The following is a 144,179-nucleotide window of genomic DNA, read 5'->3' on the forward strand; positions in this document are numbered from 1 at the left end:
GTCAATGAGGCCTGGACCATCTCAGATCACAGAGCTATTACATTTCAACTCACAAGATCCATTGATCCAACTCCACCACCTCACTACAATATTAGTCGCTATGCCATTAACAAGGCCAATTGGGAAATCTTTTGCTCCACGCTGCAGACCATGATCCAGGATCACAACTCTTCTGATCTTCCAGCACTGGACCCCAACCAACGTCAAAAGCTCACAACAGAAATCATCATCCAGGCCTGCAATCAATCAATTAGAAAGAAAAGACCAATTCCTAATGCCGTCCCATGGTGGTCCCCCAGAGCTGGAGCACCTTAGCCGAATTGTACACTCCAAAAGAAATGCCTTTCAGAGAGCTCGTACCTCTTGGCCCCCAAATGAGGTCAACACCCTCCGTGAAGAATATCGAAGAGTCAGAAACGACTACACCTCCCTTATAAGGCAGCGTAAAAGATCATCTTGGGAACGGCTCGCGAAAACGACTGGCAATACTGGACCCTGGGAGTGGTGTACTGCATCACCAACAAGCTCCTCAGGGGTGAAATTATCCAATCCACTCTTATACCACAGGGAACTATGACTACATCGTGGGAACAATCGATGGCCAATATTCTGGACACTTTTTGGCACAGATACTGATCCTCTGACAGTACAACAGCAAGAAATATGCCAGGAAAACAAAACCCACTTCAACAATGCTGTAGAAGACCAATTTACCACCGATGAACTGCAGCAGGCTCTTACCAAAATGAAGGAGAGGAAATGCCCCGGACCAGACCTCATTGAACCTGAAGTCCTTAAAAAGACCACCAAAATCAACATCCGGTTTCTACTCGACCTCTTGAATAAGTACTTATCCCATGGATCTTTCCCAGAAGAATGGAAAAACGCCAATGTAAATCTGTTCATAAAAAATCCGTCTAAACCGCTCCAACAACCAGAGTCATATAGACCCATTGCCCTTTTATCCATAGTCTGTAAACTGTTTGAACGTCTACTCCTAGTACGCTCCAAGACCATTACACCAAAGCTGGGCTCCAGTCCAACTTCCAGTTTGGATTTCGACCGGGGAGTTGCACAGAAGACGAACTGCAAAGGATCATCTCTGCAGTCTCAACTTCTACCTACTAATAGCAATAGGTTTTGCAGGAGCCTTTGACAGGCACTGGTGGGCAAGTATCCTTCGCAGACTTAGGCAAGCAAATATTCCATAAATTTATACAAATGCATCGAAAACTACTTATCAAATAGGAAAATTACAATCTCTTCAATGTACCGAAGATTCACCAGGTCTATCTACAGAAGATAGACCTGGACAATGTTCCACAGGAAAGGATTTCCCCCAGGGTTCAGTCCTTTTCTGTAGAACATTGTCCTGGATGAGCTCCTTGGACTGGACCTAGGTCCTGTAGCTATACAAGCCTTTGCTGATGATGTGACCATCTCGATTGAGCCTGACAGCAGAGCTTCTCTGGAAACCAGAGGAAACCATGCACTTCAAATCCTTTAGAAGTGGGCAGCCCTACACAAACTAAGACTCTCACCCCAAAAGACACAATCCATTCTCCTGAAGGGATCACTTCAGCCTACTAGAAACCCCACTATCAAACTTCAAGGCCAAACCATCAAGCTAGTTTCTACGTTAAAACTACTGGGAACGGTACTTGACCCTAAGCTGACTTTCTTTCTGCATCTTGCACACCTCCATGCGAAAGTGAGAAACTACACTGCTCTCATTGAAAATTATGATGACTCATGGGTGAGTCGTCATGATTGGGGTTTGAACCGACGCACCCTTAAGGTTCTGTACAAATCAATCTTCCTTCCCTTCATAACGCATGGATCTGGGGTTTGGTTTCACAGGGCAACTCTTTACAACAACAAACGTAAAGTAGGAACCATCCAGTGCACCATCCTTCTTACTATTACAAAGGCATGCTGCACAGTTAGCAACCCAGCCCTTCAGGTTCTTGCGGGCATCCTTCCGCTTGATCTGGAGGTTATTCGAAGGGGCTTCCACTACTGTCTATACAGGGGTATACCAGCAACTATCCTTGGACACTTCATCAATAAACTGAATGAAATCAGGAAGAAAAGAAACAAATTGCCATCCTACTACTTCAGACTTGGCAGGACAGATGGACTGCTACCGACAAGGGCCCAATTACCAAGAAATTTATACCTTATGTGAATGCCGTATTTCCTAAATCTCCAAATTGGTTCTCTCCTGGTCTTCATACCACCTACCTCATTACCAGACACGGATCAATAAACCATAAACTAACATCCATGGGAATCATTGACAACCACACTGTGCATGTGGTGAAATAGAAGACTGGAACCATCTAGTATATACCAGTCAACACTATGAGGACCTCCGCAGCATCCTGTTTTTACTCGTATACAAGGTAACTCTCAAGGAAATGAACACTTATTCATCACAAAAGAAAACTACTACTATGAATTTACCAAGTTTGCACAAGCCCTCTTCACAAGATGGAGCACCCTATTGCCAACACAAAATAGGAACAACCCAAAGATCTTATCCTTACCTAACTGGCCAACCGACCTTAACCTGGATAGAATCAACTGGCGTATGGGCCACCTGATTCTTCAGTGGCAACTTACACGCGGCTCTCTTGCTGTGCCTTATTCATCGTCCTTCCCAGGTTCCCCTTTCACCTGATGGCGCTTATTGCTCCATTGATAACCTGGAGGATGCCTTCGCCTTCATCTTCCATATTTCTAGATATACCCTCCTTTTTTGCGTACTCTGTACCTCCCCGACTCTACCTTTTTTTTTTTTTTTTGTCTCCGTCCAGGAAGTTCTGGCGACCCTAGCGGAGACGAGCCAGAGAATAATAGGCAGCCTGGCTACCTCCTAGTGGTGTGTACGGGCAACGTGGAGTCCCAGCAGGGGCCCTGTCGCCAAATGCCAGGACACACAACAGAACCTAACGCAATATGTCATATACAACACACAACACTTTTCTGGCATTTACAGTAGTACTGTATTCCTTCACAGCGAACATATGGCGCAGATGCGGGAAACCACAGGTGGCTTCTGACCCTAATACTATGCACATTCTGCCCTCTCCCCATCCCTGAATATGCCCCTGCCACATAGTAACTAATTTACAAGGGACTAGTAAAACTTATCGATAAAGCAACACTAAAAATAAGATTTCAAAAATTATGTAATTTTTTTTTTTTGGTAAATCAACGAATCTAATGCAACATAAATCACGTGTTTAGTGGGGGAGAGGAAGTAATTTTAGCATGGTTATGATCAAATTACTTACCCCCCCCCTGCTCTTATGAGCTTGATCAGCCCGATTAGATTTTGGATAGTGTGTTAAGATTGTTAAAGCAATTAGAAATTATGAGCAGCTGCTCATACGCGCCTGCCATTAATTATACAGTATATCGAATCCACCGTAAACTGATTGGCAGCAACCCGCTGTTCCCTCTGTCAGGCGTAATCTTACTCTGGTAAAGTTCCTGTTGCATTTATAATATATAGCTCTCGTCACTTATTTAAATCGACGATTAAGAATTTTTTATATTGAATGATTTATTATTATTATTTTTTTTTATCATTTTGTGTTTTATATTTCAATAGTGGCTTAAGCGTTTTGCATTATAATTATAATGAATATAATTTAGTCTCCTTAATTGAATTAATATTAAAACTCCCCCCCACCTCAACTTTACAAATTTCTAAGTAGGCTACCGTAGCGTAAAATCCCATTAACATGCACATATGCCACTTTATGTAAAAACTTAAATACATGTATAAACGTTACGTTGATAAATTATTCCTCAAAAAGAAACCATAAAGACATTTAATTATTATTATTAATATTATTAGCCATATGGTGCAAGGAAGCCTGAGGCTTATGCTGCACCAGCCAAAAAAAATTTCTGAGTTACCCTGTGTGTGTGTGTGTGTGTGTGTGAGAGAGAGAGAGAGAGAGAGACAGAGAGAGAGAGAGAGAGAGAGAAGTAGAAGGAAATCACCAAGAAAGAGAAGAATGATGATATCCAGCTGACGACCCTGGGTGTGCCAATTCTTGTAAGCTGTATTGGCTTAAGCTTGGCACACCCAGGGTTCTGAGGTGGATATCATCATTCTTCTCTTTCTTGGTTATTCCTTTCTACTTCTCTCACTCAGGGTAACTCGGGAATTTTATTTTATTTATTTATTATTATTATTTATTTATTATTTTATTTATTTATTTTTTTTTTGGCTGGTGCAGCATACGCCTCAGGCTTCCTTGCACCATATGGCTAATAATAATAAATAAATAAAGCCAGAACATTAAAAAAAAAAAAAAACACCTCCCGTAACTTCTTAAGTAAATTGGAATAATACTTACCTTCATAGACAAAACACCAATAACCAATAATATTAAGACCAGATAAAATTAGATTTTAGATATAGACATTTTAGATCACACAAATGATAATTCAAAATCTGCAAATGGCGCCGAGAAAAGTGTTCTGTTAGGAAGACAAAAGCTTTTTTTTTTTTTTTTTTTTTGTAATATACAAGAATAATTATTCTTTTGTATTTTTGAATGGGAGCGAAAAAAAAAAAAAAAAAAGACGCATTATTATTACTACTATTACTTAATATAAATTTCCCTGGCGCTGTATACAGAACGCAATTGTGACAGTATATTTACTGTAATTTATATTACTAAAATATATGATTTTAATGATTTCAGCAATTTTTAAAGATGTTTTTAGAATAACTGAATTTGTATGAAACATTTATTAAGGAATTTTAATGTTTTTACTTACAAATCTTTTAAAACTGACACTCTGTAGAATTTCATAATAAAATCCCTGTACCTAAAGCAAATATTTGCGATCAGTACTTGATTTTCCGACGCCCAATATGATAATATGAAAAGTTTTCGGGTTTTTTTTTTCCTAATTAGTTCTTACAATGTAAAAAAAAAAAAAAAAAAAAAAAAGTATTTTAATATTTTTTTTATTAAGCACTGAAAAATTTATTGCAAAAAATATTGAAATGATTAATATCAACAACTATACCGATTGTTCATAAAAATATAGTTTATCCAACTAAGAAATACTGTTCAAGGTTTGGCTAATGAGACTCGTGGCAGAGAAGAAAATGTGTGGGATGTATATCCGGTGACACAGAAGCCTATGGCAGATATAAGCTAGTCTGAAATCAAGTCATAAAGGAGGTTAGGCAAGCGAACGCAGATTACGAGAAATCTTTGGCAAAGGATGCAAAGAAAAACAACAAAGACTTTGTTATTTATGTAAACTCTAGTCTAGAAGGAAGGGAATGAATCAGATAAGTCCACTTAATATTGATGGTTCGACTGTTGATGATACTGTTCAGGTAGATGATAAATTGGAGTGTTTTGCATCTCCATTTTGGAATGCCAAAACTTTATCAGATTCTGACAAGGAGCTAAAGGATTTTGTAATAACTAAGAGCAAAGTGGAGAAGAAATTGTTAAAGGTAAGCATAAGAAAGGCACTTGAGGTCGATGGGATTTATTCAGTTACATTAAATGAGGCAGCAAAAGAAGTAAGCAAACCCTTATCCATAATTATGAGCTCATCCTTGGATTCAGGGGAGGTGTGCCACAGACTAGAGATGTGCAAATGCATCCCCCAATACACAAAGTCTGACACAAGTAATTACAGATCTGTTAGTTTAGCTTCCGTTGAGGACAAAATTACGGAGTCACTGGTTAAAGAAGCATTGCAGGATCATCTAGACAAGATTGCAGTTATAGTTTAGACACAGCATGGGCTTGTCAAGAGAAAGTCTTGTAGAACAAATTTGATTGGATACTATGTGGTCACAAAAAAACTGGATGCAAAAAATAATTTTGATATCATATATTTGGATTTGAGGAAAGCTTTTGATACTCTTACATATAGAAGACTGCTGAACAAACTGGAGCAGTATGGTATTAAGGGCAAGTTGATGCTATGGATAAAGGGATGGGTAAGTGGGAGAAGACAGACAGTGGTAATCAATGGACACTACTCTTCATAGATTAATGTTATTAGAGGAGTCCCCCGGTGTTTGGTATTGGACCCATTGTTGTTTTCTATATCTATCAATGATATTGATTAAGGTACATCAGGCTTAATGTCCAAGTTTGCAGACGATATGAAGGTTGGCAGGGTTGTTAATGACATTTTTAGGAGATAATCACCTTATCAGGTGATTATCTGGTCAGGTCCCACCTTAAGTACTCCATACAGTCCTCAAGGCCTCATTTTAGGAAGGATGTAGAGCTACTGGAACGAGTACAGAGAAGGGCAACGAGATTGGTGAGGGGAACAAAGGGGTTTCTCTTACCGCATCATTATTACAAGAATGACTTAAGTTCCCAAATTGCAACATCTTAAGCACCTGTGAGATGATCTGATTGAGGTTTATAAGGCCTTGAATGGCTTGAGCAAGCTTAATGCTGATGGGAATCTTCCTCTTGCTCAGATTGGACAAGCCTGAGGGGACATACATTTAAGATGAGGAAAGACAGTTGTAAAATAGATGTGTGGAAATTTGCCATTAGACAGCGAGTGAGTGCTTCATTGCGGGAACAACCTTCCATCTGTAGTTGTGGAAGTTAGCATTAGCATTAGTAGAGGCATTTGATGCAAGAAAGCAAGCTTATGCAGCATCAGCCAAAAAAAAAAAAAAAAAAACCACCACTTCACCTCTCTGTTCGTTCAAAATACCTGTCCAGCTGAGCCTTAAACTTATTTAGGCTATCAACTTCCACGACAAGGGATGGAAGTCTGTTCCACCAACCAACCACCCCCTGGCTAAAGGCAAATTTCCACACATCTATCCTACATCTGTCTTTCCTCAATTTGAATTTATGCCTTCTCAGGTGATTATTCTGAGCGAGAGGAAGAATCCCATCAGCATTGAGCATGCTCAAACCATTCAAGGCTTTATACACCTCTATCAGATCACCTCGCTGGTGCCTAGTCTCCAGACACTGTAATTTGCAAAACTTAAGCCTTTCTTCATAAGAGCACCCCTTTGTTCCATTCACTAATCTTGTTGCCCTTCTCTGTACTCGTTCCAGCAGCTCTACATCCTTCTTGAAATGAGGCCTGTCCAGAACTTATTGATAGCTTAAACGAATTCGAGGAAGAACTGGACAAACTTTTGGAGAAAATGGGTGGGTGAAATAGGGAGGGTTTTTTTTTAGATGCTGTATAAGCTTGCTTTCTTGCATCATATGCACTTACTAATGCTAATATCCTCCATGAGATTTTGTCACTGCCTTACACTGACGCGGCATTCTGCCGATTAATTTTATGCGTCATAGCTAACATTATTGTAAGCAATCTGCAAGGTTTCCCTTAAATTTTGTGAAGATGTGTAGGCTTCATGGACTTGATGGTCCAGATGATATGATAAAAGTGCTATTGGGTTTAAGTCATGTGATTGGGGTGGCCACATCATAATTTGCAATACCCTTCCTGTTGTTTTAGTTGCTAGAAAGTCCCTGCACAGCCTTAGAACTATGCTTGGAATCAGTCTTGTAATATAAAATTTCTATCCACAAAGTTAAAAGGATATTACATTATGTTTCTGTTTTTATAACCTTCTTTCCTTAAAATTTCTTCAATTCTAACAGTGTGTCTCACTCGAGAAAAACAGAAGCAATTCAGATCATGATAGAACCACCACCAGGCTTAACTCTAATCACTAATCAATATAGCATAATTTTTTCTTAAGTTTATCACCTCATAAACTCTACACTTGGTTCCAAAAATTTCAATTCATCCATCCACAGTACGTTTTCCACTCTTCAATTGTCGAATGTTGATGGCTTTTAGCCTAAGCCAACTGATTCTTTCGATTTTCTGGTTTTAATTAGGTTTTTTCGGAATGACCATGAAGATAAAGTTTTATAGTGATAGTGGACTATTCTGTTCCTTCTGAACTCAGCTCGGATTTCGGGTGCAGTAAGTCAATTGTTTAGAAATCAGTGTTATCTTGAGCTTCCATTGCCAAGCAGTCACCCTGATTTATGGTTTGTCCTTCAAAATGCCAGTCTTTTTGAATCGTAATTTGTACTCCTTTAAATACTTCTCATAGAATAACTTTTTTTCAATACTCAGTTCAGTATTTCTTTCCATGTTTATCGTGAAACACAAAAAACTTACACCAAGCACTCTGTCTGAACGACAGGTGTTCGATTTTATGACCACCTACTTAATACTTCGTAGGTCCTCCTTTTGCCCTCATTACAGCAACTATCTGGTGCCATTGATTCAACAAGATGTCGGAAGCATTCGGGAGGTATGGCCAACCAAGCTGTGTGTAATGCAGTCAGCAATGCAGGTATGGAGGTGATTGCTGTATCCAGGTGCCTGATATGTCTTTCCATAGTGTGCCACAAGTGCTCTATGGGATTGATATTGGGGGGAGTTCGGAGGCCAATCGGTATGCTGTAAGTCAGAACTGTGTTCTTCCAAACATTCCTGCAGAAGTGCCCAATGGCTCGGTGCATTGTCATCTTGGAAGACACCATTGCCATTCAGGAAAAAGTGTAACATAGTGGGGTGTACACAGTCAGCAAGCAGTTGATAGCGGAGACCACAGATACGTTGTTCCACATGCACCAGGGGTCCAAGTTCCTGCCATTGAAACATACCCCCACACTATACAACCGCCTCCACTTTTGATACCATGCATAATGGGGATGAAGAGCCTCTTGTTGTTGATGCAAATCTGTACATGACCATCCACGGTATGGAGTAAATAATGTGACTCATTCAACCAGCACACCTTCTTCCAATCTTCTAATGTCCAACTTGCATGCTCTTTGCACCAGGAGTCTTTTACGCTGAACCTTGGTTAGGAGAGGATGCCGTAGGCTTCATCTGCTGGTATAGCCCACATGTGCGACACATGGTCATGCCAGATATTGTACTGGGTTGGCCCGCGTTGTTAACTCTTCAAGTGCTGCACCTGTTCTCCTATACGAGTCGTCAGACCTGGCATTCACCACTAACATCAACCTTTCACTCACCTTTGCAGTCGGGTCATTTGACCATTTTGATGTGTCCTGGTACACTAACTACGGCGGCTCTCGAACACCCCACCAGTTCAGCCATTTAGGAAATCGAAACCAGCTCGAGCACCCACAATGTCTGATAAATCCTTCCTTTTACTCATCACGCTCAGAATTTTACTACCTACTGAACCACTGATACCTTATCTATGCTACATAGGGCAACTAACTCCACACTCTCGTACCTCACGTGGTTAATGGGTCGCATTCAGTTTTCATTGGGGTGGTCATAATTCAGCGATCACTCAGTGTATAGTATCTTATGTAAGGTGGGTCCAGAAAACATTAGTTCACTCCTATCATGGTACACTGCAGTGATAGAGAACTCTGTAAAATGGCCAGATGTGTACTATTGTTTGTGCAATATATGTTGTGTCATTCAGGTGTTTCTGTCCACTTTTCCCCCAGGAAGGTGATCACCTGGAAAGCCTGCCCAGTGCCCATCTATGCTACAAAGTGGGCCACAACTAAGTTTGAACTGTCGCTGACCCAACTGTCTTGTACAGTTGGGTCAGGTATACAGGATGTTTCAAAAGTGATGGTCAATAATTTAAAGGTGAACTGTACAGATTACAATATGCAAAAAAAGCCTAGTAAACATGGGTCCTTAAGTGAATCATTTCGAGATATTGCACATTTTTAGTTTGGATCCACCACTGACTTGTTTAGGTTAGGCTCATTCTTTCCCCCTCTCTCAATGCTCTGAGACGTAGCAGGCATACTAGTACTTGTGAAAGGATAGTCAACATGGAAAGAGATTACAGCAACAAAGAGTATGCAGACATGCATTTCATGTATGGTAAAGCCAACAGCAGTGCACTTGATTCTGCACATTTGTACTAAGAAGCATTTCCCAAAAGAAGGCAGCCCAACAGGTGCACATTCATTAGGGTACATCAACACCTTAGAGAACATGGGCACTTCTCACATGGAGTACGAGAAAGTAGGCCCAGAAGCATAACAACTGATGTTGAAGAAAGGGTGTTAGAAAGAACATCCTATAACATGTAACATCTGTAAAATCCTGTGGTGGTGAAACCAAAAATTAAAAATGTATTATCTTATGTTTAATAAAACCACCCTTAGCAAAAGATTCACAGCCTTTTGCTAAACTAGTGTTCCCATAGTCAGTGGCAGGTCACTGACTATGGGAGCACTAGAAAATGTGCATTATCTCAAAAACAGTTCATTTGCTGCTCGATGTTCACTGGGACTTTTTTGCTTATTTTAGTTTGTATTTTATTGATCATCATTTTCGAAACACCCTGTATATAATACACAGTATAAGAAAAAATTAAAATAAAATAAAATTTAAATAAAATGAATAAGAATGAAATAAAAGATTAAAATTAAATGAAAATTCTGTATTCACTGGTAGAGTGCAAGACCAGTAAACGCCAATAATTGTATGCCAATTGGTGGCAGTGCAATACTAGTGGATGCTAACAAGATCCCATATCCATGGACACCAGCAGGCAAAAAAAAAAAAAAAAAAACGAGCGAAGCAGATGCATCCCTCTTTTCTTTCTTTATATGATGAATTTCTTTATACAATTGGAATGGTCATGATCCAATGTTGAAGGTCTATTATCAGTATGACAAAAACTAATAGTAATAGTCCATGAGTAGTCTCATAACAAAAAGTGAAGAATCTTTGGAAAATTAGATAATCTTGGAAAATTAGATAAAGCCTCAAGTTGATCAGGCTCCAGTAGTGAAAGTCTAGATTGGGTAGTAAGGATATGAAAGGTCAAGATGAGACAAAAATAATTTCAATAAGGTTTAAGTTTGATTCCTCTTTAAATCAATAAATATTTAGATTTGTTCCTTTACGACATTCAGCATGGTAATAATAATAATGCAAAATAATTTGAAAGTCAACTATTGAAAATAATTTCCATAGCACATCCAGGTTTTGCCACCAAGATCAACTATCAAGTCTTCCAATGCAAAGATGACATTCTGGGGTACTAAAGGAGTATGTACACTAGGTAAAAAATGCTACATAACAATCAGCACACAGTTTGAGTCATTCAAAGCCTTCAAATTTAATGGTAGGAGAGTTTTCCTTTTGTTCAAAACTTCATTAGTAAAGCCTCAAAGGAATTGAAGGTAGTCTGGCCCTGAAGCAGACAAGTCTCATGATGAAAATCCATGTCACCAAGTGCAGAATGGGCAAGGGCATTGTCATGCAACAGGTACCAGTTGTCTTTCTCTTGAATCTTAGACCCCATGACTCTCGTTCTATTCTTGGCCGGATGTAACAGCTTGGGCTATGCACAGTACAGAGGCCTTAGCAGCAAATGGGAAAAACCCCGGACCCCGTAACAATGATACTAAATATCTGAATCTGTCTTTCTCTTGAAATTGTGGTCTCACCAATGCACTTCAACAGTTTTTGAAGCACCTTTACACAGAATACAGCAGACTTTGTCTACCCTTCAGGTAAAAATTCCTTGTGAATCATGTTTATCGAAAAACATGATCAGCATAGTCTTGATCTTGGACTTCTGTAAACAAAACTTTTAGTGATGATTTTGAAATTCACTGCATGCTCTGATACTTTACTTCATCTCTGGACTGTACCAAAACACTCAATACTTTTTTAGGTCTTGATGATTTTGAAGACCACTGCATGCTCTTTTTTTTCATCTCTGTGTCGTACTGAAACACCCAACACTCATCTCGTGTCAATATTATCAGGGAAATTAGGATTGTTTTGACAAGTCTGGATGAAGTCCTTGCCTGATGACACTTTCTTGCTTCTGTTCATTTGTGAGGCAGAAATTTTGTGCAGACCTTCCTTTTTCCTAAATCTTCATGAAGGATTTGATGAATCGTCTCCATATTCATGTCCAACTCACCAGCCATCATTCTAAGATGACTGGGAAATTATGGCAAAGAGAATGATGATCTCTTGCTACAGTTTCCTGAACTTTTGCAACTCTGTCCTCATTTCAAGAGGTCAGCAGATGCCCACTTCTTAGATCATCATGAACATCCTCACATCCATCTATGAGCCACTTATACCATTCAAACACACTGGTATGACTTAGGGTTTTATCACTATAAAGTTTTTAACATTTCATACATTTTTGTTGAAGATTTTTCCAGTTTAAAGTAAAATTTGATATTAGTTCTTTACTCCATTGCAAAATCGTGACATGGAACGTTAATAACTACTAACAAAACTAGTTATTACCTGTCAACCTACTGAATAATCTCTATACCACCATCTGTTGGAGGAAGTTTAAACTACAACATACAGTTTTGTTTATTTTCAGACTCACTGAACATGACTGCAACGGCACCAGTCCGGAACTTTATTGCAACACCTCATATGTTGTCCTAGTGTATTGTTGTAATTTCTTTTTTGTGTCAAAGCAACTAAGGACTATAAAGCACCAGTTTACTCTGTAAATTGCATGTATTTTATGGTTTGTATGTTTTGCTGCATGAAAATATCCAACCTGAGACAGATTAACTCAGTCACAGTTATAAAAAAAGCTTAAAAATTTCTCTTCATTTAAATGGAAATCATGTTTTTTCCTCACTCTGTGGAAATATAGAGATCATAACCTGTATGCTACATGCACAAGGGTCTGCATTTCGAAAAAATTTGATGTTACTATTCAGTTGTCAATTGTTTTAGGTACTAAAGGATGTTTGATTACCATTTAAATAAATAATGACTTCAAGCAAAAAAGAACTGGTCTTGGTCACAAAATATATGGAGATGCTTTAAAATAGTTGTATTTGCAATTATATAGATGTGACAGAGAAACAACGAGAGCCTTGTTAACTCAGAGTTTAAAGACGTTGTGCAGCATATGGGCAGAATTAATTAATAGCAAAGGCCTCATTCTGTATTTTGCAAACCATCTGCTACTAAGCACATTGATATCAACTTGTGGAGGAACTTTACTATGTACATTTATATATATAAAAAAAAAAAAAAAAAAAAAAAGCACTGCTCAGTGGAGAAATATATTGAGTGATTAGCATGTTGTCTTAACATTTCATGCACATCACTATTAAATACAGTATTCATTGTCAAAATAATTTGTAAACTCTTATGACTATGGTTATGCTGGAGTATAAACAATAACATCATTTTAGCTATAAAAATAGCTGTTACTTTTGTGATTTGTAAATAAATATAGGCTTGGGAACATTTTTTCCCATTTATGTTATTTAAATCGATCATAATGCTTAACTGTATTACAACAGTAGCATTAGGGATCACTAGTAAAGTGTCTTATAATTAAAACTGTAAAATTATATGCTTTTATATTTATATATATATATAAAGAATGCATAATTCGGGAACCAAGCACTACTGTACTACAATTACTGTAACAATATTTTGTGATAAAAGATGAACCAATTACAAAAAATATGACAAACATTTAATCATATTTGACAAGTTTGTAGGCAAGTTATTTGGCTCATCAACTTAAGAAGCATATTACAGTTAAACTTAATGATAATATCACTTGAGGCATCTCAGTCCAAGTGGTTGTATAAATTCAGGTATCTGTTTTATACATGTAATAATGAACAATTATTTTAAAAATTAACAGGAAATATATGTATTCTGTTAGCATTACTTAATACAGAGGATGTATATTCAATAATTGTAATTACTGATATAATGTTAATTCTAAAATTAAACTTACGAAATAAATTCTCGGTTATTATTCAAACAAAGCAATCCGCTATTGTCTGTCATTTTATATCCTATCTTGACACTACCTTTCTTGTAAATTGTGCATATTCCAGGCTGGTTTAATGAAATTATGTAGAAAGAAAAAAAACCAAGTTCCCAGAATTAAAAAGCTTACACCTTTACTGAAATTAGCTACAGCACTGAGGGAAATGGCCCTTTAAGAAATTTCTCTAGTAATCAATGGAGTATGAATGGAGACCCTTCCATGTGTGACAAGCCAAAAAGCCACTGCACTCACAAAGGATGGGTATCATATCATAACTACAAACTGTATACGAGCTGTGACACTGTATATACCGATTCCAATACTTCTGCAACTTATGGAAGTATTAATCTTCTTTTGGAATTGTTAATAGTCCTGTGCTGCATTCTAAATTATTTTCCCAGTCATTACAAATTTGTGATCTTTTGGGGGGGGGGGGGGAATCACAGGCAGTTAAATCCAGTGAGCACGGCAGACTACCATGATGGAATGCTTCAGAAGAAATTCTTAAATGGAAAATGGAAAGAGCAACATGTGCAGTGCTGTTGTCATTATATAAGTACTAATTCCCTAAAGTTCCCTTTTCCAGCAGTTTTTTCCAAACAGTATCATGCAATAGCTATAGAACTATTTTGTAGTATTCCTGGTTCACTGTTTGAATATGTTGGGCATATTCAAACTGAACAATATACTCATATTGAATATAACAATATTGTTATACTGAATATAACAATATATTCATACTGAACAATGCCCTGAGTCAAAAAATAGCATACACTATATACCATACCATAGCCATACATTCAGGATTTGACACCAGTAACAATGGTAGGGAAAAAAAGTGTGGGTTAGCAGCAGCACATTGATGAAGATCCTGACATGCAAGAACTTGCTGTTTTCTGTGATCATCAGCAAGGATGTGAGTCACAAACTTGGTTTGAAATGTGTTGCAATCCCCAATCTTCTTTCAAAGGAAAAGCAGCCCTCTAAACTTTGCAAACCACTGAAAAGTGCTCAGCCAATATATAGTATTCTCTCCAAAAGTTATTTTTACGATTTCATGGGTTTCTATTGCACTTCTCCCTAATTTGAAACAAAGTTAGATTCAAATTCACTGCTCAATGAAATCACTCATTTTAAAATGCAACAAAACACAAAATACTTTCTATCCAACGTGCACTAATTCAGATTGACTGCAGATAGGCAAGTGATTCATGCATTACTATATCTAGATGAGTTGCTCAACGTGTTGCACTGAGTCACAACTCACTTCAATGGCACAATTTCAAAGTACAAAGCTAATACTTTGTACTTTGAAATTGAGAAAAGTAAAAAGTTCAAATTTTTCGATCACACTAAACTTGACTGAAACACATCACATTTCCAAATCTTGTGTTAAAATAGACTGACGTCATGTCAATCTGTTTTAACACATTTTCCTTAAAATTTAACACATTTTCTTTAACATTTCTGGTTGGGATGCTTAAGGATAAATTTTTATTAAAATTAAAATGTAACTGCACTTCACAAAACCAGCACAAGATGTTTAATAGTTCTCTAACATTAATTGGTAGTTATATCACATGCAGCTACATTTTTTATCAAAGTTGTCAATGCATAGTGTTAGCTTATAATGAACCATTTTGGAGATTAGGCCAATTGCTATTCCCTCAACGTGTTGCACTGAGTCACAACTCACTTGTGACTATATTAATAAATAATATAGTCACATATAGTAACATTATATTAATAAATAATAATAAAAATGATTTTATTAATAAAAAGAAAACTAAGTGCAGATGTGAGAATGACAAATACAAAATAAAGACATAGAACTTGCCATGAACCAGAAACCTTACTAGTATAAAAGCTGAAAAACATCATGCAATATGAAATACATGAAAAACAACACACAGCATAATGCATAATAATAAAAATGATTTTATTAATAAAAAGAAAACTAAGGGCAGATGTGAGAATGACAAATACAAAATGAAGACATAGAACTTGCCATGAACCAGAAACCTTACTAGTATAAAAGCTGAAAAACATCATGCAATATGAAATACATGAAAAACAACACACAGCATAATGTGCCGATATGTGAAAGTAGCCTTTACCTTTCACAATGCAAGGTTATTTGCAAATGTGATCAGTAATAAAAAAAAAAACTAATTATCACATGTGTATCTGTAAACTATCTGATCATATGATTATAAAATTATATTGTCTTTTGAAATAGCAGCAGTGGAGCTAGTCTAAAAAACAAAATTGATAATATAATAAAGCATTCACTGAAAGTATTCTCAATATTTTTACTAGTCAAACCTCACTTTAATGGACTATATGGAAGTAAGGACTCTGCACTAAATATGCACTTATTGTGTGGAGTAGGACTTGAAATTTTGCAAAGTTATATAGTAGTTGTATTGTATTCTTGTATAGTATGGAAATTACAACTTATTCAGTCTGAAGAGATTTCAATAACTTGTTAGAGGTTCAGGTAACTTCCTACTGAGGTCACATGTTCAGCAGGCTGTTTAACTAGTGATAGAGAAAATCTTGCCTCCTTGGCACTTTGTTTTACTGTGAAAATATTTTAACTAATGATAAATACCACCAAACTGAGGCAGTTATGTTACCAAGTCCCATAAAAATGAAGTTTGTTCATTGGATGCTGTCCATTATTTCATTTTTTTTTTTTTTTTAACTAAGCTCCATTAAAGCAAAGGGTTTACTGTATTAAATCTAGTTTCTGAATTCCACCTTTGAGTCAAGTCACAGCTTGCAGATTATGCAGGTATACTTTTCTGCTGTATGCTCTTGTGCTCATTCATAAAATAAACAGCCAACCGGGTTTCTAAACTTTTATTGGTGGTTTCTGCAACGTACAAATCTTACACAGCCACTTAATAAGTGGCATAACCATGAAAGGTGTGGTTTCCTTCAAAGAAGGAATTATACTACTTTCAAGGGTTCTTAATAGTATATCATGGCAGTGGCACCTCAAACAACATGAGGTCTGTCACATGCATAGGTGCAGCATGCTGGCTAACCTCAATTTATTGCCGGTAATCACTCGTAGTTGCCTTAATTAACACCATAATACGAAGAAGTGCAAGACTACTTAATTGGCAATTTGAAAACCCAGCTATTTTTGTTTTCTTCTACAGATCGACACGGTACAGCTTTGTCAGGGGTCCTATGTAAAATATCTACAGATCTCTTGTTCAAATCTAAATCTATACACTACACTTAGACAAGTTGAAAGATAAATCATAACAATAAAGATTTGTATGATTGTGGCTGAAAATTTATGCCATAATCCAGTTATATAACTCACTCTTCCAATAACTTGATGGATGCTTTTGGCTTTTGAAATTGTGCAGTCTAACTCTCAAATAATTACCTTTCAAAATATTCCACTGTTTCATTTTTTATTTTTACACACACACATATATATATATATATATATATATTTATTTATGTATATACAAATATTTCCTGTTATTTCTGAGATTTCACAAAAATTCGTATTTTCAAATTATATTTTCCTATAAACTATCTTTTACCAGCTCTCTTTCTCTCTCTCTCTCCTTCTCATATACTACATAACTCCTCCAAAGAGCTTATGCACCCAAAAAACAACAATATATATATGTACATGTGTGTGTACATATGTATATATATATATAACAACACATTTTAGATAGTAAACTTTCCACAACACATCCAGCAAATTTTACACACCAGTTCACCATTTTTACCTTACCATTTCAAATACTGCAAAATTGTTGTGTCCCAAAATAATCTAAACATTTGAGTAACTTGACAGTTTCTATGTTTATGAAGCACTGTAAAGTGCAGTTTTATACTGAACAAATTTATAAATGTTTAAAAACTCTGCAGTTTGAATAGCTATTTGTAACTCCAATTGAACATTACTTGCAACAATTATACAACTAAAGCACACAGTGTGTAGTATTCAAGAGCACACTAACTAGAGCTGGACAACTTTTGTTATAGTAAACAAGAGATAAATTACTGTATAGGTTTTATATACATCTTTAGGCCTGAAGTTCTAATAAATGTGGCAACACTTTATATATGTCTGTCTGCCTACCATACAGAAGCAAAGCCAGTGGTTCCTGAAACTTATATGATAGAATAAAAAAATTTTAAATAGTTTCTTTCAATTAACAGCATTAAGCATACACTACACAAATTTCTACACTTGTTTCTCTCAGATAAAATATAAACTTCTGAAATGTCTATGGTGTAGAGAATAGAAAGAAATTGTAAATTATTCTTCTTATTATCTACACATTCAATAAATATCACCATGAATGATAAACTGTTTGAAGAAAATGCAAAAAATTTAATTTTAACAAAAATCTTGATTTTTCTGTTGGACTTCAAAATAATCTTCAACATTTCACGATGAGAGGAATGTGTCCTTAACTGTTAAACAAACACAAGTGAAAAAAAATAATAAAAAATAAACTTGCTTTTGGTATAAATACCACTTATACAGTATGGTCCATGTAAAGAGAGAAAAAAAAATGAGAATACAAAAGAGAGAGAGAGGAGGAGGAGGAGGAGGAAGGGAATGTAGGTGACACAAAGCTAAAGGCATTTTAGACAACTATTAATCAACTAACAGCTCAAAATGTACACTGCCCAACCTATCTGCTCGATCATGAATTACATTTTTTGCCCATGCCTTGCATTCAATGTTAATCAGCACTCCAGCTGTAACCTCCTTAAAGAAAACAAATACAAAAGGAGAAGCATATCCTGGCTGGTTGGTGAAAGGAAAATAATATATTGGTATGCCTTGGGATGGAGTGAATTCCAAAGCTCCTATGTTATCTTTATCAGCAGAATTCTGAAAGAAAAAAATAATAATAAATAAATAAATAAAAAAAAAAAAAAAAAAAAATTAAAAAAAAATAAAAAAAAAAAAAATATATATATATATATAAAACAAGTGAAGAAATTAATGACAAAATCTTTTTTATACCAATTTCATATCACCAGTGTTAATTTTAATTGAAGAAAAAAATAAAGTAAAAAAAAAAATTAGTAATTTATTTTTATAGCGGTATTTTTATACTTATTATTTAAAATACATAAAATATTATCAGCAACTATGGTATATACTTGCTTGCTAAATTGCTGGGTGTACAACACAAACCAATAAAAGGCAGTTATACATAAAAACTACCAAAAGTTGGGTAAAGATACTTCAGCTCATATTTTACATATACTTAAAGCCAATCATAGTAAGTTAAGTATAGGTAGCCCTCGATTTACGTCGCGGTTAGGTTCCTGCGGGGAAAAGCGCAAATGGAACCCTTTATATAACGGAGTCAATCGGAAATCACAGGGTTAGGTTCCGGGCACCAAATATTTTACCTACCACTTTGCATCGATATTTTTATTTTATTAGCATTCTTCATAGCTGTGGTAATAGTCGATGGGGGCATATTCATAGCCCTACACACATTAGGGCAGCTTTTACCAGATTCCATCCTCCGAATATTGCACTAGGATTCAATGAACTTCTTTTACCAGACATGGTGTTTCTTTATTCTATTAAATTAAAAACTTTATAATACGATTGGCAAAAACTGCACACAACTATCAACTATCATAACTATCAAGTAGGGCTAAAAAAATAAATAAATAAATAAATAAATAAAACTTCAATTCATGTCATTAAACATGGATATGATGACCAGATATATTATTCTTTGAGTATTTCCATTATTTTGCCAATGTTGTTGTTGTTGTTTGGTTTTTAGGAGCATTAGCAACTAAGGCCATATTGCTCCGGGGATATGCGGTGGTCAATCCCTGACCTTTCCGTATCCTCCGTATTTGGTGATCATGGGCTCGAATCCCGGTCTAATCAAGAAGCGTGTGCTATGCACTGCTGCTCCTGCCCACCTGGCTACGGAGGTGCCATTTTGCCAATATCCTGCATATTTTTTACTTCTAATAACAATTTTCCTTCATTTTTTGTTCTCTCTCTCTCTCTCTCTACTAATATGAGATTCTCTTTATTCAGTTAAATATGAATGAAAGAGCATCCCCCATTTTTAGTGGCACTCACAAACCTAGCAATGTGGGAAATAGACAAGCGTATGCAGAGTTAAAACAAAAACGAGAGCCCTATGCATGGCATCATGAAATGTAGGGACCATGACCAGAAGTAGAAAATTTATAGACGTATGAAAAGGAGAGAGGTACAGATAACATGTGTGCAGGAAACAAGATGGAATAGAGCAAGATCAAGAGAAATTTGTTTCAAGCTGATTTATTTTGGGACAAAGGCAAGAAGATATGGAGTGATAGTATAAAAATAAATGAAGGACGACGTAGAAATGAAGACAGTAAGCGATAGTGATTTCAGTAAAACTGAGAATTGGCACAGATCAAATAATCATAGTCAATGCACATGAACTGCAGCATGGGCATGAAGGGAAGATGAAAAAGAAATTTTGCCAGGATATGGATAGCCTGTTGCAGAACCTAGATAAGAAAGAAAAAGTGATAGTGGAAGGAAACATGAATGTGCTGCATGTAGTTAGGGACAGGTCAGGATACGAAAGAATATAGGAAGGACAAGGGTATGGGACCAGAGATGAGGAAGATATGGCATATGACCTGGCAGTAGTGAATGCCTTCTTCAGAAAAAGGAAGAACACAAAATTACTTATAAGAGTAGGAGAAGGAGCACATAAATCAATTACTTTTAGGTGAATTGGAATTAGATAAAATCAAAGATTGTAAGGTCATACAAGGAGAGTGTTTAGCAGTGCCACACAGGATACCAGTAATGGAGATGGTAATAGTTAGGATGACAGACAGAGAAAACATTAAATGGTGGAACCTGAAAGGAGAACTTAAAGAGATAATAGGCCCACAGCTAAAAGAACTGAAGACCCAGGAGCATGACAAAAATGATGAATGGGAGACATTGTAAGAGCATGTAAGTGAGGAGAGCTGCAGAGATACTGGAAGTTCCAAACAGAAGCAGTAGAAGGGTGAAATAAAGAAACGAGTCTTTATTTCAAAATAAAGAAGACCCAGAAATTGAAATTTCAGAAATACAGGAAGATAAAGAATGGTATAAAAAAGTAAAGGAAATGATGAAAAAGAAGATTGAAGAAATGAAGGCAAGAACACAAGGGCAGTTACATGAAAAGTTAGACTCAGGAAGGGCAGGGTATAAAAGGATATACAAGACTGTACAGTGCAGACCAAAAGATATGACAGTTATGAAAAACATATTAAGGACAGGACTGGACACATTCTATACCAGAAACAGGAAATATGTGAAAGAATATTTTAAAGAGCTCTTCAATGAATAAAACAAAAAAGGAAGACAGAAGAGGTAAGCAGGAATGGTAGAAAGTCAAGAAGAAATCCAACAAGTACTCACAAAAATGAAAATAAATAAAGCAGGAGGACCACATGGATGGCATACATACTGGTAAAAGTCTGGAAAATATTAGGAAGAAGAGGGTTCAGTGGCCCACACATTTCTTCAATAAGCGATGAGCGGAGAAGAAGTGAGCAACAGAAAATGAGATACAAGTTTGTAGTAATTACCATGGCACCAGCTAACTAGTCAGATGATACAGATTTATGGAAGGAGTGAACACAGCGTCAGCACTGTGGATGATGAAGGAAAACGGAAACAACAATAATTATACATGCATTTTTGACTTAGAAAAAGGAATATCACAGAGTTCCAAGAGAAATGAGAAAGCAAGGAATATCAGAAGTACGTTAGAGTGGCAATGGACAAGGATAACAGTAATTAGCTGAGGATCAGACCACCAGTAAAAGAATTCCACTATTTTGATATCACAGGAAACGGTGATGCTGGCAAGGATGCATGGCAGCAAGGACTGGCCAACATTAAAGGACTGTGCAGAAAATGCAAACTACAGAAATGACAATGTTGTGATGAATATGTGGGGTAACCAAAAAAGATCAGACAAAGAATGAGTATGGAGGGGAGGTTTGAGAATAGCACCCATTTGGGGTAAATTAAGGGAAAATAGATTCAGGTGGTATGGATGCACAGAGGACAGACAAAGACTATACTGGAAACAGGATTGTAGAAATGGAAGTTAGTGAGAAAAAAAAGAGAAGGGGTAGGGGAACAGAAAAAATATGGAGGATAAAGAAAAAGCAGCTGACCCCAGTACCATATGGGATGAAAGCTAAGGAGGAGGAAGAAGAATAATACTGGGTACAATAAGTTTTATTTCTATTTTTGTTATAAGTACATTTTTTTTTTTTTTTTTTTTTTTTAATGAAAACCCCAAACACGAGAAGTATTAGAACTTATAGTACTTAGTACCATGCTTGGGTTAATAAATTAAAATTTTGGTTAAATAATTACAATATAGATTGAAATAAATGTTGATAGTATCCTCTCCTTCCCAAATGAAATCTTTGGGAAGGAGAGTATACTATTTTCATCATGTCTGATGAAACTTGACATGATGTTTGTTATCGTTGAAATTTCTGACTTGATAATGACTTTTAATTCTTCCAATACGTGAAGGTTGTTAGTGTATACTACTCTATTTAATTGTTCTGAAAAATAAATATCTGGAGATCATGGATGTTTAATTATGAACATGTAGTGTACCTGGGCAACAATGTGCTGCCTTTGTTGTTAACAAATCAATACTAATAGTGTTTAATAAATGACCTATTATACATGGGATTCATTGTTTAAAACACTACCCATCAGTAACTGAAAACTAACATAAAACATCTGGGGATGATGTGGTACTGTAGCAGTTAGAATAAAATTCCATTGAACAGTCAATAATAAATAAAAATTTAACACTTAATATTTTGAAGGATAATCGATAACAATTAATTTATTAATTGTCATTAATAAATTGTCACCCACAATGACAATTTATTCTCACTAGATGTTACCTCATTATACACGAATGTAAACGTTGAATACACATTAGATATTATTTGGGATATGTTAAATAAAAACTCGACACCGATTAATTATACGAAGCTACTCATTAAGGAAATTTTTCACTTAATTAAACTGTTAGTTGAAGCTAACTACATCACCTTTCGAGACAAGGTATACAAACAAATTTTTGGATTACCAATGGGTTTGAGCTTAAGTGGCTTAATCAGAGATCTATCTCTCAACGATTGAACAGATACATTTGACACCTTTTCGAACCCGTATCACATACTATGGGAGGTATTTAGATGATGTTCTAGTTATTACTGATAGTAATACTATCCAAGACATCTTACATTGGTTTAATAATACATTCTAGACTGAAATTTACATTGGAAAGGGAAGATACGGATACTAAGTCATTAAACTTTCTAAATTTCACGCTTACCCGGGACTCGAATAAAATACAATTTAGCATCTATTGAAAACCTACAAACACCGGTATGCTTCTACATTATAATAGCTATCACCCGTTCACCTACAAAAGATCGATTATCTTTAATCAATTTCTTAATGCCTATAAATATTCAACGATGGAATCTGCTTTGGACTCAGAAATACAAATATTAACTAGCAGATTCTTAAACAGGGGTTATTCCATTACCACAATAAACCGAATTAGGGTACAAGCTAAGGATAGGATACAAAATACTACACCAATCAACAATAGTACAACAGTAATATACAACAAATCAACAAATAGTACAATATTACAATAGTAATATCAAAAAATACTTTATTTCTGTCCCATATGTTGAACAGTGGCTCAAACAGCTTAACAGATTCTTTAAAGATACCGAATTTAAAATTGTAGCTAGGCCAATACAGAAGTTACACACTATACTGAACAATCGCTCGGATCTTTCAGCGTTCACAACACAAATTAATGATCTGGTATACAACATTTCTTGCGGTGATTGCGACTCGTCTTATCAGGGTTCGACCCGTTTTTCTCTTAATATTCGTGTAAATCAACATGAAGCCTCAGTTCGTGCTTCTCGTTCAGCAGCGTCAGAATTAGCCTTTCGTGCCATTAACGAAAAACATACTTTTTTATTTAACGAAGCCAAAATACTTAACGTTCAACGTAATTATATGCGACTATTAATTGCAGAAACCGTTGAAATTAAATTACACGAGAATTCTGTTAATGTTCAGCGGCCATATTTGATCTCCGATGTGTGGACCTTTACGCGCATGCGCGAAGACAAATAATCTCTATTTAAGTAACAGGTTTAACCCGATTCGGTAATTTTCATTCCTGTGATCACGACATACGGTCGAAAAGCGTTGTCAGCTTCAGGAAGAAAAATCGTTTTGAATATTTTCGTTAGATTCTTTTGATTGCGTTAATTTGATTTTTAATTGTTTTAAATTAATTTTTTTAATTTTTAATTATTTATATTTTGCTCTAATGTACCGGTAAGTTGTCGATTTTTTTGTTTTTTCCGTTTTAATTTCTGGAGGGTATCATACAGAAGTGTTCTACGCACTATATTGAGGTAAACTCCTCTTATTATTTTACTTATATATTTTACTTATACATTTTTCTTATATATTTTACTAATATATGAATTATAAGAGGCAGAATCCAGAAAATTTGTGACGACAACTACAAGACTCATTTTAAACCTCCATCTCATATTGAAAATGTTTAATACAAGGATTTATGATGGTTAACAATAACTAGTTGGGTCCTCATATTCATTATATACTGTCCAGTGAATTAAAGAAATGAAAGCTAAAATAATTAATAATTTCTTTCATTAACATTCAAAATAATACATTGTTTTTAAAAATATTAACACTTACTTCGCCCTCACATGTTATCCAAATATGCTGGTCATCATATACCTCTTTAAGAGATGCAGGCATATTTTCAGGTAACTCATTAGCCTGGTAGGGCTCAGGTATCCAACCATATATCTAAATATAATGAACAATATTTAACTTAATATTGATATAAAAGAGAAGAATATGGCACTAAGAACTAATTTATTCATACACATAAAAGATAATAGTCTAATCCAGTGGCTCCCAAAGTACTGAGATCTACAGACCCTTCAAAAATAAAAAAAGTTTGTGGACCCCTACATACATAGGTGTGTGTGTGTGTGTGTGTGTGTGTGTGTGTGTGTGTGTGTGTGTGTGTGTGTGTGTGTGTGTGTGTGTGTGTGCGCGCGCGCGCGCCCCCCCTTCTAAACCTTTAGCAGACCCTCTGGAACTGGTATATGGACTCCCACGGTCCACAGACCCCAATTTGGGAAATGCTGGTCTAATCCATTAAACAATACAATCCAATAACTCCTGAAATCTTTTACTTTTATAAATGTTATAGCACTTTTCTAAATTTTCAAAAAAAAAAAAAAAAAAAGTTAAGAAAATTAAACAGAGAATTTGTATTATTTAGGGACAAAGGTGTGTGAAAGAACTCTTGGTTGCACAATAGAAAACTTTCCCATCTCAATTATTCACTACCTTAACAATCAAACTGCATGGATGTCTGTGCCTCATTCATTTTTTTTCAACAAATTAATACAGCATAAACTGAGCAATTATTATAATTAAAAAAATTATTATTCTATTCAATTTAACACTGAAAAACTTAGCTATAACAAACAATAGTTTGATATCTTTCAAATATGAAGCAGATTCTGCTGCAAGGAGTTTAAAAATGTACAGCTGTACATTCAAAGTTAGCGGTCTTTTTATTTTTTTAGCGGAAACTTTTGACCAACTAATTTAATTTTTTAAAAAAATGCACATTTCCTGCTTATTTCCATGAAGCTCACAATTACTGTACTCCTTATAAACATGAAATTTCTGTGAGTAAGTATCTATATTTGCTTTTTTGGCTGAAATATTGCCATATCTGTGCTTCTTATAATTCAGCCCAAACTGAATACAGTAGAACCTCAAAAATTCTGTACTTTTTTCTAGAATATTTCTCATAGGGTAGTTAACCATACAAGGACAGAAAGAAAAACAGGATAGGCAGACTTAAAAAAAAAAAATATATATATATATATATATATATATATATATATATATATATATATATATATATATATCACTATAGGTGCCAGATTTAGGATTTATTTTCAAATTAATAATTTCCAAACACCAATTTTTTTATTTTACATAAACTGGTTATTATGTATTTTCAATGCATCAAATCATTCATTTATACTAGTACAGTACTTAATATGCATGGAGTTTTTTAGGTGATTTGATTGCTGAAATCATATTGCACTATTTATACTTCATATTAAAAAATATCATATGATCACAACACCCATATCACCGACAGCATTCAAACCTGCAACCTTCATTTCTTAGGCATATATTATCCACTTTACCCAGCTGGCAAGTAATGGGTTAACATTTTGGCTTAATATTGGCAGCTATTACTCTGTAGAAATTATTGGGATCAGAGCCATTGTATTATCAAATAAAAATAATGAATTACCCATGGATACTTAGAAATATATAAGCTTCAAAAAAAAAAAAAAAAAAAAAAAAACTGAATTTTCAAAAATGTGGTATGTGCTAGGTCTCAAAGGATGCTAGATTTATGAGGTTCTAATGTATTACTAGGGTTGGTGCTCTCTCTCTGCCCTTGCAGACCTGCAAGGGAAAGGTGTTTTGAATGGGAACTGATAATGATTGAGGGCAGAGTTTTCAAAGCAGGGACAACAGAGAGATAGTGTCACCCACACAGCACAATGCTTACCCATTTAAATCATAAAGGAACTTTTGGCGAGAGTAAGATGCATATAATATTCCTGCTGATGCCAGCCAAAGGGAAAGTAAAGCTTGAAAAAGTCTAACGAGACAGCATATCTCTTCTTTGCCAACTTACAGTTTGTCAACAGTAATGCTAATTTTAAGGAAATAGTCTGCCTACATATAAAATTGGTATTGCTATGAGTGTTTAAGGGCACAGGGGCAGCATAGGCCAAAATGTGCCAACATATAAAATGACTGAAAGAAATTTCAGAAGTGAAATATCGCATATGCTAGAGAGATGTCTCTTTTTTCCAGTTTAAAGTAATCACATACCTTCATTTCTTCACCTTCTTTTATGAGGGTCTGTCTAATTAAGTGCTGAAGGAAGTTGTGCCTAGTATATAAAAAGAGAAATGAAAATACCTGGGAAGAAGTAGAATAAGAAATTCGACTGCTGATGCACCATCCATCTATCTCTTCAGGGCACTGGGATGAGTAGCTACAGCAGCCTTCATTAGGACTTCATTTTAATTTTTCTTTAAACTCACCAAGTTCATGATAACTTTAAACTGATAAAGAAGACATCATTTCATTGGCATTTTGGAGTATGTCTCTTTTTTGTCAATTCTAAGTTGACAAAGAGAGACATACTATCTTGGTTGACTTTATCAAATGTCACTTCCTATTTGACTGGCAACAGAAAGAATTTTACATATTTATCTATTTGCATCTTTTACTTATGGAAGGTGGAGTGAAGGCTGGCTCACAGTACGAGCAATTAGGACACGCTTCATAAACTAGAAGTTTCCAGTGTGCGATGAGGAGAAACTATCACTGTGGCTAAGTTCAGTACTATGGCATGACACTGCCTGGGCCAACCAATGTGAGAATCATGAATGTGCCTGAGTGTGAAGTTAGGGCTGGTAGCTGTCATGGATGCAAGAAGTACCTGTTATTGTCCTTGCCGAACAAGGAAATTTACACTGGTTTTATGTTCAACTTCCAGTGTTGCATTTGATGGTGAGAACGGTAATATTTTCTTGTTTAAAACACTTCCATTTTTACAAAAGTTTAAGTTCTTTAGTGGTCCTAAAGTTTAAAAATAGTTGAGAACCATTGCTACAATTTAATTTACTTAATATGATGATAGAACCAGAATTTTTGCATAATAAAACTTCTACTGATATACATGGAAAATAATATCAGCTAAGGTAAAGAAAGCCAACACGAACACAGCAAACTTAGGGAAACTTACCGGACAAACTGGTTTGCTGCTACTGCAGTTTCTCCCTGCAATCTTGATAAACAGATGGTGCGTGTTATTGGTAGCGGCAGTAGAAGTTGAAAATGATATACTGATTGACATGTAGGCATGACAGACAATGTAATGATTAGTTTTTTCTCATTATTAAAAGCAGATTATTGGAGTTCATGAGTGTTTTTCCTATTAAAAAAAAACCATATTACTGAATTATGTGCACGTTTTTAAGGTTAGGTTTCCTAACCTTAAAAAAAAGGAAACGGTTTCTTTATTTTTCATTATATTTCATAACCTGACATTAAATGTTAGGTTAGGAAATAATAGGAAAGGTTTCCTTACCTAATTTTAAAGGTTAAGTTAGGAAATAATAGGAAAAGAAAGTCTTTATATATATATATACGTATAACGTCAATGAATCACTTAATGCTGTGATGTTATTATCTGTCATGCCTACATGTCAATCAATATATTGTTCTCGACTTCTACTGCCAATACCGATAACACGCACTGTTTGTTGTTTACTGAGAATGCAGGGAGAAACTGCGGTAGCAGCAAACTAGTTTGTCCAGTAAGTTTCTAGTGGTTTGCCTTGGTTCTTGTGTTTGCTTTCTTTACCTTTGCCATAATATATATTTAATTTAGATATATAACCTCAACTCCACAAGTTATAACTTCTTTTATGAGGGTCGCTGAAATAGTTTTATCCCACATGTTTATTTGAATGTTTTTTCTTAAACATTCAATCTATTTGAATGTTTAAGAAAAAATACTAGATGCAATTTTCAAAATTGAACCAATAACAAGATACACTAAATAAAGTTGTGACAGCATTTTTAATGGGAAAGAAGAAGCAATGATGAATATTCACAAAATGTCTGAAAAACGTTAACATGGAGATATCATTGACAGAAGTGCAACTGAATTCAGAACCAAGTATGTGAGCATATCAGACTGCCACAATTCCAATAGGCGAACAAAGAAATGCCCTTGTGTCCAAGTGGTGTAAATCTACTGAAAAAGACAGGGATTATGTAGAAAAGCAGGATGTGTAAACAAGATATGCTCCTAATCAATCCTTCCTTAGACTCTGGAAAAACTCTCTGCTTCAGCCACAGGAGGTAATTTATTCCAGTGGCCATAACCATGCTATTATAGGTCACTAGAAGAAATTACCTCCCAAGTAAAATAAGACCAAATCTTCTGAGTTACTCCCTAAAATTTTATATTTGTACTGCCTTGTTTTTCTCTCCCATAAGAAGACATTCTGATATGCTTGACCCCGTTGCATACACAGAAAATCATACTTAAAGCATTTGCTTTGTCAGTAGTACATTCCTACTGTATTTTTGTTCCATTCTTTATATAATGCTAGAATCATTAAATATTATTTTTATGTTCCCCATCTAACAAATATACTTTTCTTGAACCAAATGTTTTCTGATCAGAAGCATGATCTTTCCTTCTTTTCTGTCATGTCATGTCTGTCTTCCCTGTAAACAATGTAATTACTATAATTCAAATTCATCAATCTGAGTCTCATCAGTTTTTTTTTTTTTTTTTTTTTTAAGGAATTTTCAAGAAAGAAATCTGACTTTAGCATTACCAAAATTCTTTCAGGTGTTTCATGATGAAACTGTGATGCAATTCATTAAGACTATTAAGTCCATGAGGAAAGGTGTGGAAATTATCATCTCAATACCAACCTTTTTGAATAGCTTCTTTTTTCTAGGCAATACAAAAGGCATCAGATTTGCTATTCTACATAATGCCATTCATCACCTTTTCTCCTTTTAAAGAAAAGGAAGAAGCACCTGCACATTGCAATAACCACATGGCTGCACAAGTGGAATGTCTAAAAAATATGTAGCACATTTTGTTGACAACTATGCCATAGCAACAGCAACCCTAGATATCTCATTAAGAACCTTCTGTTGTATTTTCTGAGTGTTCCATCTCATTAGGACAACAAGAAAAAAGTAACTAATTTGCATTAGTTGCAAACAGCTATGGAAAACTAACTTGTTTAAAACAGCTGTTAATATTAACAACTGAATTTAAACAAACTGTTTTCTTAAGACATTATGGAGTCTGTAACAGCCTTTAGCACTGATATAATCAGGTGACAGAGAAAGTAACTAGCAGCCACAAGGATGACAAACAGCTCCAATTTAGAGTTGCATTCATGCTACTGTTGAATTCTACTTATTCCATTAGGAAAAAGAAGCTAAGTGCTTTCCTGTGTCTAACTACAAATGTGCCATGCCCTAGTCACGTTAGATTTTGAGATAGGGCCTTTTCTAATTTCAGAACAATTTCTAAAATATCTTACAATTGAGATATGGTAGGAGGGGAAAAATTCCTAAAATCTACAAATTACATAAGTCATATTTTACGTAAGTTGGAATTTCCCTAAATGTTTATGCAGCACTCGCAACTATGTGTGCTGAATTTGATTGAAGCAAAAAAGAAATGATCAACAAACATGTAAATAGAATTATTTATTCAATTTTTTTTTATCTCATGCGCAGGAAAAATGACAAGTGTAGAAAATTACAAAAATTTCAAAATTATAAAATTACAAAAAGAGAGAGGAGACAGGCATAATGTCAGCAAGTTTTACCTTTCGAGCATCGCTGTCAGAATTAACTCTCCAGCTGATAAGCATGCCGCTGCAGAAGTTGAGGGCTGTGGAAATTTAGAAGGGGTTTTTTTCCCCAACACACCACAAAATTTCTATGCAGCTGCAAAATCAGCACTGGCGACTTCACCACATACTTTAATGTTTTGGAAACCAGCGGATTGCTTGAACCTATTAAACCACCTGTTGCTTGCCACGAACTTGGCTTGGGGTTCACCATACTTATCCTTAATATCTTCATAAATACTTCTTGCTTTTGCTTGAATGGCCATTGAACTCAGGGGCACTTGCTTCTGAATCTGATTTTCCATCCATATTATTAATAGCTTTTCCATCTTCGATATAGCACCTGAATGCTGTTTTGTGATCACCGCTGATCTTAAATGCATTGATCCTTTGACGTGTTCTTTTGTACGTGCACTGTCCCTTGGAATAGTATTCACTGTTGAAGCAGCGAGAACTAATTCCATGCAATACATGACAAATTTTGTCCTGCTTTGTACTTCTTAATTAATCATCTTCATTTCTAAATCAATTTTTGTTTCATTTCCTAGCACTGCCAGCACTTGCACTTTCCGTTGGTCCCTTTCCCTTCACCACTGTAATAAGTAAATAGGAATGAAGATTTCACCAGTTATCGGTATTATCGCAAATGCAATAAGATCGAGTTTACTACCAGTTTATAATAGATTGCTCTAACAGAAAAGCCCAATAAACCAGAAAGTGCAAATTGTTTTTATTGTTTTATGTGTGCTTTAGAAAAATATCACAAAGGTATTCAAAATTGATTCTTACAATGGAACATACGATAACGATGAAAGTGTAGTGCAATTTCCATTATAAAAATGACCTTTTAGAGAGACGGATTAGTTAAATAGTGAAAATTTCAACTTCCGAGGTATTGGAATAAATTATTAAAAACAATGTGTTACTGGGTTCACATTACGATATTTCCATTTATTCCTATGGGATGCAAAATACATTTCCATGATTTTTTAAAGTTTGCACTGGTCAGCAAAAACTTACATAAAGTCGAATTTCCGTAAGTCGAGTATTACATAAGCCAGGGAGTGCCTGTACTATGTTTATAATACTTAAAATGATATCCTTCACTCATCAAGAAGACACACAAAAAGACAAACATGTCAACTTGTGTGAAGCAAATGGATCTTTTCCTCAATTGTCACAATAGATGGGACATAGGTTCCACACCTCAATCCAGAAACAAAATGTTGGTCTACCCAATAGAAGCACACTGATTTGCTACTACCCAGAAAGTTCCGTGCTGCAGCAAGTGAAAATAAAATGATGGTTGCTGTTTTCTGGGATATTGATGGAATAATCCTTACACATTGTGTACCCAAGGGCACTACAGTGAGAGGGAACTCATATAAAGTTCTAAAGTAAGGTTCTTCTCAGCACTTCAGAAAAAATATTCACACAGACTGAATCATTTGTTTCTATCAGGGCAATACTCCATACCACTGATCTGAAAATGCGCAAAATTTTTTTTAAAGAAAACAACATTGAGATTATACCACATCTTCCATACTTGCTTGACCTTGCACCAAGTGACTTCTGGTGCAAGGTCAAGTTCCCAACGATGAAGGGTACTCTTCATGGCAGAAGATTTCCTAGCCAATAAGCAGCTGCTTCTGCCATTTGACAGTGGGCTGAACATACTACCAAAGGAAGTTTTGCAGCCTTCACAGCTTGGAAGAAAACAGGTGTGAAAAATGCATGCAGCTTCTAGGAGACTATGTTGAAAAGTAAGGCAAGTGTCATTACTTTATGAGAAATAAATCTGGAGATCTCATAACTTGAATGCACCTCATATCTTTTCATGCACATTTTTAGTTTTAGAGTTTAACGTTTAACAGTTTCAGTAATTCAGATTTTTGATAATTTTCCATAGTTTGACAAAGTTTTAGGTCATCAGTTTTTTTCTAGTAAAAAAAAAAAAAAAAAAACCTTAATGGTTTCATAACTGTTTAACTTTATATCCAGCAAAACACAGGTAAAACATACACTAATTGCTTCCAGCTGAGTACTATGGATAATGTGTGAGAAAAAATTCTAAGGGTCTCATCTGAACATGGTAATTTTCTTTTATCACCTTGATTTCATAATAACTTTAGAAGCTTCAAAAAGAAGGGTGATTAATGAGTTACTAACTTATACTACTAAGGCAGGATTTTCTTATCTTTATTCTTAACAAATATCAGAACCTAGAATTGAATACTTACTCTATTTAACTTGATTAAGACACACGGACGACGGTCAAAATAACCATAATTCTTGGCTGAAGTACAATTTTCATTAATGCGATCGAAAGGAAAATAGCATACTTTGTTTTCTGTTGGCCGCAGGTCAGAAGTACAGGTTATGATATTTTCCCCAAAGCTGTTACTGCCATAAGATGCTACAAAGGATTAGTTTTAGTTAATAAGACATAATTTCAAAAGAAATCATGCTGTTTGACAGACAAGAAAATGTACACATTTAATCTGATTTCAGATTATATATAAATACATAAAGATTATTGCAAAAATACATAAAAATCAAATGCCACAATGCTTTTGTCATTTCTCCTAACCTGGCTGTGGTGGCACCCAAAATGAAGCAGAAGCAGTGGCAAGTCACCTAACAAGTGCCAAACTTTCTCTTTAAACAGTGCCAATATTTCATCATTTCTTAATGGATTGTAGTATTTATTGTAAGTATTTTTTAAGCTTTAATAAAAAATAAATAAAAATTATAAAATATGTTACGTGTTTTGCACTTTTTATTTTCAAAAAAAAAACCAAAAAAATATTAATTCTGCTGAAACTTACAAAAAAATGTTTGAGACATAAAAGAAGCATTAGTCTTTTATTCTCTTCCATTTTCCGGTTTAAAAGACTAAGTGCCAAAATTTCAACCATGCACATATATTTAATATTATATAAAGAATATATAAATAAAAAAAACAGTATTTACATATTCAATACTATTGGTTACTTCCATTTTTCAGGTTTATTTAAAATTTAGCACGTTTCACACAGCATGTGAAACGTGAAACTAGTTATTTTGCTTCCTGCAATGTAGCAACCATCTGGAGAGAACACTGGGTTTTGTATAATTGTCTTTACTAAAAATAGTTACATGAAACAATAATAAATCTTTCAAAAACTACGATAAAAATTTAGATGCTTATTAAACCAGCGGGAGAAGAAAAACAAGTAACTTAAACACAGCAATGGCACTTGTCTATCAGTATTATATTGAATCTTCAAGCGAAAATCCCAAACAGTTGCAAAGATGGTGGCAGGTAGTAGTAGTAGTAATAGTGGCACGTGATGCAAGAAAGCAAGCGTATGAGCTTATGCAGCATCAGGCAAAAAAAAAAAAAAAAAAAAAAACAATAATAAAATAAAATAAAATTTACGCAACAATTCCCTCTAAATGTTCGTCCAGTTCCTCCTTAAATTTATTTAACCTATCAACTTCCACAACGACAGATGGAAGTTTGCTCCAGCAATTAACCACCCGCTGGCTAAAGGCAAATTTCCGCAAATCTATTCTACATCTGTCTTTCCTCAATTTGAATTTATGCCCCCTTGCTCAAGCAAATCTACATTCTTCCCAAAATGAGGCCTCCAGACCTGTATGCAGTACACAAGGCTTGGCCTGACCATTGCCTTATAAAAGTAAAGTGCAGCCATTATCAACCCATTGCAGGATGGAAGCCTCCTCAACAATTCATGCTGAGGGAAATGGAACATAATCTGCCATGCTGGTCCAGCACGGGTTGCTAGATCGACCGTATTCAGCAGTCAGGGGCTTAAACCCCGGTCTACTCGGAGAGCGTGTGCTACTGCACTCGCTCTGCCCCCTGGACAACTCGGCTACGGAGGCCGTTACAGAGGGACAATCACCTCCTTTTCTCTGCTAGTAAAATTCCTGTATATCATTGACAAAACCCTATGACCTGACCTGGCAGCCTGTCTGCATTGCTCAGAAAACTTCATATCTAACTGCACAATTACTTCCAGGTCTTTTTCATTTTTTACCACCTTAAGTGTAGTACCACACAGTTGGTACATTCCCCTGGGGTTACTTCTACCCATATGCAGTACTTTGCATTTGTCAATGTTAAACTTCAGTTGCCACTTAGCCCATCTTCCCAAATTTTCTAGGTCCTGTTGCAGTAGCACACTGCAACCTGACAGGTTCTTGTGCACAATTTATGTATGAAAACTGTAAAAGACCTTCAGAAATTATTGCCATAAAACGTTGACCTATATTTAGGAAGATAGAAAAAATTTCCAATTTTTAATCAATGATTAACAATTACTGTGGGAATGATACTTTTGAGGATCACCTGTCAGATTACCCCCACTACCTAATCATGTTATTATATTTTAACACAACAGATTAAAATATAATAAAATGCTTAATTAGTATTAATAAAGGTTCAATTATTAGAATCAATTTTGGTGTTATGCTCCTTATTAGCATTACTAATAAAATAGGCAAAATGGAATAAAAGAAGATAAGCTTAAATCATTTAACACACAGCTCTAATTGAATCCACTGTATGTTCTATTGGTATGTTTGTAAACAATGGCACTAACACTACATCAAGAGAGACCATAATTCCATGATTTCCAAAAGTTAAATTAAATTCCCCAAGGGTCCGGGTGTAGGACCCCTTGTTGTTTTCAGTATTTATTAATGATATTGATGAAGGTATATCAGGGTTAATATCCAAGTTTACAGGCGATATGAAGGTTGGCAAGGTTGTTAATGACAGTAATGACGGTACACTATTGCAACAGGATCTAGAAAAGTTGAGCAGACGGGCTGAGAGGTGGCAACTGAAGTTTAACATTGACAAATGTAAAGTACTGCATATGGTAGCAAAAACTCCAGAGTAATGTACCAACTGTGTGGTACTACACTCAGGGTAGTGGTGAATAAAAAGGACCTGGGGGTAATTGTGCAGCCAGATATGAAGTTCTCTGAGTAGTGCAGACAGGCTGCAAGAGTAGCTCATGGTGTCTTGTCAATGATATACAGGAATTTTGCAAGAAGGGATAAGGTGTTTGTCCTCTTTTATAAGGCAATGGCCAGGCCACCCCTTGAGTACTGCACAAAGGTCTGGAGGCCTCATTTTAGGAAGGATGTAGAGCTGCTGGAACGGGTACAGAGAAGGGCAATAACATTGGTGAATGGAACGAAGGGTTGCTGTTATATCAAGAAGGGCTTAAATTCTGCAAAATGCAGCATCTGGAGACGAGGTACCCGCGAGGTTATCTAACTGAGGTGCATAAGGCCTTGAACGGTTTGAGCAAGCTCAATACTGATGGATTCTTCCTCTTGCTCAGATTACTCACCTGAGGGGACATAAATTAAAATTGAGGAAAAATAAGAAGAGAATACAGCAGAGCCAGTGGAAGCAGTAACTAAAATAAATAAGTTTTTAATACGATAAGTAGCTTTCAGGGTGACGAACTCCTTCCTCAGCAAGAAAGGATTCGTCACCCTGAAAGCTACTTGTCGTATTAAAAACTTATTTATTTTAGTTACTGCTTCCACTGGTTCTGATGTATTCTCTTCTTCTAAACCATGGAAACCAGTGCCACAGGCCCATTCTCTTTCATTGAGGAAAGACAGTTGTAGAATTGATGTGCAGAAATTTGCCTTTAGCCAGTGGGTGGTTGATAGTTGGAACAAATTTCCATTTGTCGTAGTGGAGGTAGACAACTTAAATAAGTTCAAGGCAGAACTAGACAAGCATTTGGAGTGAACGGATGGGTGAAATGGGAAGTTTTTTTTTTTTTTTTTGGCTGAGGCTATATAAGCTTGCTTTCTTGCATTAGATGTCTCTACTAATGCTAATGCCTTGGCAGATTTCCTGCCAAGGCCTATTGTAGGAGAATTTCATTTCTCTTGTTACCAACTTGGGTACCCATTTGCAGCATATACATTCTTATAATCTAATGTGTCTAAAACAGCTAATATACTTCTCACTGAACATCTTAGTGCTTTCATCATTGCATATGTGGTTATTGTCCTGTCTTTTTGAATCATTTCATCCAAAATCTTAATGGTTTCTTCAAGACACACAGACTTTGGTCTTCTGCTCCTTGGCTGGTTACAAATATCAGTGACTCGTCCTGTTTTTCTTTTTAAATGCGCAAGCGATCTACAAACATAGCTTAGATCAACAGTGTCTTGTTGGTATACTTTCCTCAATTTTTTATGAATCTGGACAACAGAGTTTTCTCTGACTTGAAAAGAACACTGACTATCAGCAGAAATGGACAACAGTTTGATTGTTTATAACTTCAGATAATAGACAGAAACTTATTTTGGCATGCATGTTTATGTTGTAATATTTATACAAAACTCTTCTGCATTTTATCGATTCTTCACTTCCTGCATGCAGAAAAACCATACAGAGACTTTTTTCCCAAGTAGTACTTTTCTACTATGTAAGTCTACATTGTTAGCATTATATTTATACCAACCCAGATTTTATAATGGTACATGAAATTTCTTGAACGTTCTTTAAAACCACATAGTTCTTACACAATAATGACAATGAGCAATAACGTTTAATCTTTGAGTAAAAAATTTCCAATTATCAATTATTTTGCACTGGAGATTCAGCTGATTGGTTAAAATATGACAAAGTTCTTATCTCCTCCAGGAGTGATGTCAGGACAATAGTGCTAGGTGATTTCAACACTCACTTTGAGCATGGACTGGGCAAGGAAGGCCATAACAATAAAAATAGCCACCTATTGCAGTTTCTGAAGGATATGTTCCTCAGACTGAACCTGAAGCAAAAATGCAAACTCCCCACCAGAAAAGAGAAACTCCTTGACCTGGTCTTCATAAATTTTGACATAAATATTAACTATACTCCCAATTATTTCCACTCGGATCATCTAGCTTTATTGCTTGACTTTGATATCAAGACCAAATATATCAGCAATGAAGTCAGGGAATGCTCCTTCAATTTTAGGAGAGCCCCCCTGGGACAAAATAAGAAATGAAATCTTAAATGTCAACTGGCAACCATTATTTAGGAGTCAAGACCCAGATATAATTCTGGATATGCTGTACAACAACTTAGACCTAATTATCAAAAACTATACACCCAAGAGCCATGCAAAGGCAAACACTAATAAATTTCCTATGTGGTTCACAAAAGAAATCATTCAATTACTCAAGAAAAAACAACAAATGTTCATCAATTTCAAAAACACACAGAGACATGACATTTACATTTAGTTCCCCAATATAAGAAGGCAGATAAAAAACAATATCAGTTTGGCCTACCAAAACCACTTAGCTAACCTACAGAATGCAATGCTAAACAGGCATGATATGGGTCTATTCTGGAAGCATTGGAAAATGGGTTATAAAAAACACAAAAATATGAACAAAATGGAGACCATTCAATCAGATGAATTTGCAAATTTCTACAGTGAACTATATACTGAAAAAACTGATCACAGCAGTAAGCTTGATAACATCTCTCCCTCCTCATATTTCAGTGATACCCTGACACAATTTGAAGTCAATACAGAGACATTATTGAATACCCTCAACAAATTTAAATTAAGTTATGACACAAACACTGGCAGTTTCCCCATGGCACTCTGGAAACACTGCTTTGTTGTCTTGCAAAAACAACTTATACATCTGATCAAAGCCATTTTCAATAAGGGATCACTCCCCGGAGGAATATTAAAGGAAACCACTATCACCCCTCTTTTTAAAAAGGGAGCTAAAGACACACCTTCCTCATTTCGACCCATACACAAATCTAACCCCCTAAGCAAGATCATTGAGAACCTCCTTTACTCTCAACTCTGCTCCTTCATGAAAAATAAATTCAGCCACATTCATCATGGCTTCCTAATGGGCAGATCAACAGTGACTAACCTACTCTTCATAGAACATGACATCAAACTTAGCCTTGATAATAACAATCAGATAGACATTATATACCTGGACCTACAGAAAGCCTTTGACTCAGTACCACACAAGTTGCTTTGCCTCAAATTAAAGCACTTAGGTTTATCAAGTAATGCCTTATCACTTATGTCTAACTTCCTTGACAACAGGAAAAGCAGAGTTCATTTTGAAGGAAGACACTCCTCCACTTTCCATATACAAAGGGGAGTCCCACAGGGTTCTCCTCTGGGGCCACTACTCTTTGCTGTATATATTAATGACATACAAGATTGTATGCAACATGTTGACATCAAAGTGCTCTCATACGCAGATGACTTGAAAATATACAAAACCATAAAAACAACAAGACTGTGAATCACTGGAAAATGGACTAGACACCATCACCCGATGGATCACAAACAATGGTCTAACACCAAACTTAAACAAATGCTGCACCATGTCTGTCGCAGACTATCACAAAAAACACAAGATTAATTATCACTATAAAGCTAATAATCATGAGCTACTGAGAATACATGAGGTTTCAGATTTGGGAGTATGGTTTTCTGACAAGGGAAACTTCAACACACATGTAAATAAAACTACAGCTAAAGCCTCCAAATCCCTTGGACTGCTTAAAAGAATCTGCTTCGATTTCACTAACATACAGCTCATAAAAACAGCTTGCATAATGATAATCAACCCAATTCTAGAATATGCCTCACAAATCTGGAATCTTCACACCAAAATTCTTATAAAACAACTGGAACGTATTCAGAAATCCATAGTCAGATTCCTGGTGTACAAATCTAGGTTGGAATTGAACACAAAATGCTACGATGAATGGTGCATTCACTTCAGGATTGTACCACTCTACCAAAGAAGAGCTGCGGCAGACCAAATTCCTAATGCATCTCGTGGCTGGAAAGTTGGATGCCCCCGAGCTGCTCTACCTCATCAACTTCAGCTGTCCTCCAAGAGCCTTGAGAAGACAAAATATGCTGGCACAAGAGCCATTCCGAACTGATCAACTCAGATTCCATTACTTCAATAGAACTGCAAAATTGCTAAATGAATCCAACATTGATATCCTAAATGAAAATATTAATATCAAAAAAGAGCTACAAAGGTTGTAAAACCTTTGTAGCTCACACTACTAGAGAATGAAAATAAATGACTAATTTAATAATAACAACAATAATAATACTATAAAGATATGTATACTTAGCTTTAACAAAAAAAAAAAAAAAAAAAAAATTATTTATTTATTTTTTCAATGAACAAAGATAAGAAATAACAATTAGGAAAAAAAAAATAGGGATAACAATAAGAATAATAATACAAATCAATTAATGCAACTACTTAATGTGAACTAGCAAGAAAAGAAAACAACAAAATGCTTAGAAATACAAATTTCTCTGTTACCACAGCTTTGCTAAAATGCAAATCGCTTGTAACTTATGATATGCATTGTACATGTTGTAAATTGACCTTGTATATTTGAAATTGTATATTGAGACCTGACATTGTGTACAGATTGTAAATAGAATTATTACTGTATTGCTACTGTCATATTCCTCCTCTGTAAGGCTTCGGCTATTTTGGAGTAATAAATAAATAAATAAATAAATAAAAGTGAAGTGTCACTATTACTAAACTCCTCTTTTGAACTAATTTAGCATTTCTGTGACCATTAGATATTGGTCATCTTGAAATATTTCCATGATTGTGATCCATATTATAAGAAAACTGAAACTGTTGAGACCAGTTACAATAAATTCATGTCAACATTTCTTTTCTGGCTAAACAAGCAGGTTTGTTGTTTTTCTTAATATACATTACAGACTTAATTGTAAAACATGACATTTAAAAATTTCTTTTTAAAGAGATTCTTTGTTCATCTATTTCCACAAGAGGGGTATAAACAATAAAAAAAAATTCCCTAGCCTGACTACTGTCAGGTTTTAACACAGTTAAACAATTCTTGCTTCTTTTTTGATGCCACCACCCATAGTTTCTTCAAAATGAAATGAATCATGAGTATTCCCTGCTGATATCAGAATATATGATAAGAGATTTCAAATGCACATGATTAAAAAGCCTTTAAACTTATATGGCACATTGTATAATACATTCCCTTGTCACTGTCATTTTTCAATAAATTACATACTGATTTTAATACCAGCTGATTTAGTATTACTATTAATAGTGGAAAATGATGTAAGAAAGTAAGCTTATACAGCATCAGGCCAAAAAAAAAAATAAAAAATATCCCATTTCACCTATCCATTCTTTCCAAATAGTTTATCTAGCTCTTCCTTGAATTTCTTCAAACTCTCCACTTCCACAACAACAGATCGAAGCTTTTTCCAGCAGTCAACCACATGTTGGCTAGAAGCAAACTTCTGCACATATTATTTAAGCAATATATCATTGAAGTCTCAGGCTAATGTATTAGAATTAGGCATATAGTGCAAGGAAGCCACAGGCTTTTGATGCACTATCTAAAAAAAAAAAAAAAACAAGAAAGAAAAAAGTAGATAAGAAAATACAAATTATGCACTTCCTTCCTCATGTAAGTAACTATCCAGATGACCTTTAACAAATTGTCAACCTTAATTACAGTGGAGGCAACTTGTTCCAATAATCACTGACTAAAAGAAAATTTCCTACAATCTAGTCTAAACCCCTTCCCCTGTAATTTGAATTTATCGTCATCTTTAAGTTGTTGAAGTAATTTACATCATCTTTAAGTCATCGTGAAAGAGTTCTGCTTGGCACCAATCATGCAACTCTCCCAATCTTTACATTGTCTACAAATTTTGACATCACAACCTTTATACCCTCATCGAGGTCATTTATGAAAATCACAAACAACAGTGGTCCAAGAACAGATTCTTGGGAGAACCTCACTTCTGACATTACACTAATCTGAAGAATATCCATTAATCACAACTCTGCCTTCTGGCCTGCTGCCACTCAGCAATCCATCTTAGAATCTTTTCAGTCCCAACATATTCCAGTAAGCTCTTAATGAGGAACTCAGTCAAATGGCTTGCTAAAATCCAAATAAACTACATCAAAATTATTCCCTATTTCCATCTTATATGTAAAATCCATCTCATTCATCTCTATGTCAACATAACTTATCAGGTTAGTTAAACATGATTTTCCCTTAACAAAAACATATTGTGTGCCCTTCAAAATGCCATTTCTATCTATATGTCCTTGGATTGCACTTTTAGTAATTGCCACTAAGACACTAAGATTTTCCCTACCACTGAAGTCACACTAACCAGTTTGTTGTTACTGACCTCACCCTTAGAACTGACTTTAAGAATTGGCAATACATTGACACTTCTCTAACCTAAAGGAACCAGTCCAGTGATGCCCTCATAATTAACCTCAGTGGTTCAACACACTCTCTGGCCACCTCCCTCAAAATTACTGGGTATATGCCATCAACTCAAAGAGTCTTACTTGCCTTTAGGATCAAAAGCTTTTTTTTTTTTTTTTTTAAATAAATAACCAGTTGTCTGCTATTTCAAAATCACTAACTCATATGACTCAGCCCAGAGCCGTGCGGAGAGTGAGGCGAATGAGGCTCTTGCCTCAGATTAATAGCTGAAAAGGGTGCCAAAAGAAAGATTAAATAATTGCCAGCATTGCAAACGATTAACAGTAGGGCGCAATTTTTCATTCTTGTCTCAGATACTAAAATGGCTTGGCATGGCCCTGGCTCAGTCTCTCCTCAGCATGAAGGGTCTTTCATCAGTGAAAACTGTTGCAATGTTATATTTCACTAAATACACGAGGGTTCAGCTTGATTCGTTTTCTTCTTCTTTGTATTCACATACATGAAAAAAACTCTGACACGGTCAACTCAGCAACAAAAATTATTTTGAAAAGAAAATTATATACAGATGTTTTCATTTAGGTTATTATAAATTTATTAATGGGAATTTTGGTGGTTAATTGCTGGAACAAACTTCCATCTGTCGTTGTGGAAGTTGATAGGTTGAATAAATTTAAGGAGGAACTGGACAGGCATTTGGAGGGAATGGTGTGATTTTTTTTTTTTTTTTTTGGCTGATGCTGCATAAGCTCATACACTTGCTTTCTTGCATAACATGCCACTGCTACTACTACTACTACTACTACTATTTGTTAAGTCAAATATATTAGTGCAATATGTAAGAACAAACATGTTTATTAGAAGAGAATTTATTGTGTAGTTAAGTATACATCTTTGAATTTTTTTTTTTTAACAATCTTAAAACTTTAATAAGAGCACCGGCCAATCCAGAATCTCGCGAGACAATAATTATACCTGAGGAGTATTCCTGTTATGAGTACAGTCTGACAAATTTTCAGTGTTTTCTTCTAGCAGATTCAGGAAGAGACCAGTCCAACCAGCAGCACACCCTGGTATTTGGTAGGGAATATCACTCAAGGTGGAGTGAACATATGAAGGAATTATTTATTGAAGGCACTTTTTTGCTCTCTCCTCTTCTTTTCCAAATTTTCGTCACACTAGCTAGAAAAGATGGAGGTGCAGTTTTTCCTATATTGTTTTGTTTGCTGCCGGATAAAAGAGCTGAATCATATATAAAATTATTTAACGCGATACGCGAACTTTAGCCTCAACTGAATCCAGAGAGCATAAATGTGAATTACAAATTGCAATCCACCAAGTTATTCATGCAGTGTTTCAGAAGTAAACATTAACGGTTGCTTATTTTGCTTAATTAAAAATCTTCAGAAACACTTGCCATCCTCTAGGAAGATACAATATGGATGTCGACTTTGCATTACATTAAAAAACGATCACATCTATTGCATTTGTTTCCCAAGAAGACATTATTTGTGCAATTACCAGTGTAGAACATTATTTACCAGAAGAGTTAGAACCAATTTTAGAATGGTTTTACCTACATATATAGGACATCTCAGAAATAATGTACCAGAGCTGCACCAACATTTCCCTCTAATATTTGGTCCGTATACCAATGAACATTAACCCTTAAGTGAAAGCGATAGAACAAACAATTTTGTTGAAGCTTGCTATCGCAAACTACAGTTCATTTTTGGTGGTAGTATTGCTCACCCTACTTTGTGGATTTTTATAGTTAAATTAAGGAAAATTCAAATAACTTACAATATAGATTTCAAAAGAATTATTGCCGGCCATGAACGTCCACAGAATTGAACATGCTATGAAGCTGACCACAGAATTATAAATAAGATCAATAACTATAATCGGCAAAATATTATAGAATATCTTTGTGATATATCCTACAACTACAATATGGATTAAAAAAAGTAAAGGATTTGAAGTTTTACAGTTTATTTTCCAGGATTATTAAAATAATTCAAAGAAGTATACTTAACTATGCAATAAATTCTCTTCTAATAAACATGTGTTCTTAATAATAAAAGCATATTGCACTAATATATTTGACTTCACAAATTTCCATTAATAAATTTATAATAACCCTAAATGAAAACATGTATATAATTTTCTTTTCAAAATAATTTTTGTCACTGAGTTTACCATAGCCGAGTTGTTGTGTACCCGAAAACTCCTTGTACCTATTTTTTTTTTCTTTCTCTTAGTCAGTGCTTTCTCATACTCAGCCTTGACTATTACAGATCAACTTACATGTTGCAGACTTCATACTTTTCATCGCTTTGTAACTTTCCCAAATCTATTAGACTGGCCAGCTCTGTATTCATCCATCTTGGCATGAGTATATTGTACCAATATAAAATATCAACTTTCAAAATTTCAAATATCAAAATTTCGTGTTGATATAAAATAAATAACTAGAACAGTACAGTACTACAGACTATAATATATTGTATTAATAAAAACACAAGGTATTAATAAAATACATCATAATATGAAATTTATAATAAAACATTATAGGACAATAGCAGGTATTCAAATTTAACCATCTTATTTTAACTTTGATTTATTTCAAGAAAACCTAAACATTACAGAAATGAAATTAGCAAGCTTCATGTTATAATATCACAATATTTTGACACATTATGAAATCATATACAGTAATTTAACATCAATTCATACACTTCCTATATAAATTTGATAGAGAAGAAGGTATAATGAACTAGAGTGTTGCACTCTAACTTAATGTTATAATGGCCTTTGATGGGGAGTGGGAACTGTTAATATAAAATCCCAAGTACACAGGCTGATTGTTCAATTCACAGAATGGCACCACACAACCAAACACTCAAGTTTCAGCAAACTGCCAGGTAGACAGTTTGTCCAAGAATATGATGACAGCTGCATGTTCTGAGACCTTGTCTAGCAGATGCAAAGTGGCCTTAAATTATATTCTGTTAGTGTGAGCCATTTTGTGAGCTGCATAATGGAAGTTCATAAAACTGGACAATATTTTATTATTTCCTATTAAGTTCAATACGGCAGGAGTGCTACAGAGATTGAGAGAAATGCCACAAGGTTATAGAGACAAGCATTTGAAGAAAACTGCAATTTTAAAGTAGCACAGGTTTAAAGAAGGTCAAAAACCTGGGGCCATAATAAACACTCTCAAAGACTTACCAAGAAATGGCTTCCTGGAGTGCTTCTATTAGTGGGTTCATTGATGGCTTAAAATAATCTCTTTCTAAGGGTATATGCATTGAATGAGATTTCAAAAAGGACAAAGCACTGGCACACTTCACTGAAAAGGATTAAAATTAAGGTAGGTCCATTCTGTGAATTAAATAATCAACTTGTGTACTTATGAAATCTTCAAAGTAATCCAAAAATTTTGCTGTTTGTATGTTTTATATTTTATCTAACTATATTTTATATAAAATAATAAAAAATAGATAAAGCTGTAAAGTACAAAGATAAAATTAATACTGAAACAACTGAAGGTTGTTTCACTGTTATTCTGTCTCTATTCTATACAGTTTAACTTACTTTTAATTACTTTTTATATTTTTTGGACTTTAATATAATATATAGTAGAAGAGCCAATATTAAACTCAGCTGTGATAATCTTGATTTTCAGCAACAGTTTCCTACTAGAAAAATTTGCTTTAGCCTATCAAGACAGCTTGTTTACCAAAGTTGATCTCAAACTATAATATGAATGGATGGTCAACTGATAATCAAATTTTGTGAAAATTAAAAGCTTTTGAATTTCTTTAGATGATTAACTTTTATCTTATATGCTAATTTAACTGAACTGTTAGTTATTATTTGAATATCAAAGCAATACAAACCGAAAAAACACAGAGGATAAATCATAGAGTCATTTCCTAGGTTACAACCATTATTATATACAAACTCTATGAGATAGTTAATATACTGTTGTTACAAATGAAACCTCAGAATATTTATTTTTATCCCAGTCAAATAGCATCAATATAGCAACTTCATTAAATATAAATATATGAAAGTTGCTGTACTAATGTTGTTTACAAGAAAAAAAATTGGTAATTTCTTATGATGACTTAATGTTTCATGTAAGGACAACAGAACTAATAACTAATGGAACAAAGAAAAATTTTGCTTGTAATGGCAAGAGACATTCCTAAGATCTTATAACAAACTTTTCCAATCTATTAATTGCAGAATACAAACATGCCTTAATTCTAAAAGTACTGTATGCATTCTATGTTAGTATGTTTACTTCCATGTTTGAATATGGTAAGAATTTCTATTACTCTGAGGTGAAATCTTCATCCTAACATCAGCATTGGAGGGGAGGAGGGGGAGAAAGTAACATGCTGGTTGGCCTGCTCAAATACTAGATTTACTGGATATTCCAGACCATCAGATACTGGACTATCGGGCTTTTACTGTATACACATTAATGTCTACTAAGCTGATGGTGTGCAGATGTAATACATAATAAAGATAATGTTGGAATACTATGAACTGACACTCGACAAACAGAGTAGGTTCACCAAGGAATTCCCAAGGAGCTACCCTAATGGTTTAACAGTGTGAGGGATAAATAAATATATAAACCCAGGGGCTCACATCTGGTGAGTATGGGCTTGGCACACCCATGGCCCTGAGCTATGATATGAATGGAGGGTCAACTGATAATCAAATTTTGTGACAATTAAAAGCTTTTGAATTTCTTGGTGATTCTCTTCAACTTTTGACTCTCTCTCTCTCTCTCTCTCTCTCTCTCTCTCTCTCTCTCTCTCTCTCTCTCTCTCTCATGGTAACTTGGTTTTTTTTTTTTTTTTTTTTTTTTGGCTGGTGCAGCATAAGCCTCAGGCTTCCTTGCACCATGTAGCTAATAATAATAATGAGTGTCCGATGACATATGTCAACGATGCCACCTGGCTTCAGAAACGATCCAACACATCACTGCGGGATGCAAGGTGATCACCCAAACTGAGTACACTCATAGACACGACCAGGTAGCCAGGATAATACATCAGAAGCGAAAGGAAATACCAGTTGGTCGAAGAAAGTGTACCGTACTACAAGTACGAACCCCAGGCAGTACTAGAGACACCATCCCACAAGCTGCACTGCGACTGCGCCATAATAACAGATAGGACAATTCCACACAACAGACTGGACATAACCCTTGTGGACAAGAAGGAAAAGGCTACGTATCTGATAGACATAGCGGTACCCAACACTGGCAACCTGCAGAAAACTCGTGGGAAAAAAATAAGGAAGTACATGAACTTAAGACAGGAGATCAAAGAAATGTAGCACATGCAATGCAACAAGTAACGACCATCCCGATTGTCGTGTCAACCACAGGTATGGTGCCAAAGACCCTACATAACAGCCTAGCAGCAATAAGTCTCCCAGTGAACACCTACAAGGAACTCCAGAAAGTTGTAATCCTTAACACATGTAGGATAGTCAGAGAGTTGGTAGCAATATCCGTCACGAGGTGGAATCCCCAATCAGGGAGCAATAATAATAATAATAAAACTGCCAGCTACTGACTGGTAAAGAGAAGATATCAGACCACTTAGAGAGTCAAAACATAATGGCCGAAGAGCAGAAGGATGCAAGGAGCATTAACCATAGATGCAGCAGTTATGGAGCAAGCCTACAAAGAAGCACCGCAACCTATACACGGCCTACATCGATTACTGCAAGCCCTTCGACTCCGTACCTCATAGCTGGCTAATAGAGACCCTGAAGATCTACAAGGTCAATCCAATAGTGACAAACTTCCTAGGAACAACAATGCTGAAATGGAGTACCACCATTAAGGTCGAGAACATCACAACCAGGCCAATCCCCATTAGAAGAGGAATCTTTCAGGGAGATGCTCTGAGCCCACTGCGGTTCTGTCTAGCACTCAACCTGCTGTTATTGTTGTTGTTGTTATTTGGTTTTTAGGAGCATTAGCAACTAAGGCCATATTGCTCCAGGAATATGCGGTGGTCATTCCCTGACCTTTCCGCATCCTCGGTATTTGGTGGTGAAGAGCTCAAACCCCGGTCTAATCAAGAAGCATGTGCTATGCACTGCTGCTCCTTCCCACCTGGCTACGGAGGCGCCTTCTCAACCCGCTATCCACAATGCTTAACGGCAGCAAGTATGGATATAACCTCAAAAAAGGAAGAAAGAACCTGTACACCCTCACCCACCTGATATACATGGATGACATCAAGCTCTACACAGCAACCGAGAAGCAACTACTCCGTATCACCGAAGAATTCAGCAAGGACATCATGCTGGAATTTGGTCTAGACAAATGCCCACACACACACACTGCACCAGGGAAAATTAGTTGGCCAAAACGACCAGCTGGTGACTGGTAAAGAGATCGAATCTATGACAGAAGGAGAGACCTACAAATACCTAGGGATGATGCAGGCTCAGCAGTTAGAGCATAAGGAAATCAAGAAACACCTGATTGAAAAATATCATCAGAGACTCAGAAGCCTGCTGAAAGCAAAATTGAATGGAGGGAACACAGTTAAAGCCATAAACACCTATGCAGCTCTAGTACTAACATACACCTTCAGGGCCATAAGACTGGACTAACACCGAGCTAGAAGATATCATGTGAAAGACAAGGAGAATGATGACCAAGAGCTGCCAACACCACCCGAAATCAGCAGTGGAGAGACTAACAATAGCGTGGAAAGAGGGAGGAAGGGGCCTGATAGAGCAACAGAAAAACAGCGATAGTTAACCTGAAGGATTACTTCGAGAACAACACAGCACCACTCCAGCAGGCCATAAGGAAGGTAGATAAGTGGTATACCCCACTCAACCTAAGCGAGGAACCCCCTCCCACCCAGACGGTACAAGAAACGAAGTTAGAAAGATGGGCAAAGAAGGCACTCCATGGCAGCCACTACAATGACCTCCATCAAGATCACATCGATAACATTGCTTCCAATGCAATGCTCACAAGTGGGATGCTCTTCCCCGAGACTGAAGGATTCATGCTGGCCATTCAAGACCAAGTAATCAACACCAGAAACTATAGAAAATACATCACAAAGGAGCCTGGAATGTCAGATGACACATGTCGACGATGCCACCTGGCCTCAGAAACAATCCAACACATCACTACGGGGGTGCAAGATGATCACCCAGACTGAGTACACTCATAGACACAGACACGACCAGGTAGCCAGGATAATACATCGGAAGCTAGCGAGGAAATACCAGTTGACCAAAGAAAGCGTACCGTACTACAAGTACGAACCCCAGGCAGTACTAGAGACCCGGACCCACAAGCTGTACTGGGACCGCACCATAATAACGGATAAGACCATCCCGCACAACAGAGCGGACATACCCTTGTGGACAAGATGGAAAAGGCTACCTACATGATTGACATAGCGGTGCCCAACACTAGCAATGTCCAGAAAACCCATGAGGAAAAAATTAGGAAGTACACGAACCTGAGACATGAGGTCAAGGAGATGTGGCATATGCAAGAAGTATTGACCATTCTGATCATCGTATCAACCACTGGTATGGTGCCAATGACTCTACATAGCAGTCGAGGAGCAATAGGTCTCCTAGCAAACACCTACAAGGAACTCCAGAAAGTTGCAATCCTGAACACCTGTAGGATAGTCAGAGATTTCCTTGACCAACAGTTACACCAGACATTACAACCACCCTGTGTACTTGGTAGCAATACCTGTCATGGAGTGGAATTCCCCAATCAGGGAGAAATAATATAAGAGCAATAACATAATAACAATAATATCAACAGTTGATGAAAATACTCAAATAAAAATGTTTGGATTTTCAAAACTACATCAACATGTTGAGCTATCAACTCTAAAAAATGTAGTACACACTGCAAAACAATATGAGAGCAGAACAGTGGAATGCAGCTATGCAAAAGTCCAAATCAGTTGATTACTAGGAGGTGTTATTACTATGGAATGACAATTGAAATTGGTTTTGATAGAGAAATTAGATAGGATAATTTTGAACAAACATCATGCCATTTTCTGAAGTTATTATAAGCTATTATTATAATCATTTTTATTTACTTTATTATTTTTAAATTATGGTGGATGAAGAAAAAGCCTATCTGCCTTTTGACCAAAACCTACTTGCTGTTTCAAGTGAATATTTTGAGTCCTGGCTATAAGTAATGCATTAGTATGATTAACTATAATGCATTAGTATGATTAACTATGGTGTGAAGATAACTGAGACACGTGCCATCCAGAGATAATGGATAGTTCGTCTTTATGCTGTACTTACCATAATGAAGAATTTCATTATGGAAAATACAGTATGTACAGGAAAAATAAGAAGAAATAAAGAGAAGGGCAGATAGGGATTAAGCTTCTTATAAAAAGCTGCCTGAAACTGAACAAATTATTTCCAGAAAATTATTGCACCCGTTCAGAAGTTGAGTATGTGATGAGATATGGTAACAGAAAGGTAATACTGGGGGTGTGTTACAGGTCAAATGATCATGAACAGTATGACAAAAACATCTTTAGGCAACTTGAATGGGCAAGAAAGTGTGAATACCTCATTATTAGTGGCATATGATGCAAGAAAGCAAGCTTATACAGCATCAGCCAAAAAAAAAAAAAAAACTTCCCAATTCGCCTATCTATTTGTTCCAAAAGTCTGTCCAGTTCTTCCTTGAATTTATTTAAGCCATCCCATCAACTTCCACAATGAAAGATGAAAGTTTGTTCCAGCAAACAACCATTTGCTGGCTAAAGGCAAATTTTGCACATCTATTCTGCAACTGTCTTCCCCAGGTATACCCTTTCATGGCAACGGTCTTCTCCTCTGGTAATGTCGTCTTTCAGCAGGATAATGCGCCATGCCACACCGCCTGGATTGTTCGAGACTAATTTGTAGAACATGAGGAAGACTTCCAGGTATTGCCCTGGCCTCCAAATTCCCCAGACATCAATCCCATCGAACATCTGTGGTTTGTGTTGGAACAGCAACTCCGATCTACGGAGTCTCAACCATGGACCCTACAGGAGTTAAAGGATCTGCTGGTTACGGTGTTGATACCAGATACCACAAGTCACATTTAGATATCTTGTAGCATCCATGCCTCGCCGGGTATGAGCTGTTTTGGCTGCACATGGAGGACTAACATCATATTAGGTAGGTGGTCATAATGTTTTGGCTCATCGGTGTATATGCACCTGTTCTTACTCTTAGTTACCTTAACACAGCCCATGTATTTACTTGTTCCATAATGACTCCCAGAGGTTCTTGAAATCCTCAGCACCTTGCTTTCCAGGCTACTCCTCATTCCAATAGAAGCAGTCCAAGAATTAATTTTAAATGTTCTTTGTTCTGGTTCTCACCAAGTATCCGAACAATATCAAGAATGTTACAGTACAAAAACTGATAACAGGTAGTGAATACAAGGTAAATGGGTAGCATTCAAAGAAATTTTGGTAGTTAAAAGAAAGGGTGAAGGTTTTCAATTTGAAGAGGGGAGATTAGCAGACAAGTACTTTTGGATTCTATTAACTGGAGAGAGCTATATTCTACTTTGCTATATATAAATGAGCTCAAATGGAATTTATCCTGGATGTCAAATGCATTCATTCCAGTAGAGAAGTCAAAAGAGAGTGAGCAAAATGTATAACAAGAGAAGCTGAGAGTTTAACTAAATAAAAGAAAAAAGCATGGGAATGTTAGATGATTATAAGACACCAATTTTTTTTTACATAAAAACCATATGTAACAAAACTAATTATGGGATAAGGAGAAAAGCTGGGTACAAGAAAGCATTCACTAGTGACAGCTGTAGCACATCTGTGACCAGCCTTCAAAAACTGTTTTAAAGTTGCCTTTGTAAAGTAAGGGAAGTTCAGTCTTGCCATGATGCTCATGATACCCTCAAAAGACATGAATCATACTGTATGACAGAAGATATAGAGTTATACTCAACGATCCTATGATAATATTTTTAACATATACAATTCAAGTAGTAATTGTAAGTTTTATAGTTTAATATATAGTTTTATAGTTTAATATATAGTTTTATAGTTCGCATTATTAGCATTGTTTCATTTTTTATTAAATGTCAGAATATTTTACAAGTTTTGTGCAGATTTAATAGCTGAACATGTTTCTTATATTTTTAACTAACAGTTTTCCAGACCCACCATATGAAGTTCTAAACCTTCAAGGCTTAAATGTCAGAATATTTTACAAGTTTTGTGCAGATTTAATAGCTGAACATGTTTCTTATATTTTTAACTAACAGTTTTCCAGACCCACCATATGAAGTTCTAAACCTTCAAGGCAAAATTTTTTGTTGGCAATACCTACAAGAGGTACTGCCAACAAAAAATTCTAGTACAGATACTTTATGAAATTTCTTTAAAATTATATACAGTGTTTTGAGAAGTAACTTGTTATAGTAACAGCAATAGCCATATAGTACAAGGAAGCCACAGCTTTTTTCTCCCCAGGCTTTTGCTGCACTGGCTGGAGAAGGGGGGAAAAAAAAACTCAAGTAGATAAGAAAACACATATTTGCTTCCCTCCTCACATAAGTAACTATCCAGTTGATCTTTGTATTTATTCAAACTGTCAGCCTCAACTACCTGTGAAGGCAACCTGTTCCAGCAATCAACGCCTCACTGGCTAAAATAAAACTTCCTACAATCTAGCAAATTTGAATTTATGCCCAAAACTCTAGGGCATAAATTCAAATCTGTAATTTGAATTTATGCCCTAGAGTTTTGGAATTCTCTATAACAGTGAAAATTCCACCTTTTTTCATTTTACTAACCCCTCTCAGAGCCTTATAAACCTCAATCAGGCCACCTCCAAGTTGCCTGGTTGCCAAGCTCTGTAGTCCACATATATGGAGCTTTTCCTCATATGGTCACCCTTTTGCTGATCTCACCATGCAGGTTGTCAGTCTTTAGACCCTTTCAAGAAATTCAATGTCTGTTTTCAGATGAGGTCTTACTTACAATTGCCTTATACAGTGGAACTGTGACCTCCATCTCTACAGAATAATATTCTATAAATCATCAATAGGATACCACAGGCTTTCCTGGCTGTCTGTTTACATTGCTCAGAAAACTTCATATCTGTCCATATTATAACTCCCAGATCCCTTTCTTCCTCTACTGTTTTTAATTCAACCGAACCAAGTGTATAATTTATTTTTCAGGTTACTGCTCCCCAAAATAAATCAAAATTTTGAGGAAAATAATTTTGCCATTTTTCTGACCATTCTTGTAACCTGTTCGAGTCATCCTGAAGGAGCACCGCTTGGTACTAATAATTTACTACTCTACCAATCATTACGTCATCTGCAAATTTTCGCATCAGCCCTTCTATCCCGTTGTTGATGTAGCTTATGAAAATCAGAAAACAACAGTGGTCAAAGAACCGATCCTTGTGAGACCCCACTTCTGACTTTACACCAATCTGGAAAATATCCATTAATCACAACCCTCTGCCCTGCAGCCACCTACCAATCAGTCTTAAAATTTTTACAGTTAATTCAACATGTTCTAGCATACAGTAACCTCTCACGAGAGACTGAGTCAAATGTCTTGCTAAAATCCAAATAAACTATGTCAAAATTGTTCCCTACATCCAGCTCAAGAGTAACTGTATCAAAATAGCTTACTAAGTTAATTAAACATGATTTTTCCTTAACAAAACCATGTTATGTGTTATTCAGAATGTGCCACATTTATCTAAATGTGTATGGAATCTACTCTTATCATTGCATCTAAGATTTTCTGAAGTCAGTCTGACCGGTAGTTACCAACTTTGTGCTTAGAACTGCCTTTATATATTGGTAATACACTGGCACTTCTCCAATCCAAAGGAATTTCTCCTGAGTCCATAGATGCCCTCATAATTAATTTCAATAGTTCAATACACTCCATGGCAGCCTCCCTCAAAATTACTGGGTATAGGGCCTTCAACTCCAGCAGCCTTACTTGCCTTTATGCTTGAAAGTTTTTTTAAGGAACAGTCATCTGTAATTTCGAAATCACTAATTTCATATGACCCAGCTTCTTCTCAGTATGAAGGGTCTTTCTTCAGTAAAGACAGATGCAGAGTATTTGTTCAATTTATCTACAACATCACACACATGGTGCACAAGGGTTCAATCTGATTCACTTTTTTCTTCCTTGTATTCACATACATGAAAAATTCGTTGTCTCCATTCTTTGCTCTCTTAGCTAGTGCTTTCCTATAAGCAGCCTAGGCCTCTCTAACCTTATCTGTGGTACTATTACAAATCAACTTGTAGCTGTTGTAGGCTTCAGTACTTTCACCTCTCTGTAACTGTCCCATGCTATCTTTTTCTGCTCTATTTGACTGGCCAGCTCCACATTCATCTATTTCGGCATCCATCTTTTTCATAATGGTATATATGCATTCGTGGCTTCTGTGATTTTTGCTTTAAAGGTTTCCATAATTCAAGCGTATTTGCCCTCACTCTGCAATCTGCTCAATTAATGGTTGCCATATAGTGCCTTAAACTGTCGAAGTCCTCTCTTCTGAAATTAAAACCCGTGCTTTTAACTGCTGCAACATCTCTCTTCATCTTCCAACTGATGACTACGTGATAACTACTTGCCAATGGTTCTTGTATTTTAAGCTCTGTGATGTCATCTAATTTGTATATATGCTAATGTATATAATCAAATTAGATGAGGTCAAGAATGTTCTCACCATTAGTATTATCTTTAGCATGCTGGTGCAAATAATAATCATCTAGTTTATTTAGAAAAATTATTCCCCAAGATGAGTTTCCTTCCCATTTATTCCAATCAATCTGGGGTAGATTAAAGTCACCCATAATATGACATTCACACTTGCTTGACCATTACATCTGCTTGTAAAGACTCTCGTCATATTCTTCACAATCTTCTAGTCTGTAGATTACTCTCACTTTCATTGTTCCTTTGCTTCCAACTAACTCACACCACACAGATTCTACGTGGGCAGACAACTTCAGACTCGGCAAAAGCTCTTTTCGCACTAGGGCTGCTGTTGATAAGAAAGCAGCTCCAATTTCCAGGTGGCCCCATGTTTCTGTTAGCTCTATTATATCAGCATTAGTTGTCCTAACAAGGAGTTCAAATTCTGCTATTTTATTGACAATACTCCTGTATTGCTGTACACACACACACACACACACACACACACACACACACACACACACACACACACACACACACACACACACACACAGTATTGTTCTATAGTTTGCTACCTTGACACACCCCTTGAAGATATTTATACTTGTTTCCCTATCTTTCTCGTCCTGCACATTTGAAACGTTGCTATCCTCAGAATGTCTTAACAAACAAGTATTCATGAGGTGATTGCAAGCATTACTTTGACCCATATCATCTGATAAACACAGATCTATATTATCCTTCTCCCCCCCTAACTAGCAGTTTCCCTGAACCCTTAATGTATCCTCAATGATACTGATAAAAATCCTTGCACCACCTTTGTTCAAATGAATACCAGCTCTACAAAATAGATTCCTTCTACCTACAAGTGAAGGCCACGTTGATAAAAATCTCCCCCAAGAGTCTTGCAGATTCCCTCAAGTCTTGAGTTAATCCACAAGGCCTTCAATATATAATCCTTTCTATTGTGTCTGGGCAGAATTGCCCAGACACAATAGGAAGGATAGATACATATTCTGATCTAACTCGCAGCATCTTTTCAGCATGGTCCTATATTTATCCAAGAAATGGGTCAGGTCATGTCTGTTTAATATCATTAGTCTCCTCAAAATGATGCTTTCTTTACTCCCCTTAAAATCTGACAATCTCTTGGTAACATCATCAATTGCTGTTCCCAGTGTGTGTGTGTGTGTGTGTGTGTGTGTGTGTGTGTGTGCGCGCGTGCACACACACACACACAGGTTCTGATCCACAAATCTTTATTACACCCATTTCCTTGGCAAAGGAAAATATTACCCATTTCCCTAACAAGCGTCTCCCAATAAAACTAGATCACCTTCAACTAGAGTGATATGTACTTGACTATTCTTATCTGGGATCTGAATCAGGGGTGCACCACTTGACAGGTCATGAGATATGAGTTACCAATGAGCTCCCAGTTACATTTGTTTCTAGGGCAAGCAATTGTTTCTTCAGTGACTCAAATTCTTCTTGTAATATACAAAATTTTAATTTGAGATTGGTACACTCTTTACGTCGGGTGCAAAGAAAAAATCATCAGCTGAGCTAGGTTTGTCCACTAGACCAACCTCACAGGCCCTCGAAAGCATTATTAATAAAATAAGTTGAAAACTGGAACATAACAAGCAATTTTCTTAATTACCATCAAATTATTATGTGCTCAAATTGAATTTAAATTATATTACATTATTGCAGCAAAAAATTCAGTACCTAATTTACAAAAACAATATTTTAAAGAAATTACATTAAAAATGCAGAGGTATAAAATCAGAACTTGCATTTGATATACAAAATGTAAAAATATACTTACTATTAATATAATTATCAAGTGCATTTACCCAATAATTTACTGTCTTTGAATCATTGGCATTAAACCATATTAGGGTGCTGTCAATATTCTTTTCTGGAGGTAATGGTCTGAATCCAAGTCCTGTAAAAATACACACACACACATATATTGTTAAAACAATAATTCATTTTGTATATTACATAATATTGTTAAAACAATAATTCATTTTTTTATTATCTGCAGATTTTACTTAAAAAAATTAAACACCTAGTTTTCAAATCCTACCAAATCATCATAATTCAATTGTAATAGATTCACATATTTTTTAAGATTTGAAGTGGTGATGGGCAAAATTAATCTTCTGGCTGACCTGCATCAGCCAGATGCAGGTCACTGAATGTGCAAAATATTCAATACTTAACTTGTCTGAGGGAAATGACAAGTAACTATGTAAATGAATGATTTTGTCTAGTGAACAAATGAAATTGGAAAAATTGATTAAATTGGTCAAGGAACAGGCAGTAGCAACAGACAAACCTGTGAAGGTAACTGTATCAGGATCCTTTACCACAGAATTTATGGGATTATAAATCTCAAATTACTAATTCCATTTAAGCCAACGTTCCTTGCTAGTTTCAAAGTCACAGATGGAATAGCCTCTACAGGCTATAATGTGCGTGGTTATTCTCAACGAGACACATTGTTGAACAGAATTTTGATGACAGATACATATTATGATTGATGGATTTAAATTTCAGATACTGAAAAGGCAGTTTATGTGAGACTAGAAAGAATATAAGACAAACCTTGTTTAAATATTGCCTCTCTTTTATATTTTGGATAATGCTGATTGGGATATACAGAATACAATTTTGGAATAGAAGAAAGAACCCCTTATATAATGAGTGTCTTAGAAGAGATATGGAGAACTAAGAATAGTTTGTTCTACACTGATAACCACGATGTTGCAAAAATCAAGGGAGACAAATGGGCAGTTATTGAACCACAAGTAGACCCCTAGCTACACAAGACTGGATCTGTAGATCCTATCACAATAGTTGCTTATCTAGCTATTTAGGTGTCAACAAGGCCATTGTATAAATTTCTGACTAAATTTTTGGCCAATTTTAACTAAAGATGTGACAGATTTTGTAAGAGCTTGTCACTCTACCATCAGGTGCTGCTTGGCCAATACAAAGGTAAAGCCCTTTTACAACCCGGGCAGTGTCCATCTAGAGCTGTCCAATATGTCTCTGTGATAGGACTTCTTCCAATTGGCTCCATAAATAAATACATCCTTGTTATAATTCTCAAGAAGGGTAGAGTTTTTTCCTCTTCCTATATCAAAAAACATTGCATTAAATCTGGATAATGGAACTGTTTGCCATTTTGGATGCCCATAGTCAAATAGTCAATCCTAACTGACTAAGGGCCCCAACTTCATCTGAGCTTTCATTACAAATGTTTACTACACTGTGTAGGCCTGAGAACAATTTCTTTGTGGAGAGAGAGAGAGAGAGATCCAATCCTTCAAGGAGGCTCTCAGCAAACTGGCAGAACATTGTGAGAAGTTCTAGGACTATTAGTTACATTAAATAACCTGTTGCAACAACATGGCCATACATTTGTAATGTATGTGTGTGTGTGGGTAAAATCTTATTTTATCTTATAGACACAATTTCTTTTTTTCTTCACAGGACATCTCTTAAATCAACCGAGAAAGTGGATGTGAAGATATCAGTGAGAATTTGGAAGAGCTTGCTAAAAAGTTCAGGCTAAAAAGTTCTTGTTATTTCATTAATGAAATAACAAGAAGTAGTTATAGTGAGAAAAGTGCAGAGTAGTATAAGCTATACTTATTAGTACAGACAGAACTATAATCCATTAAAGTCAAGATTTAGTCCATTTAAGAAGAAGACATTACAGAATAAGATATATATCAAGGCAAAAACCCATTTAGATACAACAATTATCAAATGTCACCTTTCAAATAAAGCAAGTAACCACTCCTTACAGATAGCAAATAGTCTATCTGGATGCCATCAAAAATATTTTCCTGGAAGAGAGGAATCATTGATTCCTGGGTTTCCCTAAAGACAATCATAAGATGATATTTGCAAGCAGAATCAGGGTAACACTCAAGCCAGAAGAGCGAATTATGCAAATTGTGAGGAAAACCGATTCACAAAAAGAAACTTTGAGCAAAGATATCCAGAATGCAAATGAAAACATGAATCAGCTGAGAATTGGTATATTGCAGACAAAGACTTTTTAATCATACTGCTGATCATTGTGCTTCATCAAATAACAACACTCCTGCTAAAAAAGCAGAACGACTGAGCTACTAAAATCTGGAGAATCCTCAGAAAGAATTAAATACCAATCCCAAATGCACTGCATGAATATAATCTATGACATAGGAGGAACATCCTTCTTGCATCTATTATAAAAATAATCGAACTACATCACACTAATATATAAATAAAAAAAAAATTCCTTGATTTAAAATCTGTATTTGTATTTATCTATAAAAGGATTAATAGATCATTATTAATTTAGTGAGATTGTTAGTGAAATTTTATGTCATTATGTTTTTTGTTTTGACACAACTGCAAACAAAATTTGGTTGTAATATGAGTTAACTAAAATCATAAATTAAACATGGCGTAATCAAATAATGATTTACAAGATTAAACAATATTGTATGACTTAAATGAATTGTTGCAAACTGCAACAAGTAATGCTGAAGAAGTGAGAATTTCTATCTGCAAACATGCAAAAAATTAAAAAATCAAATTCAAACTACATAATGAAAACTAAATAAAAAATCCTTGTCAATTTCTTATTTAAAAAATCCTAAAAAATTTCTGTCAATTAGCTGCAATCAACATAGAAATTTATATTTTATTATTTCAGTTTGTTTGAATTGTTTTCTTAGTTATCCATTTAATCATATTTAAGATGTGTTTTCTGTTATGATTGTCTTGGTTGCTCACATAGGAGCATCCACAGTTTTGCTATTAGCAAGCCATGACAGATGTGAAGGTATTTTGGAATTTTCACCTCCTTAAAGAAGTGATCACTACATTTACCCTGAAACTTTCTTTTGTGTTACTTTTGAAAAGTCAGTATCTGTATTCAACCATTAGGTTGCTGCAATGTGTGTTTGGAGGGGGGAAATTCTTTACATGTTTTTGGACAGCAGTTAATAGTTTTTGCAAGACACTGCAACATTATACTTTCCTAGATGGGTGTAGACCTTGTTTATCAATTCTGGAATTTATTTTGGTGTTTAATTTTGTAAATCATTAACCAAGGTGGTTATGTACAAAATAAAACAAGGTTTATTTTGTACATAACCACCATGGCTACTTTCCTGAGTGGTGGTTGACTGCTATTAGTGGTTAAAGAAAGATTTGTCTGCTCCCACAAAAAAATACAAATTTACTGTATGACAAAGTAAATGTATCATACCACTAAATCAATGCATAATGTACATAACCATGTGATCTGTATATGTCAGATCACATAACCATGTGATCTGACATATACATCCACACTGTATTCAGTAGGAGGCCTTAGCAGTTATTTAAAGTGCAACAGAAAAATTTTTAATGTTTTTGTAAGAGCTACATTTTTCTATTTTCAGTATATCATCAAATTTTCCACAACGTATTTTTTTTTTTTTTTTTTTTTGATATTTCTATCACTGATGATTTATACTTGATAAAACTATATGTGATTTACTGACAAAAAAAACTGAAAAAAATCTTGAAATCAGCAATTCTAAGTCCCGGTAAACTGTGTAACTATATAAGAATTACAAAATACACAGGCTGATCATTTAATTCATGGAATGGCAGCAGTAGCACTCTACAACTACTTAAGTTTGCAGCGAACTGCTGATAGATGGCAGGATGGTGTATGTTCAAGAATATACAACACAGTTGCAAGTTCTGAGATCCAGTAGTTCCAAAGTTGCCTTAAATTATGTGCTGTAAGTGTGAACCAGTTTGTGAGCTGCATAACAGAAGATCTGAAGACTAAGGAACATTCTGTTATTTGCTATTATTATGTTCAAACATGGTATGAGCACTACAGATATTGAGAGAAATGTCAGAGGTTTAAGGGGACAAGTATTTGAAGAAAGCTGCAACTTTTAAGTGGTGCAGGTGCATTAAAGAAGGTCAAGAATCTGTGGTTACGATGGCTGTTCATTTCACTCCTGGAAGTCATTTCACTTGTTGTGAAATGACCTTCCAGAAGTGCCTCTACAAGTAGGTTCATCAATAATGCAAGTGTGTACACTTAAAAGGAGATTATTTCAAAGAAATAGCACAGGCAGACCTCAGAAACAAAGATTAAAATTAAGGTAGATCCATTCCGCTAATTAAATGATCAATCTGCACGATTTAATAGTACAATAGCAGGAAAATTTATACAGATAACTAATTAATACAAATATTGCCTGTTGTTTAATAAAATTAAATGTAGTAAAATGAATAATCCTTTCAAAAATATACTTATTTACCAGGGCTTGCCCCAATTCTGCTGCCAGCTAACTGCCATTTTGGTTCATTATTTTTAAGTGTCTGATAGAAGATAACAAGCATACAAGTCCAGAATGCAGCAAGACAAGAATAGAATATGATGTAGAACACTGTGATTTTAACTGTAAAAAAAAAAAAAAAGTGTAAATCATATTATTAAAAGAATGCAAATTTTAATTTTACAAGTTTATCAGCTAACTCTAAATTTCAACACTTTTATTCTAAATATCCAAGAAAACTTCACCTTCTTCATATATTAAATAAGCTTATATATCTCTTCTAAGAGATACATTTTATTGCCAGAATTCCAGTGACTTCCTGAGAGTGGTTACTGCCAAACATCCTTCTTGAAACACTGACAAGTAATTTGTGAAAAGAGCTTAATTTACTTCATCATATGAAAAATATAACTACAAGGTGTTTTCAAAATCCTGTTATTGTCCCATAAAAATAAAGTGTGATAAAATGTAAATGAAGAAATATATTATCAACAGCGTCACTCGTCCAGGGTGCTTTGTAAGTGAGAAAGAAAACAACATCGTTGGAATGATGGCATCAAATACACCACAATTTATTTTTCAATTTATCAGTTGAGTTGTGTAATAATTCCACCAAACCACTTTCTATTTGATGAATCCCAATAATACATTTCTCATGATCAGAGCTGGGTTGAGTTATTGGATAACCCAGCAGTTGTCAAGATCTCATGACTTAAACAGTGCCAGGGTTCCTGGCACTGTTCAAGATGTGAGATCTGGGTTTTTGGGATTGGCCAACAAAAACAGAAGGTAAATTTCACTCTGTGATCAATCCTCAATGCCTCAGACCACTCTGCTGAGGAATTCCCACACATTGCTGGCAAAATGAACTAGGACCCTGCTTTGCTGAAGCCACACCTGACCAAGTAACCTTAAACATTCTACCCGTGGCACAAGATATTTCCACATGTTGAAGTAAGTTATTTGATTAATAGCACCAGACTATTTATCCTAATTTAAACAACCTTAAGAAATACAATCTTAATCTCAAAAGATATGGAAGTTTTTCCAGGTTTTTGTATCTGCTATAAGATGTAATTCATAATGCTTTGTTAGAGCCCAGTGGATCTAACAAAGTATCACAATATCTTGGGTATCACAGCATGTGAAACCCAAGTGTCTTTGTCAAGTGATGCATATGAAGCAATATATTAATTATCCTTTATTAAGGTCAAACTTGAAAATACCTGAAACAGAAAATTGTCATTAAAAGGTTACATGCTTAGGTAAGGTACATTAAATAATATCAGAATTTATTACAAATGCATTTTTGTAAGAGTAAGTGTACCTTCTGATGACCCTGTACAATAATTAGGAGTTCTAATTGTTGTACAGGTGTGAAGAAATACTGTAAGGTATATTGCTTCCAGTATGAGCAACAGAATTTATTTGATTTGGCATGTAACACATGTTTTATTGGCCTTGTGACCTGCATACTACAGATACTCAAATGGACACTGAAATTAACCTAGAGTATACAGTATACTCTAAATTGTCTGGAGGTAGATTAACCACATTGTGAGTTATTAATTGGGGTTTTTAAAGCATGCAGAAATCTAATTCGGATAACAAAAAGAAATATATGGAATCTACTATGTTACAGATGTTGTTTGTTTATATTTTGTATGTTCCTGCAGGCCAGAATCTCGAATTTCTCAGAAACTGCATCCCCACCTTGATTTCTGCTTACTAACTCACTCTAGTCATATTTCAGTAGTCTTTCAATTTTACTACTGTATGATTAATTTTAATTTGAGTTTTTTTCTTCTTGGAGTTTTTTTTAAATTCAAATCTGTGTGTATCCATCATGTTAAAACTGAAAAGGACTGTTCTTTGTACTAAGAAAAAACTTCAATTCAATCAAAAACATGAAAAAAGGTGCTAAAGTGTCAACTTTAATGAACCACTACCTGCCTATATGAAACAACAGGACTATGCTGCTATCTTACTGACTTAAATGAATGTAATGCCTTCAAATTTACATAGTACCACTCACAGGAAGGCAAACCAAGGGAGACAGTGAACATCTATTTTTATTTTTTCAAAAAATTATGTTCATATTAACTCTCTGACTCTCATATTAACACTCTATGACGCTAGACAATTTTGTTTTAATTATAAAACATTAGTTTTTAACATTTTATTCAATTCAGAATATGCTAAATTCAATTACAATATATAAAATAAATCAGAAAAAATAACAAGAAACAAATCTCTACTGAAAGAGTTTTGGTTTTGCTCACATCTCACAGATGTTACATCTGTGATGTGGGAGTTAACAAGAAAGAAAGATAGGTGCTATCACTTGCCAGGTGTTTATTAAACACCAAACAAAAATTTGATTTCTCTTAATTCACAGTAAATAAAAATGAAATGAGAAAATTCTGTATAATCATGAAGAGAATATTGCTGGGGAAAAGGCAAAGGGGAAATTTAAAAAAGTGGTGTCTACCAGATGACATATTGGGGGGGGGGGGGGGGGGGAGTGAAATTTTATATCAGATCTTCTCACACTGCAGTATACTTTTATAAATATGAATAAAGCATTATGTAAATAAATATGCTTTTATTTTCTTATCAAAATGTTGCAAAGATGCAAGCTTATACAGCATCAGTCATTTTGCATATTATCTAGGGTTTTATTATATAGGCATATTTTTCCAGATAATAGACGTCTACTGTATCTGAAATGTCAACACATTTCTTATTTTTATGGAAATGTTTTTTCATTTCACTGGAATGTGAATCTGATTCTTTTGGCACAGCAACTTCTGATGAGAGCAAAATTATAACAAGCAAGTAATTGTTAAAATTTTTCTACAATAAAAAAAAAAAGCTTAATAATATGTTGGGTAGGTGCAGAAAACTAAAATGAGCAATTCTGATTACTGATTTGGAAGGCAAGATAAATGTGGCCATGGAGAATGAAGTCAACAAATATCATTCTTCTCACACATATGATGAAAATTAAAAGTAGCTTTAACTGGTTGTATCTTAAACTGTCCACTAGCTGGATTTCAAGCAAAAAGAAATTGTGTATCATGCTAATGTACATCACACCTGAATATGTTTAACCAGGCAGTAGTGGTGCACATATCTTATAACACAAATGGTGAAATGGAACCTGACAGGTGACAATTTGTTTATTTACTTATTTTTTTTTTTTATTTCAAGGAAAAACTTTTGGGTGTTTTTGAATTAGCCATGGATTATACCAATATTTCAGATTTTCTTAAAAGATTGCAATACTTATTCATAGATCTTTTTATTTTTTAATAAAAAATTATATTTTTAAAAATGTACTTTTTTTTATTTTTATTACTTGTTATTTTCAAAAAATCATAAAAAAAAATTATTTTTCTGAAAATTAAAAAAACCACAATATTCAAAAAATATAGACTCAATTCTATTATTCTGAATCATTTTTCAGTTAAAAGACTGCTAAAAGAACAAAATTTTAAACATGTGCATTGTGCATATATTCCTGCTTATTATATATACACATTAATTACAAATCTACACTTCAATATTTCATACTTTTCATTTAAAATTTTATTTCAAATTCAGCAAGCTTCACAATGTGCAACATGTGATACCTACTAATCTGAATGAATTTGAATGAATATTGTTTTAAATTTCCCCATCTTTAATACAAGAAAACAATAAAAATCTTTCAAAAACAACTCATATACGACCATAGATGTTTACCTAACTTTTGGTAGAGGACAAGCAACCTTGAATGTTAAACAAGCACAGACTTCGACACTTCATAACAAAGTCATTTCCCATGGAAATTTTCAAGGAAATGCAAAACATACTACACAAATAGTGGCATGGCACCTAACAGATGCTTGCATTTAATTATTTTGTGAAAACCATAACAAAAAATTTCAATAAATATTGCAGTAAAAGTTTCGCTGTATTTAGGAAGCGAGAAATAATTTCAGATTTTATAATCATTAATTAAAATATAACGCAGGAGAGTTCTTTTTGAAAGGCACTTATCAGGTGCTGCCCCACCACTGCCAGGTTTATAAGCACTGTAATTACACTATGTAAAAAATTTTCAAAAGGTTCTGTTTATCTACATTTCTTGGTGTTTCTTTATGAATTTGGGTACACTGATTTCGAACTATGACCTTAGTTTCTGCATAGCATGGTTTCGACAGAACTGAAAGAAAAGTAAATATGATAATATTATATCAGATTTATTAACAATGTTTAACATCTGTATGGAATAGGGTATTAATCTTTGCTACAAGTAAGCAATATAATACTAAAAAATCACAAATTAATTTTTTTTTTGATTAACCCACCTTGGCTTAATCAAAAAAAAATTTCCTCAAAAATGTACATTTGAAAGTCTGTCTTTTGCAGTCATTGTGATCATCTTGAGCCAAGAACCACATGTAGTCATCCAACACAGCTTCATCCTACCTTCCTTGATACTTCTTTGTATGTCCTGGTGGAATCTCTCCCCATACACTTCACTAACATTGCCTAGATTTGGTCTGAAGAAATTGAGATAATAATTAATGCAAATAATGAGCTCGACTGACATTCTGCATCCCATTTTTCCATAATTTTCAATCAACTTGCCAACAAGTTTGGTAATTTTCCCTCTTAATGTTACTAAGAAAGCCAATCACTACAAGATGAAACAACTGCTGGGCATACTGCGCAGCATCAGTCATTCTGTCTTCCAATTCTTGCTTATTAATGAAGCCAACATCTGCTTAACTTGTAGACCAATAAATACACTGGTTTTCGATTTGCATTAGACAATTTTAGAAACAGACTGCATATACCTGAAGTTGTCACTTTGAGGATCCAATGTTTAACAAATTGCTTGACCAGTTCCAAGCTTGTTATGGAGCAGTGAAAAAACAGTATCTCTTGGAACCAAGGAACTGTTTATTTACTACTCTGTGTGCACAGAGCTGCAATTAAATTCTGCTCCTGTTCCAGGAGCAGAAAACAAGGGAACTTAGTGAAACCACTTTGCAAACCCAGAAGGAACCCAGCACCTTGAAATTCCCACTTACATCCCATTTATACTGGCCATACTTGATCTTCTCTAATACATGCTTCATATTTCCATAGTCTTCTTTAATATGAACAGCTTGCACAACAGTAACTGATAGGTTAACATTCCCATTGTGAAGCAACACAGCTTTCAAAGTTTATTGAACTATGAAAAGACACTACTCCTCTGAATTATGACTAATATCAATTTCTTCATAAAGACCATTCAAATCAAAACAATAGCACAAGGATTCTCAACAAGGTAATAATGTGCTTAAATGATGCTTTTTTTTCCCCCATATGTAGAAAAAGATATCATTTATGTGCATTGTTACTAAGATGTCAGGAGCTCTTTGGTTAGACCCAAGTCTGTAAGTCATCCAATTCTTGCTGATTATGAAGATTTGACATTTTACCTGAACAGGCTTCTGAGGTATAATCCCAATTATCCTGTTCACCTGAATCATCATCCAATTTTGAAGACACTTCTCTGGAAAGTGGATTAGGAACTGGCAGCAGATCAGTGTGTGGAACTAAAGCAATAGGGATAGTATGTTGGGATACACTACAACTTTTTGATTCACAGACTTGGAACTTTGATACCTCTGATATATATCCATTATACAAAAGTTGCAGTCATCATGATGGTTCGTGGGTTCTTTCCATATATGTGGTATAGGTATAGCAAAAGGCATATACTTAAAAAACTACCACAAAATTAACCATCTCTCTAATAGTGACCTGCAATTACCACAGAAGACATAAGATATCCACAGCTTGTCTTAATCACACATGGGCATTCCAAAATAGGCTTCATATGCACTGCAAAGCTTTGTGCCACAATCGATGTTATGCTTCACCTGCTTTGCACCTATATAATATCCATGTGCATAATGGCCTTTAGCTGCCGTTGCGCCGTAAAACTACAACTACAACAACAACAACACATAATATCCACAACCCCAGGGGCTCATATCTGGTGAGTATGGGCTTGGCACACCAGGATCCTGAGCTGGATATCATCATTCTTCTCTTTCTTGGTGATTCCCCTTCTACTTCTGACTCTTGTTCTCTCTCTCTTAGGGTAATTCAGAAATTTCTTTTTTTGGCTGGTGCAGCATAAGTCTCAGGCTTCCTTGAATATATAGCTAATAATAATAATAATATAAAGCAGATTGTACCAGGAAATACAGTTGTTATACGAATGCCACGGGCTCCTATACACTACAGTACTGGTACGCACTTATGCAATGTATATAAATGTCACAAAAACATAACCTTTAATCACTGCCAAAATATTGATACTACCAATATATCCCATATATCCCCTGGAAATCTCCATTGCCTTGCTTTCCAGGCTGCTGCTCAATTGCATTTCAATAGAAGCAGTGCAAGAATCACTTTCACCTCAAGCAGTGGCTACTGTTAATCTATTAGTGCATGTATCCCCCCAAAGCTAGCAGTTTTCCGACCCACCTAATTCTGCCTCAATAGCATCAGCAAATATTCTTGCACCCTTTCTATTTAAGTGTATTCCATCCCTGTAGAAGCAGTCTCTCCTGGCAAGGTTTGAGAAGGTGGATCCTTACAGCAAATGATTCTTAAAAGTTAACAGAGGGGTAAATGATATGCTTGCTTGCTACAAAGAAATCTACAATGAAAAGAAAAAAGCCCCCATCCAGTCATCCATTATATGTTCTTTCGTAAGGTTGAGTGGCCGACTCCTTCTAAATCTCCACAGCACTCAACCTCTGCAGCAGCGTACTAATCAGCTGAAGATGTTGATTCTGGCAACGATGCTTGAGAGGTAAAACTTACTAATGTTATGCCTGTCTCCTCTCTTTTTTTGTAATTTTATAATTTGAAATTTTTTAAATTACACACTTTTGTAATTTTTCCTGCGCATGAGATAAAAAAATTGAATAAATACAATAAATAATTCTATTTACATGTTCGTAGAACATTTCTTTTTTGATTCAATCAATTCAGCAAGCAGTTGCGAGTGTGCACCAGCATGGGGGAAATTCCGAATTATGTAAAGTTCCATGGAACGCAATCCTTATGTTAATCAGGTAGTGGCTGTATATTGAAAGAGAGAAACTTTAATTATGCCATCTACATAAGAGAAGTATTAGTAGTGACAATGATTTTTGAAATTTATTCAAACTATCCACCTCCACAACAACAGAGAGAAGTTTGTTCCAGCAATCACTCTCTGGCTGAAAGAAAATTTTTGCATATCTACCCTACAACCATCCTTTTTTTTTTTTTTTTTTTTTTTTGTATTTAAATTTATGCTCCTATATGTGTGCCATCTGCATTTAATTTACTCCACTAAACTGTCTTAATACCTCAATCAGGTCTCCCTGCAAGTGCCTAGTTTCCAGACAGGGCAATTTACAAGAAGTAGATGTGGGTTAGGTTGATATTTCTTGGCACATATATTCTGTATACAATTTACCATATACAGAGTACAATTTTAAAATTTTTTCAATCAATGTTATAATTTTGTGTGTGGAGGGGATATCTCCCAGGGCCAATGTAAAAAAAAAAAAAAAGTTGCTTGCTAGAGCTTCTGAACTGATAAACAGCAGGTATCAGTTTTAAAAATTGTAAAAAAGTAATAATCTGATAGCTAGCAAAATTTTGTATGAAGGACATCCCTCAACCACTACCAAAATGATATCCTAACCATGCACATGTATTTTTAATTTTCAAAAACAAACAAACAAATAATAAATAAATAAAAGTAATAGTCATCTTCAGTTCTATGTACTCAATGCACATCAAAATAATTCATTATAGATAAATTCTAGTTATGTTAAGACTCCATTTTATAGTCACTTTACTATATATTGTTTGGCACTGTTTAGCAAGTTTCTTTATAAACGCTTATTTACTTAAAAAAAAAAAAAAATTGACAACAGAAAAATTCTTCCTAACCAATAAAATGAGTCATGACTGACTGGAAAGTTCAATTGGCCAATTAGCATATGGCAGGAAAGTAAGCTGCTAAATGCATAGCATTTAATTCTACCAAATATGAATGTTATCAACTATTTGTATTCCCTGACAAAAAGAATGATGTATCAGAGTGACTAATTCTGAGATTTAACTGACCAACAGTTGTACAGCAGGAAAGCAAATGTTGATATACCATGTTTTGTGATTGACTAACAATTTTGTCAACTCATATAAAATTTTTTCATTTAAAAATTGTGCATGCTCTATGTTGATGCCATTCTGGCCATTTTGGGTAAAAACAAAAGAGATTTAGAAGTTACCACTCCTACATCAACAACGTAGATTCAAACAAATCATTTACCCCGAAATGGAGAATTACCATGCTCTGGTTGAGTTTATGAAACAGCAGACCAGACAAGCAGTAGAGTCGCATTGGTTTTATTATTTTCTGATAATATTTTAATATTATGTACTGAAACATTATTATTATTATTATTATTATTATTATTATTATTAGTCATATGGTGCAATGAAGCCTGATGCTTATGCTGCACCAGGCAAAAAAAAAAAAAAAAAAATCTGAATTACCCTGATAGAGAGAGAGAGAGAGAGAGAGAGAGAGAAGTAGAAGGGAATCACCAACAAAGAGAAGAATGATGATAACCAGCTCCATGACTAAAATGCTGTTATAACAATGACCTCAGTGATTCTCAGTGAATTTTGGATGTGTAACTGCTGGTAACTATCTGAACTCACAAATAAATTGCTGATTTTAATGGATGATGTATTATTCTGAAGACATGGCACAAGGTGTTCTTTCAGCACAACACAATGAGGTGCAGCCACATTTTGTAAGTAAAGTTACAGCTTGCTTGAATCAGCATTATAGAAATCGTTGAATTGGTCATGCTGGTCCAATAAGGTTACCACTAGAGCTTGCATAAAACCGAGAAATTTCAAAATCGAGTTTAACCGAAGTTTACTCTTAAAACCGATTTTCTCAGACTTAGGGAAAATAATTAAAAGCTTATAACACAGGTATTTATTTTATCTTTGGTAGATTGTACAAATCGTAATCAAATCTTTTAAACAAAATCTATCACCTCTTATAGTAAAAAAAATAAAAAAATTAAAATGCTCCAAAAAAGTAACCAGCTTGTGATTATACAAAATTACAAATTGTATTCAAATCCTTTGAATAAAAACTATCTTCTTGTATAGTAAACAAAAAAATAATAAGCCCTATAATAATAATAATAAATAAATAAAAATAATGTGAAAAAAAAACAGCCTGGGGAAATTACTTTACTATTTATTGCTCAGCTTTTTTCTGGAAATGATCCTTTAAAAAACACAGTATATTAAGCATTTTTCCTGATAGACTTGACCTTATTTTTGTGTTAAAGAGACCAGTGATCGAAAACACTCTCTCAGATTGGACACTTGTTGGTTTAATGGTCAGCAGTGCTCTATAAACTTACTCCAGCTTCTCACTTCTACTGCTAGTTGCCTCCAAAGTTTTAAATTCTTTGCTGATTTCCAATTCACTCGGATATTTTCAAGGCTCTTCAGTTAATCTCTTTATTACACTATCATACTCTCGCATGAGTGTACCTCCAACATCGGAACTAGACGAGTCTTTGTTTTCTTCTAAAAGAACAGTCCGTTTATTTTCAGTTTCTTCATTCAACGCTAAGACTCCTTCGGAATGTTTTGCAAATAATCTCTGATAAATCCCTTCAGCATGCTTTTTCAAAACTTGCTTACATGGAAAATCAAAAGTTCTTGAACCTGAATCTTCTTTCCTAAACTTTTTGGGATTGTGTAGATAGCTCAGCAAAGCCACAGTTTGGCAATTTCGTCTTGCATCGTAACGCTGCAAAAGGCTTTGGTGAAACTTTAAAGAAAATGGGTTTTCTGCTGTATCAAGCTTAGCAAGCAGAAATTCTATTGAAGACTCTGCTTTAAGTAAGTCTATCTTCTGAGGTTATAGCCTTCAGAATCATTTCAACTGGTTGCAAAGTTTCACATAGCATTCAAGTGTTTTCCAATAATCGTCAGACACAGCTTCAGTTGACAGTACTGCACATAGAGCATTTGGAATGCAATTTTTCAATTTCAAAAATCTCTCAATCGTACAGAATGTGCTATCCCATCTAGTCTTGCAATCTAATATATAGAAGTTCATATTCTTTCGCATTAAATTTTGCTTTAACAAAATTTTGTCATTTTTGGTAGGCGATTTTCGGAAAAGCTTGCAAATTTTTCTGACTTTGTTAATAGTTTGTGCAATATTGGTTTGTGCTGTCTTTCTTCAACTTCTTCATCATCAACTACTTTCTTCTGCATTATTTTCATTTTCTTTGTTGTCTTTGGGAGACTCAGAGACTGTGGCACCATAATTGATTGCTTTTTCATAAAGTACATCTATAACTGACAGATGTATACAATGGGCTATACATTGTTGATGATTAGGCATAATTTTCTTGCCAAACTTAATCATCATTGCGGTTCCATTGGTGGTGCAAGCAACAATATCCTCATCCAAGTTCAAACCAAATTCCTTCATGTCCATTCACAATTTGCTCAGTTCTTCTGCTATCAAGTGAACCATTAATCTCAATAAGACCTAACGACCAATGGTTGTCTTTTGAATGCACATTTATATTCATATACCTTTTATTTTGTATAGACGTATATTCGTCTAGAGTCATGAATACTGTGCACCCAAAACCAATGAATTTTTGAAATGCTGAATGAGTTCTTCTTTCTTAGTTTTATAATAATTCAGAACCATATTTTTAATTCCATTCTCTGAGGCTGGTGGTAATTTATCGTATTTATTTCTCTGAAGGTGAAGGCTTGATTGTATAAACTCATTCTTGGCAATTGAATTAAAAGAAAATCCATCTAAAGCAGCTAATTTTGAAATCTCTTCTTCCATAGATTTTTTAACAATAAAGTTTTCTAATGTTTTTACCATTTTTTAATGTCAATCTGATGCATTTTCTTTAAATGCAACATCAAAGATGATGTAGATCCTCAAGACGACTTCATTATCTTCTGACATTTTGAACATTGTGCTTCATCTTTGCTTTTTCGAGCAAAATAATTCCATACATTTGATTTCATCTTAGACATATTGAGTAATTAGTAGGAATTTATATCACTGACAATTTTAAATAAAAATATTGAAGATAACAAAGGCACGATACTATGCATCACTCCCGCAAGCACTGAATGAAGTCTAAACGAGGCAAGTTTCAAAATTTTCACAAAAGAAATTTTTTATTTATTTACTTGCAATTTTTTTTCCCCCAATTAAATTTATTGTATTTTCAAAATTACATAAAAGCTAAATTTGGTGAAGCTGCCTTTTGGAGAACATTTGATCGCAAATTTAATAGGAATAAAGAAGCAAAAAACTTTCTACGATTGAAATTTGATGCAATATAACCATCAATAAGGCGCATAACTTGCCTGGCAAACAAGATAGATGAAACGGAGAAACGTTGAGCATTTTCTTTTACGCTATCGATCTAACTCACTCAGTCATAAATGAGTACACCTGCATCGTGCCATGATACAGGTGGGAAGATAAAAGGTACCCCTCCTAGATTTGGGCCACTTGCCCATGAGATTCGTACCTAAACATAAAATAAAACATGTTTAAAACATAAAGCAGTTGAACGATCCAGAAACGAACAAACAAAAGAAAATGTGCATAACAAAAAACTATATTTGAGGGCTAACTAAGAAAATATTCGAATCCGGTTTTAGAAGCTCGGTTTCGGTTTTAACAACTCAATATGAAAACCGATTTAAATGGTTTTATAAAACCGGTTTGCAAGCCCTAGTTACCACTAAGATCTTCAGAACCAACTCAGCTTGATTTCTTTCTTTTTTTTTTTTTTTGTGGGATCTTGCAAAAGAGAGGGCCTACAAAAATCAAAGTATACATGAGCAAGAAACTCTTGTATTATAGTATAGATAATGCATGGCAGCCAATCCATATAAGCCAACCAGGTGTTTGCTAAGGGCACCAGAAAACCTTGGCATACATTTCATCTTATATTGGGGGGAAGGAGATGGCCCTGAATACATAGTTCGGCTAGCTAGAGTGGACATTTTGAACAGTTACTATAGGTGTATCTAATAAAATATAGCAAGAAATTCACCTATTGATACTCTTGTTTATTTTTCTTATTATCATTTGAAACAGCAAATGATATCGCAATGGCTAAAGACAGCAGCAATGTATTAACATTTTTACTTACTATCAACCCCACCCCCTTGAAGTAGGGTAGACTGGTTGTGAAATACCCTGTGTATTAACCTACCCAGTACAGAAGACGAAGTGCAGTAGCAGTAGAGGCATGTGATGCAAGAAAGCAAGCATATCTAGCATCAGCCAAAAAAAAAAAAAAAAAAAAAATCACACATCTATTTCCTCTAAACGTTTATCCAGTTCCTCCTTGAATTTATTTAAGCTATCAACTTCCACAACAACAGATGGAAGCAATCAACTACCTGCTGGCTAAAGGCAAATTTCCCGACATCTATTCTACAATTGTCTTTCCTCAATTTGAATTTATGCACCCTCAGGTTCGTAATCTGAGCAAGAGGAAGAATCTCATCAGAATTTAGCCTGCTCAACCTATTCAAGCCCTCATACACCTAAATCGGATCTCCTCGCATGTGTCTAGGTCTCCAGATGCTGCAATTTGCAGAACTTAGCCTTTTGGTAAGAGGACCCCTTCGTTCCCCTCACCAATCTTGTAGCACTACTCTGTACATGCTCAAGCAACTCAATATCCTTCCTAAAATGAAGCCTTCAGACCTGTATGCACAAGGCATGGCCTGATCATTACCTTATCCAAAGGGATAATCACCTCCTTTTTCCCCACTAGCAAAATTCCTGTATATCATTGACAACACCCCATGACCTGCTCTGGCACCGTGTATGCATTGATCAGAAAACTTCATATCTGACTGCACAATTACTCCCAGATCTTTTTCATTTTCTACCACCCTAATTGTAGTACCACATAGTTGGTACGTTTCTTTGGGGTTACTTTTATCTATATGCAGTACTTTGCATTTGTCAATGTTAAACTTCAGTTGCCATCTGATCAACTTTTCTAGATCCTATTGCAGTAACACACTGCCATTACTGTCATTAACAACCCCGCCAACCTTAGTATCATCTGCAAACCTGGATATTAAGCCTGATATACCTTCATCAATATCATTGATAAATATACAAAACAACAGTGGGACCAACACCGAACCCTGGGGAACTCCACTAATAACATTAGTCCACGAAGAGCACCCATTGATTACATTGATTACCACCCTCTGTCTTCTCCCACTCAACCATCCTTTTATCCACTGTAGCAACTTGCCCTTAAAACCATACTGCTCCAATTTGTACAGTAGTCTTCCATGCACAACAGTATCAAAAGCTTTCATGAAATTTAGCATTAGCATAGGCACATGATGCAAGAAAGCAAACTTATATAGCACCAGCCAAAAAAAAAAAACATTCTCATTTCACCCATACACTCGCAGCAAATGTTTGTCTAATTCTGTTTTGAATCTATTTAAGCTATCAACTTCTACGACAGTTTCACAGAATAGAAGTTTGGTCAAGTAATCAACCACCCACTAGCTAAAGGCAAACTTCCGCACATCTATCCTACAACTGTTTTTCTCAATTTGAATTTCTGCCCTCTTAGGCGATTATTCTGAGCAAGAGGAAGAATTCCATCAGTATTGAGGATGCTGAAACCATTCAAGGCTTTATACACCTCAATCAGATTACCTCGCAGGTGCCTAGTTTCCAAAAACTGTAATTTGCAAAACTTAAGCCTTTCTTCGTAAGAGCAACCCATTGTTCCATTCACTAATCTTGTTGCCCTTCTCTGTACTCGTTCCAGCAGCTCTACATCCTTCTTAAAATGAGGCCTCCAGACCTATATACAGTACTCAAGGTGTGGCCAGACCATTGCCTTATAGAAGTGGATAATCACCTCCTTATCCCTGCTAGAAAAATTCCTGTATATCATTGACAAGACACCATGAGCTATTATTGAAGACCATCTGCACTGCTCAGAAAATTTATATCTGCCTGAACCATTTCACACCCGGGTCCTTTTCACTCTCTACCACTGTCAGTGTAGAACCACACAGTTGATAAGTTACTCTGGGGTTACTGCTTCCCATATGCAGTACTTTACATTTGTCAATATTAAACTTTAGTTGCCACCTCTCAGCCCATCTGCTCAACTTTTCTAGATCCTGTTGCAGCAGCTTACTGTCATTAACAACCTTGCCAACCTTTGTATCATCTGCAAACTTAGACATTAAGCATGACATACCATCATCAATATCATTGATGAATACAGAAAACAACAATGGATCCAACACTGAACCCAGGGGTACTCCACTAATAACATTAGTACACGAAGAACAGTGTCCATTGATTACCACTGTCTTCTCCCACTCAACCATCCCTTTATCCATGGCAGCAATTTGCCTCCAATGCCTCACTGCTCCAATTTGTGCAGCAGTCTTCCATGTGCAACGGTATCAAAAGCCTTTCTAAGATCCAAATATATATCAAAATTATTCTTTGAATCCAATTCCTTTGTGACCACATCATAGTATCCAATCAAATTGGTCAGACAAGACTTCCCCTTAACAAACCCATGCTGTGTCCGAGCTATAGCTGAAGTTTTGTCTAGATGATCCTGCAGTGCTTCTTTAATCAGTGCCTCCATTAATTTCTCAGGAACAGAAGTTAAAGTAACAGGTCTGTAATTACTTGTATCATCCTTTGATCATCCTTTGTGAATTCAGGTCACATTTGCACATCTCCAGTTTTCATGGTTTCCTCCCCTGAGTCTAAGGAAGCTCTCATAATTTTGGCTTAGGGTTTGCTTTCTTCCTTTGCTGCCTTCTTTATATCAAGGGGATCAATCTGATTCATCCTCTTCCCTCTAGAATTTACATAAGTAAAGAACTCTTTGCTGTTTTTCTTTGCATCCTTTGCCAAAGATTTCTTGTAATCTGCCTTTGTCAGCCTAACCTCCATTGTGACTTTGTTACAGACCAGCTTATATCTATCATAGGCTTCTGTGTCACTTGTTAATTTATATGTATCCCATACATTTTTCTTCTCCGCCACATCTCATTAGTTCATCTGACATCCATTTAGAACTGAACAATATTTCTTAGTTGATGTGAAAAGCCTAGTAGCTTCCAAGATTAATTCTTGGAATGCTTCCCATTATTTTGAATTTGTTGTTGGTAACATCATCAGTCAGTCCAGCCGTATAGAATTTAAATACTGTCTCAGACCACCATAGTCACCTTTACGAAAGCAAAAACTCTTCCCTTTACCCATGATAGTAGTTACCTCTTTGAGTAAATTCCACTTCAGCACACTGTGTTCACTGCCACATAGTGGTTCCTTTATCTGCAGATTCTGCAGCTGTACAAAACAATCATCCAATAAATCCACAAAAGCCTTGCTAGTGTGTGAGTGATCAACCGACAAATTCCAGTCAATATCTGGGAAATTAAAATCCCCCATTATAAGATACTGATTCACTGGCCCACTCCATTTCTCTGTACAGTTGTTTATTATACTCATCAGAGTCATTAGGCCTATAACACACTACTATTCTCAATTTTCCTTTCCCAGTGCTTATAACACACCAAACTAACTTGACACTGCACTGTCCAGCGATGTCGACTGGCTTCACTTCCTTGGATGTTATGTTTCTTATCTAATAGCATAACCCCTCCTCACTTCCTATCCTGTCTATCTGTACACATTGTACTCCCCAAATTCCAGTTCTGCATTCCTTATATCCGTGTGACACGTCTCTGATATCGCAACAATATCTGCCTTTGATGATTTCACTAACACCTCAAATTTATTTACCAAACTCTTAGCATTGGTGTACACGCAAGTATACATACACCTGTTCCTATTCTTAGCTACCCTAACACAGCCCATGTATTTACTTGTTCCGCAATGACTCCCAGCAGTCTATGAAATCCCCTGCACCTTGTTTTCCATGCTGCTGCTCATTCCAACAAAAGCAGTGCAAGAATCACTTTCACCTCTGCTAGCAGCTACTGTTAATCTATTAGTCCATGTATCCCCCAAGCCAGCAGTTTTCCGACCCACCTAACACAGCCTCGATAGCATCAGCAAATATTCTTGCACCCTTTCTATTTAACCTAACTCATGGCTTTTTTCCAACATTGACCTGTACTTGTTAAGTAATTCTGCCAGTCTCCTACTCTTAATATCCGATTATATGACATCAAAATTATCTTTTGCATCCAGTTCTTTTGTAACCACATCATAGTACCCAATAAAATTTGTCAGACAAGACTTTTCCTTAACAAACCCATGCTTAGTCTGAATTATTACTGCAGTCTTGTCTAGATGATCCTTCAATGCTTCTTTAACCAGTGACCCACTTATTTTCCCAGAATAGAAGTAAAGCTAACAGCTCTGTAATTACTAGTGTCACCCTTTTATTCTTCTTTGTGAATTAGGGATACATTTGTACATCTCCAGTCTGTGGGGAACTTTCCTGAGTCCAAGGTTGCTCTCATAATCATGACTAAGGGTTTGATTACTGCCTTTGCCGCCTCTATATAACTGGATAGATCCCATCCACCCCAGTTGCCTTTTGTTATGTTTAACTTCAACAATTTCTTCTCCACTTTGCTCTCAGTTATTACAAAATCATTAAGCTCCCTGCTACAGTTTGATAAACTTCTGGCATTTTCCTTCCTTAATAACTCCTCATGTGTGAGTGTAGATGCAAAATACTCATTCAATTTATCAGCTGAGGAGGATTATCAACAGTCAAACCATTGATATCAAGTGGACCAATGTGATTCACCCCTTCCTTCTAGAGTTTATATAAGTAAAGAAGTCCTTGCAGTTGTTCTTAGCATCCTTTATCAAAGATTTCTCATAATCTGCCTTTGCTTGCCTAACCTCCTTTGTAACTTGATTACAGACTATCTTATATCTATCATAGGCTTCTGTGTAGTCTGATAATTTATATGCATCCCATGCATTTTTCTTCTCTGCCACGAGTCTCATTAGTTCATCTGACATCCATTTAGGCCTAAACAGTATATCTTAATTGGTATGAAAAGCCTATTAGCTTCCACGATTAATTCCTTGAATGCTTCCCATTTAGAATTTGCTGTTGGTAACACATCAGTTGGTCCCACTGTATAGAATTTAAAAATTGTCTGAGACCACTGTAGTCACCTTTACGAAGGCAAAAACCCTTCCCTTTACCCCCGATGCTAGAAATATCTTTAAGTAAATCCCACATCAGTACACTGTGATCACTGCCACCCAGTGGTTACTTTATCTGCAAATTCTTAACGCACAAATAATCATTGCTTATAATCAGATCAAGAGTATTACTCTCTAGTTGCCTCTCGAACATGCTGCTGCTGCAGAAAAGAATTATTCAATAAATCTACAGACTTGCTAGTGTGTGAATTACCAACCAACAAGTTCCAATATCTGGGAAGTTAAAATCCCCCATTATTAGATAATTCTGATTTCCTGGCCCACTATTTGTTGTACTCATTAATCATTAGGCCTATAACACACTCCTTCTCTCATTTTTGCTTTTCCCAGTGCTAATGTCACACAAAACTGACTCAACGTTGCACTGTCCATCTATGTCAAATGGATGCACTTCCTTAGATTTTATGTGTTTCTTAACTAAAAGCATAACCCTCCTCCTTTCCTATCCGTCTATCCTTTCTGTACAAATTGTATTTCCCAAATTCCAGTTCTGCACCACTTATATCTGTGTGACAGTAAGTCTCTGATAATTCAACAATATCTGCCTAACACAGCCCATGTATTTATTGTTCCATGATGACTCCCACCAATCCTTGAAATCCACAGTACCCTGCTGTCCAGGCCATTGCTCATTCTAATAGAAGCAGTGCAAGAATCACTTTCACTCTGCCTGCGGCTACTGTTAATCTTTTAGTCTGCGAATCCCCCCAAGCTAGTAGTTTTCCAACCCACCTAACACGGCCTCGATAGCATCAGCAAACACTCTTGCCCCCCATTCTATTTAAGTGTATCCCATCCCTGTAGAATAGGGTGACCAGATTTATAAAACAAAAAAACGAGATAATCATGGCGAGTTGACATGATTTGACTGTCATAAAACGAACCTCTTGTACTCATTTCATGCCAACTAGCCATAACTGTTTAGTTTGATTAAAATTAATATAGGTTACTTAAATATTTATTGCTGTCTTAGTCTCACATTAATACTGTCAAATTACACAAATCTTTATTGAGCCAATGGTCCAGGATATACACTATTAATATTTTTGTCATATTTTGTAGATGACTGAATTTCTTCCAAAAGGTTTGGCTGTTTACAAGAAATGTCTTTAAAATGTGTTATTGTTATTAATATTGCCTGTACAGTTTCAATGGAAAACTGGTTCCTTTCATCAGTCCAAAATGCATTCATTAAAGAAAACACCCTCTCTAATGATGCATTTGTGTGCCCAGTATTCCTAACACAAAACTCACAATGTGTAATATGTTTCCAAATCTAATGTCTTCATTTTTCATTGTCTGAATTGTCTCAGCCCACCTGTCACTATTCCTCAGAACACATTTCTTCCATTGATCAATCTTAGATTCACATATATCCTTCACATAATTCACTTCATTGAATAGTTCATCTTCATCTATTACTTTTATTATGTTGATGTCAATTTTGGATATGTTTTGGACACACTGTTGTACAACACATCAAGATGGAGGGATATCAAACAAATCCATTTAAAGTAACATAGCTCTGCAAAAGGCTTGGCCCAGTTTTCCACATATTCTAAGAAAGTATCATAGAAATTTGTGACAGTCTCAGCAAATTCAACATCTCTGATGACACCATCCTCTATCACTTGGATTTTGAGGTCCAGGACAGCAGATGTAAAAAAAAAAAAAAAGTTGCTCTTTCTATTGAGCATTTGTTCTGTCAGGGTAATCAGTTCTTGTGCCACTTCATTGCCTCAAATGTCCTCTCGTTCAATCTTTTTGACAAAGTTATTACACATTTTAAGTTGGCTGTGAATGAACTTGAACCAGAGAAGATTTCCCTGCAGGTAGCAAAAAAGCCATCACGTCTTCACACTTCCTAAAAATTGCTTCTATTCCACTTCAACGCCTCAGGCCCATTCTCTTTTACTTTGTTAATAACTGATTTCACATCAAGTGGCAACATATCAGCACTTGTTTACAAAGCATTATACAGGATACGTGCAGCACAGCCTACTCCCAAGATGTTCATTTTCATGTTCTTGCTTAATTTATGAAAGACATTATTCTTGCCTTTTCTCGCAATGCCTCCACAGTTGGCGTTGCATTTGTCACCACAAAATGATATCTTTGGTTAACTTATATTTCTCCAATATGGACAGAATGTTATCCACTAATATCTCAGATGTTTCTCCTATGAGATTTTGGAATTCCAACAATTTCACTTGTATTCCTTTCATGGGTATAAAATACCTCACCAAAACCGGGACCAACTTCAGGCTTGAGTGATTTGACGAATCTACCATAATAGATACATATTTTGCCTCGCATAAGTCACTCATCACTTCATGAGATACAAATGGAGCCAGTACATTCACAACTATACTTTCACAATTTGTTCTTGCACATGTGAAACTTTTCGAGAATAAATTTTGTATGATGGTAGCTGTGCAATCCTCTGATCTAAACAAATGGTTATGCTTGATACTATGGAAAGCTAGCAATCCTTCTTGTGCAGCGAGACGTTTCCGTTCACCATTTACATCTTGTTGTTTTGTCATGAAAGAGGTAAGTTTATGGCTTGCACTTTTTGCTGAAACTGTGCCTTTGTGCTTCTTTTTAGCAGTGTGCTGTGTAATATCTGAACGACCACCATGTTCAACAGAAAATTCAGCTGTACAGTGCATAAAACTTTACTGTTAACATTATGACTTTCAGGTAGGAAAGGGAATTCTTGTTTTAACATGTCCGTGAAACTACACTTTCGCTTAGGCATCTCAGTAACATCCTATTGTCAACAAACTGAATTTATAATTAATTACTACACCCTTCAAAGTAATGTTACTGAGTTTACTTCACCACCAACACATCAATACTTTGAAAAACACCAGAGAAAATACTAGAATTTATTTGCACATGTCTATCGTGTCAGCCATGCTACGAACAAAAGTCGACTGTTGTATTCTCGACTGTCTCATGCATTATAATGCCACTTGTGGAAACTATATGAAAGCCATCTGAATCATATCTTACTGGATTATAGTGCCCATCTATTGGAAATAGGGTAAGCCTCTTTACTAATTTGCAAAAAATTGCATAATTAGGTTAGAATCTACGAAAAAGAGGAAAAATAAGAGAAATGGGAAGCGTTTTTTAAAAAAAACGGGACATTTGGTGTCTCGTTTACATTTTCTCAGGACAATGGGATAATTGGCTGAAAAAGGGGACAATCCCATTAAAAATGGGATGTCTAGTCACCCTACTGTAGAAGCAGTCTCTCCTGTTAACAAGCAAAGCCCATGCTGAGAAAAATTCCATCCCATAAGCCTTGCAGAATCTCTCCAGGCCCAAAATGATTGAAAAGTGATTGTGTAACAGTTGAAGACTTAAATTCTCTAAAGTTATAAATAAAAGGATTAAAAATATAAAAAATTTGTAGAATTACCAAAAAATTACAAATATTAATGTTAATCCTTAAGCAGAGATTTACTCATTTATAACACTAATACAGATGATTACTGATTTTAATGAATAGAGCATAAATGATCTGTTTAGTATCTACCACAACAGAATCCTCTTTTGAAATAGAAAATTTACTAAGTCATTAATTTAGAGCATCTATTTTCAGTCATTCAAAAAAAAAAAAAAAAAAAGGAAGGAAGTAAGAAAATCAACAGCTTTGATCTTTTTTTAATATAATTTTTATTTAGTCAAATATCAAAATATGAACCATTAATTATATTAATACTGAACATAGTGGAGCAACCTATAATGATTATAATTTTAAAAATTACCCTTTTCTCTTTTGATAAAACATTAAAAAGGACAAAAAAAACTCAGATTTAAAAAAGGTGGTAAAATGAAATGCAGGTTACTCATCTCACAGATGACCAAAACTACTTTATATAGGTGATAGATAGTACACCACAGAAAGTGATTAGAAATGATATATCCAATGTCATTTGAAGGTAATAATAAGGATTTAAACACATTGTATTTGTTATATAGTGAGGCACAGTGTAAATTTACTTTATTCCTGTTAATAGCTGGTATTGATTTGCTAACATCTCATACTTAACTTTACTCAATATTTTTTTTCTCATGTTAAATTTTCTTAATTTGGTGATTAGGTTAGTAGTTAAAGAGGTATACCCATTTCTGTTTTATGTATAGCTTTCAAAACAGTTTTGGCCATTCACCATGGCTGATTTGCACAAAAATATTGGACAATACTGTTGTAAAAGATTTAACACAAATGCAAAGAGAACTGCACATAAAGCTAATTTAGAGGAATTGATCTTTCTGTTGTTGCTGATGGATGATTAAGGAAAAGAGAGAAGTAAAAAAGATTTATAGTGTGGCTAACACTTGAGAAAAGAAAACTGAAGGATATAAAACGGCTGTAATTAAGGATAAGAACCAAATGTGTTTACCAATGGAAAAAATAAAATAAAATAAAGAACAGATGAAAGAAATACTTCCAAGGAACACACTCAGTAACATCCTCTGAATGTTATTAAGAGTGCTAGACCAAATACACATTTTATATGGTTTCTACTAAGGAAAAAAGATCAATCTTAGCTAGAATGAAGGTAGGAAGGCCTTGGTTCCTGATGATATGGAAGAGGAGGTTGAAAAGTGTATATAGAGGTAAGAATATGCACCTTTTCTATAAGATAATGACTGTGGGCAAGATTTCGGATGTTTAAAAAAGTCCCCATATAGGTGATATAAAAGACTGCTAGCTGCAGAGGTATAACAGCTTATGAGTCATATGATGCTGTGAATAAAATAAAACAAGAGACATATATCTGAAAATTAATCTGTTTTTATCAATGGTTGGGTAATATCACATGCTACCACGAGGCAAATGATAGAGAAAAATGATTTTCATTTATTTGGAACAGAGGTGAGCAACCACCGGCCCATGGTCGTTTTCAAAATATATATAATAAACAGCTCTATATAGAATTTATAAATTTTATATAATATCACAGTGCATTGCTACGACAAACATCAATCTAGATGTGGATTCACTGATAAAAAAAACAGTATCAAATCTCTCGTTAAATATTATAAAAATAAAATACTGCAATTTTTGTTACTGGAATAGTATTTATATTTTGTTATTATAATCATATTTTTGCAATTATCTTGCATTTGTATTTCATTTTTCTTATTAATAAAATTAATTAGATGTGTATGTATAAATATTACAATAAATAACATAAAACTGTTTATGACAATTTTTTTCATTATACACCATTTTAATAATCCAAAAAAATCATGGAAAGTTAAAAAATGCACCTTATTTGGCCAGCAATTTATAAAGGTTGCCCATCCCTGATTTAGAAGCTTTTGATAGAGTCAGAAGAGGGTTTATTTGGTAGGAACTAAGAGAAAAACTAGTACCAATACAATATTATTCTGGATATGTAGGACAACAAAGAAACCAATACAATATACAAAGTACCAATACAATATTATTCTGGATATGTAGGACAACAAAGAAACCAGAGTTCTGGTTTAGACAGTTATTTCCAGATTCCCACTAATGGTAGACTTATACCAGACTATGAATGACATACATTTTGTGCCTTGTGGAACAACTATGAATAAGAAACCATACTCTGATGTTCTCAGTCAATTTTTGCCAAGCAATTCGTGAGAAACATCAAGGACTTTCCACTGTGAAGTGGTTTCTCCATCAAGACAATGCTAGCCCCCTTACAGCTAATATTGTGCAGCCAGTGATCACTGCCATAGGTACCAAGGTTCTGCCACATATCCCTTATTCACCACACAGCCCATGTGATTTCTTCCTGTTTCCATGTCTGAAGAACGCTCTGAGAGGCAAGCATTTCATGTCCGACAATGACATGAAATGTCGTTGTCGGACATGAAAATGTCGGACATTCTTTCGAAAAATGGCTTGAAAGAAGCATTTAATGCATGGGTAAGACGGTGGTGAAAGTGTGTAAAGTTCGAGGGAGGGTATTTTGAGAAGGATAAATCCACAGAAGATTCAGATGATGACAATTAAAATAAGATCTTGCACCAGTCCGTGAATTAAATGATCACCCCTCGTAATATTTCTCGTATCAGTTTTCAATAAAAAGATTAAAGAGGAAAGAAGAGAGAATAAAATGCATCCTATCCTTACACCTTTCTTTGCTTCAAAATGTTTTTATAACCCATTCTAATTTTAACAATGTTATAATAATCCCATGGTCTGATGTGAATACATCAATCTGAGGATGGGCAGCAGCATGTCGTGTTCTCAAATGCTTTTCTATCACAAAAGCACAATGATAAGCTTAATTATGAAAACTATAGGGATTTGTTACATTAAATTCCCATCTTTGAGAATGCATTGGTCCCTCCAGTGATGGCAACCAAAACTCAGCCACCATGGTTTGGGCTTGTACTCTTATCACACATGACACCATTATTCATGGGTAAATTTAAGTTGTTAATATCATTTTTACACAAATGATATCACCAAAAGGTAAATCTGAGAATGCTTATTTGTTTAAAACTCAGATGTTCCAGCTGGTTCAAGATACTGGTCTCTCATCAGATGGTGGGTGGATCTGTGAGTAATGTGGATCTAACTGAGCAGCCAAATAAGATTTGAAAGAAAAACTTCCAATTAAAGATGTAACAAAAATATGTGTACCTTTAACCCCTAATACTGGGCCATGTTTGCCCTATACAAAAAAAAGTGGTGAAGTTTGTGGGATTATATTACCATGTTGCTTATTTTTCTAGTTAAAAAGTTGTGGAGTATATTTAAAAGCATTTGTTCATATAATATGAAACTGTATATATTTCTGCACTCAATTTCTGACTTTTGAGGATACTTAGACCTTCCAGTGATGGCAGACAAAAGTCAGCAGTCTTTTTTTTGTTGTTGTTTATAATTTTCATATTATTTCACTTCTTAACCTAAGCTACTCCTAAAACTTTTACAATTATGTTGTTTTGGGTAAATGCAGCCAAGTATTATGGGTTTAAAAGTAGACACTTTTGTTATGATTTAATTGGAAGTTTTTCTTCCACACACCACTCTGGCTGCTTGCTTAGATTCAATACGTTACTCACAGATTGGCAAACATTCATTGACGTCACCTGTTACCATATGAGAAGCCAATACTCTGACAAATCTGCCATGACAATGTCTAAATTGAAAAAACAATATCCTCTCTAATGCAAGCACAAGTCTAATCCTCAAATGCCAAGATTCAGTCACCACCACCGGAAGTGCTAAAGCATCTTCAAGGACAAATTCAGAGTGCGATTTTCATATTATTTCAATGACTATATAGAAACACACCTCTTGAGCTTTACTAAAGGCATCTCACTCTAGTAATTCTTATTTGTAAGCACCTGTCAACACTACCCCCCTCTTTTATAAAAAATTCTTGAGATTTTCTTGAGACTACTGGCGTTAATTCCAATTTGATTAGGTGGAGAAAACTGTCAATATATGAGGTGATAAATACTTTCTATAAGGTTACTTGCTAATATCCTCTTCTTTTAAACCTAGCCTAACTCTCTTTAGCATAACACAGATCAAGTGATGTTCTTTCCATCTTTACAGTTTTCCATTTTTATCAGCTACTAAACTTACTGATTTGTCCTTAGAGACTTTCACTGTGTGATTTCAAATAAAGACTAATATCATGATGCTTAAGTTCTACTACTGTGTCCAAATTAAAACAGTTTTTATTTAGATATTCTTACACCCATATTGAATTTGATGCAGAAACTTTTCATAACTATCAATTATCAAATTTATTCTTTTTATGCTTCATCCAAAATCTCCTAGTTCACTCTATCAATTAATTTTAACTGAATTATTGCAAACTGGGTTATATTTAAGCATAAATAATTCCAAGATAAGTGCCAATGCTCGATGCCAAATCTGAGTTCTAGTTTAGTCATGCACTTTTTTAATCCTTTCATGAGAGAGTTTTCTGAATATGTGGGCTTCCTATAGCAAGTTTTTGATAGGAGTGGGCTTTCTGAAGCGAATTTATAAAAATTTGAAGTTTTTTAAAAATGAAAACTTTGTATAAATGTTGTTAAATATTAATTTTCTATCTTGACTTGATTGCTCATTATTAAAGTAAAATTGCATCAAAAATAAAGTTAAAAAACTCTATAATTTTTTCTCTGAAAAGAAATATTTTCCTAAACTGCTTTAAGGTCAACCATTGGCCAAGTGAGAAAAAAATGACAGCTATGGGAAAATTAACACTATTATTTATTAAAGCCTAATTTTTACTCCAAAATGGAGCCTTCAGAATTTTTTTACACCATTACTTGTTCAGTGAAAAAAAAATTAATGATATAAATGGGAATTTTCTTGAGGGCATACTAAAATTTTCATATTTTTTTCAACAATTCCCACAAGTTTTTCTGTATTAGTTGATGATGTAAGCCCATTAACTTTAGGGTTATCCAGGAACAGTACTCTATGATAAGAATTTAGAAGAAAATTAATGGTAAGAGCAAAATAAATATTTGTGATATTTATATGGCATGTGCTGTTGTATAGAAATCTGGGTGTTGCCGAGGATTTATAGTTAGTTGAACAGGGTCAGTAGAAAATTATCAACAAAAACTATGGACAGGATTTCCAGTCATTGGGAAAAGGTCATTAATATACATAAAGAAATGAGTACAGGAAGAGCAGAATCTTGGAAAACTCTATCATTAGCTGAAAAAGAGTCATCCACCATCACATGCAATAGTCAGTTAAAGAAAACTGACTACTGAATGAAAAAAAAATTTGGAAGACAAAAACATATAATAGAAGGCTTTTATGCCAAACACAATCAAAACCTTAGAAATGTCTAACACAAACGCTTGAGTGTTTCTGAACTTTCCTATGGAATTTTTTCATAGATAACATAAGCCAAGGTATCAACAGTAGAGCTGATCATCAATAATCAAATGGAAGGTTTCAAGATAATATAAGAGCTGACGTTTGATGGTTATCTCCATTACTTTGGAAAGCACTGATATAAGTTTAATACAATGATAACTGGAAAGCAACAATTTATCACCTCTTTTAGGTTTGTTTGCTATTTGGTTTTTAGGAGCATTAGCAACTAAGGCCATATTGCTCCGGGAATATGTGGTGGTCATTCCCTGACCTTTCCGCATCCTCCGTATTTGGTGGTCACGGGCTCAAACCACGGTCTAATCAAGAAGCGTGTGCTACGCACTGTTGCTCCTGCCCACCTGGCTACGGAGGCGCCACTCCTCTTTTAGGCTAGACATGTCTAAATTTTTATGCAGAAGGAAAAAGCACTAATAGAATGTAAGGAGACACAAAACAGGAGTCGGTCCTCAAGTAGGCATTATAAAAATAATGTCTGTGGGTGAACTGCAGTACCCAAGTGACTAATCATTTTTTTTTTTTTTTTGGTGGGGGGAATAAGTTTAGTTTATGAGGAATTATTGAAAGTTCACACTCTCACTATGCAGCAATGAATTCACACCAGTGAATATGTTTCAATAAAGTCTCCTCAGAGCTATACACAACTGTTCCCACTTTTGTATAATGATTCGTCTCAAAAAAAAAAAAAAAAACTCCAGTGACTGATATAACTTCTTCATTTATTTTGAATTTTTTCCTAGCCAAGCAAAATTTTTGTTTTGAAAATAAAAAGTAGTATCTTGGAGGCCAGATCTGGTGAATAAGGTGAGAGAAGTAGCATTGTCATCTAGAAACAAGACATCTTTTGTCAGTATTCCTTTTCTTTTAAACTTGATATCTCATAATTGATATAACAGATTAGCAAAATATAGTATTTGACTTGTTAGAACCTAGTAAACTATTATTATTCCTTTGGAATCCTAAAAGATTGTCACTATCACCTTTCCAGTCAATGGAACTGTGATATTATACTTCTCTAGTTAAAAAATATAAACTATGCAGATCAAAAATAAAAACTATACCAAGGGAATGTTAAAATTCATGTTCATGTAATTTTAATAGATATTTTAATTTTGAAGTTTTTATTTTATTTTATTATTTATTATTTTATTACTTTTTGGTATCTAGCCTACTCTACAATTAACTCTGGAATGAAAGTTTTAAAATAAGGTGAAAATAAAAATGCCACCAGGATCTGGAAGAATTGAAACACACAGAAGTGTTCCACCTATTGTTGTGGAAGTAGATAGTGAGGACGAATTTAAGGTCAGATTAGACAAACTGTTAGTTGAGAAACACAGATGAGATGGATAGGTTCCCCCCCCCCCCTTGGCTAATTCTATATAAGCATTAATTTAAGGATGGATTAGACAAACTGTTAGCTGAGATATACAGATGACGTGGGTAGGTTTAACCCCGGCCCCCTTTTGGCTAAAGATACATAAGCTTCCTTCGTTGCATCACTTGCCATTAGTAATACTAGTGTTAGTATTGCATCACTTGCCATTAGTAATACTACTTCATTTTTTGCATACCAGTGTATGCAAAAAATGAAGCTGGAGTTTAGGATGCAAGCAAATCGCAATATGCTTTGTTCTTATCCTTTTAGAAACTTGTTGGAAAGCAATAGTTTGGCAAGAATAATTTGATAAATGACATTATCTGAGCAAGGAATACAATCGTGGAATTTAAAAGAGTTGTCCAACCAAGGAAAAGAGGAAATTGAACAGATCATCTGATTCTGCATTGTTGTAACAAAAATGACACAAGGCTGAAAATAACCATTAAAATAGAAGCAGCAGTAGGGAAGTGACCATCACCAAGTTATGATGTGAGGTATGTAGGGGACAACTAGCATTCATTATTTATTCAAAGGGTTGCTGGTAAGGAATGATCATAAGGGTTACTGGTAAGGAGTGCTCAGCCAGTACAGAAGTACCCAAAGCAAATTCAAATTCACATGTGCCACAAAAATTCTCCATCTTGTAAACTCCTCTGGTGCTATATGGCTGTTCTGGTGTATAAACAGAAGTGATCAAGAGCATTCAGGATGTGTGTGTGTGGGGGGGGGGGGTTAGGACTCTCTGGTATTCTAGCATGTAAGATCACTAGTCAAAACCAAGCAACTATATTTCACAGAGAATCGGTAAAAAAATTTTGAGCCATAGAAGGTCAAAAAGAGGACATCAGAGACCTGGTAAGTCTCTGACAAGGAATATCAAAGTGAACATATACATAAATACTCTCATTAAAGCTGAAGAATTAATGAATTTAAAATTATGCAACTTAATTAAGATAAACAACAGAAACAGACTGATAAGACTAGTCATGTTCAACATAAATTAAACACAAATTGGCTTCATACTCAATTTCAGTTATCTTCAAATTTGTTGTTCACAAAGCAAAAGAAAAAAATCTGTTTTTGAGCAGACACAAAGTGCCTACAATTAGCATAATTCTCACTGAGAAAATACAAGATTTTTACATAGTTTTTTAGATATGTCATGTATAGCTTAATCATTAATAATGATATACATAAAAATTTAGCAAACTGCTATAATGGTAGAAGAGTGGGCTAAGCACAGTCAATATAACCACTGGGTGGCAAAAACTCATGGTATCTGCTCCCCACCTAGAGCAAAAGCTCTTACTGGGAGAGGGGGGGGGGATTGCTTGTAGTACAACTAATTATTCATAAATGTATGATATAATTACCTGGGAATATTTCAGCACCAACTGCTTAGTCTATAGTGTACCAATTATTATGATGCTCTAATTCATATGATTTATTGCTTCTGTGCTAGTATATGTTCATAGAAGGTGTGCATGCTGAAAAAAATCTGGAATAATTCACATGGAAAATCCTACATCTCAGCTCAGTTAACTACAATGCTGACTGAAAATGCCTTTTAAGAATTTCTTCGGCCACCAACACAGACCTCTCCATATAAGTGACAAAAAAACACTGTGCTACGAATGGAGGATCACTTATTATATGACAATTCTGATGAGAACAACAGCACTTAAACAGCTTGGGTATGTAATACCTCAACAGTATTTATCATAAGGAATGCTAATTATCTATGTTTCTCATTCCATCAGAATGGGAGATCACTCAAAAGAAGGGAAGTAATAACCTTGGGAAGTAATCAGACTTGCTTTATGTGAGAGTGTTTTTTCTTCTTCATCATATTATTTTCTTTGTCATTTTGTGATAGATATGTGCTCTTTACATATAAAAGGCAATATTACTTCTAAAAAGGGAAGTATCTTTTATTCATACCACAATCCTGAGGAAAATAAATGCTATTATTGCTGTACATAGAATCAATACCATGAAATTTTGTTATTCACTTCAACTTACCATCATCCTAATGCAGAAAATGATGTGAACTGTTATCATTAATATACTCTGCTACCATTAACTGTTATCATTAATATAATTCTGCCAATACTGATATATATATATAAAATGGCTGGATAGTATTGACAGAATGAAGGTATATTAATGACAACAGTTTATACAATTTGCTATAGTAGGAGGAACGTTAAAATTACATTCATTAAATAATAAATAATCCTTATTTTGCTTGCTATACTTAAATAGGAATACAGAAGAGGAAAAATGATCCATCACAGCCTGGAAGGTAGGGGGATTTAACAGGAGAAATCACAACTAGGAACTTATAAAAAGGCTGTAATTTAACATAAATGCAAACTATGCACTATACACATTCAGTGATTAAACTGAAAGATAAAATAAAACAGATAAATAAATTAAATAATAACTATAGTTCAAGGGTTGGGAAATATAATAAATAGGACAGATAAAAGTCCATTACACTTTTTTTTTTTTTTTTTTTTTTTAAGACTGACATCTTATGCTTTGTTTATACCACAACACATCTGTTGGATGGAGTGAGAGGTGGATGTTTGGAGTAGAAACAGGCTCATCTCACGGGAAACAACAGATGTTTCTTTGACATGCAGGCATTGGCGGCAGCAGCAGCAGCATCATCATTCTAGGATGTCCAAGACTGGTTTGTGGTCTATGGTTTTGAATCACTGTTAATTTCTCTGAGGTGGTCCCTGTGACTTGTTACAGGCAATATTCCAGCTATGACAAATGGGAGTCTAAAATGCTAAGGGAACTGATATTCAGGTACCCATTGTGAGTCAAGTGGACCAAATTTCAGAAGTCTGGTTGTTCTACAACAACTAAGTCTTATTCTTGCCCCTTCACAATGTGGGTACTGTTAGTAACCATGGGTATACCTACCATATACACTGTCTAAAACTCTACCCCAAGTATAGTGGAGGTGACCACCCAGGTGTGAACCAATGTAAGCAAGGGTCGAGGTGTGACATCCACATCACAAAGATAAATGCCATCCATCCATGTCACCAGATAATATTAGGTGGTAGATGATCCATATCATCTGATGTAATACCACCACTTTGCTTACTGGAGGCTTGAAATGGCTATACCAAGGTTTAGTTTCGAAAGAAAAGCTACAGCAACACCCCCACGAAGCAGTATGAATGATATCTTTTGAGGTTATGATGGGTACCATGATGAAGATCCGATATTCCTTAAATTTTGAGAGTGCATTTCTAAAATGTTTTCATGAACTGACCAATAGATAATCAAATAAAACAAATCTGTTGGTAACTCTCTAGGAATCATCTGAATCTGCTAATGTATAATTTTGCTGCATCTACTCTACTAGCTAATAACTGGAGAAGTCTGAGTAGTGTGTGCAGGGAGCATTAGTATATGTAGTGGCAAATGATGCAAGAAAGCAAGCTTATAAAGCATTAGCCAAAGAAGGAAAATTCCCGCTTCATTTGACCATCGCCTCTAATAATTTTTCTAGTTCTTCCTTGAATTTATTCAAACTATCCACTTCCACAACAACAAATGGAAGTGTTTAAAACAATCAACTAGTGGTTGGCAAAAGGCAAAATTCTGTGCATCTATCCTGCAATTATGCTTCATTAATTTCAGTGTATGTCCCCTCAGGTGCATAGTCTGAGAGCCAGGAAGAAAGCCATCAGCATTGAACATGCTTGATCTATTCAAAGTTGTAAACACCTCATTCAGATCACCTTCCAAATGCTGCAATCTGCAGAATTGAAGCCTTTAGTTGCCCTTACTGATCAGGTTTCCCTTCTTTGCATTCATTCCAGAAGATCTACAATCCTTGCTAAACTTCAATTGCCATTTCTCAGCTCATCTGATTAATCTTTTTGATCTTGTTGCAATAGCTTACCCCAATTACTGTCATTAAGCATCTATCAACCTTTGCATAATCTGCAAAATATTATACATTAAGCTTGATATACCTTCATCAATATCATTAATAAATACAGAAAACAACAATGGGCCTAACACTGAATTATGACTCCACAAATAACATTAGTCCACGAAGAGCAGTGTCCATTAATAACCACCTCTGTCTTCTCTCACTCAACCATCCCTTTATTAAGAGCAGTAACTTTCCCTTAATATAACACTGCTCCAATTGTTTGAGCAACCTTTTATGTGCAACAGTATCAAAAGGTTTCCCGAAATCCAAATGTATGATATCAAAATTCTTTTTTGTATCCAGTTCATATGTTACTGTATCAGTGTCCAATCAAGTTGGTTAGACAAGATTGCCCCTTAACAAATATATGCTATGATTGTAGTATAACTGCATTCCTGTCTAGGTGTCTTGCATTACTTCTTTAACCAGTGATGCCATTATTTTCTCTGCACTCATTTCTCTACACTACATACATAAAGTTAAATTTATGGGTAAACTATGGTGTATCTACACCGATATTATATAATTATTTTCTCTGGTACAGAAGTTAATCTTCTGTACCAGGGAATGCTAACAGGTCTGTAATTATTGTGTCATCTTTTCATACCACTTGTGAATTGGGGATACATTCATACACGTCCAGATCATAGGGACTGGACATGTATGAATGCCCAACCCTGAATGCAAAGATTGTCGATTGTCTTATAATTATAGTCAGCAGAGGAGATCTGCATACCCTCTTTGCTGCCTCCCTTAATATAATTGATTAGACCCCATCCAACCCAGATGATTTTCTGAAGTCAAGTTTCAACAATTTTTCTTCCAGTTTCCTCTCAGATTTTGATGAGCTTCTGGCATTCTCCTCCCTAAAGAACTCCTCATGAGTGAATGTAAATGCAAAATACATATTCAATTTGTATGCAACCTACAACAGGATCATCAACCGTTAAACCATCAATGTCAAGTGGACCAATGTGATTCAACCCCTTCCTATTCATATAAGTAAAGTCTTCGTTGCTTTTCTTTGCCAGAACCTTCTCTTAATCTGCCTTAACCTCCTTTGTGACTTGAGATTACAGATTAGTTTATATCTACCATTGGCATCTGTATCAAGGATACTTCCCTATGAGGGATAACTGTTTGTTTGTTATTTGGTTTTTAGGAGTATTAGCAACTAAGGCCATATTGCTCCGGGATATGCGGTGGTCATTCCCTGACCTTTCCGCATCCTCTGTATTTGGTGGTGACGGGCTCGAACCCCGGTCTAATCAAGAAGCGTGTACTACGCACTGCTGCTCCTTCCCACCTGGCTACGGATGCGCCATGAAGGATAAGGAGGTGATTATCCCATTATACATGGCAATGGTTAGGCCACACCTTGAGTACTGCATACAAGTCTGGAGATTTCATTTTAGGAGGGATGTTAACAGCTGCTGGAATGGGTGCAAAGAAAGGCAACAAGATTGGTGAAGGGAACGAAAGGGCGATCTTAGCAAGAAAGGCTTCAGTTCTGCAAATTGCAGCATCAAGAGACTAGTCACCTGGAATTTGGTCTGATTGAGGTGTTTAAGGCTTTGAATGGATTGAGAAAGCTCAGTGCTAATGGTATTGTTCCTCTTGCTCAGATTACATACATGAGTGGCCATAAATTTAACTTGAAGGATGGTTGCAGGATAGATGTGTGGAGGTTTGCCTTTAGCCAGCAGGTGGTTGACTGCTGGATCAAACTTCCAGCTATTGTTGTGGAAGTGTACAGTTTGAATAAATTCAAGGAAGAACTAGACAAATTATTGAAGGAGATGGACAGGTAATGTCAGAAATTGTTTTTGGCTGATGCTTTATAAGTTTGATTTCTTGTATCATATTTAACTGCTAATATTAATAACCTGATAATTTATATGCATTTTTCTTCCCTGCCACAAGTCTCATCAATTCATCCATTTATATCTAAGCCGAGAATGATTATGTATGCTATATCCAAAAATTTTATTAATTCATACGTGTTCTCCTTTCTCTACTTTTTACTCTATCTACTGAATGCACACGAAGAGTCAAACAGAACAAACTTATCTGTGAAAAGATCTCAACTGCCCAAAAACTTCCTCTTCATTCCACAAATGTACATGGTTTCAGTTCCAATCTCAATGATATCCATTTCCACCTATAATTTGCCAAGGCTCATTTTCCCTAAACAGTTATCTCAACTGCTACATCTCTCAGTTGTCTTATTGTTCCTTTCACTTCAAAGGTGGTACTTGTGCATATGTCCACTTTGATATTTCTTGCAGAAACTCCCTAATTTGGAAACTCCTCTTTTTAATTTCCTCTGGCTTAAAATCTGTCTATCCCATTCTGTCAAATTCATCTATTGCCACTATCATCTCCCAAATCTACTAATCAATCAGAATTTGACTTCTTTCTTTGAAACTCAACTTTCTCCATTCTAACTTTTCTCATAGCAAGATAATTTCCCCTTGGTAATTTCCGTTCACAACTCCAGCTGGCTTCAATTTTCTAGTGTTATGGCAGATAGTAATGATTTATGCAGTTTAAACAGACTTGTTTTAAGCAGTGACAGATTATACATATTGCAGTATTGTAATCTGCATCAAAGATTTTCTGGCAATCACTATTTGTTACACATTATTTACACAACTGGCAAAAAAAAAAAAAAAAAAACTCACAGCCAAAATCAACATTTTTATGTGTGGGAATGCTAATCAATGTCTTTTAATGGTTGGTTCTTGGTGTAAATGAATTTATTAGAGGTTGATTTATTGGTACAGTGCCAACATTTGTTATAGGCACATTTCAAATTTGCTAAAAGCTACAGCAAGAATGAATGTGAAAATATCTGGACTTGAAACAAATCCTAGGATAAATTTAGATGACTCACATCTAAAACTAATTTTTTATTAAAAATAAGAAATTAGTTTTAAATGTGAATAAAGAAAGATGAAGTTGTTAATAATAATAATAATAACAATAACAGAGTAGCTGTCTTCTTTTTATTTTAATATACTTACTAGGGGGCTTTGCTTGCTGCACTCGCTTCTTTTGATAAAGTAAAATAAAATACTTACAGCATCTTTCGACATTGTGTTTCTCTCTTTGCTATGAATACATAAATACCTTACATATGAAAATCAAGCATGGTACCACATGTTCATGTTAGATAAACAGTGCGTGACCATGTTAAACAGAAGCTTGTTTTACCACAGTAAAACAAGCTTCTGTTACGTATTTTAGTATTTGTTACATATTACCACGTAACCTGCATCTCTCTTCTCCCATTATCTAAATAAATATCACTAGGAGGAAAATTATTTTAATGTATAGAAAGATTTAAATTAAAATTATCTTTGTTGTTTCTTCTTTTTTGAGACAGCCATCGAACTTCCATTACAACAATAAGCATTCTATAATTTTTTTTTTATACAAATCTTTTGTATTATCTTTTGTATTATAAAAGCAGTTTTATCAATTAGCATTAGCAGGGCACATGATACAAGAAAGCAAGCTAATATAGCATCAGGAAAAAAAAAAAAAACACAGACACTTCTCATTTCACCCATCCACTCGATCCAAATGTTTGTCTAGTTCTGCCTTGATTCTGTTTAAGCTATCAACTTCTACAATGCCAGATGGAAGTTTGTTCCAGCAATCAACCACCCACTAGCTAAAGGAAAACTTCTGCACATTATCCTACAACTGTTTTTCCTCAATTTGAATTTATGCCCTCCGGGTGATTATTCTGAGCAAGAGGAAGAATCCCATCAGCATTGAGCATGCTCAAACCATTCAAGGCTTTATACACCTCAATCAGATCACCTCGCTGGTGCCTGGTCTCCAGACACCGTAATTTGCAAAACTTAAGCCTTTCTTTGTAGGAGCAACCCTTTGTTCCATTCACTAATCTTGTTACCCTTCTCTGTACTCGTTCCAACAACTCTACATCCTTCTTAAAATGAGACCTAAAGACCTGTATACAGTACTCAAGGTGTGGCCTGACCAGTGCCTTATACAAGGGGATAATCACCTCCTTATCCCTGCTAGAAAAATTCCTGTATATCATTGACAAGACACCATGAGTTACTCTTGCAGACCGTCTGCACTGCTCAGAAACCTTCATATCTGCCTGAACCTTTTCACCCCCAGGTCCTTTTCACTCTCTATCACTGTCAGTTTGGTACCACACAGTTGATACATTACTCAAAGGTTACTGCTTCCCATATGCAGTACTTTACATTTGTCAATATTAAACTTCAGCTGCCACCTCTCAGCCCATCTGCTCAACTTTTCTAGATCCTGATGCAGCACCTCAACTGTCATTAAGAACCCTGCTGATCTTTTTATCGTCTGCAAACTTGGACATTAAACCTGATATACCATCATCAATATCATTTATAAATACAGAAAACAACAATGGACCCAACACTGAACCCTGGGGGACTCCACTAATAACATTAATCCACGAAAAGCAGTGTCCATTGATTACCACTCTCTGTCTTCTCCCATTCAACCATCCCTTTATCAATAGCAGCAATTTGCCTCCAATGCCACACTGCTCCAATTTGTGCAGCAGTCTTCCATGTGTAACAGTATCAAAAGCCATGCTAAGATCCAAATATATGATATCAAAATTATTCTTTGCATCCAGTTCCTTTGTGACTACATCATAGTATTCAATCAAATTGATCAGACAAGACTTCCCATTAACAAACCCATGCTGTGTCCAAGCTATAACTGATGTCTTGCCTAGATGATCCTGATATGCATCTTTAACCACTGACTCCATTATTTTACCCGGAACAGAAGTAAAACTAACAGGTCTGTAATTACCTGTGTAATTACAGACCTCGACCTTCCTTTGTGGATTGGGGGTCACATTTGCACATCTCCAGTTCGTGGGTACCTCCCCTGGGTCCAAGGAAGCTCTCATAATTATTGCTAAGGGTTTGCTTGCTTCGTTTGCTGCCTCCTTTAATATAATGGAACAGATTCCATCCACCCCAGGTGCCTTTGTGTTTATCTTCAACAATTTCTCCTCCACTTTACTCTCAGTTATTACAAGATTCTCTAGCTTACTGCAATAGTTTAATACACCTCTGGCATTCCCCTCCCTGAATAACTCCTCATGTGTGAATGTAGATGCAAAATATTCATTCAGTTTGTTAGCTACCTGAGCAGGATCATCAAGCAGTACTTTACATTTGTTAAACCATCGATATCAAGTGGACCAATCTGATTCATCCCCTTCCTTCTAGAGTTTACATAAGTAAAGAACTCTTTGCTGTTTTTCCTTGCATTCTTTGCCAAAGATTTCTCATAATCTGCCTTTGCCTGTCTAACCTCCTTTGTGACTTGGTTACAGACCAGTTTATATCTATCATAGGCTTCTGTGTCACCTGTTAATTTATATGTATCCCATGCATTTTTTTTTTCTCTGCCACATGTCTAATTAGTTCATCTGACATCCATTTAGGCCTTAATCTTGAACAACATTTCTTAGTTGGTATGAAGCCTACTAGCTTCCAAGATTAATTCTTGAAAAGAATTAATCTTGGAAGAATCCAAGATTATTCTTGGAAAGAATTAATCGTAATTCTTCAAAATGCTTCCCATTTTGAATTTTCTGTTGGAAACATCATCAGTTGGTCCCACCATATATAATTTAAATACTGTCTGAGACCAGCATAGTCACCTTTGCAAAAGCAAGAACCCTTTCCTTTATCCCTGATGGTAGTTACCTCTTTGAGTAAATCCCACTTCAGCACACTCTGTTCACTGCCACCTAGTGGTTCCTTTATCTGCAGATTCTTAATGCATGAAGAATCACTACTGATAATCAGATCAAGAGTATTACTTTATCTAGCTGCCTCCTGAACATGCTGCTGTAGAAAACAATCATCCAATAAATCCACAAAAGCCTTGCTATTGTGTGAGTGGCCAACCCACAAATTCCAGTCAATCTTTGGGAAATTAAAATCCCCCATTATAAGACACGCTGATTTACTGGCCCACTCTATTTCTCTGCATAACTGCTCATTATACTCATCAGATTCATTAGGCCTATAATACACCTACTCTCATTTTTCCTTTCCCAGTGCTTATGTCACACCAAACAGACTCAACATTGCATTGTCCACCAACATCAATTGGATGCACTTCCTTTACGTGTTTCTTAACTAAAAGCATAACCCCTCCTCCCTTCCTGTCCTGTCTATCCTTCCTGTACACATTGTACTCCTCAAATTCCAAATCTGCACTGCTTATGTCTGTGACACCATGTCTCTGATATCTCAACAATATCTGCCTTTGATGACTTGACTAGCACTTCAAGCTCATCAAATTTATTAACCATACTCCTAGCATTGGTGTACATGCAAGTATACATGCACCTGTTCCTATTCATAGCTACCCTAACACAGCCCATGTATCTACTTGTTCTGCTATGACTCCCAGCAGTCCTGGAAATCCCCATTGCCTTGCTTTCCAGGCTGTCGCTCAATTGCATTTCAACAGAACTAGTGTAAGAATCACTTTTACCTGTGCCAGTGGCTACTGTTAATCTATTAGTCCGTGTATCTCTCCCAAACCAGCAGTTTTCCGACCCACCTAACACTGCCTCGATAGAATCAGCAAATATTCTTGCACCCTTTCTATTTAAGTGTATCCCATCCCTGTAGAAGCAGTCTCTCCTGTCAACAAGCACAGACCAGGCTGAAAAAAATTCTACCCCTTGAGCCTTGCACAATCTCTCCAGGGCCGAATTGATCCACAAGGCTCTTACATATACTCCCTCCTATCAGGTCTGGGCAGAATTTCGGACACTTTCACATTCAACCCTAACTCGTGACTTTTTTTTCAACATTGACCTGTATTTGTTAAGTTATTGTTATTTGGTTTTTAGGAGCATTAGCGACTAAGGCCATATTGCTCCAGGATATGCGGTGGTCATTCCCTGACCTTTCCGCATTCTCCGTATTTGGTGGTGATGGGCTTGAACCCCGGTCTAATCAAGAAGCGTGTGCTACGCACTGCTGCTCCTTCTCACCTGGCTACGGAGGCGCGTATTTGTTAAGTAATTCCGCCGGTTCTTACTCTTAATATCATTAGTGCCAACATATACAAATATATGATATTTATCAAATATCACCCTTTGTGTCCTTAAAAAATGATATCTGCTCTACAACGTCATCAACCTTTGCCCCTGGCAGACATACCCTGGTCCTGTTCCACCTATCATTTCTTCTTTTTTGAGACAGCCATCCAACTTCTATTAAAACAATAAGCATTCTCCAATTTTTTTTTTAAAATTATAAAAGCAGTTTTATCAATCATTTGGTTATTATTACTATTACCTATAAAAGACCATCCCTTAATAAATGTCCACTGTAGTAATTAAAAGATGGCTCTCAGGATTTCAAAATTGACAATTACAGAGAAAAAAAAAAAAAGAACAAAAAAAACAAGTTACTTGAACAATTACATATTTAACTCAAAGTCCATCAACAATTAATGAAACCAAATGAAGAATTTCTCTTACTTTTCAAAATATCTCAATTTCTTTATGAATTCTTTAACTGATCCAGTGGCAATGGAAAACATCCAAATGTTCTCAACTGCCACTGGAGAACATTTTTCTAAATTAAAATTATTTTTCAATCTTCAGTGTTTCAGAATAAGTTACCAAATATAGCAATAACATCTATGGAAAATTAAATATACAATTACCTTGATCTGCACAGATTTACGCAATTTCATTAACCGAACCAGAAAAATTAGTTTTCTTTAAATTTCATTAGTGTTATCATAAATTTGATTTAATTTTATATTTAATACTTTATATATAAATATATTATTTATATAATTAATATATTTTTATTGTTTTTTGCTATTGTTCTGTTGTTTTTTTCTTGTTTGTACACACACTCTCTCTCTCTCTGCAGCAAAAAGGTAAGCTGAATTTAAAAAAAAAATAAATAAATAACATTATTGGTGTAGGAGAGGGCACTAGAGAAGCAGAAAAGTGTGACCTCGGCAGTCCCACCAAACCAGTTGGCCTTAAGGTTGCTTTTCTGTACAGAAGTTCTTTGTGCATGGTGTATAACAGGGGTAGCCAACTTAATTTGTGACGCAATCTACTTTTTTTCTTCAAAATGTGCCGCGATCTACCATCTCAAGAATTTTATTGCACAAGGTTAAAAAAGTTAATCGACACATAGCGAAAAATGCTGTTTATAAATTTTAAAATTCAATACAATTCAGAATTCTTATTTTAAATTCATACGTATTTAAAATTTTAATTTATGTGAAGTTTGTGTCTTCATGCCATCTGCCAAGCTTTCAAAATCGGGGATGTACTGTGATAAGGCCAACCATAAAGAATCTTCTGTGTGCAAGTCCGCAAGATTCTTTGTCTTTGTTTGCTTCAAATACGAAAAGGCCGATTGATATAGAATAGATATGTGGAACCAAAACAGCAATTTAAAAGTTCACTGCATTTTTTTTACATTTGGGTACTTTCTCTCTGCAAACATGTTTCCAAAAGTCTTTTTCTGATGGTCTGGCTTTTAGGAAGATATCGTTTCGCAATGTAATAATTCCATTTTCATGTAATATTTTCTCCATGTGAAAAATCTCAGCGATTTTTTCTGCAATTTGTTTCGCATCAAAGTCGACATTAAATGGATAAGAAATATATTGAACAATGTCTTCAGTTGTTTTAAAATCATTGAATCTGGTTTCAAAATCGTCCACAACATTCTCAATTTCAGAAACACGTTTCTCACTATTAAATTCGAAAACAGGATAGTTTTGCAAATTATCTTGCATATTTGGATTGCCAAAAATTGATATTTATAGGCAGAAATACTATTAATCACGTCATCCACATTTTTAATTTTTCCTTGTAATTCGAAATTCAGATCATTTAATTTACTGGTAAAATCTGCCAAAAAAGCCAGATCACACAACCACTCCATATCTTGTAACTGCTGATAATCGTCTCCCCTTTGATCAACAAATTTTTTAATTTCATTCAGCAAATTTCGAAATCGCTTTAGAAACTTACTCTGACTCAGCCACCTCATATCTGTGTGTAATATTAGATTTGGTTCTTTTTCATCGAGTTGTATTTTGAAGAGATTGTCCTCTGATGGAATTCACGATTTTTATAAAGCTATGTATATAACACTTTTAGTATTTAATCTTTTGCTGGCTAACACTTGTTAGCGGATGATACAGTGGTAACTCAAAAAATCTGGGAATTCATCATCCTTTTGGCACAATGTGATGAATCCGTTAAGATGTCCCGTCATTGCTTTAGCTCCATCTGTTGTTATTGATACGAGATTAAATAGTGGTAATTAAATTTTTTCAATAAAATGTTTGAATGAGTTAAAGATATCAAGAACTCTAGTTCTTTCTTTTAACAAAACCATACCCAGCAGTTCTTCTCTAGTGGCAGAATCATCGAAAAACATACAAACAAAAACGAGCAATTGAGCTGTTTCACTGACACCTGTAGATTCATCCAGTTGTAAAGAAAAGGACACACCATTACCAATATGAGCATGCAATTATTCGCTCACATTTCTACTCATTTTTTCGATGCTTCGCATCGCAGTATTCTGAGATAACTGCAGATCTTGAAGAGCACTTTTAAGCCAAGGAAGCATTGCAAATCAAACAACAACATTTTTCTTTTATCATTACAAAAAGTATTCTAGTTCCCACTCTTGATGAAAATGATATGTTTCACTCTTTTTCATAGTACTCATTTTAAATCAAATGGTATTAAATTAATGTATAACAACTGTTCAGTTATTAATATTAAGTAGGCTAAATAAGAATAACTATGCTATATTGAGACTATGCTATATGTTGAAGAGAGCATAGCATACGCTATGCTCTCCTCAACGGAACTGTGTGAATTTTCACTAGAGAGGCCTAGTGCTGCCAGCGACGAGTGGTCATGTGGTTCAACGGATCTGTAATAAGCGTATGCAGTGGGGCGCATAATAATAATAATAACATTTAGATTTTGACTAATCTATTTTTTTATATATTTAAAATTCGTCGCGATGTGATCGACCGAAATTAAAGCCGTAATCAACTTGTTGGTCACTCCTGGTGTACAAGATCACTATCAGAAACCAAAGAATGGAACAATATTAAGTTTTGTGTAAAGATGGAGATAAGTCCCACTGAAATAAGCACAAACATTTTAATAGTTTAAGCATTTTAAAGAGAGCAAAAAGGATGTAACAGATGATCCTCAAAATAGACGATCTGAAGCCACGAATTGGTGGACAAAGTGCTTTTGGGAAAGTTACTAACAAATGACCATTAATTAACACTGAGAATGCTAGAAAGTGAATTAAATATGAATAAGGAATCAATAGGATCCATAATTATCATAGCCTTGGAAAAAAGAAAAATTTGTGCAAAGTTTGTTCTCACATGGAGATCAATATGCAGATGTTTCTGGCTTGCAAATAAGTTGCAGTGCTCAACCATCCTTCTTACTCCCTGACTTGGCTCCAGCTGACTTTTTTCAGTTTTCCAAGTTGAGATTGAAAGGAAACCGATTTTATAGTGTTTATGACATGCAAAACTAAATACCATCACAGCAGATAAGTCTTTCCAAAGTTTGTACAAATGCTGTAACAAGTGTATTTGGTCTCTTGGGAACTATTTTGAGGGCAACTAAGAGAGACTATTTTGAGACAAGTAAGGAAATATTTTCCTTATCCATATTTTGCCTTATTGGAATTCAGTCTCATTTTTTTGCCATACTAGATATACATATAAAACTATCCTTTTTTAGTATGCAATAACTGTTTTTAATAATAAATAATTATAATTCTAATGTAATATATATTTTTGTATTTAATTAATTGGAGTGTTGAATGTATTGGATTGGTAGGTTTAAATATCCAGAAAAAGAAAGAGAACGGCAGTTATTTTGCACATGTCAACAGATTACCTTGGTGAGGGGCTAGTTACACAGATTCAGCTGTTCAAGGTGCTGAGGCTTCTACATTTACTAATGACCTTACACAGCTCATTCATTTTGATATCCTGAACACACCCAATGCTCTTGAGCTTTTCCGCACCAACAACCCTTTACAGCATACAGTTAATGTTAGTGCTGCTCTAGGTGAGTTAGATCACAATTGGGGATGGGCTCTTCTCCAATGGAGCACCTCTCTCTCATGGCTAGTCTCAACTTCATGTCATCTGGAATTACACATGTGCAAAATGAGATGATCTGCTGCATAATTTATATTCCTCTTTTTTTTTAGTTGGATTACTGTTTTAATTCTTCCAATCCCAATGTTTGCTCAGATCATGTCAGTGAAATTATTCTTGCAGGGATGAAATCCCTAAAATCTCATTCAAGATAAAAATGCAGCTTATCACAATTGGCTAATATCCAAATTTCCAGATTCACTTTCTGTCTACATTAAAGCTTACAAATTGATTAGTAACTGTAAAACAAGAAGGAAAAGTCTACCTATCTGATTGACATAGTGGTACCCAACACTGGCAACCTGCAGAAAACCCATGGGGAAAAAATCAGGAAGTAAACGAACCTAAGAAAGGAGATCAAAGAGATGTGGCATATGCAACAAGTAACGACCATCCCCGATTGTTGTGTCAACCACAGGTATGGTGCAGCGAACACCTACAAGGAACTCCAGAAAGTCGCAATCCTGAACACCTGTAGGATAGTCAGAGAGTTCCTCGAACAACAGTAACACCAGACATAACAACAACCACCCTGTGTACTTGGTAGCAATACCCGTCACTAGGTGGAACCCCCAATCAGGGAGAAATAATATAAGAGCAATAATAATATCTCTATTAGGGATTACCCTGACTTCTAATCTCTCTCGACACAAGCTCATCATAAATATTGCTTCCTGTGCATCAAAAAAATGGGTTTTCTTTTTCACTTTTGATGTTACTTTACTTCTAAACAACTACTCACTCTGTGTAAATCTCAAATACACCTTACCACAAAATACTGTTTCCACATATCAGGTAAAGTAAAGTGCAGCCATTATCAATCCACTGCAGGATGGAAGCCTCCTCAACAATTCATGCTGAGGGAAATGGACTTTAATCTGCCACGCTGGTCCAGTGCGGGTTGGCAGATCAACCGTATTCAGCAGTCAGGGGCTTGAACCCCGGTCTACTCAAAGAGCGTGTGCTACTGCACTCCCGCTCCTGCCCACTTGGCTACGGAGGCCTTTGGTAGTACTACCAAAACCTCTCTTAAGCTTCTAGACCAGTGGTTCTCAAACTTTTTAATGTGCAAGCACCCTAAATCCATTATGAAAAATGCCTGGCACCCACAGCACCAGGTGCAATGGGCACTGGCAGAATATTTTGTAAGGTGGTGCTGTTTCAAATACAGTGTACGTGACGGATGACTCGGCTGTTCTGTATATGTAGGTGTATGTACATAAACACTACGATGTGGTCAGCAATTATTTCATGACGACTTATAATTTACACAGTTGCATGAAATTCAACGACCTTTTGTAGAGATGGCCACGATGTAAGCTGATGCTAAATTTGACGTTGCGGTACCTTAGGGTGCCTGGCACCCACTTTGAGAACCACTGTTCAAGACAAAGCTGCTCGCCAAACGTTTTTGGTTGCGCACCTTATTTTACTTAAAAGGACTAGTAAGCACCCCAAAATAAAATATTAAATATATAAGTTGAATTTTTTTTTTTTTTTATAAATCATTTACATGGAAGGCATTATATCTAAAATCACATATAATTTTAAAATATAACAAATAAAAAAATACAAAACAAAATTAAATTGAAGTTCAAGCACAAAATGATATGAAATCATTATTGTAACAAGTGTAGTAAATGTAATGTAATACTATTTGTTTTATATATAAATAATTTACATGGTATCCATTATATCTAGAATCACATATATAAAATCACATATAATTTTAAAAGATGATCTAATTCGATGCAAAAATACAAAACAAACGAAATCGAAATTAAAGTACAAAGTGGTATAAATCAAATCAACAGCATTTTTTAGTAGGAATGATGTGCTTGAATATTTTTCACTATTGCTGTGTATCTTGGTTTCATATTTTGGGACAAAGCTACCCGAAGATCTGGTTCCAAGTTAAGTTTTTTCTAAACGTGGTTTTAATAACAGTCATTGCAGAGAAAGTCACCTCACATAGGTACGTTGATACAATGGAAGGCTTGCATCGCTTGCTCTGCTTACCAAATCACCCCATGGATCATCTCACACACCCCACTGTTCTAGACTAATTGTTTCTTTAATTAATGAAATGATGCCACTATAATAACTTCAGTTAATTTACTGTGTATAGACATGATGCATTTGCACTAACTTATGTCTGCTTCTAGACTATTAAAAACAAGTTACTTAATGTATGTAGTGCATTACATTTCAGGTGTCTATTCATGATTTATAACAAAAAAAAAAAAAAAAAATCTTTTACATGCAAACTGAAAAAATTTAATTTCTGCACATCTGCCACTGTCCATTCCTTCAACCAGCACATAGCAACAAACATAATATTCAATGCTTCACTGCAATAATGGATAGCCTACGAGATAGGTATGAAAAAAAAAAAAATAATAATAATAATAATAATTGAGATATTTCTACTGGTCCTATTTGAATTAAATTTGTGATGACTACGAATATTTCTGAAAAGCCCAAATATAAAATTTTGAAATTCCATCCAGTGGATCCATCAAGTTATTATATAGGGGAAAAAAAAAAGAAAGAAAGAAAAGAAAAAAAATAATAATAATAATTACTAATTTCTACTGATCCATTTTTACTGAAATTTGGAATGATTTGACAAATCATTTTGAAAGGGCAAAATATAAAATTTTGTAAAAATCTGTCCACTGGGAGTTGAGTTTGAGTTGTTACATGTGGCTGAACAGCCACGATAAAGATAATAGGTGCATTATGCTTATATACTAAAGGAAAAAAAAAAGCTTTATATTCCTGAAAAAGGGCAGTCAGGTTAATTAATGATTTCTCTCTTACAAAGTCTCTCCACTCTGTCTTTCATCAACATTGTTTCCACTACATGCCTCTTCTGTTTCAACCTTTTTTTAATAATGGCACCCTAAGTAATTATTTTATTTTGCAGCACCCCTACTCAATTTTCTGCCTGTTAGATCCAATTCTCTCTGTATATATATGTGTGTGTGTGTATTAAAAATATATATATGTTATATGATATTTATTACAATAATATAATTATAAAAATTACATTTCATAATACAAATTATATATATACAGTATATAATTTTATTCTTTATATACAGGTACTAAGTAAACATCAATTATAGATCACCACAAAATTAAAAAGATACTGTACACCTTTTTATAATGAAATAAACATATAAATTAAAAAATAATAATAATGCTAAGTAACTTAAACCCAAATTACATGGCACCCTGGTTGAAAACCACTGCATATATACTAAAAAAAAAAAAGCTTTACATGCCTGAAAAAGGGCAGTCAGGTTAATTAATGACTTGTCTCAAAGTCTCTCCACTCTGTCTCTCATCAACATTGTTTCCACTGCATGCCTCTTCTGTAGATACTTTCACTTTTTTTTTTTTTTTTTATGAGAACCCCAAACACGAAAGGTATCAAAACCTATGGTACTTAGTACCGTGCATGGGTTGAAGGAGAAGTATGGGGAGAGGGTGATGCCGGAAACTTTGCTCTAGAGACTAAACATGGGTTTCACCACTTCAAGCCTCCAATAAGCAAAGTGGTGGTATTTCACCGGTTGATGAAAGTCATCTACCACCAACTGGGCACTGTTCTTCCAAATTGGCATATACAATTGCCCCACTCTCTGCAAACCAGTCTGAACACATGCCACAACCAGTCAGCATCCATTCACTATCTAATTCCAAACTCACAAAGTCAACTTTTCCTCATTTATTCCTTCTACTTCTGTTTCCTGGAACAACCTTCCTTCACATGTATTTCCTGAGTTCACAATCCACAGATATTCAAATCTAATGTCAATAAATATCTTCTGTCTTCTCAGCCTACAACTAATGCACATTACTAAATACTATAGGGTCTAATACCATTCATATTTGGGGTAGGGGAACAAAGAGGGGTTCGTAAAAAAAATCCTGGTTAAAGAGATTCCGTTGCTCTGCAATTTGATGGCTTATGTTTTATGTGAGGCAAATTTTTTGATAACACCTTGACCACACAGTGTGTAGGCTTGTATTTTCAAAGGAACACACTGTGGGGAGAATCTACTGATGAGCTTGAGCCTAATCTTGGTTGGAGATCGGGTGTTGCCCAAGGCGCATGTATACTTGCGTGTACACCAATGCTAGGAGTTTAGTAAATAAATTTGATGAATTTGAGGTATTGCTCAAAACATCAAAGGCAGATATTATTGGGATTTCAGAGACATGGTGTCACACAGATATAAGGAATGCAGAACTGGAATTTGGGGAGTACAACATCTACAAAAAGGATAGACAGGATAGAAGGGAGGAAGGGTTATGCTATTAGTTAAGAAATACATAAAATCCAAGGAAGTGAAGCCAGTCGACATTGCTGGACAGTGCAGTGTCGAGTCAGTTTGGTGTGACATAAGCATTGGAAGATCAAAATTGAGAGTAGGAGTATGCTATAGGCCTAATGACTCTGATGATTTTAATAAGAAACTGTACAGGGAATAAGAGTAGGCCAGTAAATCAGAGAGACTTATAATGGGGGATTTTAATTTCCCAGATACTGACTGGAATTTGGGGGCTGGTCACTCACACACTAGCAAGGCTTTTGTGGATTTATTGGATGATTGTTTTCTACATCAGCATGTTCGAGAGGCAACTAGAGGGAGTAATACTCTTGATTTGATTATCAGTAGTGATTCTTCATGCATTAAGAATCTGCAGATAAATGAACCACTAGGTGGCAGTGATCACAGTGTGCTGAAGTGGGATTTACTCAAAGAGGTAACTACCATTAGGGGTAAAGGGAAAGGTTATTGCTTTCGTAAAGGCAACTACGATGGACTGAGACAGTATTTAAATTCTATAGAATGGGACCAACTGATGATGTTACCAACAGCAAATTCAAAATGGGAAGCATTCAAAGAACTTATCTTGGAAGCAATTAGGCTTTACATACCAACTAAGAAATATTGTTCAAGGTTCAGGCCTAAATGGATGTCAGATGTACTAATGAGACATATGGCAGAGAAGAAAAATGCATGGGATACATACAAATTAACACATGACACAGAAGCCTATGATAGATATAAGTTGATCTGTAACCATGTTACAAAGGAGTTTAGGCAGGCGAAGGCAGATTACGAGAAATCTTTGGCAAGGGATGCAAAGAAAAACAGCAAAGAGTTCTTTACTTATGTAAACTCTAGAAGGAAAGGGATGAATCAGATTGGTCCACTTGATATCGATGGGTCAACTGTTGATGATCCTGCTCAGGTAGCTAACAAACTAAATGAATATTTTGCATCGACATTCACACATGAGGAGTTTTTCAGCGAGGGGAATGCCAGAAGTGTATTGAACTCTGGCAGTAAGCTAGAGAATCTTGTAATAACTGAGAGTAAAGTGGAGGAGAAATTGTTGAAGATAAACACAAGAAAGGCACCTGGAATGGATGGGATCTATCCAGTTATATTAAAGGAGGCAGCAAAGGAAGTAAGCAAACCCTTAGCCATAATTATGAGAGCTTCCTTGGACTCAGGGGAGGTATCCATGGACTGGAGATGTGCAAATGTGACCCCAATTCACAAAGGAGGATCAAAGGCTGACACAAGTAATTGTAGACCTGTGAGTTTAACTTCTGTTGCCGGAAAATTAATGGAGGCACTGGTTAAAGAAGCACTGCAGGATCATCTAGACAAGATTTCAGTTATAGCTTGGACACAGCATGCTTTTGTTAAGGGGAAGTCTTGCCTGACCAATTTGATTGAATACTATGATGCAGTCACAAAAGAACTGGATGCAGGGAATAACTTTGATATTATATACTTGGATCTTAGAAAGGCTTTTGATACTGTTGCACATGGAAGACTGACAAATTGGAGCAGTGTGGCATTGTAGGCAAAATGCTGCTATGGATAAAGGGGTGGTTGAGGGGGAGAGGCCAGAGAGTGGTAATCAATGGACACTGCTCATCGTGAACTAATGTTATTAGTGGAGTCCCTTAGGGTTCAGTATTGGGTCCATTATTGTTTTCTGTATTTATAAATGATATTGATGATGGTATATCAAGCTTAATGTCCAAGTCTACAGACGATACGAAGGTTGGCAGGGTTGTCAAGGACACTGACACTATGACACTATGCTGCTGCAACAGGATCTGGAAAGGTTAAGCAGATGGGCTGAGATGTGGCAAATGAAGTTTAACACTGACAAATGTAAAATACTACATATGGGAAACAGCAACCCCAGTGCATCGTATCAACTCTGTGGTACTACACTGACAGTGGTAGAGAATGAAAGGCATCTGGGGGTGGTTGTGCAGGCAGATATGAAGTTCTCCGAGCAGTGCAGATGGGCTGAAAGAGTAGCTCATGGTGTATTGTCAATGATATATAGGAATTTTTCTAGCAGGGATAAGGAGGTGATTATTCCCTTGTATAAGGCAATGGTCAGGCCACACCTAGAGTACTGTATACAGGCCTGGAGGCCTCATTTCAAGAAGGATTGTTATTTGTTATTTAGTTTTTAGGAGCATTAGCAACTAAGGCCATATTGCTCCGGGATATGCGGTGGTCATTCCCTGACCTTTCCGCATCCTCCGTATTTGGTGGTGACAGGCTTGAACCCCGGTCTAATCAAGAAGCATGTGCTACGCACTGCTGCTCCTTCCCACCTGGCTACGGAGGTGCCTTTTCAAGAAGGATGTAGAGCTGCTGGAACGAGTACAGAGAAGGGCAACAAGATTAGTGAATGGAACAAAGGGGTGCTCTTACAAAGAAAGGCTTAAGTTTTGCAAATTAGTGTCTGAAGACTAGACACCAGCGAGGTGATCTGATAGAGGTGTATAAAGCCTTGAATGGTTTGGGCATGCTCAATGCTGATGGGATTCTTCCTCTTGCTCAGAATAATCACCTGAGAGGGCATAAATTCAAATTGAGGAAAGACAGATGTAGGATAGACGTGCGGAAATTTGCCTTTAGCCAGCGGGTGGGTGGTTGGTTGGTGGAACAGACTTCCATCCCTTGTCGTGGAAGTTGATAGCCTAAATAAGTTTAAGGCTCAGCTGGACAGGTATTTCGAACGAACAGAGGGGTGAAGTGAAAGTGGTTATTTTTTATTTTTTGGCTGATGCTGCATAAGCTTGCTTTCTTGCATCAAATGCCTCTACTAATGCTAAGTCATGCAGGTATATGTTAGATGCAGAGATTGTTGATGTTTCGAGAGGAACTTACACCTGTTAGACATTGAGGTTATGGTGAGCTGTTCTGTTGCAAGTGCTATGGCTAGTTTGTCAGTTCTTTAGTCATCTGGATTGACCTGATATGTGTGACAGTTGGTGTTTATAGAATGCCATTTTAGGAGTAAATATTATAATGAAAAGATGTGCTTTTTTTCATACTGTGGTAGCTGATGCTCATTTCTGTGGCATAAAGGAGAGATGAACAGGCTAATGGTTGGATATATTTTATTGTGGTATGGGAATTCCTATTTCTATCTGAAATGGGTATGAATGGCACTGAGAGAGTACCATTCATACCGCTTTCAATCTCTCATTCTTGTGGTATTGGAATTCCTATTTCTATTTTAACAAAGGACCTGCTATAGCAGGTCCAGTTCTCTGTTCCATCAAAGACAGTTCACTCTGTGGACAAGGGAAAGGATGTGATCATTGAACAAGTCTTGAAACAAATATTACTCCTTGAACCTTGTGGAATTTTTATAATTGGGAAAAGGGTGTTCTGAAATGGACAGATTGTAGTTGGTGATGGTCAAAGGGAAAAGATTGGCATTTCTGACTTTAGTACATAAGTCTCTGACGAGAAACTTGTTAGTTGATTTCTCAGCTAATTTTCATTTCTAAAAATCTGAGATGAGATTAAAAAAAAAAAAAAAAAAAAAAACGGCTTTTACTTCTAAATTTGTTTTTCTGAGGTGAGTATAATGAAAATTTGATAATCTAAATTTAAATCCCACACTACCATGGATGAAAATTTAAGGACTAGTTCTAATGCTTCGAACGAACAACAGCATTTTAACTGTCCTGCATGTGTGGGGAGTCATGCAGAGCAGAGGAGGCAATATAGCACTCAGTGATGGTTGCATCCAAGCTAGTACAATTTGGTATTATTCAGTTTTTTACAACAGAGGAAGCTTCTGTCGACCGGGCTAGCCGGGTGGGTAAAGTGCCTACCTAGCAACCCAAAGGTCACAGGTTTGAATCCCGCCTCGGGCTTGGATCAAAGTACTGCAAAAACCTTGGGAGGTGCATTATGGCCACAGAAGCCGATGCACCAATAACTACTACCAAAAAAAAAGGAAGCTTCTACAGTAGAAATTCATAAGCATATAAAAAAAAGTGACCATCAACAACTTTATGTCACACCCTAGTGTATGAATGGAAAAATCATTACCATTTAAGGAAGAAAAACTCTGGAGAATAACCCTCACTCAGTTCAAGCACATACAGAGTGGTAACATAACATAAGATAATGTCTTGAGATATAACATCAAGAAGATGGATCAGTATACACAACAGATGACAACGTGGCTGAGGAGCTGGATATCTAATTAAAAAATAATAAATGACATTAGATAAAAAATGAAAACCATGCCACAGGAATTCTAGAATTCAGGCTCGTGTAATTTTAATACATATTTTAATTTTTAAAGTTTTTTTCAAATTTTATTTGTGATAGTGAAGATACTGTAACACACCTACAAGAGTTAATATGGGGCAGCAAGAAACCATCCTCTGATTAATAATTGCAAATGTAGATTCCATCAGTGTCGACCCACCGGTGACGTACTGGCTTATGTTACCCATCTTTAGACAAATTCAATTGAAAATTTTGGTGAAACTCAAGCAGTTGCTCTTGGCATTTCTAAGGCATTCAATCATGTTTAGCATAAAGGCCTTCTAAACAAGATTCCATCTTATGGATTGCTGACTATTTTTTTTGCTATTCGTATCCAGTTTTCTCTATAACCACTTGCTACAGGTGATGGTAGATGGCTCTCTGTCTTCTAAGTTTTCCACTAATGCTGGTGTTTCCCAAGGTTCAGTTCTTTCTCCTACTCTTTTCCTCTTATATATTAATGAACTTCTTCCACAACTGAAAACTCTATCTATAGTTTTTCTGATGACTACACTTTGCATTCCACCTTCCAGTTTGAGAAACCTTGCACTGCTCAAACAGCTTCAACTTCTTGAATATTCATCACCAATTCCTTAATACTGATCTCCGTGTATTCTCCAATGGGGCAAAAATAACAGTTAATTTAGGTCATCCTAAAACTTATGTCTTATAACTCACAAAAAGGAGTCTACTGCTCCTATGCTTAATTTCAATGATACTCAAGATCTCTAGACACGATCACATATTTCTATTAAGGATTACTCCAACTTCTAATCTCTCTAATAAGCACATCAAAAATATTGCTTCCTCTTCATCTAAAAACTGGGTTTTCTTTTTCACTTTCAGCATTACTTTTCTTCTAAACAACTACTCACTCTGTACAAATCAAATCTATGGAATCTTGTTCTGAGAGAGGTTTTGGGGTGGTGCACCCAAAACCTCTCTCAGGCTTCTAGACTTCATTAAAAAGAAGCAAGTCAGGTTAATTAATGATCCATCTCTTAAAGTCTCTCCATTCTCTGTTTCATAGATGTTCTCTCTGCTGCATGCCTTTCCTACAGATACTTTCATAGGTACTGTTCTTTTGAATTGGCACCTATAATTCCCCTTCTATCTTCCAAACCAATCTAAACATGTGCCATAACCAGCCAGGTCCCATTTACTGTCCAACTTCAAACTCACAAAACCAACTTTTCTTCTTCCTCATTTATCTTTTCAACTTGTTTTCTGGAACAAACCTTCCTTCGCATGTATTTCCCAAAAATTACAACCTACAATAAATCAAGACTGATGTCAACAAGTATCTTCTGTCTTCTCAACCTTCAATCCATGCACAGTAAATACACTACAGGTTCTAATACTTTTCATGTTTGGGGGTTCACAAAAAAAAAAATAAATAAAATTTCATGGGCACTGCCCTCTTCCAAACCAGTGTAAACACCTGCCTCAGCTAGCTAACATCCATTCACCTTCTAATTCCAAACTAATAGAACTAACTTTTCCTCTCCGCCATTTATCCTTGCTACTTCTGTTCTCTAGAACCTATGGAAATTGAAGTGCTATGACAACTATCTTTTCAGCCTTCAACTATACTAACTAATCACACTAAAGTACTAGAGTTCACATTAAGGTTCTTATACCTTTGGGATTATTATTAAAAATATACATATTTACACTTTTTTTGTGCTTAAGTTTTCTAATGTTGATAGTATCTACCTCAATTACTGAAGTGTCTGATACTGTCTAACCAGGGGGAGATCTCCACTTCTCCTAAACTAGGTTTGCAAGGAAATGATTGTGATATAGATGCAATGTCCACTCTTCACTTTCTCGTAACGTAACTGTTAGTGAGAAGCCATCTGTATAGCTACTGACTACTGAACAAACAAGGGTTGGTTGCCCATACAGGCCTAAGATTGAGGCACATTAAATAACTGATATGCTAAAACAATATCAGTACAAGTATGAAATTGAAAAAGGGATGGCTGCAGGATAGATAGCACAACCATAATCTCCTATCAGGGAGCTGCACACAACCAATAATGCAACACCCTGGAATACGCTTGAAAATGAAAATTTGCTTTTTATAAACTGATTGTTGGAACAAACTTCCATTTCATTTTATGATATGGGTAGTTTGAATAAATTTAAGGAAGAACTTGGCAAATTATTATAAGGGTGGATGACGTGGTTTTTTTTTTTTTTTTTCTTACATCATATGCCACTAGTAACACGAAACAATTAAAGACTATGCATTGCTTATATTATGGTCATTAAGTAGCTAATTAACCAATTAGCAAATTGGAGTTAGCATGCAGCAATAAATTTGTGAAAGTCTTATAAAAACAATAAAAATTATGAACATTTTAAAAATACAATCAATGTGATACAAGAAAAAAAAAACAGCAAGAAAAATGTTTGAGTTGTATTTATGCAGCACTGATTTGGAGGCAATATTTTATTTGAGGCAATAAAAAGAACACTGGGAACAGTCTTAGTAATGTGTTTGGATACCAAAGAAAATGGTTTCAGGTGGCAACTGTAATAACACATCTATAGTTTTATCAATTTGCTGATCTTATGAACTCCTTATAAATGATCAAGTAATAAAGAAATAAATTAAGAACTTATAACATACATACATCTGTGCTATTATTTTCTCAACAATAATTATTAACACAGTAAAAAAAGGAATTAAAAAAAAACAAAACAAGTTTATATTGTACACATGATATGGACTAAAACTGTGGTGATGACAAATAAGTGAAGCTTCTCACACTTCCTGGCAATACACGTAAATGTGCTTAGTCCTGAATGTAAGTGGCAAGTGTCACAGCACTTTTTACATTTCACTTTCTTTAGTGTAATGCAACCTAACCTAACTATTGATTATCCAAAATGTTATTTCAATTGTTTATAATTTAAATAGTAACAAAGTAATATAACTTTATTAATTGACAACTAGGTCAAGTTACATTACATTAGGAAAGCAAAATGTAAAGGAGTAAAGAGAAAAGTAAGGTCTCCAATGTCATAACTTGATAACTATATATGGTACAGAAAATGTAACTGCATATTTATAGAATACTATGTAACAAAAAGATGAAATATATGATTAGCCTTCCATTCAGACAGATGCATGGTGTATTAGAAATGGCTACTTCACACAAACTTACACAAAGTGTAAGAAGTCATTTTTTTGGGGCAGAAGGCATGAAACTCACAAAAAATTACGACTATGTATGGTGAAGTAGCACTGTCTACAAAAAATGTTCATAAGTTGTGGCAATTAGTTAAGAGCCAACTATTAGCCAAACACACACTAACTCTACATGCATTGAGAAATGCCATAAAAGAAAAACAATATCATATTCTTGATGTGGAATCATCATCTTGCAAGACAACATAAAACACACTGAACAAATAATAACAGATTGGCTAAAACAAACTGGATAGGACACTTCACAGTATTGGCTAGATTTAGCACCTCTGATTTCCATGTTTCCTCATCTTAACACATTCGCTACCTTTTATATTTGTGAGGGACCTTTATGCTGGAACAAACTTCTATCGGTCATTGTGGTAGTTGATAGTTTAAATAAATCCAAGGAAGAACTGGACAAAACTTTTGGAGTGAGTGGATGGGTGAAATGGGAAGGTTTTTTTTTTTGGTTGATGTATAAGTCTGCTTTCTTGCATCATACGCCTCTACTAATGATAATGTGTGCCTTGGGACACTTCTGTGAGAAGCTAAAACAATTAGGCACTGCAAATTATGCATAATTAGTAATTAGGCACTGTAAATGGATTTCATCTGTGAAGAATCATCAACTCTAAGAAATGCCAGCATCTGTTGTTTTTAGCATTCTAATATCAACAGATGCATGTGAATGAAATTCAGAATCGGCATCAGTTGAATAGAATTCAACTGATGAATTCAACTATTTCGGTATCAGATGACATTATAAAGAGTTGATTCAGTGTTATCTAGGCTGATGTCCCAGGCTGTGGATCCATTATAACAACTCTTTAGGGTAAAATTTTATAGGAAAACACTTTTTTTACCCAAAATTTTATCAGTAAAACGCACACAAAGGATGAAGTTTTGTTTTTCACAAACTAAAAAATTAAAATTAAGCAGGCATAATTTTCAAAAAAAAATTAATTAACTTTTTTTCTTGCTGAAAATACTAAACTAGATAAAACAACTTCAACATAAGCAAAGAAAAAAATATTAAACTAGATAAAATAACTTCAACATAAGCAAAGAGCATGTAAAACTATGAACCACGTATGCTGCTTTTATAGCACTCTTCAGAGAGTGTGATTGATATAGACATTGTATAAGACATTCTGATTTACTAGCCCACTATTTCTCTGTATTTTGTTATACTCATCACAGTCATTAGGCCTATATTACACTCCTACTCTCATTTTCCAAGTGCTTGTGTCACCAAACTGACTCAAAATTACACTAGCCACCCACGTCGAAAACGAAAACACAATTAAATTACAATTTTTTGTTACTCAAACAATATGAATATGAGTTAAGGAGAAATTAGCACAGAAATATTCTGGAATAACATGGCAATGTGAATTTATCAAATATTATTTTCTATTTTGTGCAATGTGAGCCTTAGTAAACAAACATTCAGAATTTGTGTTCTCCTCCCAGTGACATTAAGATAATTATTTAGTTTTTTTTGGGGGGGGAGGGAAGCAGAAGATTAACAATATATTGAGAAAGACAATGGTGTATAAAAATATAGACACATTAAAGAGTTCAGTCTATCTTACAGAATTTTTAAGGATTAATGAATCTTAAAAGAAGGCCAAGAGCACAGATTCAATTTGAGATTGAATTAGCAGGTTAGAATCTAGTCTGTGCTTTCCCCTTTGAAAAACTATCCTATCAGTGATCCAATTTTAATATATTTTTTATATTGGGCTAATTTTATGTTACAGATTATAAATAAAAGGTAAATGCAACTCAAAGGTGAAACTTATTCAAACATTCTTTAGGTCTGAAATTATGTTAATATAAAATAAATTTCATTAATTCGCTGCGATTCCAAAAATTATTATTCGTCTTGTACGCTCAACTATGCAGTCATGTGTGAATGCGACCTACTTCGAGGATTAATTCTCCAAGTCTTAAAGCTTTCGGTTACGCAAATATGATATCTAGTGCCTATTACTGCTACTCCAGCCAACTAGTTGTTTTCCTGGAAGAAATTAATAAACTAGCGTGGGCATATCCGCAGATGGCAAATCAACTTCGTTGATCCTGCCCATCTTCGTTGATTTACTGAGGATGGTGCCTGAAGGTACAATGGTGGTACAATATTTGTGATAGAATAACTGTTTGCTGTTCTTAGTGAAAAAAATTCACAAGCTAAATTGAATTTCTAGTTGTCATGCCCATCCCAAATTCACAGATGTGTGCAATTCACATCATTGGGAATTTTAATTGATGGATGTTTCAATTTATGGGTATGCCCCACCCACTGTGCTATTTATTCAATCCAACGTGTACTGTTTATCGCATCACCAAAAAAGAAAAAGAAAGGGGGGGGGGGGGATAGCGAAGAAAACTCTCCCAGCTTCTCCATGCACAAGTTATCAATGCATTAATATTTAAAAAAAAAACGAGACGCATTGACTTAATTAACGTATCCGGCTTATACTGAAATGAGGGAGGAAAAAAAAAAAAAAGATCGACAAAAACATCAGCACCTCAATATTATTTATCTATGACTAGGATGCAGTTACTACGGCTACAGTTGCTGATGCTATCGACTCTCCACAGACAAGATAAGCACTGAAATTCAACTTACACCAACTAGCTCCGGTTCGGCCGAAGAACTCCCTGGTATCAGGATTCCACACAAGAGTCTTGAAACCTTGCCACTTTGATCCCTGTTCAACTGGTTTATAAAAATTTACTTCCTTCTCATCCATCTTCAAGAAACTGAAAAATCGATTATTATTATTATCACGGTTAAATAAAAAAGAAACCAACAACAGTAACGCGAAAGCAACACAGAGAAGAAACGGACAAGATACCAAAACTGCTAACCAAGTGAACGACTGCTCAGATGAACACTTCGGTTATGATAATGAATTCAGCCTTATCCGCTAGGTGGCGCTTTGACCGTTCTCGATATATTACGACATTACGTAAAGGAAAGTACACGTACAGCTTAGAAACATCGGAAATATCGTAAAAAATGACAATTAGGTTCAAAATCAAACATTTTTGTTTATTAAAGTTTTAAATGGTTAAACAATTAAACTTCACTCTCTTAAATAGAACTGAATTTTAAAGATATGAGGTGAAACGAGCTATGATCCATTCTCGTCCAATCTGAGGCAAAATCAAGATACGATTACGTCCGCCTCTGCCAAAATCACCGTGGAATGCTTCCGGCACCTTGTGGAGTTCATCCGGAGACCTAATGCTGTTATGAGGCTAAAAGAGGTGTCACTCCCTCTTAGGTCTGTGAAACTACTAAAATAGCTATTCAGTGTGTAACGTTGCTTATTAAAAACTTAATAGCTTAAGGAACTAACAGTTCGAGAACGAATATATCTAGCATGTAACAGTTATTGTATTTGACGATTAATAACTGAAGATGGGTTGGAGTTGGGGGAACCCCCGGAGCCGCATTATTATTATTATTAGTAGTAGTAGTATTAGTATTAGCTACATGGTGCAAGGAAGCCTGAGGCTTATGCTGCACCAGCCAAAAAAAAAATTCCCGAGTTACCCTGAGAGAGAGAGAGAGAGAGAGAGAGAGAGAGAGAGAGAGAGAGAGAGAGAGAGAGAGAGAGAGAGAGAAGGCAATCACCAAGAAAGATAAAAATGATGATATCCAGCTCAGGACCCTGGGTGTGCCAAGCCACTGCACAGTACAGAAAATGGGATGCACATCATAAGGAACACCCAGTTGATTTTCATGGTACGCAGAGACATACTGTACTGCCACTTTATTAGGTACATCCCTGCTGTGCACACAAATTGTTTGTCCCACAACGTTGCAAGTCACATGACAACAGTTGTGGATATAAATTCAGCAGAACAACCTTTCTAGTATCAGTTAAGCGTACAAACCGTAGCAAGAATGTGGAAAGGGAGTGATCTAACGGACTTCGAACGTGGCATGGTAGTATGTGCAAGACGTGCTGGAGACAAAACATCTCTGAAACGGCAGTTCTCCTGAACTTTTCACGCACCACAGTTTCAAGAGTGTATCGAGAATGGTGCAACGAACAGAAAACATCCTCTCAACGGCACTCCTGTGCCGTTGAGAGAAGAAAATAGCTCGTTGATGACAGAGGTCAGAGGAAAATGGCTAGAATTGTGCAAGCAAACAGACGGGCCACACTGTCATAGATCATGTCAGAATACAACCTTGGTGAGCAGAACAAAATATTGCAACGGACCACTAGTCGCACTTTGTCGCGAATGGGCTACAACAGCCAACGGCCACATCACGTACCTTTGTTAACAATGAAGAACAAGCGAACACGCCTCCTGTGGGCACAGCAACACCAGTACTGGACTATCGAGGATTGGAAAACAGTTGCTTTGTCTGACAAGTCGAAGTTCCTGGTGCATCATGTTGATGGAAGGCTCAGAATTTGGCGAAACCAACATGAATCCATAGACCAGTCATGCCTGACAACTACTGTGCAAGGTGGTGGGGGCAGTGTTATGGTGTGGGAATGTTTTCTTGGCACACGTTGGGTCCATTGATACCCATAGCTTCACGTCTGAATGCCACATCATACCTAAATATCATTGCTGACCAGGTGCATCCGTTCATGTTGACAGTTTATCCTCAGTCAGATGGTTACTTCCAGCAAGATAATGCGCCGGTGCATAAAGCCCGAATTACTATGGAATGGTTCCAGAAACAAGACAAAGACTTTTCTTTGCTGCAGTGGCCCTCTCAGTCCTTGGATCTCAATCCTATTAAATATCTTTGGGATGAGCTGGAAAGGGCTGTTCGCTGCAGGCCTACACCTCCGTCGAATCTCAAGGAACTGCGTGACACACTCATATCTGCATGGTACTCCATACCTGCACCAACGTTTTCAGCATCTTGTTCAATCCATGCCTAGACGAATTCAGGCTGTTTTGAAGGCTAAAGGAAGCTCAACACGCTACTAGGTAGGTGCACTTAATAAAGTGGCAGCACAGTGTATAATTTAGTGCAAATGCATCATGTCTATACATAGTAAATTAACGGAAGTTATTACTGTGGCATCGTTTCATTACATGTAATGTTGTGAATACCTCACAGTGAGTTGCTTAACTGGTTATACTTCGAATAAGAAAAGCTGCTCTAATAGAGAAGACATTTGTTACTTTTTCCCAGTGGATACCACCACCCAGATGGCCGTTTCTCGACTATTTAGCCCTTCATCGGATACCTACCCACCCACGATCGTAGGGCCAAATAGTCCTGTAACGACCGTCTGGGTGGTGCTATCCACTGAGCATAAGTAACAATAGTCTTGTCTATTGTGAAGCGTTACTTTTTTTTTTTTTTTTTTTTTTATATGAAACCCCAAACACGAAAGGTATCAAAACCTATAGTACTTAGTACCGTGCATGGGTTGAAGGAGAAGTATGGGGGGGGGGGGATGCCAGAAACTTTGCTCTAGAGACTAAACATGGGTTTCACCACTTCAAGCCTCCAATAAGCAAAGTGGTGGTATTTCACCGGTTGATGAAAGTCATCTACCACCTGCAATTATAACCAGATAGGCAACTCACTGTGAAGGTATTCACAATATGAGTTGTAATGAAACGATGCCACTATAATAACTTCGGTTAATTTATTGCGTATAGACATTATTCATTTACACTGACTTATATGTCTGTAAATTTTCGGCAGTCTGAGGCCCTGAATTTTGATTGGTACATAGAGACTAAATCAATTATACTGATAAAGAGAAATTTTAAAATAACGTACAAACATGATCCACCATCAGGAAAGAAAAAGTGGTACTTCGGAAGTGTATTGTACAAGAAGAATTACAGCAAAATGAGTGTTGATGCGACTACATTGCACGTATTCTCCTTAATCCAAATTTTCCATCATAGCCTGAGCAAATCAATTTATGCCGTCGTCACAACAGCTGTAGATTCCTTCCTAAGATTCTTCTTACTGTTTTTTATTGAAAAAAAAAACAGTGACTTCAGTTAATTTCCGTTATGTTTTTTTTTTTTTTTTTTTTGTAGTTGTTGGCGCATAGGCTTCTGTGGCCATAATGCACCTCCCAAGGTTTTTGCAGTACATTGATCCAAGCCCGAGGCGGGAATCGAACCCGCGACTTTTGGGGTGCCAGGCAGGCACTTTCCGTTATGATAGATCAGAGTACGTTGCCACAGTTGTAAGAATTGCAGCCTTATATTTTATTTCAACTAACTAGACGGCAGACCACTATCAACACAGTGAGTTTTCATCATGCTCAGCTGTTCGTACTGAGTGCCAACCAGTAGCGTAGCTACCCTTTTTCGGGCCCGGAGGCAAAGAACATGTTCAAGCCCCTACTTAATTAATGAAAATTGCAAAAAGAGGACACAGCCAAAGATGCTGGGCCAGAACCTGGAGGCAATTGCCTTGTCTGCCTACATAGTAGCTACACCACTGGTGCCAACTCCGCTAAGCAGGCGTCAGTATGCTCTTCTGTAATTGCGTGTATGTCTTGGGTCGGTTTGTTGTAAGCTGGAAGAAAAACCAGCGTTTCCGGGAGAAAAAACTATGCTACCCATTCTGACACTGACAAACTCAGTCACGTTCTGAAAAAAGCCTATAAAAATTCCTGGCGTCGTTGACGGAACTCGAACTAGGGCCTTTTCCATCAGGTCTAGGAAAACAGGACTATAACCATGATGCTACAAGAACATGCATCATGGTTGATTATGTGCAACACAATTTTCGGAAACGTGTGGACTAAATGTAATGGATCAATACCCTGTTTCCTTCATTCTCCTGATAAAACGCCATTTGATTTCTTATTTTGGCGTTGGGGTGGGGGGGGGGGAAGAGAGAGAGAGAGAGGTAAGATGATGAAAACTAAAAATAAAATCGTAGATTTTGATATTACAAATATAGAATCATGATTTCAGTTCTCAATTCATTGTTTCCAAGTTACGTGTTACCCCAACAGTGTCCCCGTGTATTATATATAAACAGCGGGTGTTCTCTGGATTTACCTGTTTTGCGCGACAAGAAAAAAAAAAAAAAAAAAAAAAAGACTATACCAAAAGTCTTTTCCATGTAGTGTGGATGAACGTGATTATAGCTACTGTGCTTTCTGCAAGGGAATTGCAATTTCTATAGTGGACATTGATGTGCAGAAGCTAGACTCCTTTACATATGCAAGATAACAGTAGTAACGATATACCTCAGTTACACTGCTATCGAAAATGTCACTAACTGGTAATAGTAGTAGTAGTAGTAGTAGTAGTAGTAGTGGCATGTGATGCAAGAAAGCAAATGTATGAGCTTATGCAGCATCAGCCAAAAAAAAAAAAAAAAAAATCACACCATTCCCTCCAAATGCCTGTCCAGTTCCTCCTTAAATTTATTCAACCTATCAACTTCCACAACGACAGATGGAATTTTGTTCCAGCAATTAACCACCCGCTAGCTAAAGGCAAATTTCCGCACATCTAATCTACATCTGTCTTTTCTTAATTTGAATTTATGCCCCCTTAGGTTCGTAATCTGAACAAGTGGAAGGATCCCATCAGAATTCAGCATGCTGAACCCATTCAAGGCATTATACACCTCAATCAGATCACCGCGCAGGTGCCTAGTCTCCAGCCACTGCAATTTGCAGAACTTAAGCCTCTCTTGATAAGAGGATCCCTTCATTCCCCTCACCAATCTTGTTTGCCCTTCTCTGTACACGCTCAAGTAATATCAAGTATATGATGAGAGCCTTGTCGATTAATTCGGCCCTGGAAAGATTGTGCAAGGCTCAAGGGGTAGAATTTTTTTCAGCCTGGACTGTACTTGTTAACAGGAGAGATTGCTTCTACAGGGATGGGATACACTTAAATAGAAAGGGTGCAAGAATATTTGCTGATGCTATCGAGGCAGTGTTAGGTGGGTCCGAAAACTGCTAGCTTGGGGGGGAGACAAAGACCAATAGATTGACAGTAGCCACTGGCAGAGGTGAAAGAGATTCTTGCACTGCTTCTATTAGAATGAGCAGAAGCCTGAAAAACAAGATGCATGGTATTTCAGAGACTGCTGGGAGCCATTGTGGTACAAGTAAACACATGGGTTGTGTTAGGGTAGCTAAGAATAGAAACAGGTGCAGGTATACTTGCGTGTACACCAATGCTAGGAGTTTAGTAAATAAATTTGATGAATTTGAGGTATTGCTCAAAACATCGAAGGCAGATATTGTTGGGATATCAGAGACGGGGTGTCACACAGATATAAGGGATGCAGAACTGCAATTTGGGGAGTACAACGTCTACAGAAAGGATAGACAGGATAGGAAGGGAGGAGGGGTTATGTTATTAGTTAAGAAACACATAAAAACCAAGGAAGTGAAGCCAGTCGACATCGCTGGACAGTGCAGTGTGGAGTCAGTTTGGTGTGACATAAACATTGGGAGATCAAAATTGAGAGTAGGAGTGTGCTATAGGCCTAATGACTCTGATGAGTATAATAAGGAACTGTACAGGGAAATAGAGTGGGCCAGTAAATCAGAGTGTCTTATAATGGGAGATTTTAATTTCCCAGATATTGACTGGAATTTGGGGGCTGGTTACTCACACACTAGCAGGACTTTTGTGGATTTATTGGATGATTGTTTTCTTCATCAGCATGTTCGGGAGGCAACTAGAGGGAGTAATACTCTTGATTTGATTATCAGCAGTGATTCTTCATGCATTAAGAATCTGCAGATAAATGAACCACTAGGTGGCAGTGATCACAGTGTGTTGAAGTGGGATTTACTCAAAGAGGTAACTACCATTAGGGGTAAAGGGAAGGGTTATTGCTTCCGTAAAGGCGACTACGATGGACTGAGACAGTATTTAAATTCTATAGAATGGGACCAACTGATGATGTTACCAACAGCAAATTCAAAATGGGAAGCATTCAAAGCACTTATCTTGGAAGCTACTAGGCTTTACATACCAATTAAGAAATATTGTTCAAGGTTTAGGCCAAAATGGATGTCAGATGAACTAATGAGGCATATGGCAGAGAAGAAAAATGCATGGGATACATACAAATTAACACATGACACAGAAGCCTATGATAGATACAAGTTGATATGCAACCAAGTTACAAAGGAGGTTAGGCAGGCGAAGGCAGATTACGAGAAATCCTTGGCAAGGGATGCAAAGAAAAACAGCAAAGAGTTCTTTACTTATGTAAACTCTAGAAGGAAGGGGATGAATCAGATTGGTCCACTTGATATCGATGGGTCAACTGTTGATGATCCTGCTCAGGTAGCTAACAAAGTAAATGAATATTTTGCATCGACATTCACACATGAGCAGTTATTCAGCGAGGGGAATGCCAGAGGTGTATTCAACTCTAGCAGTAAGCTACAGAATCTTGAAATAACTGAGAGTAAAGTGGAGGAGAAACTGTTGAAGATAAACACAAGAAAGGCACCCGGGGTGGATGGGATCTATCCAGTTATATTAAAGGAGGCAGCAAAGGAAGTAAGCAAACCCTTAGCCATAATTATGAGAGCTTCCTTGGACTCAGGGGAGGTACCCATAGACTGGAAATGTGCAAATGTGACCCCAATTCACAAAGGAGGATCAAAGGCTGACACAAGTAATTATAGACCTGTGAGCTTAACTTCTGTTCCAGGAAAATTAATGGAGGCACTGGTTAAAGAAGCACTGCAGGATCATTTAGACAAGACTTCAGTTATAGCTCAGACACAGCACGGTTTTGTTAAGGGGAAGTCTTGCCTGACCAACTTGATTGGATACTATGATGCAGTCACAAAAGAACTGGATGCAGGGAATAACTTTGATATTATATACTTGGATCTTAGAAAGGCTTTTGATACTGTTGCAGATGGAAGACTGCTACACAAATTGGAGCAGTGTGACATTGGAGGCAAATTGCTGCTATGGATAAAGGGGTGGTTGAGGGGGAGAAGACAGAGAGTGGTAATCAATGGACACTGCTCATCGTGGACTGATGTTATTAGTGAAGTCCCTCAGGGCTCAGTGTTGGGTCCATTATTGTTTTCTGTATTTATAAATGATATTGATGATGGTATATCGGGCTTAATGTCCAAGTTTGCAGACGATACAAAGGTTGGCAGGGTTGTCAAGGACACTGACACTATGACACTATGCTGCTGCAACAGGATCTGGAAAGGTTGAGCAGATGGGCTGAGAGGTGGCAAATGAAGTTTAACATTGATAAATGTAAAGTACACATGGGAAACAGCAACCCCAGAGCAACGTATCAACTCTGTGGTACTACACTGACAGTGGTAGAGAATGAAAGGGACTTGGGGGTGGTTGTGCAGGCAGATATGAAGTTCTCTGAGCAGTGCAGACGGGCTGCAAGAGTAGCTCATGGAGTATTGTCAATGATATACAGGAATTTTTCCAGCAGGGATAAGGAGGTGATTATTCCATTGTATAAGGCGATGGTCAGGCCACACCTAGAGTACTGTATACAGGTCTGGAGACCTCATTTCAAGAAGGTTGTAGAGCTGCTGGAACGAGTACAGAGAAGGGCAACAAGATTAGTGAATGGAACAAAGGGGTGCTCTTACGAAGAAAGGCTTAAGTTTTGCAAATTACAGTGTCTGGAGACTAGGCACCAGCGAGGTGATCTGATAGAGGTGTATAAAGCCTTGAATGGTTTAAGCATGCTCAATGCTGATGGGATTCTTCCTCTAGCTCAGAAAAATCACCTGAGAGGGCATAAATTCAAATTGAGGAAAGACAGATGTAGGATAGACGTGCGGAAATTTGCCTTTAGCCAGCGGGTGGTTGGTTGGTGGAACAGACTTCCATCCCTTGTGGTGGAGGTTGATAGCCTAAATAAGTTTAAGGCTCAGCTGGACAGGTATTTTGAACGAACAGAGGGGTGAAGTGGAAGTGGGTTTTTTTTTTTTTTTTCGGCTGATGCTGCATAAGCTTGCTTTCTTGCATCAAATGCCTCTACTAATGCTAATGCTAATGCTAAAAAGTAAATCTACATCCTTCCTAAAATGAGGCCTCCAGACCTGTACGCAGTACTCAAGGCGTGGCCTGACCATTGCCTTATACAGAGGGATAATCACCTCCTTCTCCCTGCTAGCAAAATTCCTATATATCATTGACAAAACCCCATGACCTGCCCTGGCAGCCTGTCTGCATTGCTCAGAAAACTTCATGTCTGCCTGCACAATTACTCCCGGGTCTTTTTCATTTTCTACCACCTTAAGTGTAGAACCACACAGTTGGTACGTTTCTCTGGGGTTACTTCTACCCATATGCAGTACTTTGCATTTGTCAAGGTTAAACTTCAGTTGCCACTTCTTAGCCCATCTGCCCAAATTATCTAGATCCTGTTGCTGTAGCACACTGCCCTTACTGTCATTAACAACCCTGCCAACCTTTGTATCATCTGCAAACTTCGACATTAAGCCTGATATACCTTCATCAATATCATTGATAAATATACAAAACAACAGTGGACCCAACACCGAGCAGGTAGAATAGGTTGAGAGAAGAAGGCTCTTGTCGATGTTTCCAACCTGGAACACCATTCAGTCGAGCAAAGGTACTGTTGGTGTATTCGAAATGACAAGGAGAGAAAATCGACTAAAGTTTGATCTTTCATGCAATTAAATAAATAAATATCGTTTACTTATTTATTTCGTGGCATAAAATGGCATCAACAAGTGCTGTATATTGTCATTTACTTGAAGTGGAAGGTTGGTTGTTGGTTGGTTGATTGGGGATTTATTTGGCGCATCAGCATCTGTGGCCATAGTGCGCCAGAAGTGGAAGGAACACAGGCCATCGGGATTTATAGGATACTGTGGAAAAGAAAGTTGACGAAATTTCATTTCGTGACTCTATTGCTATTGTTGGGAAAGCGGAATATATTATGCAAAAAGAGCAGGTAGAAGAGGACACGTCATTTAAACAGTTATCATCTTTTAAGGACACAAAAGGCGATACTGGTATACACGTTGGTAAAAAAGTAGCGATTTAGGACATTAAATTTGAACGCCTTAAATATTTCCCAGAGATGATAAAAGGAGTACATGATGATAGTTCGACCTTGGAGATAAATAGAAAGGATGAAAATTATTTGCTGGTGCTTTGAGAAAGTGCTAGGTGGGTGGGAAAACTACTAGCTTGGGGATATACACAAACTAACAGTTTAACAGCAACCATAAGCTAGGTGAAATTGATTCTTATATTGCTTTTCTTGGGCGTGTGTAGAAGCTCCGAATGCAAGGTGTGGACGATTACAAGACCTGCTAAGATCAAATAGTATACATACAGCTGTTTTTAACTTAATGCTAAGAGTGTAATAAATGAATTTATGAGATTTGAAGTATTGGTTAAGTTATTAAATGGGAACGTTATGAAGATATCGAAAACATCAGACATAGGAATGCAGAATTTGAATATTTGGAGTACAATATATTTAGAATGGACAACCAACACAGGCGGGTAGAGAGGGATGAACTATTTTCTTGTGTTCTTAGTCAAGAAACACATAGAATCTAAAGCAATACATCCAGTTCACATCAGGATAACGTTGAGCCAGTGTGATATGACATAAACATTAGGAAATCAAAAATGAGCGTAGGAACATGTTATAGGTCAAATTACTCTAATGAGTGTGATTAACAGTTATAAAGAAAAACAAAGTGGTCTAGTAAATCCTAATGTCTTGTTACAGATAATTTTAACTTTCCAGATATTGACTGGAACGTATGGATTGGTAATCAGATAGGGCAGAACTTTTCTGGATTTATCAGATAATGCTTTATACATCAGCATGTTAATGGTAACAAGAGAAGATTTTGCTTTCTCTTGTTGCCATTAACATGCAAGAAGAAAAAAAGAAAAAGAAATACTTTTGCTGTAATTAATAGCAGTGCATTGAATGCATTAAGTAGATCCCACATCAACGCACTATGAATTTGTTGAGGTGGGATTTACTTAAACATATAGATATAGATAGTATAAAGGGAAGGGATTTGCTTTCGTAAAGTTGAATAAAATGGTCTTATTTTTAAAATTATTTTCGGTAGGACCTACAGATAGTGATAACATCTGTAATTCCAAATGTGAAGCACTCAAAGAAGTAATCATAGAATCTACTGGGTTGTTCTTACCAAGTAATTACCTCTTTGAGAAATATCTCTTACCAAGAGATATTGCTCAAAGTTTTGACCTAATTGGATGTCAGATGAATTAACGAGAAAATGCACGTACATGATAAGTCAGATTATAGCATTATTACATGATAAGTCAGATTATAGCATTATTAAGTCTTAGTAATGCTATTATCTAAGATTGAACATAACTTACAACTTGAAGAATAAATAAATTTTCTGTTTATACTCCGGCACGACAACCAAGTCAGTATCAATAATGAAGGAGTGTTTAATCCTTTAAGCTGGGATTCTCAACATTTTTCTAGTGGATTAATCTTTTATCATTAAACACTAGTCAAATTTAATTAGTTAGATTAATTAATTTTTATAAATGCTCATTTTAATATAGTACTATGAGAACCTTATAATGAGGTTCATCATTCTCATATACAGTGGCTACAATCACCGTTCTCCCACACCATCTGGAAAAGGTTCGAAAGTGTCGGAATGGTTCGATTACCGTCAATGACGCAAGGAATTTTTATGGACTTTTTCACAACGTGGCTAAGTTAAGCGTCTTAGGTTGCATGAATTTTTTTTCGGAAATTCGGGTTTTTTATCTGCCAAAACAGCAAACCGAAAAATATACACAATTACAATGATGAGGAGATTGAATGTGTGATATTACCAATACATCCCAGCATTTTCGTGCACACCATTACAGCACATAATGTACTTCCCCCTACCAAAAGTATTCTAATACCAACAAGAACCCGAAATGAAGCAGCTCTGCCATGTAAAAACATGAGTTTTTAATGAACAAATTAATAAGTTGTAAACAGACCTTTAGACCCATTGCGTACAATTTCCACAAGTCTTTTGCAGCTGGCAGCAGGAATTTGTATGAATTCCTGCTTCGGTGCAATCGTCAGTTTAGCTATAAAAGAGGAAGGAATTGACACGTTCTGATCTGGGTTTCCATCGAATCAATGTGGCCAATCGAATTTGGGTCTGGACTGCAGCCGTCCCGACAAGTTGTTGAACTTCATTTTATCCAAACCAGGATTTTACACTGCTCGCTACATTTGATTTAACATTATCGTGCTTCAGCGTGGAGTATCTAGACTATAGAACTAAATGTCATGTGCTTAGTTGATTATTAAAAATAAGGTATTTTATTATCGAGCGTTGCGTTTCGTAATGTTTTCAATTTCGAGCGCTGCGCTACAACTAACTTTCCTGGTCTGAACGAGAGGCAGCCAACAAGATGACTACGCATCCTACAAACTTAATCGTTGATCCAGTACGCTGCAGTAGACGGCATTCCTCACACCAATATTGGACTGTCTGATCTGAACAAAGTTTGATGAAATTTAAAGAGCAGCTTGATCGTTACCTTCTTTCATTGAGAATGGTAATATGAGGGATTACTGTTGTTTAGACAACTTATTTCTTTTTTTTTTTTTTTTTTTGGCTGATGCAATAAAGCCTGTCTTGTTTGCACCTTTGTGGTTTTTATTAATACTTTCAACGTATTCAAAGAATTTTATTAAATTTTTGCGGGCTCTAGGGTTTCCCCTATCCGCCGCTAAAAGGTAACAGTATACATTGTGTACAATTTAAAGCAACTATGTACAATGATAATGATATATAAATGCTATTTACCATGATAATGATACATAAATGCTATTTACAATGATAATGATACAAAATAAACACTGGACTTCGGAGTTCAGCAGTCTGATCAATATATCAGGTAAGAGAATCGAAAAACGGAAACAGTCTACAAACAAGCCAAAGTGATCGGTCCCCAACAACCAGCTGAACGTTACAAAGATTTATACTTCAAAAGAATAGTAACAATTTCTGGTTTCCAAAACAATAAAAAGGGCCGTAAACCCTTCCAGTAAAGTCTTTCCAACCAACCTTTTACTATCAATTAACTTTAAGTTAGTATTTTACTGAACCTCAGTAGTAAGAATTCTTTTACTCAGTTTAAATATTTTCTCTGCATAGGTGGAGAAGGTAGAATAATACTGAGGAAAGGTAATTAATTTTGGGAGTTCAGAGTAATCGAATGCATTTTTGAAAACTTGAAAGTCCAGTCTTAAATCATCATAAAGAGGACAATGAAAGACGAGGTTCTCAACAGTTTCTTGAGCACCACAACTGCAGAGATTAGTGTTACTTAAACCTAATGAGAACAATTTAGAGTTAAGACTGCCATGACCAGTATATAGAAACGTAACATATAAGCCAGTATTGAACCAGTTCATTTTCTTATCGTAATCAGAAACCAAGGGAAAAAAACCTAAATGTCTCCCTATCCAAGGTAGAAGTAGACCAAGTATTTTGCCACGCTCTACAACATTCATTTCACATTCTTTTAATATCTACATTTTCTTGTAAGTCAGTATTATAAGTAAACCATTTAAAACTGCAGGAACATTTTTTCTTCTACAATATAAAAGATAGTGTAACATTACTTCATATTGGATTGGCAGTCGATGACTGAGGACCTGGAGAGCAGCTGTAGAGACAGTTCGACAAGCTGTACTTACAGCGAGAAGAAAAAAATCTTTGTGCTTGAGTAAGATATTTTTGAACAAGGGAATTACCAATTCTATATCCCCAGGCCCCAGCCGCATAACACACAATTGGTATAAATATGCAAGAGTAGTATAATTTAATAGGAAATTTCTTTACACCAAAAGTACTCTTAGTAATTTTAATAATTTTATAGGTTATAGCTTTTATTTTCTGAAGTACATATTTTGCTTGATAATTAAAATTAAGACGGTCATCCAAATAAATTCCTAAGTATTTATGCTGCCTAGTACTCCTAATGGTTTCTCCATTTAGCTTAATAACAGGTGGTCTATTCACGTCAAGGAAGCCCTTTAGCAACATTTGTTTTGTTTTTTTTTAGTCGAGATTTGAAGTTTATGTGTTTGACACCAGATATTCAAGTCCTCGAGAACTTCATGTACTCAAGATCCCGGCGGGAATTACCAAAAATCAGAATAACAAGGTCGTCTGCGTAAGCCAGCTGAAGGATGTCGTCTCGATCAACCGAGAGTCACCCATCAAGGGCCATGTTCCAGCACACAGGGCCAAGAATAGAGCCCTGAGGGCAGCCCTAGTTACAGATCTTGTGACAGAACAAAATCCTGAAGTGACTGTGATGCTGAGAGAATCAAAATAATTCGAAAGGAGGCAGCTCCTTTCGAATTATTTTGATTCATGTTGTTTGCACGGTAAATGGGAGCAGAAACCCCGGCCTCTCTCTCTCTCTGGATCTCGCCAGGACACTCGGCCACCAAACAGCGTCGAATGCCCCTTTGAAGTCAACAAAGAGACCCAGGACATATTTAGAAGTGGAATTTTGAACAGTATTCAGAACCTGACAAATAGCATCAACAGAAGACCTTCCACGGGTAAAGCCGAATTGAAGTGGGGAACTTAGATTTCTATCTAAATAGTAATTTAGAAAACGAGAAACAATTCACTTTTCTAGGACTTTTTGCCAAGGATGGGCAGCAGAGCAATGGGCCTGTAAGAGGCTGGATCATTGGAGGGTTTGTCAAAGGACAAGCAGAAGTTTAAGTCTAGTCTGTTTCCAAGGCCACGAGAATAACCCCCGAAGACAGACAAGCGTCCATGAGATTTAATATTATTAATGGGCAATTTTTCCAAAATCTTTTAAGTACAGAAACTTCAAGGAAGTCCTGTCCAGGACACTTTCCATCCCTTAAAGTTGAGATAGCAGATTCCAGCTCAATATCCGAAAATGGAGCCTCGGTGCGGGGTCCCTGGTATGATAAATGATCTAATCTCATTGTAATTTGCATGTTGTTTTCACAGAAGGCAGTGTCCTTATGAAGTAACACGTCCAAAATGGCATTAATTGACAAACTCCAGTCCAGGATTTCATTACCATTCACAATAATAGATGAGAAAACATCACCTGGATGAATTTTGTTTGTAACAATTTTGTAGGGTAATCCCCACGGATCTTCATTTATGTTGTGGTGAACAAACCTTGCCCAGGCGAGTTTTTTTCTCTTGGAAGATGGTATTGAAGTAACTCCTTCTGTTGGATTTATAAAACTCACCAAGTCTGTCAATCTCAGTTCTGGGCCTGTTAGCTCTCTGAAAATTAAGACGAGTATTTTGTAAGTTTCTTCTGAGAATAGTGAAATTTTTGGGTCCACCATGGAACACAGTTCATTTTTCGTTTTTCCTTTCTAGAGTGGTCTCACAGACCGTGTTTAGAATCTATTGAGCCCTGGTAACCTGCATATCTGCAGGAAGAGCGCCAAGTTGGACGACTATTTCTTCAGAAATAAGCTCACTAACCTTTACATCAAAGCTATTCCAATCAACATGTTTTGTTTTAAACCGCGGGAAGTCAAAACAGCACCTGATAGCCCTAGGATTGTTGCTGTACTGATCGTAAAGGTGATGACATTGTGGTCGCTCGAGCACTATGATGTATGGCTAAGCCAGCTGTAAATGCCATTACCAAGAGCAGAGTTTGAAAGGGTAATGTCAATATAGGATTGACCAAGAGATGAAACAAAAGTTGTCCCGGATGTCCTGGGGTATTCCACAAAGTGAGATTATTGGACTGGATAAGCTCTTCCAAGAGCCCCCCCCCCCCTTAGAATCTGTAGTAGGTCTATTCCAAAGCCCAGAGTGGGCATTCATCATAAAAATGACGGAAAAACCAGACAGACGGATCAGACCGTCTTCCATATAATTTAGAAATGGCTCAGTGGCCTGACTGCATTGAGCATACAATGAGATTACATAATTTTTTTCCGAAATTAATACTAATACTAATTCTGTGTAATGCAACTTGACGCATCATAGGATCTGTTCCTTCTTTTTATAGTCCAAGAATGATGGGTTAGGCATCGCCGACTGGCGCTCTTTGGTGTGATGTGCGGCTTGTGAGCAGTAGCTATGCCATGAAAATCTATGACGTGCAGCTCCAGATGTCAACAGGAATGTCCACAAATGCATTCGCATTTATGGACTCTTCTCTGGAGCTTAACAACGTTTCTGATGGTTTGCTTTCAATTTTCTGCAGAGGCAGGCAATTTCTATCCCTCAGTTTTTCTGTCCTACCTTATTGCAGTTGGCTACATCACCCTCGTTCTTCTCTCTTTACATTACAACGGCTACGGCTGAGTGTGAAGTTTAAACGTATGGCTATCGCATACAATGACAACTGCTGACATAACATGCAGTGATAAATCCTTTGAAACACCATTAGTGCCATGCCGTGACTCATTCTGTTTGTTTATCATATCTCTGCTATTGTCTGCACAGTTTTAAACGTGTTCTTGATTTGCATATATCTCGCTCGCACTGTTATTCAGGATCTTATACCAGACTAACCAAAGTTTTATTTCCTAAAATTTTAAATTAAATTATTCGTAATGCGTTTAGTTTCATTTGTGATTGGCTACGTACAACAGGAATTTCACGGATCTCGCTATCATAATTATTTAGAAAGAATGTAACGAAAGCATCTTGCCACAGACAAGATAACTCATATATATTTAAATCATAACTATTAGTATTGCATTACTGGTAAATAACGAAACTGATAAGACCAGCTAGGACAATAAGTTTAGTTGGAATGTAATAAATATCTATTAATAGACAAAGTGACAACGAGACATGAAACTGTTCTTTTTGGACACACCCAATGTGTCACATTGATGAAACTGGTTGCATTTAATGGGCGAATGCCATTAAATAGATGAACATCTAGAATGATGAAACAGCATAAAATGAAGCAATGGCAAAGTACTACAGGAATTATATTGCATTAATTTTAATTAATAATAATCTCTGTATATTTTTTATTAAATTAATGATCAGAATCAAATTATTCAATATATACTTTATTATTAGATAACTTAATTAAATATTTAATTTTTAATTAATTTCATTCTAAATTTAAATTTTATTTAATATTAATATTAAAATAACGGAATTATTTAATAAGTAAAGAAGCTATTTGATTTAATTTTGCGCATTTAAATATTAAATTTAAATACATCAGTAGTATAATTAAAAGAGGTTTTTTTTAAAAAATCATAATTAAACAATATTATTATATACTGTATATTATATATATAAATAAATAAATATATATATTTTTTTTTTTTTTTTTTTTTGGTTGATGCTGTATAAACTTGCTTTCTTGCATCTTGACGCTGCTGATGTTAATGCTAATATAAATTTTTGAAAATTAATTTCCGAGGACTGTTAGGGTAAAGCCCACCTAGGTTGCCCAAACTCTTGTTTTGGCTTGGGTGAACTTTATGCAGCATATTGGTAAAAAATAATGAAACTATTTATCAGACGACAGTTTTAAATACATTACCCTAACAATTTATTAGGGAAGCACGTTCCGATAATCATATGCGCCCGTTGTAAGGAAGATGAAATAGCATCTAACGTTGGAGTCTCGTGGTACTATAGACCTATGAGAAGAGCTACATTGGCTAAGTATTGTCATTAAAGTAAACCATGGAAAAGTAGGCGACTTCAACAATCTAACACAAATCATTATCATACTAGAGTCATTACGAGCAGCATTCATCGATTCGCAGATGAATCGATGTCCGTGCGGAAACCAGTACATCAAGGGATGGATGGGGATAAATTTTTGAAAATGCCAGAATGCTATATTAGAGGCAGCACAATAAAATATTTAAGGATTCCTGATGAGTTTATAGATATGGTAAAAGATGTACTTGCAAAAGGAAGAGGCAGAGGTGACATAAAACGTGGTGGTGGTACAATTCAGAGAGAAAGAGGTGCCTTTGGTAGCTTTTACAACGTCAACATATAACAGTACAATTATATAGTATAAAATAAAATGTCCTTGACGGATTTAGTATTCCTCATTTGGAATACTAAATCCGTGAGGGATGCAATACCTACTACCAAGGACAATGTTTTTCGTAGAGTTGTACGAAATGTTCGACGAAAAATTAGTATTTTATATTTCGTTATAATAAAAATAAAATATACATGGTATACATCTATCCAAACTAAACACAAATTCTCGTGACGCAATTTATTTGAATTACTTTGTTTCTAGTCATAAAGAGAAAGGTTTTTTACGTACTAAAAGTGAATGAATTAAATAAATGTTTATTATAAATTAGTGTTTAATCATTATTTCTTGTCTATTCCAAAGCATTTCAGGATTTACTCAAAAAATATCGAAAAACACTGGTTTACGAGTTTAATTCAGTGACTACTGTGGGCAAATCAAACAACGAGAAAAACAAGTCGGGCCCGAAGAAGACAAGTTACGGCTGGGAATTCATATGTCTAGCCTGCCATGCACCCAACAATGGCGAGAAAACTGCAGACAATTGCCAATGAATTCAACCAGGGCTCGATTAAGAGATGATAAGGGCCTAAGAAAAAGCACAAAAAGTGGCTCTGGAAGAATGTAATTATCGATTTTTAGTCTCACAAAAGAAAACTGTGATGTTTTGGCGAAGTCATGGCCTATTTGGCTTATACCTAAATACGTCATTACCTTCACCGCTGGATGGTAGAACCTTTTCTACTAGTACAGCATACAATGAGCTCAGGAAAATTGATCTATTCAGTTGTATCAAAATCCGTAAGTCACTGCACTGTGAACGGAACAAGCGTGTCCGTTCGAGTATGTCGGAAACTGCAGCAATTGTCGGAGAAGAACGGGAAACATGCCTTACGATCAGGTTCACGATGCTTAGAACTTACGGACTCATGACAGTGTCGAGAAACATGCATGATGTAATGGATACCAAAGGGAACCCTTGTCAACCTGGAGGATGTATTTGAACATTCTTGCCTACCAGACTCATCTCATAATGCTGACGTTGTCCAGAACGGAGACGAACAGTTCCAAGACGACAATGCAGTATTTAACATGTCCTGCACATATTAAATGATGCATCGTGTTAAATTCTCTGCAGAATTTAACATGCGCAGGAACAAGGCAATCATTATCAGAATTTTAAAATGTGCAGGACCAGGTAATGATTATCAGGAACTACAGGAAATACATCGTCAAGGATCCTGGAGTGACAGATGACACATTTCGATGATGCCACCTGTCTCCAGAAACAAACCAGCACATCACCGCGTTATGCAGGGTGATTACCAAGACGGAGTACTTTCATAGATACGACCAGGTCGCCAGGATGACACATTAGAAGCTTCTGCAAAAAAAACACTTGATCAAAGAAAGTGTACCGTAGCCAAGTGGTCAGGAGCGAGGGTGCATAAGCGCACGTGCTTTGAGTGACCGGGGTTCAAGCCCATCACTGCTAAATACAGTGTTGTTTCTTGTATTCTCTCTGTCTTTTAAATTCGTCTAACCGTGTGGTCATCCCAGAAAGTGAATGAGAACCCAGGGCAGTACTACCGACCCCTACTCAGAAACTAAACTAGGGCTGCACCATAACTTACAAGACGATCCCGCACAATAGACCAGCCATAACCCACATCGACAAGAAGGAAATGGCTACCTGCCTAATCAACATAGCAGTGCCCGACACCAGCAACCTCCAGAAAACCAATCAGGAAGTACACAGACCTAAAACAGGAAGTCAAAGAAATGTGGCATATGGAACAAATAATGCCTATCCCTATCAACGTGTCAAAGGAGCCTCCGTAAGAGCCTGGCAGCAATAGGCCTCCCATAGAACACTTATATGGAACTCCAGAAAGCATTGAGCCTGAACACCTTAGGATAGTTAGAGAGTTCCTCAACCAGAAGTAATAATAATAATAGTAGCCGGACACTACCAACCATCCCATGCACTTGGTACCAGTATTCGTACTGGGTGGAAAAAATGCCATAAGCAGAAAAAGTCATAATAATAATAATAATGAAAAGCCCAAATGAAAAAAAAAAAAAAAAGCATTTTTCCATCGTTTGTATAATATTTTTATGCCTTTCGATTAAATGTACACTGACCTAAAAACAACAGGCTGAATTGCATACGCATAATATTTATGATAAATAAATAAATAAACACTTGTTAAGTATTCTGTGTAATATTTTATGAATGGGATAATCAGGTAAGTATACACTATTTATTTTTTAAACAATTTTAAATAAATTGTTTCAATATAAGACATTGTTATATAACTTTTCTGTAGTAGAATAATGTTTTTAGATGTGCTCTCCGAGAGAACGATGAGTTGCAGAAACTTTGCTACCTTAGAGCCAGAATTAAGGTCAGATGCTTCGTCTTGAACTGGTGAAATGTGTGCATGGAAACCTCTTTGCCACGTACTGCCTTCGTCATTGGTGAAGAAACGCAGGTTGCATTGGAATAAAATATTAGCTCACCTCGTTTTGTAGCATCATTCTTCACGCCTTATTACTAGGCTGTGACTTTCTCCACAACACGCATTGCTTGTATGGATTGCTCAAAATGTGTATTTGTAGCAGATAAAAAAGTATAAAAAGGTTATTGCAAGAGAGACAGAGAAGAACTGTTGCTCTTAAAACTGATATTCCCTCTTTCTTCCGTTCATCGTTTGGATTTGAAATCTGAATCGTACAAGCATATATCAAATTTTCTTTTAATTTAACAGAAACGATATTAGAAGAAATATTTGACATGGATATATATATATATATATATATCCAAACAGTATCTAAATTCATTTTGAGCTTTTATGTGTTGCCTCGCATTTGCTTCTTCCATGAGAAAAAGGATTTTATTTCAAGTTACTTTATTTACATCAGTAAACTGCCAGAAAGGATACTTTGATGTAGTGATGGACATAATCGATAATAATAATCAAACTAATCGGTTACGCCCAATAATTATCAATCATTCGATTATGAACAGTGCCGGATTAAGGTACGGGCTAGCAGGGCTTGGGGCACCATTCTTTAAGGGGGCGCCAAATTTTACAAATCATGAAAAAAATATATATCCTTAAGAAAGGGGAGCCGAAAAATAATATACATATATATTATTAGTTTTAAGTTTTTTTTATTTTTATCCTCCCTTTTTATTATCAAATTCCAGATAAATCATGTTGTCGGGAGGGGAATTTCTTGTACTGGGGGATTCAGTAAAAATACATATACTGTCATATATTCTTATCATCCTATTCTTACAAATTATATTTTGGATGCTACAATATAGATAATTATTTTCCATCATGACATTCCTTTGTTACCTGGACGTAGCCTTGTTTACTGTATTTATTAAATTCTTATGTTAATTATCAAGCGTTTCTCTTTATGTCAAGTATGTAGCCATTATAATTATCATTATTTAATTCTGGATATAACTGATTTAAGGTTTTGTGTCAATACAGTAACCATGAATAAAATTTTCATCCAAGCCTAAGGAAATAGGATGCACTCTAACCAACATTGTATCTACACTCAACTGAAATTGGACTTTTGCGTACACGTAACAACACAGAATTTATGTTTTCAGGTGTATATTAAAAAAAAAGCAAACTCCATAACTTTTTAAATGATTTTAATAATACATATGCAACATGCTACTATGTTTGCTACCTTTGTGACATTAGTTTATTAATATTTTCTCTTCCTTAAAAATTTTACTCGCATATCGATCAGGAATCATGTCACTCAGTTAGTTGGCTAGTTGTTATAAGGTTTTAGGCACATCAGCAATTAAGACCATATTGCACCATATATTATATGTCTGTAAATTGCGCGTTCTGTGGTTGATTTGTGGTTTGCTGAATGAAACACCAAAGTTTTCGGGAGGAAAAACATACTATTCTCACCTGAAATCGACTAATTCAGCCATCTTGTGGCTGAAAAATGCCCATAAAAATTCCTCTGGTTATTGACGGGAATCGAACTTAGGTCTTCTCCAACCGGTGTGTGGAGGACGGTGATTATACCAACTGACTACCCACGAGGACATGTCAGCCAGCATGTGTCGCATAAACAACACGTGTTGACTGGAATGGCTCCAGATCAGTATGTTTATAGATATTCGATATCTGTCACTGGGACTTACCGTTCTCTCGTTTTCTCTAATCGTCAAATCACTTCATGTCTTGAAGAGCGTACACCAAACATATACAGTATTTTCCGAGATTTAAGTATGACTGAGTGTTTGAATTAAATACAACCTTCCCAAGAGGTCAACGAACATGTTCTGTCATAATCGTTTAAGAAAAGTTTAAAGCCATCATTGAAATAAACTATTTTGTATTGCTTTTCTTTCTTTTGAACACTAAGTGAATCAATCATCTGGAACGAGTAGTTATTCTTTTATTGCAAATTTAATGTAAAACTAGTTTTCTTGCAGTAACACAGCATAAACATTTCACTCAAATTAACTTCTTGCTGTTTAATCTTGATGGTAATTTCACAACATAATATTTCTGCTATTTGTTACTGTAATTGGCTAGTGGAAATTATTTAAGGCAGAGGTTCTTAAACTGTGTGTTGCGAACCCTCCTGGGGAGAGTTGCGAGCAACTTGAAAAGATTGTAATTTTATAAAAAAAAATTGCGGATTGTTTTTTAGTTTATTTACATTTCAGGAACGTGCTCTGAACAAGGAACAATTTTCATTTAGACAAATCAGACAATTGTTTAGGACATGTAATTTGGCAATACTCTCGACAACACCACACAGGTCCCATCGCATTAATTAGTTGTCATTTTTCTTGGAGATATCATCTCCAGGTTCTGCAACTATTCTTGCTCAATAAGGATATTAAGAAAAATACTAAAAAATGTTGATCTCTTGTTAACTCCGCTTGAAAGTAATATGTTAAGGAACGAATACTGTTTCTCAAATGCTCTATTTGTGTCAATATTTTCTTTATTGTTTGCAAACGGTTTCTATAGCCGCGTCAAGGAAACTGGTTTGTAGGATGGATTTAGCAGTTACAGGTGTATTGTGTTTGAAAATTTCTTCAAGCTGTATTTTGCCATCAAATTACGTATAATAAAGATTTGGGAATTATTCAACATCAGTGCGTAGTTCAACCTTCGTAACAAGGAAAGCTAGTACTATGTCATTTTGCTGTAGTGCATTATAACAGTACTGATTATCTCCTCATAAAAAAAAAAAAAAATCGATGTTACGACGATTTTTTTGCATTAACTTCGGGAAAAAGCAATTATCTTTTATCTTGTTTTGTTTGTTCCTTCGTTTATACTTTCCACCGTCTTCGAAAATTGCAGTGTGTGCATTAAGTTACAAGGCAGCTAAAGATAAAAGGCATCAATATATGTATCTCTGTATTGCGTGTATTCTTTGGTCGGTTTACATGTTTTGCTTGATGGAAAAATACTACTTTCTGGGAGTAAAAACCATGCAGTTCTCTTCTAAAACCGACTAACTCACCACGGTGGAAAAAAAAAAAAAAAAAAAAAAGCTCGAAAATATTTCAGTTGTCTCGTGGATTCGAAACCACCAGACCTTTTCCACATTGTGGAAGGATAGCGATTATACCATCGTACTATTCGTGAGATTTGTAGTAATCATCCAATTCTTGAAAAAAAAGGAAGAACTCCCGACTTTTTTTTTTGACATAATCATCATTGGCCTTTCCATCAGATACTTGGTTGAATTCTTAAGGGGTTGCTTTTCAGTTGGAGCTGTAATTAATCGACCTCGGGTAGAGGGAGTAGGGTTTCCAACAGTGTGTTGTTCCGAAATTTTTATCCTACACAACATTCAAAAAATCCAGCGAACATCCACTTGTATAGTTATAATACACGATAAATATTATACTTTGTGTATTTATATGAACACGTGCCCTATGGTCAAAAAGTAGTCGATGAGCAAAAGAAATTGCCCCTCCTCCACAAAACAGCCAATTATTACAATTTAGGTAATTATAGCACTAGTGGACTGCACTTAAATGCTCTACAAAGATCCCTCTTCTGAGCTCATTAGCTAAAATTATTGATTCGATAGACTCTGCTTAACTCATGGATTTTGTTAATTCATTATTAACTAGTTTTATATGCAATAAAAGACGGACAGGTTGGTGCCATTGAATCATGTTTGTACGTAGTGAACTATCAAAGTAAATAAATTGACGTTTTAATTATATCTCATATTGTGAAAACCTTCACAACGAGTTGCCATGATATTGCACTGCTTCAAATAAGTAGCGCTTCACCAATGGAGAAGACTAATGTTACTTATTCTCGGCGGATACTACCACCCAGACGGCACCGTTTCAAGGGTCGGTGACCTCTCTTCAGTGAGCGGATACGTACCCTGGGGGAGAGTCAGCTCGCAGGTGCTTTGCCGAAATAGCAATAACTTTTTCTACCTTCCTAAATACAGACACATAGTGATATTATTATTTATCCAGCTATACGCGTTATAACATCTAAAACATTTATATCTACTAGTAATGACGTAAACTTTACGTTTAATCCACTGATTTTTAGTAACTAAATGATTTGAATATTTGATCCTTTCGTGAATTATGCTTTGTATAATAAAGAAATTAGGTAGCTTTTACAACTTATGTTATTGCCGATTTTTAAAATCTTGTTTAATGCAATGTTTAAAGTTTATATAACAGAACTATTCCTTGTTGCTTGTTTAGCACTGTTTTATAAATTGGGATCTCTGTAAATGAAGTCGCAATACATGAATCTCAAAAGTTTACTCTTGAGATTCTTTGTATTGAGACTTTATTTACAGAGACCCCAATTACAACTCCCAACGAATTCCATGAACTGTCTTCGTCTGGTGAAGACGATGAAAAATTCTTGGATTTTAAAAGAAGAGCAACAATGTATGTACACTATCCAGTCAAAATATTATGACCATGCCTGTGGTTTCAGCAATCGGCCATTTCTTCCTGCCTGGCGGTAAATGTAGAGGCGAGAACAGGTAAATTTAAATTGCAGGTTCTTGGCATGCAGCCCATACGAAATACTTGATCGACATGGACAAGGGAAGTGATATGACGGACTTAGAAAGAGGGATGGTTGTCGGGTACAGGTTCAAGGGTGATAGTATCATGGAAACTGCAAATGTTGTGGGCTGTTCACGGAGTGCTGTAGTTAAGGTGTTTCAAAGGTGGACGGATAGCAGACAAAGTAGAAGTCGCTGAACCAACGGAGTACGTCCATGCCTCATCGATGGTCGTAATAAACGTAGGCGGTCACGCCTTGTGCGAGCCTATAGATGGAAAACGGTGGAACAGCTGACCATGGATTGCGTCTACGCAATAGCACAGTGGTTATAATCGCCATCCTCCTCACATCGGGCTGAAAAGGCCCGGGTCCGATCCCGTCAATGATGCGAGGAACTTTTTTCACTTCGTGGCTGAGTTAGTCGGGTCTAAGGCGTGAACAGCAAGCTCCCCCCCCCCCGTTTGAAATTCTGGTATTTCGAAGTTAGTTCTCGGATGGCCCTAATATGACAGATTCTTTTTTTTTTTTTTGACCGGACTGCAAGCGATATGCAAACCAGTATTCAATAGAGTGTAAGAGCTAAATGGATATTTGTTGAATATGGCAATTCAGTATATTTTCCGTATTACTTATAACTCAATAATCAAAACTAGAAGTTTTATGAACGGTAACCCCCATTCCTAATCTTACACTGGTGTAGAGTGTTTAGTGTCAAACGGCACCAGGGTTTTCCCCCATCTCCGCGTAGTATACATTGTGGGTGTGGAACAGAACGCTGTCAATGCCAGAGGTTTAAAAGTTTATGGGTTTTGTATATGCGTAGTGTCGTGTACCGTTGTTCCTCTGATCATTTAGCCGCTGGACCCCTAATGGGTTCCAACGGCGTGCAAAACTTAAGGACCAACACTATTTCTAAAGATTACAACCACAAAATCAAACGAAACAGCCTGTGGCGATTTGCATAACTGTGGCCGTTCAGTAAAAAGCTGGTGCACGTGCAAAAATTTGAATCGTGATAAGAGGGCTCACATAAACAGATAAAAGCAGCAGTTATGTGCAAATTACCGAATGGTGAACACAATTGTTACAGACATTCGTTTGGTTTCGTACAGTACTACAGGCAACGAAATGGCCAGTAGACAATATCTGGATGACTTTACCCGGTGTCGAATAATTGGGAAGCTCGAAGTGCGTGGAGTGTGGCTGCAGAGTTCGGTATCGGCAACAGCATCGTATCTTGTGTGTGATCGGCCTTCGACAGATACAGCTGTTCGAAGGACCAGTGGTGGTCGTCCACGAAAAACAACGCCCAATGATGACCGCTATATACTCCTACAGGCCAAGAGGGACCGACACCAAACAGCGGGATCCATTGCAAACCAGCTGCACAGGACGCAGGATATCGCAGTTTGCTGTGGTCAGGCAACTCCACAAAGGTGACCTGTTTACCCGAAGGCTAGTACGCTGTGTTCCTTTAACACCTG

At 36.0% G+C, this 144,179-nt stretch overlaps 1 protein-coding gene across 1 annotated transcript; it reads right to left on the reverse strand.

The window, feature by feature from the left end:
- Nucleotides 1–17,273: 17,273 nt before the first annotated feature.
- On the reverse strand, nucleotides 17,274–118,566 carry nrv3 (sodium/potassium-transporting ATPase subunit nervana 3). The gene is made up of 7 exons (XM_090375926.1): nucleotides 118,493–118,566; nucleotides 118,251–118,384; nucleotides 60,871–61,011; nucleotides 56,361–56,480; nucleotides 32,704–32,879; nucleotides 24,642–24,755; nucleotides 17,274–18,695 (listed from the first exon to the last, which is right to left on the reverse strand). Exons 2-7 carry the CDS (start codon nucleotides 118,372–118,374, stop codon nucleotides 18,456–18,458), a joined length of 915 nt encoding a protein of 304 aa, XP_090232052.1. The 5' UTR covers nucleotides 118,375–118,384; nucleotides 118,493–118,566; the 3' UTR covers nucleotides 17,274–18,455.
- Between the last annotated feature and the right edge of the window lie 25,613 nt (nucleotides 118,567–144,179).

This window comes from Mastigoproctus giganteus, chromosome 6 (genome assembly GCF_048544385.1).
Source record: "Mastigoproctus giganteus isolate SK-2022 chromosome 6, ASM4854438v1, whole genome shotgun sequence".
Classification (NCBI taxonomy): Eukaryota; Metazoa; Arthropoda; class Arachnida; order Uropygi; family Thelyphonidae; genus Mastigoproctus; species Mastigoproctus giganteus.

Bases quoted from the DNA above. Each gene is read 5' to 3' on its own strand.
- nrv3 (XM_090375926.1), bottom strand. From the start codon at position 118,374: ATGGATGAGAAGGAAGTAAATTTTTATAAACCAGTTGAACAGGGATCA. The intron at 32,880-56,360 runs GTAAGTATATTT...AATCCTTTGTAG, and splicing joins ACTTGATAATTATATTAATA to CATCTTATGGCAGTAACAGC. The intron at 24,756-32,703 runs GTAAGTATTCAA...CATTATATTTAG, and splicing joins TCTTAATCAAGTTAAATAGA to ATATATGGTTGGATACCTGA.